The sequence below is a fragment of the Leucoraja erinacea genome, chromosome 12 (genome assembly GCF_028641065.1).
Source record: "Leucoraja erinacea ecotype New England chromosome 12, Leri_hhj_1, whole genome shotgun sequence".
Lineage (NCBI taxonomy): Eukaryota > Metazoa > Chordata > Chondrichthyes > Rajiformes > Rajidae > Leucoraja > Leucoraja erinaceus.
In genome coordinates, this window is record NC_073388.1 from 32,563,158 (window position 1) to 32,707,336 (window position 144,179).

The 144,179-nt window shown below is 43.8% G+C and overlaps 2 protein-coding genes across 4 annotated transcripts in view; both read left to right on the top strand.

Annotated features, from left to right (window-relative positions):
- Positions 1-23,495: 23,495 nt before the first annotated feature.
- Positions 23,496-109,487, top strand: LOC129702238 (protein diaphanous homolog 2-like). Its single transcript, XM_055643899.1, has 4 exons — positions 23,496-23,890; positions 83,060-83,092; positions 85,074-85,250; positions 109,005-109,487. The coding sequence occupies exons 1-4, from the start codon at positions 23,780-23,782 to the stop codon at positions 109,041-109,043; spliced, it is 360 nt and encodes a 119-aa protein (XP_055499874.1). The 5' UTR covers positions 23,496-23,779; the 3' UTR covers positions 109,044-109,487.
- Positions 109,488-121,025: 11,538 nt separating this feature from the next.
- Positions 121,026-144,179, top strand: part of diaph2 (diaphanous-related formin 2) — a 567,387-nt gene continuing 544,233 nt past the window's right edge. For 2 of the 3 annotated variants that reach the window (XM_055643895.1, XM_055643898.1), the window contains exon 1: positions 121,026-121,100. The gene's annotated coding sequence lies outside the window, so the exon portion shown is untranslated. Of the gene's footprint in view, positions 121,101-133,710; positions 133,731-144,179 lie in introns of those variants that run through there. The other variant, XM_055643897.1, reaches the window with a different exon arrangement.

The window sequence follows — 144,179 nt, forward strand, 5'->3', positions numbered from 1 at the left end:
ACACAGTGGCGCTGGTGGTCTCAGGTTTGGCCCATTGGCTCAGTCATCCTTGAACCTGTGTAAGGGGAATATAGCTAGCAGGAAAGTACCCCACTTTCTCACCCCCCTCTGGCTGGAATGCCTAGGTTTTATAGGGAGTGGGTTGACAATGTTCAAGTGGACCTAGCTGTTGCTAATAATGCTGAGGATTGGTCTTTCCTGGTCAGTAAGCCAGTGAATGAAAGATATGCAAAAAAGTAATGATGATAAAGGAAACAGGCCATTGTTAGCTGTCTGTTGGGTGAAAATGAGAATGACTTCCCCACAGGGAGAGGGCACTGTCACGGTAGCTATGAACAAAAGATAGAAAAGTCATAAAAATATTCATCTTAAGATATAATCTCGTGATGCCTTTTTAAATGATTACGTTTGGATAGACTATATGGAAAAAAAGGTTTCCTTTCCCTAATGGGATCAGCAGCAGTTACAGAGAGTGGCTAGGAACTCGAGAATTGTTACCTGAAAAAAGGTGGAAGTTTAATCAATAAATACATTTGAAAGGGAAATTGACAGGTACTTGCAAATGAGAAATTTTCAGAATTATATAGGAGGGATCGTGAAAGAAAGCTTTACTCTCTTTCCAAAGATCTACGATGGATAAGAGGTAAAAACAAACTTTTTGTTTCTGTGTCTGTGATTGCATGGTTATGATTTTTATGAACAAACAGGCAAGAACAAATCTAACAAATAAAATGAAAGACACAAAAACCTGGAGTAACTCAGCGGGGCAGGCAGCATGTCTGGAGAGAATGAATGGGTGACGTTTCCGGTCGAGACCCTTCTTCAGGCTGATTAGGGATAAGGGAAAGGGGAGATATAGACAATGATGTAGAGAGATAAAAACAATGAATGAATGATATGCAAAAAAGTAATGATGATAAAGGAAACAGGCCATTGTTAGCTGTCTATTGGGTGAAAATGAGAAGCTAGTGCGACTTGGGTATGGGAGGGATACAGAGAGAGGGAATGCTGGGGCTACCTGAAGTTAGATGAATCAATATTTATACCACTGGGCTGTAAGCTGTCCAAGTGAAATATGAGACGCTGTCCCTCCAATTTGTATTTTGCCTCATTCTGACAATGGATGAGACCTGGGACAGAAAGGTCTGTGTAGGAATGGGAAGGAAAATTAAAGTATTTAGCAACCGGGAGATCAGGTAGGTTCAGGCGGACTAAGCGAAGGTAATAAATATATTCTTTTCACTGCAAATACTAACCATGCCCATGTGATCACACACACAAACTCATCAGATCATGTGAGTCTTAATGAAAAAGCAGGTTAGAGCAGTTAGAGCACCACTCCAGGTCTGCCGTCTATCGACAATACCGCCAGTGGGCTGGCTACCGAAGCTGAAGGGAGGAATATGCACACATTCTCGCTGTCCGAGCACGACATGAGGAGGGCACTAACACGGGTGAACACGAGAAAAGCTGCAGGCCCCGATGGCATCTCGGGGCGAGTACTCAAGTCCTGTGCTACGCAGCTAGCTCCAGTGCTCACTACATTATTCAACCTCTCCCTGGACAAGTCCGTGGTCCCTGCCTGCTTCAAAAAATCCATCGTTGTACCGGTACCAAAAAATGCCTCCCCAGCCTGTCTGAATGACTACCGTCCGGTGGCCCTTACCTCGGTAGTCATGAAATGCTTTGAGAGGCTGGTGAAGAATCACATCTGCGCCTTCCTCCCTCGGAACATGGACCCGTTGCAGTTTGCATACCGTCCGAACAGGTCCACGGACGATGCGGTCTCCCAGGTCTTGCACACCGCTCTCTCCCATCTGGACAGCCAGAAGGGGGGCTACGTGAGGATGCTGTTCATAGACTACAGTTCAGCCTTCAACACGATAGTCCCCACCAGACTGGCCGGGAAGCTAATGGAATTGGGGCTCAACACCTCCCTGTGTGCCTGGGTCCTGGACTTTCTCACCGCCAGGCCCCAGGTAGTCAAGATGGGAGGGAATACATCGGAGTCCCTCACCCTGAGCACAGGATCGCCCCAGGGTTGCGTCCTCAGCCCCTATTTGTACTCCCTGTACACACTGTGTGGCTAGGTTCAGCACCAATTCAATAATTAAGTTTGCTGATGACACTGTGGTGGTGGGCCTGATCTCAGACAACGATGAGAAGGCCTACCGGGAGGAGGTGGCTGATCTAGCACTCTGGTGCCAGGATAACAGCCTCCTCTTGAACATCAAAAAAACGAAGGAGCTGATCATGGACTTTAGGAGGGCACATCATCCGAGGACGTACACTCCATTGAGGATAAATGGGGATCCTGTGGATAAGGTGAACTGTTTTAAATATCTGGGAGTCCACATCTCTGAGGATATGACATGGGCATCACACGCCTCAGCACTCGTGAGTAAGGCAAGGCAGCGCCTTTACCACCTCAGGCAATTGAGGAAATTCAGAGTGTCTCCGAGGATCCTCCAGTGCTTCTACGCAGCGGCGGTGGAAAGCATCTTGTCCGGGAACATTACCATCTGGTTTGGGAATTGCTCTGCCAAGGACAAGAAGGCTCTGCAGAGAGTAGTGCGTTCGGCCGAACGCACTATGGGAACTTCACTCACCCCCCTGCAGGAACTATACAACAGGAGGTGCAACTCCAGAGCAAATAAAATCATGGGAGACCCCTTCCACCCCTGCAACGGACTGTTCCAGCTGCTACGGTCAGGCAAACGCCTCCGTTGCCATGCGGTGAGAACGGAGAGGTTGAGAAGGAGTTTCTTCCCAGAGGCAATTCGGACTGTAAACGCCTATCTCACCAGGGACTAACTGTACAGAACGTTTCTCCTTCCATTATTTATCATGTAAAAGAATATGTGTGTTATGATTGTGTTTATAATTTGTTTGGTTGTTTTGTTGTTTGGCTTTTGCACAAATGTCCGCGAGCATTGCCACTTTCATTTCACTGCACATCTCGTATGTGTATGTGACAAATAAACTTGACTTGGCTTGACTTGACTTGACCTTGGTACAGTGGATGTTAAGCTCTATTGTTGAAAGTGCGCTCTCACAGTATCTGGTGCTCAATGCTAGTATAACAAAATTAACTCTGATGAGATTCTTCAAACTCCTCCACAATAAAATCTGCATTCCTATTCCAAGTACAAAACAGCTGTTAACTATCAAATCTTGCATTCTTATCGGTAATACAAATATAATGTTGATGTGAAGGGCATTTATTTTCACATTGTGAATGTGTGAACATAATTTACACTGTAGTTTACATTTATGATGCAATAGTGTCAATAACAGGGCCACGTATGTATATATCCATGTCAAATTAGTCATATATGCAAATGGAAGTCCTCTTGGCTGACGCAGCAAGTAGGTTAATTATGCCTAAAATTCTCACTCCTACGGAACAAACATTTCTGGGCCTCTTTCCTGTATCGGTGTATATTTTCCTGAGTCTTCCTTAATCACCTGTGCTGGATGCAAACCAATGGTTGCCTTTGTGAAATCACCACAGGTGTTCTTCTTTGTGAATTAACTTGAATGTTGGTCACTTCGGATATACTGTTCAGAGCTAGCTGAAGATGGCATAGTATCTGGATGCTTCCTACGAAGGCATGTAAAAATAAGGGACTTCACTTGTTCATGTATTTTCTATCTTAATGGCCTTGGTACTGTCATAATTTTCTTATCACAGGAGAACATTGCAGTTATTGTGCAGCCATAATGAAACAATTAACAATTTGAAATCACCCTTTTTCTCTTTTTTCCTGTTCTGATAAGGCATCTGACCCAATAACCCATCTCCTTCTACAGATGCTGCCTGATCTGCTGAATGTTTACAGCATTTCCTGTTTTTATTTCATATTTTCAACATCTGCAGTTTTTGATCTGAATTAAAGTATTTATGTTTAGGTTTGATAAGAGGATGGCTTTCACCCATTCACAGATAAATCATTACACATCACCACCACATTTTGACACTTGCATTTCCACAATGTTATAGAATCATACAGCATAAAAACGGGCTCTTCAATCCACTGAGTATCGAACATTTGTTTTCATGAATGCTACTTTAGCCCCATTTTATTCTTCCCACATTCTTCCCATAACTCCTCAGACCATACCACTCACTCATATACTTTACAAAATTCAGTGTCCAATTAACCCACCAACCTTTATGTCTTTGGAAGGTGAGAGGATCAGAACATCCAGAGAAAACACATACCATGACATAAAGAATGTGCCAACTCCATATAAACAGCACCTGAGGTCAGGATTGTACCCGGCTTTCCAGAGCCGCCTGGGTTTCTATTAACTATGCCACTGCTCTGCCCCACTGTGTTGTCTTGCCTACTGATTTTATTTATGTTTATCCTCTTGCAATACCCAGAACATACTGTTGTGGGTTTGGAAACTACCCTATGTTTTATTTGTTACAGTTTTAGTGAGGATTCTGCAGTTCCTTCCAAGGAAAGTTGAAATTTCAGGCCTGGAACCTCTCATCAGAACTTAAACCGAGAGAAAGAAGTTAGTGTAGATAGCTGTGAAGGTAGGAGAGAACGTTCATAACACATGACCCAAAGGGGCTTATTTGCTAATGGTTAGAACAAAGGGATTTTTTTTGATAGGGTGAAATAATATGGCTGTTCAGGGGCATTTAAGCTCCTTTGTGTCACTTGTGTAAAGTTCTTAAAGTACGAAAGAGCCTGTTTTTGGATCACAATGCACAATTGGCAGCATTATGATACCAATTTACATAAATAAATTGGATCAAGCATGAGTAAAGTATTTATGTAGATTGAGGAGTGTTTTTGATCAGCGGTTCGGCTGGCTGGATACCTCAGATTAATTTTAAATTAATCATTTGCAGTAATTAATTATTGATGGTTGCTGAGTAGGGCAGGTATATTAACAATTATTGTAAGTGGAATCTGGACTCAAGGCCAAACATGATTAAAACAACCAGTTATTTGGAAATTGTGAAGGAAAAAGAATCTTTACTGGCATGATTGATGATTAAGAATAAAACCATGACACACTGTAAGTGGGGGGTGACATCTGGAAAGTTACATTTTAAGTCATGACATTGCCTTGCACCATTCTATGCTTTTTCAAATTTGTGTGTGACCTCAAAATAATCTGAGGTACCCATTATTCCTTTATCACTCTTCAGACATAGTTGCAGAGACAGGTCGCCTTGGGATTTGGCCAATGGATACTGCCACGTCTCACATACATAAAACCAATTATGTCATTTCATCCAGTGGATTAGACCAAAAGAAGAAAAAAAATAATTGGCCCATTGCTGGAAATCCAAAATAAAACAGAAAAAGCTGATAATACCCAGCAGACTGGATAGCATCTGTGGGAAGCAAACATCTCAGATCTATGAACTTTGAGCAAAGCGTGTTTGAGAGTTATTCTTTAGCTGTGTTAGTTAAATTTTCCTATTCTCACACTAGCCAGCCTGACAAAATGTGTAGGAAAGAAGAAGGGTCTCGACCCGAAACGTCACCCATTCTTTCTCTCCAGAGATGCTACCCCTCCCACTGAGTTACTCAAGTTTTTTTTGTCAGCCATCCAGGGATGTGCTATTGTCTAGTGCAACCTCATTAAAGTGCGTTTACACACAGAAGAGTGTTACCGAGTAGTATGTTTCATGCAGTGTTCTTTGTGTTCTTAAAGTACGAAAGAGATTTTTGGGATCACAATGCACAATTGGCAGCATTAGATACCAATTTACAAAATAAATTGGAGCTATGAGTAAAGTATGTAGATTGAGGATGTTTTTGATGCGGTTCTGGCTGGATACCTCAGCTTAATTTTAAATTAATCATTTGCAGTAATTAATTATTGATGGTTGCTGAGTAGTATTAACAATTATTGTAAGTGGAATCTGGACTCAATCCAAACATGATTTTAACCAGTTATTTGGCACAAGGAAAATAAATCTTTACTGGCATGTTGATATTAAGAATAAAACCATGACACACTGTAAGTCATGACATCTGGAAAAGTTACATTTTAAGTCATGACATTGCCTTGCACCATTCTATGCATTTCAAAGGCTAAAATAATCTGAGGTAATTATTCCTTTATCACTCTTCAACATAGCAGAGACAGGAGCTTGGGAGGGATACTGCCACGTCTCACTAGTCACACCTTATGCATAATCCTGCAGTGAAAATAGGAAGATATAAAATTGAAGTGGTTGATCACAGTTTATCTGCTTGTTATTATCCATATAATCTTCTTCTATCTATACCTTCTATACTATTACCAAAACTCCCATCTTGACCACTGTCTGCGTTGTTTTTTAATTTGTGCAAAAACGGTACCCTATATCGTTAGGATTACTCGTCACCTTACTCACCGTTCTCCTTTGCTCCAAGTGCACCAAGATTTGTTCCAATCGTGGAAGATTACAAAAGTTATGAAGGTTTTAAAAATCATACGATCAGTAGATTGGTAGATTCTCGCCTGTCAGACACCATGAAGGTAACACCCCTTCCGGCACCCGCCGGAGGCGAGGCTGAGTCCGTGAGCACGTCCAGAAGCCACCTGTACACAAGCCGCCAAGAATAAAGCTGAAGCAGCAGAGTGTGGGATGTGTTCCGCGGGTGGTGGCGGGCGGTGGCGGGCTGTGTTTATGGGCGGAGGCGGGTGGGGGCTGTAAGTGCAACAGGCGCTGGGGACAGGAGCACCTGAGTGAGACCGGAGTCGGTCGGGCCGGGAACCAAAGAGCCCACACCCCCCCCCCCCCCCACCCCCACCTTCCCTAAACACACACTACCCTACACCCCCCCTCCCCTACAACCCCCGTACACCCCCCTCCCTCACACCCCCTCCCACACATCTCCCCTCCCTCATACAACCCCCCCACACACCCACAATCCCTCCCCCACACACCGCCTCCACCACACCACCCCCCCCCACCCCCCACACCCTCACGCCACTCCCTACTCATCCCACCACCCCTCCCCTACACCCCCGTCCCCTACACTCCTCCTCCCCTACACACACCCTCCCCTACAACCCCCCCACACCCACAAAAACCCCCTCCCCCACACTCCCCCCTACCACCCCCCACCCCCTCCTCCCTCCCATATGCACCCCTACCCTACCCCCAAACCCACAACCCCCCGACCCCCACAACCCCACAAACCCCCTCCTCCCACCCCCCTCCCCCACACACAACCCCCTACCCCCCCACATACCCCCTCCTCACACACACACACCCTCCCCCATCCCCCCTCGCCCACACACCACCAACACCCCTCCCGCAGAGACCCCCACTAAAGCCCCCACACCCTCCCACCACCCCCCCCCCCCCCCCCTCCCCCCCCCCCCCTCCCCCCACACCCCCCCATACCACCCACACCCCTCCACTACCCACACAAACACACACACCCCTCCCAGATCCCCTCCCCCACACAGCCCCCACCCCCCCCCCCCACACTCCCCCCCTGCCACCCACAACCCTCCCCCCTCCCACATACACCCCCTCCCTCCCCTACCCCCCTCCCCCCACAACCCCCACCCCCACAACCCCCCCCCACACACCCCCCACCCACACCCCCCCCCACACCCCTCCTCCCTGACCCGCAGAGTTGCTGCAGCACTTTGTGCCTGTCCTTTGTGCCTTCTGCTTGAGCAGTCACGTTTCCTCATACAAATCCTCACAGTCGCTGCCAAACCCGCCCTAGCACCCACACCCTGTTTCAATTATACTCAAATTCATACCCAACTGCCGTAATCAGATATATAATTACACACTCAGACACAGATACGCACACATACTTACATTCACAAACAAAGGGATTCTCGCACATTCTGTCTCATTCTGCCTCTGACTGCTATACACTTACAACAAGCACACAGCCGCATACTCATTTGAACTCAGGCACACACCCAAACATATTATCTTATTTAGACAAACCCACACTGTTGGGCACACACAGGCATACACCCACATGCTCATCTAAGTATATGCGCTATAACTTAAGAATGGTGTTACTCAGCTATTAACAAATATTTTTTTGTGTGTTTCAGGTGAAATGGCAAGGTATCACAGGCTGTTAAACACGAGGTGTCAGAAATTCAGCAGATTGCAGTATTCATCCTCAAGGGTATGAGGCCACCTTGGCTCATGCACAGGGCATCTCTATATACTTATAAAACTCTGATCTTGGATGTGTGTGTACTTGTGTGTGTGTGTGTGATGTTCATGTGCATTTCACTTCTCGAAAACATGACGCGCTAACGGTGAAATTTTCACATTACATATTTACGCCATGATGTCAAAAATCGCTTTTTCTGAAAGTTTCATGCATTATTTCTCGAGTTATTTATGAAAATGTTCACAAATTTCAAATAACTTAGAAAATAAACGAGATGGTCTCGCTGATGATGTCACAATGGATCTGACTGCCTGCCTCTGCTCGCGCTACGAGTGACGTCACCCCTGTTCTGTCTTCTGTGCTTCTTGGCTTCTTAACTTTTACTTCTTTAATTTCGTCACAGCATTTTTAAACTGCTGCTCAGGTCGTGCTGCGCATTCCGCTGGGCTCCTTAGAACATGGTGGCGGCTGTCGTTATCGCCGCGCGGCTGGGGGCACGGGGCAGCACGATGGGTAGGTGGCCGTGGCGGCCATTATTCCCTCTGGGAGAGGCCATCTATAGAGACCTGCGATTCCTCCGTCGATCGCAGAGACTCGCGGAATTGTGGCACCTTTTCCTCGCTGGTGATCCCGATTCCACCTGACGATCTCTGGCCGTCATGGAGGACGACCTCCTCTCCATCTCCCCCGCCGGTTAGTCTGTCATGCAGGTGGGTGGGCTTCCCCTCGCGGAAGCCACGATTGGCCGGTCCTCTGCTGCCTTTGACTGTCCTCAGATCGTGCATGCCTGCGGCCTACCTCGAGTCTCTGCTGCGCGCTCGCCCTGGGCTCCGCAGCCTGCTTGCCTGCCCATCTCCACTCCTTCTCTGCCCCTCCTCCTCTCTCCCCCTGCTCATCTCCCCCCCCCTCCCTCCTCAACCCCCCCTCCCCCCCCCCTCTCCCCCCTCCCCCTCTCCTCCCCTCCTCACTTCCCCTCCTCACTACCCCCTCCTCTCCCCCCCTCTTCTCTCCCATCCCTCCCCCCTCTCTCCCCTCCTCTCTTTGCCCCCTCCCCTCTTTGCCCCCTTCCTCTCTCCCACCTCCCCCCCCCCCCCCTTCCCCCCCCTCTCCCCCTTGGTCCCACTTGGTCTAGTAACAAATAAACCCTTTGGCGTATTTGAAAAGCATGAGGTTTATGTTTCCCTGTTTTTCCTCCCACCCCCTTATTAAATCTACTGTCTTGTCTATATTAATCTACAGAAGCACTATCTACTTTCTCCAAATGAACCATATATTAGCTTAGCCATGCCTTAATTTAAATTTATTATTTCAGGTTATTCAGGTTATATAGGTTCCCAATTCCCACCCTGCAACAACCAAACAGAGAGGAGCAGGAGGAGCAAGAGCAGGAGTCAGTGGTTGAGGAAGGAGGAGTAACACGTTGTATCAATGCACCTAAACACCAATCAGATATTGATGCTCCAAGGGTCAAAGGGATGCAATCAGTCACATGTTGAGGAGGGGGTTCACAAGAGGAGGAGTCCATGCAACACGACTACCCTGGTGTACTCAGAAAAGGACTATGATCAGATGGCATTCACCAGAAGGTTGGTGTTGATGCAAACGGAAATTGTTGGCCCATGGTCCATTTGGGCTGATTAGATGCAGGAAGTGCCTGTAATCCTGGAAGTTCATCTTCATCCTCTTACAAGAAAATGTGTAGAACTAGTGAGCATCATTTCCACTCTGACAGTGAGTCATATTTCTATGCCAAGGTGAAGCAACACTTTCTTGCTACACAATGTCTGATGGTTCATGTTTCAGCCTCAGAGACAGGGTGAAGGCCATCCCAAGGGCACGTTTCTCTGGAGATTCAGTCAATCAAATTAAACCCATGGCAAGCATCATGCAGGAGCAGGCTGCTATTGAAAGAGAACAAATAGATGCCATCTGTGAAAAGATTGTCGTTCTCCAAACTAAACAATATCACGTGAACTAATCACTCTTTTGTAAAAACAGAAAGGTGTCACTTGGGAACAGATCGATCAATCCCCATCAGGAGTAGGTTGTTGATTTGACAGAGCAGGAAACTGAATCCAGAGAGAATACTGAGCACGCAAGGGACAGACGGCTATTTTATAGGCCTTGGCTTTTGTTCTGAATCTTATGATGACAGATGTCTGATCTGGATCACAGCAAATCAGGAACCTTTCTTTATTTAATTCCAATATGGCCAGGGAATGGCAGTATGAAGATGTGGACAACCCATGCTTCCAGGACAGGAGTTCATTGTTGGCTTTCGCTTCAGTGTTGTTTCATCAACAAACGTTTTATGGGTTGTTAAGGGTTTCAGCTATGTTTTGGGGCAGGGCTCAACTACCAGGTGTTCTGCTGCCAGCCACACTGCACCTGGTTTGTGATGCTTTGAGTCATTTAGATTTTCCCTCCACACCTGGGCCATACTTAAAGATGTGGGTCACCTTGAGCAGTGATTCCAAGCAGGGACACCGAGCCTATTTATCTCTTGCAATATAATTCTCAAATAATCAGGCAAAGCATAGTGTTGATGACAGTTTTTATGTTGTGTGTTTCCATACAAGTACACTTGAGTGTGGGAAATACTATAGATCTAGCTTTCTATTTTTTGGTAGTGAAGGAGAATCAAGGATTAGCATTTTAAATTCACAGGTAATATGCATTGAAAACAGAATTAAGCAAATAAAGGAGGAATGTACAAATGTAGTTTGTATAGAAATGCTTATAATCGCATTTTTTCTTGCCTACAAAAAGCAGGTTAAGATGAAATATCTTTAATGTAGGCATACAAAACCTTGCATGCCACAGTTTGCACTCTATGTTGATCATCGCTCATAAATATGGAAGAGATTACTATTTCTTAACAAATGTTCGAATGAAAGAAATAATTTAATCTGTCATATAAAATAATTTTCCCACAGTAAGAATTCAGGAGAATATTAATACAATAGGATTGATAATATGTGGATACTCAGTTCAATGTCCACCTCAAGGACTTCATATTCAACAATCATATTACTATAGCAATGTGACCACTCAGTAATCAGCCTGAACTTCGGAATGTGTTCTCAAACCAGTCATCTACTGTAAATCAGGTACAAGAATCATTTAAATCGAGTCAGCAAAGACAATACCTAATATTTTTCAACCACTGTATGTTGTCCAAATGTTGCTGACTGCATATAATACCACAACTCACCTCTCCAAGCAATAAGGAATGTTAAGGTTTCTTTAAAATGCCTCACAAATATATGTATGCAAATTGAGGATTAGCAGCTTGACCTAAATAGCTTGGATTGTTTATAAAAGTCCATATAAGCCACTTGTCAGATAAATATTCCAGGAGCATTCAATTTAATCATTTCAAAGCCAACAGATATTTTAAATTTCATTGTAATCTTCATAAATTGCTCTTGTGGACAAAACAATCTTCTTTTGGTGCTTTTATTTTATTCTTGGAACAAAATAATAAAAACAATTTGGCAGCATTGATGTAGTTACCAAATGTGTTTGACAATTGCTTTAATAGACAGTAATATTACTAGGTCAATAGCTGTTACCAATTTGTCACCATCATTAAAAACCTGTGTCTATAAAATATTCCTACAGGGAACAAGTGAATATATTGAGGATTTAAACTAATGTGGCAGGGGGATGGGTACAAGAGCAGAGAGTGTAAAATGAGGGTAGAAGCAATAGGTCGCAAGGTGAAAAGTAAAAGTGGCAGGCAGACAAAACCAGGGCAAAAATCAAAAAGGTCCACTTTTTAACATAATTGTATAAGTGGTAAGAGCATTGTAAAAACAAGCCTGAAGGATTTGTGTCTCAATGCAAGGAGTATTCGTAATAAGGTGGATGAGTTGAACATGCAGATAGCCATTAATGATTATGATATAGTTGGGATCACGGAGACATGGCTCCAGGGTGACCAAGGCTGGGAGCTGAACATCCAGGGATATTCAATATTCAGGAGGAATAGAGAAGGAAAAGGACGTGGGTAGCGTTGCTGGTTAGAGAGGAGATTAACACAATGGAAAGGAAGGACATTCGTTTGGAGGATGTGGAATCGGTATGGGTAGAGCTGCGCAACACTGAGTGGCAGAAAACGTTGGTGGGTGTTGTGTACAGGCCACCTAACAGCAGTAGTGAAGTTGGAGATGGTATCAAACAAGAAATTAGAAATGTGTGCGACAAAAACAAAACAGTTATAATGGGTGACATATAGATTGGGTGAATCAAATTGACAGGGGTGCTGAGGAAGAGGATTTCTTGGAATGTATGTGGGATAGTTATCTAAATCAACATGTAGAGGAACCAATGAGAGAGCAGGCTATTTTGGACTGGGTATTGAGTAATGAGGAAGGGTTAGTTAGCAGTCTTGTTGTACGTGCCCCCTTGGGCAAGAGTGACCATAATATGGTTGAGTTCTTCATTAGGATGGAGAGTGACATTGTTAATTCAGAAACAATGGTTCTGAACTTAAAAAAAGGTAACTTTGAGGGTATGAGACGTGAATTGGCTAAGATTGACTGGCAATTAATTCTAAAAGGGTTGACGGTGGATATGCAATGGAAGACATTTAAAGACTGCATGTATGAACTACAAAAATTGTTCATCCCAGTTTGGCAAAAGAATAAATCAGGGAAGGTAGTGCATCCGTGGATAACAAGGGAAATCAGGGATAGTATCAAAGCGAAGGATGATGCATACAAATTAGCCAGAAAAAGCAGCATACCAGAGAACTGGGAGAAATTCAGAGACCAGCAGAGGAGGACAAAGGGCTTAATTATGAAAGGAAAAATAGATTATGAAAGAAAACTGGCAGGGAACATAGAAACTGATTGCAAAAGTTGTTATAGATATGTGAAAAGAAAGAGATTAGTTAAAACAAATGTAGGTCCCTTGCAGTCAGAAACAGGTGAGTTGATCATGGGGAACAAGAATATGGTGGACCAATTGAATAACTACTTTGGTTCCGTCTTCACTAAGGAAGACAAATAATATGCCGGAAATAGCAGGGGACCGCGGGTCAAAGGAGTTGGAGGAATTGAGTGAAATCCAGGTTAGTCAGGAAGTGGTGTCGGGTAAATTGAATGGATTAAAGGCCGATAAATCCCCAGGGCCAGATAGGCTGCATCCCAGAGTACTTAAGGAAGTAGCTCCAGAAATAGTGGATGCATTAGTAATAATCTTTCAAAACTCTTTAGATTCTGGAGTAGTTCCTGAGGATTGGCGGGTAGCAAACGTAACCCCACTTTTTAAAAAGGGAGGGAGAGAGAAAACGGGAAATTACAGACCAGTTAGTCTAACATCGGTAGTGGGGGAACTGCTAGAGTCAGTTATTAAAGATGGGATGCAGCACATTTGGAAAGTGGTGAAATCATTTGACAAAGTCAGCATGGATTTACGAAAGGTAAATCATGTCTGATGAATCTTATAGAATATTTCGACGATGTAACTGGTAGCGTGGATAGGGGAGAACCAGTGGATGTGGTGTATCTGGACTTCCAGAAGGCTTTCGACAAGGTCCCACATAAGAGATTAGTATACAAACTTAAAGCACACGGCATTGGGGGTTCAGTATTGATGTGGATAGAGAATGGCTGGCAAACAGGAAGCAAAGAGTAGGAGTAAACGGGTTATTTGCCAAGGTGACAATGGATTCACCACTTTATCAGTGGTGAATCCATTGTTTAGGCTGAAGGTTTGTATTGCATCATGCATGTCGAATGGTGACAAATTTGTGAAGACATATACATTTGAGATTGCTAGTTCTCAGTTGACAGAGTTGAAAGCTTTTGTGAGGATGAAAAATGTCACGTTTTCAACCCCACTGGCTACAAAAGTAAGTTCAGAGAATTAGAGGATTGTTAGCTTGCTCTGTTGTTTAAAAACAGGGATAAATCAATGAATCAGACCATTTTGTTTAACTAGAGTATTTGATGAGCAATAGAAATTAGTTCTGAGGTATAGTATAAAGCATCATTTAATAAAGCAGAAATTAATCAAGAACAATTAAGATGGATATGTTAAATGAAGATTGCTTTGACTAACTTTACTGAAATGTTTGAATATGTCATGTGGGTCAATTAGGAGACACCCTTTTAGCAAGACATTTGAACAAAATACCTCATGATCAAAAAATAGCAAATTGGATCCATAATTAGCAAGAAACAAAGAATAGGAGCCAACACATATTTTCACAATTGGAAAGCTGTTTCCAGTGCCCAATTCCTTACTGTATAGAATAGACATTAATGACAGGTTTGAATATCAGGATGTGATTAAAAAAAAAGTTAATCATCAGATGATGGACAAGTTCTCAAAATGATTGACTGAGCATGAGAGGGAAACTTTGGATAGTAGTGGACTAGTCAATGGTGTTAAATATGTCAAATATAATTCGTCCCACAAAAGTGTGAGGCAATACATTTCGGAAAGTGCAACAATGAATAAAAATATATATAATAAATAGGAGCATACTGAAGTATTTGTTTTAACAGAGCAATCTTGGAATATATATCCACACATCCTTAAAGGTAGCAGGGCAGGTTGATAAGGTAATTAAAATGCATATAGGGGTCTTTCAGAGTTATAAGGTTCTGGGAGTCTGAAGAAGGTACCCAACACAAAATACTGTCTCTCCATTCCCTCCACAGATGCTGCCTGACCCACTGCACTCCTCTAGCATTGTGCATTTTGCTCAATATTCCAGCATCTTGTGTCCCCATTTTGGGCTCTTTTCTGTGTTAGTTAAGCATAGAATAAAGAAGAGAAGAAATGCTGAAATTATATCTATTGCTTTTTTAAAGCCTTGGCTTAAATATTGTCATTTGTATTGGTTTATTGTTGTCACGTGTTCCAAGAAAATACATCAGACACGGTCAATCGCTTTACTTGAGCCTGGCATTTGAACTATTTATTGAGCACTATTCTCAAAAGCATGAGTGACCTAAACATAAATAGTTTTCAGCAAGCTACAACTCACAGAGTGCTATGGAAGAAATAAATAATTGGCAGCTCCAAAACCAAGGCAAGAAAGATATTTGGAAATATTTAGCCAGGTGAATGCTTCATTTTGTTCATTCAATGTTCAAGTCTTTTTTAGGTCACTTTAACTTCATACATAATGTTCTTATCTCAGTGATACTCATTCGGATTTGGTGTAATTTGGAGAGTTAGTGAAACATCTCATATTTTATTATTATTATTATCTGACCCAAGGATTGTAAATTAAATATTATCCACTTAGATGTGTTGTGTTGATCTTCTGTTCCATTTAACATTTTATTTTAATAAATCTAATTGGTAAGTTGTAACCCGAGCTGCACAGTCTAACAGAGTGATTATTCTTCCATCATCCATGACCAGACAAACATAAAAGGACTCAATTCATTTTCACTGAATTCATTGCAGTATTCTTCCAACATGACTAATGTTATAATCAATAGATTTTGTGCCTACTGGGTCACATTTAACTAGCATCGGCAATGGCCCACTTCTTGAAGCGATTTTGAAGTTGATCTTGAGGTGAATACCAGCGAAGCATTTAAAATATGACAAAGGGAAAAAAAATTAAATCATACCTTGAAAGTAACAATATTCAGTATTTTCTATTTTTGGAACACAAAGACATATTTGATTTTAGCTTCCAGCTTTAAAAATGGTTACTACATTTGCTCTCTTAGCAATTTTCAAACATGATTTATCTGAGATGGGAATCTAGTACAGGTTGGACTGGAGGCAAAGACTGGCCAGGTAGACAGTAAAAGATCAATGAGCATAATTTAAATAGAAATTAAGCATTTTGCCAAAGAAAGATTGAGCACCCAAGCTAAAACTGCTGGGATAATAAAGGGAATAGAAGCTAAAATGAAGCAGGGAAATGTTTATGAAAAATGTTAGGGTTAGGATACAAGAGAAAGCAGGCTAAAAATTGGATTTGAAGTAGGTTATCTGGCCCCTCAAGCCTGCCTCGTAATTCAGTATAGCTGATCTGCCCCAAGCCTTAACCTCCTCGGAGCCAGTTCTAGTAAACCACAATCACACGCTTTTTCAATACTTTAAATAGTTATAATGAGCTCTTGAGCAGAGAATTCCAGAGACTCACCATCCTCTGTGAGAAAAAATCTTGGAATATCTTGGTTTTAAATGACAAGCTCCTTATCTTGAAACTATGTCCCCGTGTTTGTGACTCTCCCACTTGAGAAAACATCTCCTCATGTACCATGTTCAGCTTCCCGTTACAATCTTTTTTACTCTCTAGTTTGAATAAGGATACCCCTCATTATTCTAAACTTCAGACACAGCCTGTTTAGCCTTTTTTGAAAGGACAATTCTCTCATCCCAGGGATTTGACTAGTGAATCTCTTTTGGACTGCCTCCAACGCTATCATATCCTTTGGTGGACACATAATGCTGGAGTAATTCAGCGGGACAGGCAACATTTCTGGAGAGAAGGAATGGGTGAAGTTTCGGGTTGAGACCCTTCTTCAGACTGATGTCAGGGGAGTGGGAGGGACAAAGATAGAATGTTGTCTTATCATATCGTATCCTGGGATAGGAGTTTGCAACCTTCACGTGGTCCACCCTGTTTCGACGAATGCAATCAAACTGGCATGCAAAAATGGAAGATCAAACAGAGCAAGTTGTCTTACAACTTTAGGCTGTGCACGCCATACGCAAGAAGAAGAAGATATCATATCCTTTCGTAAGTAAGGGAATCAAAACTGTACAGTGTACTCAGGTATGGCCTCACCAACACCCTGTAGAATTGCAACAAAAAAATCCTTTTTTTTAAGGTCCATTTCATTAAAAATCAATATGCCCTTGAAAATATTTGCTGTACCTTCCTATTAACTCTCTGTGAGACTAGCACAAGAACGTCCAAACCTTTCTGAACTTCACATATTTGCAGACTCTTTCCATTTGGATAATAACCTGTCTTTTGATTCCTCTAACTGGTGAATGACCTCAGAAACCCCACATTAAACTCCATTGCACACATCTTCTTGCAATAAAGTTCAACATATTATCGACAACAATGATGGTAAGGACATTTTACTTTTCATTGCTCAGGTACTTTAGACTATCAAAAACATCCATGGATGCAACATATTCAAATTTGAAACCGGGAGAGTAAGAATGTTCTTTTCCTGTACATTTGTACTTTGCACATGTGATAAAAAGCCCCATTGAATCATTAAACCATTGAGACCAATTTGATCTATTTTAATACTGATATTTTATTTGTTGTACAAATGCAAAATGCATTGTAGTACTCTGTTTACGTGGAGTAGAGTGCTATCATTGCAGCCCTATTAAAGAAGATCAGACCTTGCATGAGTATGAACATCAGTCTTCCTGCCATAACAGATAACCTCTAAATGCATGAGCGTGAGAACCTTTATGCATTTAGGTGTCATGTAACGAAGAAGAACTATGTTGAACTAAAAATGAAATGTTTCATAAATCTTGAAAAATAACTTTGGAAACGTGGACACCAAAAAAAGCAATTATGCCTTCATTATGCATTAAAAAAAGAAAAGACTATGATTTCAGCAGGTCACTTAATAAAGTGATTGCATGATAATGATCATGAATTTCAATAGTGAGGTTATCCAGATTGTGCTTATGTAAGTTTTGCTAACAAGGTTCAAACACATATTTGTTCAAGCATCTGGCAACTCTGATGAAAACACATTTCACACACCTTTTTCTTAAATGCATTATTCAGAATTAATGTGAATAAATAACTGGACACTTTCCAGTTAAGAAGTCATCAACATAATACATTGCAGTTGAATCAGAGATGCTGACCACATGGTCTCATTCTGAGGTTCTGTTTTTTGAGGGAAGAATCACTGACACGGAAAGGTACAATTTGAATATTTGATGTTTGAGATCTGTCTTGAGATTCCTTTAAAACTTACATTAATTAGGTATTATTTTTCAAGTATAATTCACAAATTGTTATTTATGATTTCCTTGGATTAAGAAACACTTTGATTCTCCAAGAAAAATACTTCACACCACTTCAAACATTGTTGTAACTGATTGTTACTGAGTGAGCATAATGCCAAGCATACCTAAATAAACTGCTGAAGCTGCCCATCATTTCCAGTTGTGCCACAAAGTCTACATTTAATGACAAGAGTCAAGACAAGTCAAAAGTGTTTATTGACATGTCCCAAAATACTTACTTGCAGTAACACAACAGATATGTAAACACAGTACTCAGTAGATACCATAATAAACAAGAAAAAGTTCAATGTATAAAAACTAACAGACAATATAGCGAAAATACAAAAACAATGCTCCCAAATCCTTAATACAATCTAGGAGTTTGTAGTTTAGAGTCTAGTTGGAGTTTGTAGTGTTCAATAAAAGTTGGAAAGAAGCTGCTCCTGAAACTTGAAGTTACAGTTTACAGGCCCCTACCCTTTCTTCTGGATGGCAGGAGTAAAATGAGAGCACGGCCACAGTATGGGTCCCTGCTGATGCTGGCTGCCATTTTGAAGCAGCGACTCTAAAATGATGAATAAAATTAATTAAATTTGATGTTCTCACCTTTCTCTTTTAAAAAACAGTGTCATGTGTATTGTCAAATATACCCATAGTAGCATGGTTCAGCAATGTTTTTCCTTAGACTTACAAAAAATCATCCTGTAGCTTCTATGTGGACTTTTGAAAATCAGTCTTTTGCATCCACATTTTTCCATTCCCCGCATATCCATGTGCCTATCTTGAAGGCCACTTTTATATCTGCCTTCACCACCTCGCCCAGTAGCTCACTCCAGGTACTCACTACCCTCTGTGCACATAACTTGCCCCACACATCTCTTCTAAAATTTACTTCAGTCGCCTTAAAGCTATGCCCTCTAGGACTTGATTTTTTACTTCCTGGGGAGAGGTTCTTACTGTCTGTCTGATCTATGCCTCTCATAATTTTATATATTTCTATCAGGTCTCCCTTCAACCTATGGCATTCCAGAGGAAACAATCCAAGTCTGACCAACACCTCCCTGTGCTAATACTCCCTAATCTATATAGCATTTTGGTAAACCTTCCCTGCACACTTTTCAAAGCCACCACATCCCTCCTGTAATGTGGCAACCAGAGGTGCATGCAATATTCCAAATGGGGCCTAAACAAAGTTCTCATGACTTCCTGACTCTTATACTCAATATCCGACTAATGAAGGCAAGCATAACATATGCCTTCTTTACTATCTATCTATTTGCGTTGCCACTTTCAGGGAGTTATGGACTTGCACCTCAAAATCCCATCGTACATAAATGTTAAGGGTCTTGCGATTAATTGTATATTTTCTCCTTACATTCAAAGTTACACTACATTACCTCCCAAAGTGCAGCATCTTACATTTGCTTGGATTAAACTCCATCTGCCATTTCTCCACCCATTTGTGTATCTGATTTATATCTTGCTGTGTGTTTTGACAGCCTTCCTCACAATCTGCGACCCCAGCAATATTGGTAATCGGCATTGGCAGAATTTGGTTATGCCTAACATGGATGACAGTTCAGGATATAATATAAAATGAGGAAAGTACATTTATTTAAATAACATTTTCATTGGGTTGTATATTATTGGTGCATTTCTTTTTTTCTAACAGAATAGTATCTTTAAAGTAAAATTAGATTTAATTAAAAAATATCCCTTTGTAGAATCAAATTAAGGTGCTGCATCCCCATAGAACTTTATACCCAGTTTGTTTTACTGGCAAATAATCTTGCAATTTGATGTTTAACTAAATTATATCAGAAGTAAAGCTGATGCTGTTGGAATCAGGCTCAATTTAGTCAACCTTAACATCTGATATAATTTTGATTAAACTACTATGGCAGTGCAAGGAACATTTAAAAATAACAACTGAAAATGCTGGAAAAACTCAGGTGAGGCTGAATCTGTAAAAAGAAAAACCGAGTTAATGTTTCAGGTCCAAGTCCCTTCATCAGGACTGGTAAAACTACAGTTGGGGTGGCATCAGTTGTGAGCATTCAATAGATTAACCTTCACAATTGCCCTCCCACTAATCGATGAACCAAACAGCTCCCATAGAGTGAGGCCAGGGTGGGGTTTGGTTCATGAAGGTAATAGGGGAGACAGAAAACAAATAAAGGAATGTGTTAAAACAGTGAAAAATACTCAAGGCTGTTGATGAAACCTAAGAAGAATGCTAAAAATGCATGGCAGATTAGAGCAGATCCAACAGAGTTGAAGAATCAGAGACATTGAATGGCATTGTCGCAGGAAACAGAATGGGAGGAAGTATGGCTGGGAAAGCTGTGAGCGCTTGTAAATCTACAATGGATGCTCATTGCTAAGGTATTCCCCTGGGATGGAGACGGGAAATCTGGAAAATGAAGGGAAGTATCACAGTTGTACCCTGTAAAAGTTAGCACAGGGTGGATATTCAAGCAACATAATGAAATGGATGTGTTTACAAGTATGTTGTTAAGAACATACTTTTAAAAAAAGTTCAGGGAGGGGACTGCATATGACTGAAACAGATACTTTATAATGTATTCCGCAAAAAGACAGGTGCAGTTTGGGTCCATGTGGAGAAATTGAGTGGATTTGGAGAAGTTGCTCATTTTGAAGATGAGTTGAGCAAGGTGAATGAGTAAGTTAATGGAGGGGAACAGAATGAGCTTTAGTCCAAAAAAGAAACAGGACTATATTATTTTGGAATGGAGGTGTAGAGGAATTGCACGTCAATGATGAAGATTAACTGGTGGGGACCAGAAACTGGTAGAAGACATCAGAGATCAAGTCAAGTCAAGTCAAGTTCCCCTGGGATGGAGATGGGAAATCTGGAAAATGAAGGGAAGTATCACAGTTGTACCCTGTAAAAGTTAGCACAGGGTGGATATCAATGTAAGTAGTAAGGGACTGGACCAGGATAGAAAGAACACAATGAAGATAGGAATAAATAATTTAAATGGTGTAAGAGCAGGTTAAAGCAAAACATACACATGTCTTTTCTCGCCTCCTGGTCTCCAACCTCCCTCCCTCCTATCAGTCTGAAGAAGAGTTTCGACCCGAAACATCACCCATTCTTTTTCTCCAGAGATGCTGCTTGACCCGCTGAGTTATTCCAGCACCTTACGTCTATCTTTATCTAGCATCTGCAGTTCTTTGTTTCTACATGTACACTTGTGGATATTTGTGAGAAAGTAAGTGCAGTGAGGGATTGTAGCATTCCAAGGCTACAGGTTGGGGAGAGAAAATCTCTGGTGGAAATAAATTCAGATTTTCTCTGGGTGATAATGTCTTAATGTTCAGTGGTCTAGAAGGAGGTATGAGGAAGGGTCTGAAAACTGATGTTTATCCTCTGCAAAGTAGAAGTTAGTTTACCAAATCACAACAGTACCATCTTTGTCAGTGGGTTGAATGAGGATATCCGGATTGGTCCTTAGTGAGCAAATGTTGCCAGTTCAAAATGTTAGGTGAGAATGGGAAAAGGTGGAAAAATTGAAACAATCAATGTTGCATTTATCATTTGCTACCTCCCTCCACCACCTCCAGTTTAAATTCCATTTGGAATATTTTGGAGGACCAAGAAACCAAGAACCTAGAACCAAGGTAAGATGCAAGGAGCGGTCCAAAAATACTATGAATTCAGGAGATAGGAGAAATGTTTTACTGGGGTGTTTTTGTTTTTTCCAGATTTCAATTGTTTCCTGTAAATTGCGTCTATAGGTGGATTACAGGAAAATCAATAGAGTTGAGGGGTATGTGAGAGAATGGGCTACAGGGAAATATGTGGGGGGACATCATTGCTGGTAGAGCTCTGGACTAATACACTCTGGACTAGAGCTCTGAGCACAAGAATAGACTCGATGGGCTGAATGACCTTCTTCGATGTGTAAAATAATTCTAGGAATTCAAGAGCTATTGAAGGTTGTGTTCTTTCATGTCTAAAAGAAAGGATAGTCTCCTGCATTTGCACTGAATGTATTGGATAAAGGGATAACATTAGTCAATGTGTTGTAGAGAGAGATCAAGTATATTTACTGATGGAGACAAATCGTTTACTTAATGAAAGTTCTGATATGTTATTCTATGAGTCACCTCATCCTCTCCCTGATCTGCTCCTTTTGGGCCACAAGCTCCCCCTTTTCTGAAATTGCTCCAGACTCCACCCTTTGTTCTTGCACATTACCTTTCCACACACATCAAAGATAATTGAATGTTAATTTCAAATTGATCCCCCACAATATTTTGGGAGTGATGGCCATGAGTTGCATTTCATATGTGGAATACACTCCTTTTTCTAATCTGGGCAGAACGGATCAGCTCTATTCAGCATCAGACTGAGTAAAGTGCCTGTCCCACTAACGCGACTCTTCAGCAACTGTCTTCGACCTTCAAGCTCGAGGGCACTCGCGTGAAAAACCTCGAGCTGGATCAACTGTTAACATACACACAAACACATCGCAAAGGCGGGGGCCAGGGAAAGCGGGGGAGTGCTGTCTGAAATTCACATTCGCGATGAACAGGAGGCTAAAAGACGGCTGGCACAGAGTATGGTAAGTTGGGGGGGAAGGGGAAAGAGAGAAGGGGGGGGAGAAGGAGTGGAGACACTTTTAAGAAGCCAGACAACTTTTAATAAAGTTTAGCGGGCATTTAACATTACCGGTCAGTTTTCCTTGTTTATGAAAACTCCAATGAGCCAGGAGATTGCCTAATGCTACCTCGAATGCATATAACTACATAGCGGCCCCACTCCACTGCATTACGAGTTCAAAAGAAGCATGCTGAAAAATGTTCCTCGATGAAACTGGGGCCACGAGTATGCGGGAACTTCCCTCGGGCATGAAAGAGAGTTCCAGTGACCTACTTGGACCTCCTAGGACCACGTGTCGACCATGCTGCGAGTTTGAGTCAAGCACAAACTCTTCTAAACTCACAAATTAAGCTCCTCTAGTATCTTTGCAGCCAATTGTGATGCCCAGCAAATTGCCTGCCCAGCAATTTAACAGGGAGCCACTTTTTTTTTGATGATTTAAAATAGACCTTATTCAAGTAATATTTACAATACAAGTACCGTGCATAAAACTCAATCCGACATTCTCAAAGCCACATGTTACTCTCATTAATTCCATCCCAGTGATGTGTTCCCATAGCTGGGATGAAGCTCTGGTTGAGGTCAACATTCAACAGCCGGAAGGTAGGGGCGGTGAGGGCGGGCTTGACGTCACCACGCTGAACGTGACGGGCGTGGTCCTGGATCTTTGGTCCTGGTTGGCAGTCCGCGCATGCGCGGGTGGCAGACCTACTTTGCAGATGGCGGGGGTGCGGTCCGGGGTTGCAGTTCGCGCATGCGCGTTTGTCTGCGGGAGGCGTGGGTTGAAGCGAGGAATCGTTTGTCGGACGGAGGTGGCGGCCGTGGCCCGGAGATCAAGGCAGAGGAGGCGGCTAAGTTCGGGCTCGACACTCGCTGAAAGTCGCACCGCTGTTTCTTTCCAGCAACCTCAGTGACGATAAGGAAGGCGGCGAGGGAGTGACCTGCCGGCGGGTCGCTGTCAGATAGCACGGACACCCAGAGGTAGAGGGTCGCGTCCAACCGGAGCAACTCGCCCGGGACAACACCCTCGCCACCAGCTCCGCCACTTAGCATGGACGGCCAGCAGCCGCCGCCGGGGAGCGACTCGCCGCCCCGCAACCGGGACCGACCGACTACGAAGAAGAAGCCTCCTGAAGATGATCCGAGGAACAAACCCAAGCTGGTGAGTGCTGAGTGCTGCCAACTGTCGGATTGAGTTTCATGCACGGTACTTGTATTGTAACTGTCCCCGTGTTTACGTTACTGTTCATACCCCGTCACACCGGCGAATGGATTAAATAACAACCTGGTGCTGGCTAAATCAGATTAGCTCCACGGCCCTTTTGACACATTTCAAGTACGCCGGAGACATTTGTTGCGCTTCCAAACCTTCCGTTTTAAATTCGTGAGTGAAATGAAAGGCATAACTGTATTTAACACTGGTTTAGTAATCAGTTACATATGGCGTTTCCTCTTGCACATGTTCCTAATCTTACTGATCCAGTCAGTAACAAATTGTACTCACAGTTGCACATCCCAATCTTTCTGTACATGCACTTTGACCTGAAATGTGCATGTTGATCAAGTGTAACTTGACACAATTTATGTACATGTGTTATTTTTAAGTGATATTTGTAAATGTAAAAACTGGCCAATTTCATTATTTTGTCCTCTTGGGTTGGGTGCGATGTGAGGCAAGTTGCATATACTTTGATAGTTTAGCTTTCAGTGTTTTGAAACAGCACATGTTTTGAAAAAACAACGGTGATGAAATTAACATGCATCTCAGAAATTAACATTTCGGGCCTTGGTAATGTTGGAGGCCAACTCAAGGAAATGAGTAGTCTTCTATCGATATACCCTCCTGTTGTCTTTAATTATATGCCATGTAAATTATTTTCAAATAGCAAATTGAAAAAATAAGTAGCATTTCGGCAAGGGAATGTGTTGCTTATTTCGGAGAAGTGATCATGACACTATCTTGAATATGTGCCACTGATTCAAGTGTGAGAAAGATTTACAGTTGGTTTCTGAAGGCAATATAACTCAGTTACGTAACCGTAGCCGTTATGTTAAAGTCTTCCATTTTTTGAGGCAGAGGAAACAATCAGCCAATTCCTGTATTTTCCAGGTGTTAATTTAATTGTCAATGAAAACGAAGACAAAATTGAATGTTACTGATTGAAGAGCTTGTGTTTTACTGTATAGTTCAATTTATCCAAAAGGACAAATGTGCTTGAGTGCTCAGTTGGTCAGAGGTTTTGGGGGCCAAATAAGGATCCCGACCTGAGAAATCTATCCATTTTCTACAGTGATGATACCTGACCTGCTGAGTTACTCTAACTCTTTGTTTCCTTTTGTGTAATTTCTTTTTTTCTACAATTTAATTTATCCATCTGCTATGTATTTGTTTACTTTCATTAATTCCTGATGAAGTGATGCCAATTTTAAAATTCTTCCTTTGTTTTCAATCCTGTGAACTTTGTCCTTTTTGTTCATATCCAAATATTAATGCTCCAAACATTAATAGTTGAGTTCATCCTGTTGTCAAGGGCCAAAGCTCTGGAAATAGAATTCTGTCATTTCTGTTCCAACTCTTTTGGTCCCAGTGTGCCAATTAATATGAATCACTTTAACTGAGCATTTCGTAATTTTCCTTGCATTTCCTTTTAATTCGCATATCAGTACCCTAATTGGTACATGTGACAGTAAAATACCTTTGAAAACCTTTGAAGCTAGTCAAATTTAGTTTTATTCTCTTTGTAGGTCATATCTTGTGATTATATAAGTGGAGATCTTATTAGGTGAAAATCAAAGAAAAACATGCAAATGCTATAACCATATAACAATTACAGCACGGCAACAGGCCATCTCGGTCCTTCAAGTCCGTGCCGAAGGCTTATTTACCCCTAGTCCCATCTACCTGCACTCAGACCATAACCCTCCATTCCTTTCTCGTCCATATACCTATCCAATTTGTTTTTAAATGATAAAATCGAACCTGCCTCCACCACTTCCACTGGAAGCTCATTCCACACAGCTACCACTCTCTGAGTAAAGAAGTTCCCCCTCATGTTACCCCTAAACTTCTGTCCCTTAATTCTCAAGTCATGTTCTCTTGTTTGAATCTTCCCTACTCTCAATGGGAAAAGCTTAACCACGTCAACTCTGTCTATCCATCTCATCATTTTAAAGACCTCTATCAAGTCCCCCCTTAACCTTCTGTGCTCCAAATAATAAAGACCTAACGTTCAACCTTTCTCTGTAACTTAGTTGCTGAAACCCAGGCAACATTCTAGTAAATCTCCTCTGTAATCTCTCTATTTTGTTGACATCCTTCCTATAATTAGGCGACCAAAATTGTACACCATACTCCAGAATTGCCCTCACCAATGCCTTGTACAATTTTAACATTACATCCCAACTTCTATACTCAATGCTCTGATTTATAAAGGCCAGCACACCAAAAGCCTTCTTTACCACCCTATCTCCATGGGATTCCACCTTCAGGGAACTATGCACAGTTATTCCTAGATCACTCTGTTCAACTGCATTCCTCAATTCGCTACCATTTACGTCCGATTTTGATTTGTCCTGCCAAGATGTAGCACCTCACACTTATCAGCATTAAACTCCATCTGCCATCTTTCCTACACAAATATAGAACTGAAATGTAGACAAAAGCATATATAAAACCCGTAAGGATTGCGGTGGGACTGAGTTCCTGCCCAAGTCTTCCTGCTCTGCATTTTGCAACTACCATCTCCTTTTGTCTCAGTTCTTATTGTCAATGAACATGTCCTCTAATTTCTATAATGTTCCAAACCCTTTTGGCAACCTGGTTTTCCAGTATCGGAGGCATATCCCTTTGCATATATACCCTGCTGCCTTACGTGATTTGTCTCTTGTTTGAGTTCTGATAAATGGTGTCTGATTCGGAAACATTCAATGTTTTTCTTCTCATAGATGAAGAATGTAGACCTCAGAATTATACAGGCCCACCACTGATTTTCTGGCAACTGGTGATTTGGCACCTCATTGAACCCAGGCAAAATTACAATAAATCACTTGGACTGAACCCTAAAACGCCCCCCCCCCCCCCCCCCCCCCCTCAGAAAATGAGGCACCTAGGCGGGGTGAGGCGTCTGATATCAACCTCAGTAGGATTCTGCACCGATTAGTGGGTCGAATTTGCCCGAGCTGGAGCTGGCAGATCTGTTTACAAATCTGTCTTCCGTGGTCGATCGGCAGGCCGAATATGCCCCTCATGGCTGGCGCTCTGGAACTCTGGTCCGGTCAGAACCGGCAGATCTGTTCCCATAGCTGACTTCTGAGGCCAACTTTGCAGGCTGGATTTGTGGCTCCTTGACAGCCTAGGCAGTCCGTTCCGGTACTGTTGGATTCCTCGAAGGCCATGATCTCTGTTGGTCTGACAAAATGGATAATCCAGAAAGGCTCTGGAACTCGTGCGGGACAGTTGGTGGTGGATCTGCCTGTAGTGTAGCAATGTAACAATGTGACCACACTACATGTAACAATATTGACTACACTTTTACATTTAGTGTGGTCACACTGCTATACATATGTGCAAATAATGTGTAGATACCTATCCTCCGCCCACGCCACGTAACTGGAAGAGAGATCCATAAGGGAATTAGGAAGAAACATCTTTTAAACAAAGTAGTGAGAAGATATAAACTACTGTGCAGTAGACCCTGCTGCAATGATTGTGAGCGATTGCAGCAGGATCTGGATTGATTGGCCAGGTGGGCGGAGGAATGGTTGGTGGAATTTAACACGGAGAAGTGTGAGGTGTTGCATTTTTGGACGTCGAACAAGGGCAGGACCTATACATTAAATGGTAAGCCTCTGGGTAAGCCTGTGGATAAATGTGAGGTTATCCATTTTGGTGGCAAAAACGTGAAAGCAGACTATTATTTAAATGGTGGTCGATTGGGAAAAAGGGGGAGATGCAGCGAGACCTGGGTGTCATGGTACACCAGTCATTGAAGGTAGGCATGCAGGTGCAGCAGGCAGTAAAGAAAGCGAATGGTATGTTAGCTTTCATTGCAAAAGGATTTGAGTATAGGAGCAGGGAGGTTCTACTGCAGTTGTACAGGGTCTTGGTGAGACCACACCTGGAGTATTGTGTACAGTTTTGGTATCCAAATCTGAGGAAGGACATTATTGCCATAGAGGGAGTGCAGAGAAGGTTCACCAGACTGATTCCTGGGATGTCAGGACTGTCTTATGAAGAAAGACTGGATAGACTTGGTTTATACTCTCTAGAATTTAGGAGATTGAGAGGGGATCTTATAGAAACTTACAAAATTCTTAAGGGGTTGGACAGGTTAGATGCAGGAAGATTGCTCCCGATGTTGGGGAAGTCCAGGACAAGGGGTCACAGCTTAAGGATAAGGGGGAAATCCTTTAAAACCGAGATGAGAAGAACTTTTTTCACACAGAGAGTGGTGAATCTCTGGAACTCTCTGCCGCAGAGGGTAGTCGAGGCCAGTTCATTGGCTATATTTAAGAGGGAGTTAGATGTGGCCCATGTGGCTAAGGGGATCAGAGGGTATGGAGAGAAGGCAGGTACGGGATACTGAGTTGGATGATCAGCCATGATTATATTGAATGGCGGTGCAGGCTCGAAGGGCCGAATGGCCTACTCCTGCACCTAATTTCTATGTTTTTATGTTTCTATGTTTGTGTTATAGAGCAGAGGGATCTCGGAATACATGTGCATGGTTCCTTGAAGGTCGAGTCGCCGGTAGATAAGGTGGTCAAAAAGGCTTTTGGCACTTTGGCCTTCATCAGTCAGAGTATTGAGTATAGATGTTGAGAGGTCATGTTGCAGTTGTATAAGACGTTGGTGAGACCCCATTTAGAATATTGTGTTCAGTTCAGGGCACCATGTTATAGGAAAGCTATTGTCAAGCTTGAAATGGTTCAGAAAAGATTTACGAGGATGTTGCCAGGACTAGAGGATGTGAGCTAGAGGGAGAGGTTGAGTAAGCTGGGTCTCTATTCCATGAAGTGCAGGAGGGTGAGGGGAGATCTTATGAAGATATACAAAATAATGAGAGAAATAGATTGGATAGATGCATAGAGTCTTATACCCAGAATGGGGAATCGAGGACCAGGGGACATAGGTTCAAGGTGAAGGGGTAAAGATTTAATAGGAATCCAAGTGGTAACTTTTTCATACAGTGGGTGGTGGGTGTATGGAACAAGCTGCCAGAAGGAAATAGTTGTGGCTGGGACTATTCCATCGTTTAAGAAACAGTTTGACAGGTACATGTACAGGGCAGGTTTGGAGGGTATGGACCAAGCGCTGGCAAGTGGGACTAGGGTAGCTGGGACATTGTTGGCCGGTGTGGGTAAGTTGGGCTGAAGGGCCTGTTTTCCCACTGTATCACTCTGAGGAACTGCAGATGCTGGTTGAAACCGAAGACAGACACAAAATGCTCGAGTAACCCGTGGGCCAGACAGCATCTCTGGAGAAAAGGAATGGGTGATGATTCGGGTTGAGACCCTTCTACAGTTTCTGAAGTCCTCAGACTCAGACTTCCACCTCCCCCTTTTCTCCAGAGAGAAAGGTTCTTTTTAGCTATAATCTACTGTTCCGTTACTGATAGATGTAGATGGGGGAAGGTGGGAAGAGGCACAAGTGCAACATCTCTGGGATGTAATAAAAAACATGTTCTTATGATGTTTTACCACGCATATACCTTTATTTTCAACACATTGATGAGTCTCATGTCTTGCCCCTCGTATCTAATTAGTTCACATGGCCGTCCGAATGGAGGGGTGCATTGGGTGCGGTCGCACCCCCCCCTTCTTCCTAGAGTAAGAAAAAATCCCAAGGTAAAAAAATAATAGTTTGGAGCGCAATCAGCGTTTCCACTTTGACGGAAATTACCAGAAATTCTGGTTCTGGCCCACTGGATAATTTGGGGGGGAAATTGCGACCTGTGCAGTTGGGGGAAGTCGGTGATGCAGTAGTGACGCAAAATGACGCTGTCTCTCTGCGCGTGTGCAGTGGGCCTGGGCGGGATCAGATTGCCATTTGCTGTCCACATAATCAGAGATCGCCTCACCGCCTCGTGTCAACTCTGGGTAAGTAGTGGAATATTGCGTTGCTGGAGGGGGATACTACCTGGGTGGTAAACTACCCGCCAGGGGTCCAATCCGGCCCGCGGGATGATTTGGAAAAAAAAAGAGTGCCCGTTTCTCCGGGGAGGGGGGTTGGGGGGGTGCTGTGGTGTCTGCCCGCCCGGTCCATCGCCTCCATCCACTGCATCGGAGGCTCACCACTGGTGGGAGCGGGAACGACTGAATCTAAACCCAGTCCTGGAAGCGGCCATGACCCCGACACCAGACGCCACTCCGGCCTGGCGCACGCCACCGCCCCCCGCTGGGGCCACAACACCCTCACATCCCCCCGCCGAGCCCACGCAACTCCCCCACCTCCCGGCGAGTCCTCGCCTCTCTTTTTCCCCCCCTGCCGCGGGCCCTCGCCTCTTCTCCCTGCCACGGGCCCTCGCCTCTCCCCCTCCCCCGCCGCGGGGCCACGCCTTGGGTTTAGACTCTCTGTTACCTGCTGCCAGTGGCATAAAGAGTGTTTAATTGTATAAGCACCATAAAATGCTACAATGAGATCATTACTTGCCGCAGGGTAACAAGTCTGCAAGCACAGCATTCATAGATAACACAATATCCATTCATATAACCATTATCTATTCATAGATAGATCTATTCATAGATAACACAATAAACCAAAAAACAGTAATATGTTTAACATTATTTGCTGCCGGGTTGCTGCCTCACAACACCAAAGAACTGGGTTCGATCCTGATTTCTGATGCTGTCTCGGTGGAGTTTTTACCTTGTCCCTGGGACCGCGTGGATTTTCTCCGGGTGCTTCGGTTTTCTCCCACACTCCAAAGGCTTGTAGGTTAATTGTTTTCGGTAAGTTGTAAAATTGTCACCAGTGTGTAGGATAGTGCTGGTGCATGGGGTGATCGCTGGTCGGCGCGGACTTGGTGTGCCGAAGGGCCTGTTTCCGCGCTGTATCTCGCTGTCTAAAAAGCCCCAAAGTCTTTAGTGCAACCGAGACGGTTCGTAGTTCTTAGTTTAGTTATTGTTTGTAGAGTTCAAGAGGTCGATGTTAGGTAGGAGCTGAAGAAGGGTATCGACCCGAAAAACATCACCCATTCCTTCTCTTCAGAGGTGCTGCATGTCCCGCTGAGTTACTCCAGAATTTTATGTTTACCTTTGAGTTTAAAAAAAAAACCCAGCATCTGCAGTTCTTTCCTACAGAGCTTATTTAGAGATATAAAGGGGAATCAAGCCCTTCGGCCCACCAAGTCTGCGCCAACCAGCGACCCCTGCACACTACCACTATCGCGCGTGCGCACACACACACACGCACACACACACACACACACACACACACACACACACACTACACACACACACACACACACACACACACTAGGGACAATTTACAATTATACCAAGCCAATTAATCTATGTCTTTGAAGTGTGGGAGGAAACTACGGGTTGAGGGGAGAGAGGCGGAGGGGGGGGAGGGGGGAGGGGGGGGGGGGGGAGCGGAGCAGAGCAGCAGAGCGAGGTAGCAGCTTGGAGCGGCGTCACTCGCAGCGCGAGCTAGATGACGCAGACCCATTGTAACGTCATCAGCGAAATAGTCGTTTGAACATTATTTTCATAGTTTTGTACAAAATAATTGAACATTATTTTTAATAACTCGAGAAATAAAGCATGACATTTTCAGATAAGGCGATTTCGGAATACATAACATTTTTACCTTTGCCGTGTCGTGTTTTTGAGAAGATGTGATTATACACACACATGCGCACGCACACACACACGTCCAAGATCAGTTTTATAAGTATAGAGATGTTATTATATATTTTTATGTTATTTAATCAAAATCAAGAATTATAAATTCACATTTCAAAAATGGTTTCACAAATCAGTACAGGTGCACAACCTTTTATCCGAAAGCCTTGGGACCAGACACTTGTCGGATTTCGGACATTTTCGGATTTCCGAATGGAAGATTTTTAGCGTAGATTAGGTAGGTAGCGCGGGCGGCTTGAAAAGTCTGGAGCGACTGCCTCCTCCCCGGAGACTGGGGAATCATTGTAAATCATTGCATAAATGTTAGTCAGTTAGTTTGGAGGGATTTTATGTGGTGGTGGGATGGGTGGGTGAAGGGGGAAACTTTAATTCTTAGTCCCCTACCTGGTCGGCGACTCCCAACATCGCGGAGCTGGGGGCTCCGTCCGGCTGCGGGCGGCGCCGGTTGTAGCTCCGACCCCGGCAACTCGACCCCTGGCTGCGAGGCGCTCCAAATCCAGCGCCGCCCACGGTCGGACGCCCGCAGTCCCAGCTCCGCGAATGTTGGGAGAAGGCGGCCTCAGCGCCCTGGAGCTTACCGCACAGCGACCCGGTAAGGCATTGCCCGCTTCCCGCTGGTATCCCAGCGCTGCGACGCCGCCGACTCCCAACATTTGCGGAGCTGAGGCTGCGGGCTTCCGGCCACGGGCGGCGGTGGATTTGGAGCACCTCGCAGCCAGGGGTAGAGTTGCCGGGGTCGGAGCTACAACCGGCGCCGCCCGCAGCCCCAGCTGGGAGTTGGCGGCCACAGCGCTGCGGAGCTTACTGCACGGCGACCCGGTAAGGCATTGACCGCTCCCCGCCTCTCCGACCAGGTAGGGGACTAAGAATTAAAGTTTACCCCTTCAACCCCCCCTTCACATAAAAGCCCTCCAAACTAACTGACTAACATTTAAGCAATGATTTACAGATGTTTAAGTGTCTCCCCGGTCTCCGGGGAGGAGGCAGCCGCTACAGTAGTACAGACCTGGGTTGACCGTGGGTCGTTTCGGGTCAAGTTTGGCGCCAAACGCGAGCTTTGGTGTGCAGACGACATCCTGGAAAAAATGGCCGGTTTTCGGAGTTTTTCGGTTTCCGGAACACCGGATAAAAGGTTGTGCACCTGTACTGGTTTTCAGTATTCCATACCGATATTTGAGAATACATGAGGTTGCATGCAAAACACTGATTTTCAAAAATCCAGTGTAGTACATTCTATTGCATTTATATGAGAAATAACGATTTTCCCAACAAAATACTGATTTTCAGCCATCAAAATACGTAAATGCTCGGTGAAACGTGGCAGCTCTGCAATTGTTCACAATCACGTTGTGTTTGAAAATTCAAAATGTGATTTGTGATCTTGTTTATGAGTCAACATGGAACTAGAAATTGTTATACTAGTATGACAGTAAAATAGGTTAGTTTGAAAGCGTTCATAGTAAAGCGATAATGTAAATGCACCATTTAGTTTCACTTCAATTTTCATGATGGAAATTAAAGTCGAACTAAATGTTGAATTCAAATCACTATTCCATGTTGAAATTGATGTGATGTAAAGCTGTTAGGTCAGGAGGACCATTAAAAGTGCACTGCACACACTAACACAGTCTAACAGTAACAGGCAATCAAATCAACACACAAAACGTTTTCTTTACTGCAAAAACTTACAATATTTTATTTGCAGTTTTTGCATGGTCCTTTATAACATTTTACATAACATTTTACAACAGTACAACTTGATTATTAAAACAAGGACAACTTCAATTCTTGATTTAAAAAAAAATGTATACAACAATGACCCCAATCATTCCATTCCACCCACTCATTACTCTCGACTCAACCAAATTTATTTCTGAAATATTGGTCATAACTTTGGTGCAAAAATGCTCAGAAATAAGGCTCAGAATGCACCAGAGAGCATCTAAAGCCCCATAGCTTTCTGGACCCCGGCCGGGAGGGACTTCGTGCTCATGATGTGCGCTGCACGCACATTATTTCATGTTTTTTTGTAATCCTGTCATGCCACCCCCCTTTTTGAAAAGCTTCATACGGGCCTGGTTCATGTAGCATTGTCAATCTATGCTCATTTGAAATGTAATGGGTCATTTAGCTCTCTTGAAAGTATCCAGAGAACCGGACTCCACCGCCCTCCGAGCCAGAGAATTCCACAACTCACAACTCTGTGTGAAAAAGTGTTTCCTCATCTCCGTTCTAAATGGCTTACCCCTTATTCTTAAACTGTGGCCCCTGATTCTGGATTCCCCCAACATCGGGAATATGTTTCCTGCCTCTAGCATGTCCAAACCCTTAATCTTATATGTTTAGATAAGATGCCCTCTCATCCTTCTAAATTCCAGAGTATACAAGCTGAGCGGCTCCATTCTCTGGTTTGCTCCAGTCAACAACGAGATGGTAATTACTTTGTTGCTTTAGATCAGGAGTTGGCAACCTACGGCCCCCAGGCCGATTGTGGCCCGTAACCCGAAATCATCTTGCCCGTAGGTGGATTTTTATTCCCGTAATCATCAGGCCCGCCGAGTGCCCAAACAGCAGCACTGCGAGCAGGGGCTGAGCGGCCGAGCAGGGCCGAGTTCTGGTTATGCTGCATCCTGCGCTAAGCTGCCAGTACGGCCACGCACCTTCTGTGAAAACGTTTAAGAAAGAACTGCAGATGCTGGAAAAATCGAAGGTAGACAAAAATGCCTGAGAAACTTAGCGGATGAGACATGCAAGAATTGCATGAGGCTGCCTCACCTCCTGAGTTTCTCCAGCATTTTTGCCTATCTTCTGTGAACACGTGATTTGATGCCTGCCATCCGGAGCCGGATCCAAGTGCACACGTGATAGATGTGGCCCGCCATCCCCTCACATACATGCCCCTATGCAGAATAAGGTTGCCAGCCCCTGCTTTCGGTGAATCTCTCCACCCATTGCATAAGCTTATAGGCAACTGATACCTAGTGTTCATAAGAATTAATAGTTTATCATACATTATATGCCAGTATAAATGCATGTCATTTACAATCTCATTGCTCAGAAATTTTGCTGACTTGGCATCTTGCTAATCGGCTGATGGTTTCAGTGTTCCCTTTACACTCTACAGACCCTGCTGTAAATTTTAATATACTACTATGTAACATCTTAAACTGAGTTAAAAGTATGAGTAATAATTGGAAACATATCCAACAATCTGGAAAAAATACTTGACTCCTGAGCACGACTGATTAATGGGGTTTACTCTGCAGTGTAACTGAATATAATTATTGTTTTCAGAAATACAAGACATTATCGTGCTCCCCAATATCTTGGATGTTCTTGCATTATATAGTAATTGATTTACAAAAGTAAATTAATAGATTTCTGACAAATTGATGTCTGTAGGCACTGAATCCCGGTGAGTCAAGATCATTCACAATGTGTGGAACTGGATCCCAGTGAGTCTATCTAGCACCATGTTCTAGTGAGAATCAAAATCTATGGATTTGTACTGCATGATGAGTAGCTACATGTGAGTTCCATTGCCCAAAGAGATTTGGTATACACTTTAACTCCACAGTTGTGTGTTTAATATTCCCAGTAGAATGTAACTGATCTTTGTGACTGTCCCACTAACAGCAGTAGTACTGAGAAGGGAGCAATATATTCTGGGAAGTGATTAACAACCCAGTGATTGAGTACTGTTCTACAAATTGCAGCAATTAATGAGAGAGTGGGGATGGTCATGAGTAGAGCCAGGATGTTTAGGCGCTAAAAATCTCTGAACTAGGCAGGCAAAAAGGCATAATAAAATTACAAAAAAGGCACACAAAGGCATTTATTGACAAAAAAGGCATAACAAGGCATTTATTTCCACCACCAGAATATGGTTAAAAATGATAATTATAAAGGTATACTACATTAAATGATCAGTTGCCTGATTGCACATAACTACCAGCATTTTTTCAAATTATCTGGTGTTAAACTATGCCGTCTGTCAGACAGAATATGCTACAGTTGTGAAAAACCTCTTTCTACCACAGCTGGGATTACTGATGCATACCTGAAACAAGCTTCAAACTCTACATTAATGTCGATATCTTGTGCATTACAACTACCTTTAAGAACTTTAGCTAGGTTTTGTATTTCTTCAAGATCTTTGTTAGCTAAAATCACCCTTTCACATTTTCCTTGTATGTCTTCACCTACATCGCCAGGAACTTTAAGTACAAAGTACAGCAAGTGAAGATGTAAACAATAGTTCAGATCTTTGACTTCTCCAATACCTCAGATGTCAAGAAATACTCCATTGATGGTTGACCTGCCTCCAGTGTACCAATGACCACATTGGCAACAAATCTCCCCACAGAATCAGTTATCTCGTCTATTGGGATCCATATTTTGTTGCATGCAACTTCATCTCTAATAACATCTGCACAACAATGTTGAAGTTGCTGTGAACATAATTTTTCCGTAATGATGACTTGCTTGGTATATGTTCCTCTGTGTATTTCCCTAAAAAACCTCAGAGATTTGCTTTCCAATTTCTACAGTGGAATTCCAGCATCAATTAATGCATTGCACAGATCACTCGAAAACTCATATTCGATTGGAGCCAGCAATAAATGTGGTGAGGAGCCAAGCTTGCGTATTTCCTACCTTCTGTTTCTCTGCCACCAACTTGTGTTTAGCTGTCTATGCATGCATGGAGATGAATTATTTTTTCTCATGATTCACTGTTTTCTCACATGCATTGCAAAACAGCACACAGTCGTCTGTAGAGAATATATCACTCCCATACACTCTCACCAAATCGTTCAGTTTTTTACAAGGTGTTGACTTGACTTTAGGCATTTTTGACGCTTGCAAGGATAGATCCTACAGGAGCGGGGATACAGACCTCTACAGGCAGGCCAAGTACAAGCTAAGATGAGGAATCAGAGCTGCCAAGGAAAGGTACTCTGAGATTTGAGGAACAAGTTCTCAGCAAATGACTCTTCTTCACTGTGGAAGGGTTTTCAAGAAATCACAAGCTACAAGAGGAAACCCCCCCCCCGCTCCTTGGACAATCGTCAGCTGACCAACGACCGGAACGAGTTCAACTGCAGTTTCGATAAACAGAAGCTTAACAGATTGATTCCATTTTGAAAAGACTGGACCCTTCACCTACTCCTCCCCAATCACCACTTCGCACCAACTTAAAGCATGACTCCAGTTTGCAAAGACTGGACCCTTTCCCACGCACCTCTCTTCAATCACCACTTAACACCCACTTACACCCAGGTTTTGCCCCGGTTGTGTAAATTTTCTTTTAAGTTACGTTAAAACGGCAAAAAAGGCTGATTTAGGCACTCGATCGTGAAAAAGGCATTATCTTCCTGAAATCATCAAAAAAGGCATGAAAAGGCACATGGCATTTATGGCAAAATCCTGGCTCTAGTCATGAGAGATATTCATGCTACGTAGGGATGTGTGTATATATAAAAAGAGGGTTTCAAAATTCATAAATGTTAGTTTCATTTGTAACATTGGTATTAAATATTCACCTTACTGAGAAAGTGGATCAGGTTGTGATTCTACTTTTTCTGCAAAAGATATTTGGATTAGCTGTTTATTCCCCCTCAAAACTGAGGAGCTATACTTTCAATCTGGGTTATTCTCAGTGCACCTTCTGTGAACACTTTTAAGAAAGCACTGCAGATGCTGGAAAATTTGAAGGTAGACAAAAATGCTGGAGAAACTTCGTGGGTGAGACATGCAAGGATTACATGAGGCTGCCACACCTGCTGAGTTTCTCCAGCATTTTTGTCTACCTTCTGTGAACACGTGATTTGATGCCTGCCTTCCGGGCGGGATGGGGGCGGGTTCCATGTGGACATGTGATAGATGTGGCCCGCCATCCGCTCACAGACATCCGTCCCGGCCCTATGCAGATCAATGTTGCTGAACCCTGGGGTAGCGCAAGTGTTGTTAAGTGATAACAGAATATGAGGGTTGACTGCCAATACTATAATGCAATCTGACTGGCAAACATGAACAATATGGTGGAGTTTGGCTAACTGGGACGAGTAACAGATCAGCATTCTGCAGAACAACACTCTGGGGTACCATGTTAAAGATATGTGTTAAATTAATGCTCTAACAAGACCAAAGGAAGTAGACTCTTATTAGTGTTTGACAAAATTGATTGCAGTGCCTGTTGCTCACTTTTAATTGAATCTAACGATATTCACATACTGAATTGTGCCTTGCTGTGATTGAATCAGGATTTGTTTTAATGATTTTTCTTAAAATGCCAGTGACTGTTGATTGCTGAGTATGCTAGATAAGCAACAATGACCAATCGTAAACCCATTGGCATTTTAAAAAATGTGGCTGTTAAAATTTGAGTCCACTGTTAGATCTGAATGTTACGAATTCCAACTGTAAATCACCCTTTTGAAGTCTTAACGTAATTTGCTTACCCAGCATTAAAATGTAACGCTTAAATGGGCACAATGGGATTATGTGCTTGGTATTAAAATATACTTGGTTGTGTGAGTAAAAGTGTTTCATTCAACAAATTTCTTGCTTCCTTATTTGAAATAATTGGCTCGGGGCCTGCTGGATTGATGCTTTCTTGAACAAATGCTCAAGTACTTATGGGGGTAGACCCGATGAATGGGCGCAATTAAACATCTTTTTCAGGACTAAGCACAGGTTCCCCTCCTGTTTGAATGATCTTATCTCATTTCTGAAAAGGCAAAACCCTTCATACCCGAAACAAAATCTTTGGCCCGAAACGTTCCCTATTTCCTTTGCTCCATAGATGCTGCTACACCCGCTGAGCTTCTCCATCATTTTTGTGTACCATCGATTTTCCAGCAGTTCCTTCTTTAAAAACTCTCTGGCTAGAAGAAATTGGGTGACGTTTCGGGTAGAGACCCTTGTTTAGATTTCCTCTAGTTTTAGTGTTTTTAATTTCATTTAAAGATACAGCGTGGAAACAAGCCCTTCGGCCCACTGAGTCCCGCCGTACACTAGTTCTACCCACACATTAGCGACGCGAGTCAGGAGTGTGTTATTCTCTCACGTCCCAGTTAGAACAATGAAATCCTTACTTGCAGCAGCACAACAGAATATGTAAACATAGTACTCTGTAAACAATGTTATAAACGAGAAAACAAAACCATACAGAAAGCACCCATATTCAGGATCAATTCTGGGTCTCTGGCAATTTTAGGCTGCAACTTTATGGCCAATGTACTGCCCCATCGTCTTGAACTGAATTAAAACAAACAATAGCTGTAAAAGAGGACATAACGTCACTTCGAGATTTAATACTGAAAATGGATAGTTTCTTTTTTTTTTTAGTAACCAAAGTTATCAACGTATAATTTTTTGTGTGTTGGAAAATAAAATATAGTGGCACAGCTGGTGGACTTGCTGCCTCACATGCCAGAGATCTCAGTTCGATCCTGTTCTCGGGCACTGTCTGTGTTGAATTTGCACATTCTCCCTGCAAGCATGTGGGTTTCCTCCCACATCCCAAAGACACATTGGCTTTGCAGGTTAGCTTGTCTCTGTAAAATTGGCCCTAATGTGCAGGGAGTGGGTGAGGAAAGTGGGATAACAAAACTTGTGTGAATGGGTAGACAAAAATGCTGGAGAAACTCAGCAGGTCAGGCAGTATCTATGGAGCGAAGGAAATAGGCGACGTTTCGGGTCGACACCCTTTTTTCAGACTGACGTGAGGGTGCGGGGCGGGGGGGGCTGTGAACCTCTGCCGCACCTGGAAAGACTGCTTGGGTCCTTGAATGTGGTCAAGGGGGGAGGTAAATCGACAAGTGTAGCATTTCCTGCAGTTGCAAGGGAAAGTGCCAAGAGAGGGGGTGGTTTGGGTGGGAAGGGACGAATTGAACTGGGAATTACGGAGGGAGCGGTCTCTGCAGAAAGCCGATAGGGGAGGAGATGGGAAGAGTTGGCCAGTGGTGGGATCCCGTTGGTAGACAAAGCTGGAGAAAATCAGCGGGCGAGGCAGCATCTGTGGAGCGAAGGAATAGGCAACGTTTTGGGTTGAGACCCTTCTTCAGACTGATGTCGGGAAGGGTGCGGGGCGGGAAAAGGAAAGGAAGAGGCGGCGACAGTAGGCTGTGGGAGAGCTGGGAATGGGAGGGGAAGGAGAGAGAAAGCAAGGACTACCTGAAATTGGAGAAGCCAATGTTCATACCGCTGGGGTGTGAACTACCCAAGCAAAACAAGAGGTGCTGTTCCTCCAATTTACAGTGGGCCTCACTCTGGCCATGGAGGAGGCCCAGGACAGAAAGGTCGGATTTGGAATGGGAGGTGGAGTTGAAGTGCTGAGCCACTGGGAGATCAGGTTGGTTATTGCGAACTGAGTGGAGGTGTTGTGCGAAGCGATCGCCAAGCCTGCACTTGATCGTTGACGAGGTTGATCATACGCTGAATAATCCAACCAGATATTTGTTTGGAAGTGGAAAGAGATAATAGAAATTGCATTATTTGCAACGTGTAAGAAGAGTCTAGATACTGTTTTATAATTTTGCTGCGTCATTGGTGTATATATCATGTCTTGATTGGTGAATATGTTTAGTTTGCGACTTTATTTGAAGCAGAAATAATATGCGAATGCTTCATTGAGCATAATTCCGACTAGTAACTACGCACTTCATCCGAGCACATTATCGCACGCGTCATGCAAGCTGTCTTAAATGACCACCTAAACTGTCATTTGGCAACCTAAAAAGCTGCCGAGGTTGCCCGGCTGGCAACAGGGAAAAAAGGTTAAGTGAGAGACCTGATATGACAGTCCCGCCATCCCGGGAATCAACCTTGTAAACCTACGATGCACTCCCCCAATAGCAAGAACGTCCTTCCTCAAATTAGGGGACCAAAACTGCACACAATACTCTAAATGTGGTCTCACTAGGGCTCTGTACAACTACAGAAGGACCTCTTTGCTCCTATATTCGATTCCTCTTGTTATAAAGGCCAATATGCCATTCGCTTTCTTCACTGCCTGCTGTATCTGCATGCTTACTTTCATAGACTGTTGTACAAGGACCCCCCAGATCCCGTTGTACTTGCCCTTTTCCCAACTTAACGCCGTTTATCCAAAGTGGATAACCTCACATTTATCCGCATTAAACTTCATCTGCCATGCATCTGCCCACTCCCTCTACCTGTCCAAGTCACCCAGCTTTGGGTCATCTGCAAATTTGCTAATGTTATTTTGAATCCCTTCATTCAAATCATTCATGTATATTGTAAATAGTTGCGGTCACAGCACCGAGCCTTGCGGTATCCCACTAGTCACTGCCTGCCATTCCGAAAGGGACCCAATGAGGCCCAGGACCTTTGGTGCAGTGGAGGAGGGTCAGGGCGGTGAGTATATAAATCGGGCGCGGGGCTTGCTTTCACAGAGGCCCAGGACCGTTGGTGCAGTGGAGGAGGGTCAGGGCGGTGAGTATATAAATCGGGCGCGGGGCTTGTTTTCACAGAGGCCCAGGACCGTTGGTGCAGTGGAGGAGGGTCAGGGCGGTGAGTATATAAATCGGGCGCGGGGCTTGCTTTCACAGAGGCCCAGGACCGTGGGTGCAGTGGAGGAGGGTCAGGGCTTACCAAAATCCGTAACGTTCCACACTCCATAGTGAGGGTTCTGGTGGAAGCCGCTGATTGGTGGAAGCAGCTGCTGATTGGGTGCAACATCAGGTTAGCATTTGTGCTTTCTGGTTAAAGGGGCAGTGCTTTAGTTAAGGTACAGTGGGTTAAAGGGGCAGTGCTTTAGTTAAGGTACAGTGGGTTAAAGGGGCAGTGCTTTAGTTAAGGTACAGTGGGTTAAAGGGGCAGTGCTTTAGTTAAGGTACAGTGGGTTAAAGGTGCAGTGCTTTAGTAAAAGGTACAGTGGGCTAAAGGTACAGTGCTTTTTGTTTATATAATAAAGGTGCAGTTTAAAGGTCACGAGGGAGCAGCTGTTGTGAGTCAGATACCTGCTGATTTCTCCCAGCAGTTTCTATTGTATTATACTGGTATCAGATCCAGGGTAAGGCGGGAGAATGACAGTCAGAGCAGTGTACTGTTCTGGATGTCAGATGTGGGAGGTCATGGTGTCGGATGGCCCTCCAGACATCCACATCTGCACCAGGTGCAGCGAGATGGGGCTCCTAAGGGACCGTATTAGGATCCTGGAGCAGCAGCTCGATGACCTCGCTCTGATCAGGGAGAGTGAGGAGGTCATAGAGGGGAGTTATAGAGAGGTGGTCACTCCAAAACCACGGGAGAGAGACATGTGGGTCACGTTAAGGAAGGGCAAGGGGCAGAGGCAGGAACGAGTGAGTACTCCAATGTCGGTACACCTTGCAAATAAGTACTCCTGTTTGAGTACGGATGGGGGTGACAGCCTACCCGGGGGTAGTGACAGCGGACGGGCCTCCAGCACAGAGACCGGCCCTGTTGCTCCAAAAGCTAGGGAAAAAAAGAGGGCAATAGTAATTGGGGACTCTATTGTTAGGGGGTCGGATAGGCGATTCTGTGGACGCAGTCGGGAGACCAGGATGGTGGTCTGCCTCCCTGGTGCCAAGGTCTCGGACGTGTCTCAACGCATCCAAGATATCCTTAAATCAGAGGGAGAGGAGCCTGAGGTCGTGGTACATATAGGTACCAATGACATAGGGAAAAAAAGGGAAGAGGTCCTGAAGGGAGGATTTAGGGAGTTGGGAGGAGAGTTAAGAAAAAGGACCAAAAAGGTAACAATCTCAGGATTACTGCCTGTGCCACGCGACAGAGAGAGTAGGAATGGAGCGAGGTGGAGGATAAATGCGTGGCTGAAAGACTGGTGCAGAGGGCAGGGATTCAAGTTCCTGGATCATTGGGACTTCTTTTGGGGAAGGTGGGACCTGTACAGAAAGGATGGGTTGCACTTGAACCCGAGGGGGACCAATATCCTAGCGGGGAAATTTGCAAAGGCTGCTGGGGAGACTTTAAACTAGAATGGTTGGGGCGAGGGACTCAAATAGCGAAAGGTAGTAGACAGAATGGGAGGCAGGAAGCAGAAATGGGAAGCACTCGGACACAAGAGGAGAAAGGAAAAAAATGGAAATAAACAGAGAATAAGAGACGGGGGTTTTCTTAAATGTGCATATTTTAATGCTAGGAGCATTGTAAGAAAGGTGGATGAGCTTAGAGTCTGGATAGACACCTGGAAGTATGATGTTGTGGCGATCAGTGAAACGTGGTTGCAGGAGGGCTGTGATTGGAAACTAAATATTCCAGGATTTCGTTGCTTCAGGTGTGATAGAATTGGAGGGGCAAGAGGTGGAGGTGTTGCATTGCTAGTCAGGGAAGATATTACAGCAGTGCTTTGGCAGGATAGATTGGAGGGCTCATCTAGGGAGGCTATTTGGGTGGAATTGAGAAGTGGGAAAGGTGTAGCAACACTTATAGGGGTGTATTATAGACCGCCAAACGGGGAACGAGAATTGGAAGAGCAAATATGTAAGGAGATAGCAGAGATTAGTAGTAAGCACAAGGTAATGATTGTGGGAGATTTCAACTTTCCACACATAGACTGGGAAACACATTCTGTAAATGGGCTGGATGGGTTGGAGTTTGTAAAATGTGTGCAGGATAGTTTTTTGCAGCAATACATAGAGGTACCTACTAGAGGAGGGGCAGTGCTGGACCTCCTGTTAGGAAATGAGACTGGACAGGTGGCGGAGGTATGCGTTGGGGAGCACTTCGGGTCCAGTGATCACAATACCATTAGTTTCAATATAACTATGGAGAGGGTCAGAACTGGACCTAGGGTTGAGATTTTTGATTGGAGAAAGGCTAACTTTGATGCGATGCGAGATGATTTAAAAGGAGTGAACTGGGACATTTTGTTTTATGGGAAAGATGTAGAAGAGAAATGGAGGACATTTAAAGGGGACATTTTAAGAGTACAGAATCTTTATGTTCCTGTTCGGTTGAAAGGAAACAGTAAAAATTGGAAAGAGCCCTGGTTTTCAAGGGAAATTGGACATCTTGTTCGGAAAAAGAGGGAGATCTACAATAATTATAGGCAGCATGAAGTAAATGAGGTGCTTGAGGAGTATAAGGAATGTAAAAAGAATCTTAAGAAAGAAATTAGAAAAGCTAAAAGAAGATATGAGGTTGCTTTGGCAAGTAAGGTGAAAGTCAATCCAAAGGGTTTCTACAGCTATATTAATAGCAAAAGGATAAGGAGGGATAAAATTGGTCCATTGGAGAGACAGAGTGGACAGCTATCTGCAGAGCCAAAAGAGATGGGGGAGATATTGAACAATTTTTTTTCTTCGGTATTCACCAAGGAGAAGGATATTGAATTATGTGAGGTAAGGGAAACTAGTAGAGTAGCTATGGAAACTATGAGGTTCAAAGTAAAAGAAGTACTGACACTTTTGAAAAATATAAAAGTGGATAAGTCTCCAGGTCCTGACAGGATATTCCCTAGGACATTGAGGGAAGTTAGTGTAGAAATAGCCGGGGCTATGACAGAAATATTTCAAATGTCATTAGAAACGGGAATAGTCCCCGAGGATTGGCGTACTGCGCATGTTGTTCCATTGTTTTAAAAAGGGGTCTAAGAGTAAACCTAGCAATTATAGACCTGTTAGTTTGACTTCAGTGGTGGGCAAATTAATGGAAAAGATACTTAGAGACAATATATATAAGCATCTAGATAAACAGGGTCTGATTAGGAACAGTCAACATGGATTTGTGCCTGGAAGGTCATGTTTGACTAATCTTCTTGAATTTTTTGAAGAGGTTTCTAGGGAAATTGACGAGGGTAAAGCAGTGGATGTTGTCTATATGGACTTTAGTAAGGCCTTTGACAAGGTTCCTCATGGAAGGTTGGTTAAGAAGGTTCAAATGTTGGGTATAAATGCAGGAATAGCAAGATGGATTCAACAGTGGCTGAATGGGAGAAGCCAGAGTGTAATGGTGGATGGCTGTTTATCGGGTTGGAGGCAGGTGACTAGTGGGGTGCCTCAGGGATCTGTGTTGGGTCCTTTGTTGTTTGTCATGTACATCAATGATCTGGATGAAGGTGTGGTAAATTGGATTAGTAAGTATGCAGATGATACCAAGATAGGGGGGTGTTGTGGATAATGAAGAGGATTTCCAAAGTCTACAGAGTGATTTAGGCCATTTGGAAAAATGGGCTGAAAGATGGCAGATGGAGTTTAATGCTGATAAATGTGAGGTGCTACACCTTGGCAGGACAAATCAAAATAGGACGTACATGGTAAATGGTAGGGAATTGAAGAATACAGTTGAACAGAGGGATCTGGGTATAACCGTGCATAGTTCCTTGAAGGTGGAATCTCATATAGATAGGGTGGTAAAGAAAGCTTTTGGTATGCTAGCCTTTATAAATCAGAGCATTGAGTATAGAAGCTGGGATGTAATGTTAAAATTGTACAAGGCATTGGTGAGACCAAATCTGGAGTATGGTGTACAATTTTGGTCGCCAAATTATAGGAAGGATGTCAACAAAATAGAGAGAGTACAGAGGAGATTTACTAGAATGTTGCCTGGGTTTCAGCAACTAAGTTACAGAGAAAGGTTGAACAAGTTAGGGCTTTATTCTTTGGAGCGCAGAAGGTTAAGGGGGGACTTGATAGAGGTTTTTAAAATGATGAGAGGGATAGACAGAGTTGATGTGGACAAGCTTTTCCCTTTGAGAATAGGGAAGATTCAAACAAGAGGACATGACTTCAGAATTAAGGGACAGAAGTTTAGGGGTAATATGAGGGGGAACTTCTTTACGCAGAGAGTGGTGGCGGTGTGGAATGAGCTCCCAGTGGAAGTGGTGGAGGCAGGTTCATTGGTATCATTTAAAAATAAATTGGATAGGCATATGGATGAGAAGGGAATGGAGGGTTATGGTACGAGTGCAGGCAGGTGGGACTAAGGGGAAAAAAAAAATTGTTCGGCATGGACTTGTAGGGCCGAGATGGCCTGTTTCCGTGCTGTAATTGTTATATGGTTATATGATAATCCCTACTCTTTGTTTCCTGTCTACCATAAAACCTCTCTATCCATGTCAGCACTCTACCCCCAATACCATGTGCCCTAATTTTGCCCACTAATCTCTTATGTGGGACCTCAACAAATTATTTCTGAAAGTCCAGGTACACTATATCCACTGGCTCTCCCTTGTCCATTTTCCTAGTGACATCTTCAAAAAATTCCAGAAGATTAGGCAAGCATGATTTCCCCTTCGTAAATCCATGCTGACTCGGATTTACTGCTATCCAAATGTTTGGCTATCTCATCTTTTATAATTGACTCCAGCATCTTCCCCACCACCGATGTCAGGCTAACTGATCTATAATTCCCTGTTTTCTCTCTCCCGCCTTTCTTAAAAAGTGGAATAACATTAGTTACCCTCCGATCCACAGGATGGCATAGCAGCACATTTGGAAAGTGGTGAAACCATTGGACAGAGTCAGCATGGATTTATGAAAGGTAAATCATGTCTGATGAATCTTATAGAATTTTTCGAGGATGTAACTAGTAGAGTGGATAAGGGAGAACCAGTGGATGTGTTATATCTGGACTTTCAGAAGGCTTTCGACAAGGTCCCACATAAGAGATTAGCATACGAACTTAAAGCACACGGTATTGGGGGTTCAGTATTGATGTGGATAGAGAACTGGCTGGCAGACAGGAAGCAAAGAGTAGGAGTAAACGGGTCCTTTTCACAATGGCAGGCAGTGACTAGTGGGGTACCGCAAGGTTCAGTGCTAGGACCCCAGCTATTTACAATATATATGAATGATTTGGACGAGGGAATTGAATGCAACACCTCCAGGTTTGCAGATGACACGAAGCTGGGGGGCAGTGGTAGCTGTGAGGAGGATGCTAGGAGGCTGCAAGGTGACTTGGATAGGCTGGGTGAGTGGGCAAATGCATGGCAGATGCAGTATAATGTTGATAAATGTGAGGTTATCCACTTTGGTGGCAAAAACAGGAAAGCAGACTATTATCTGAATGGTGGCCGATTAGGAAAAGGGGAGATGCGACGAGACCTGGGTGTCATGTTACACCAGTCATTAAAAGTAGGCATGCAGGTGCAGCAGGCAGTGAAGAAAACGAAAGGTATGTTGACATTCATAGCAAAAGGATTTGAGTATAGGAGCCGGGAGGTTCTACTGCAGCTGTACAGGGTCTTGGTGAGACCACACCTGGAGCATTGCGTACAGTTTTGGTCTCCTAATCTGCGGAAAGACATTCTTGCCATAGTGGGAGTACAGAGAAGGTTCACCAGACTGATTCCTGGGATGTCAGGACTTTCATAGGAAGAAAGACTGGATAGACTCGGCTTGTACTTGCTAGAATTTAGAAGATTGAGGGGGGATCTTATAGAAACTTACAAAATTCTTAAGGGGTTTGACAGGCTAGATGCAGGAAGATTGTTCCCAATGTTGGGGAAGTCCAGAACAAGGGGTCACAGTTTAAGGATAAGGGGGAAATCTTTTAGGACCGAGATGAGGAAAACATTTTTCACACAGAGAGTGGTGAATCTGTGGAATTCTCTGCCACAGAAGGTAGTTGTGGCCAGTACATTGGCTATATTTAAGAGGGAGTTAGATGTGGCCCTTGTGGCTAAAGGGATCAGGGGGTATGGAGAGAAGGCAGGTACAGGATACTAATAATAATAATACATTTTATTTTCAGGCGCCTTTCAGATCTCAAGGTCGCCTTACAAAGATTAAACAGAAGAGAAAAAAAACATATAGTCGGAGAAAAATAAATAATAAGGACATCATCAATACACAAATTAAAGATAGAAATCGCTCCAAAGATACAAAAAACCCCCCAAAAAAACACAAGGTGAAGAGAGAGCAGCGGCAGCCATGATCATATTGAATGGTGGTGCAGGCTCGAAGGGCTGAATGGCCTACTCCTGCACCTATTTCCTATGTTTCTATGAAATAGGGAAAAGAGGGATTAACCAGGATGAAAATGGTCCTTGATTTTGTTGGCTGCTTTCTAAGGTCAGTGCATGATGGTGGGGGGGAGATTGGTTTATGTGGCCGACTAGGCTACATCCACAACTCTCTGTGGTCCAGAACGTTCTTGTGGTCTTTAGCAGAGCTGTTCCCAAACCAAGCTATGGTGCATTCCATAGGACCTTTTCTGTGTTTCCTTTGGACATTTTCTGGTGTAGAAGTTGGCAAGAGTCACTGTAGATGTGCTGAAGATAGCCTCCTGAGGAAATAGGTATTGGTGTGCATTGTTGGTCGTAGCTTCAATGGAGAGGGTCAGGGCCAATTGTTGGTGATATTTAAGCCTGGGAATTTGATGCTCTTAACCACTTCAACTTCAGCACCATTGATGTTGATAGTGGGATGTACTCTAACTAATTTCTTGTAGTCAATATCTATCCATTCTGAAGGTATACTCTTTTTATTCTGAGGCTGTGCTCTCTGGTTCTAGACTCTCCCATGCTTTCCACAACCGCTCTATCAAAGGCCATTGATGTTGATACCTAAGTTCTTGAAGTTAATATCTAGTTCTTTCACCTTGGTGACATTGAGGGAGCGGTTGTATTGCACCATGCTCTCTTGTCCTGTACATAATCTGTAATTCTGTTTTGAGGTCTGGCCCACTACTTTGGTGTCATCTGCAAGCTGTAGTTGGAAAAAAAATTGTTCGTGTGTATAGTTAGGGGCTAAAAACTCATCATTGTGGGCACTGGTGCTTTGAATTGTTTCTTTAATTCAGAAGATGTTTTTGTTTAATTCAGCTTCATTAGGAAGTACAGATGCACAACCTTTTATCCGAAGTTCCAAATAACGAAAAGCTCCGAATAGCGGACATTTTTTCGGTCCTTGAAGACGTTCACCGAGTGTGGCCCGAAGAGGTGAAAGCGGAACCTCCGGTCGGTCCTCGAAGAAAGGGGAACTAAATTCCTATTCATAAAAGAGAAGGTGAGGGTATATTGCGCGGGAGGGTTAATAATTGACAATCTGCTGCTGCCTGCCCGCTGAGTTAAAAAGTTCCCACGGTAGACTCACGATACACAGTGTATCGTGAGTCTTGCGTGGGAACTTTTTAACTCAGCGGGCAGGCAGCAGCAGATTGTCGCTCCCTTCAGTTTCACCCCACCTACACCCCTCTGCTTCCCGGCCATGTGTGTGACCCCTTCCCTCCCCTCTCCAGCTCCCCGTCCATTGCACCGGCGCGGGGGCTTTGCACTGTCTCCACGTCGGCGATGCCAGCAGGTCAGTGCCAGTCACCGGAGACGTCAGGACCAACGGGACACCGACCCCCAGGCCCACTGCAAGCACGGAGATCCCAGAGACCCACAGCCAGCAGCAGCCCAGCCCCGTTCCAACTCCAGAGGAAAACTGCAAACTGGCCGGAGACGTCAGGACCACCAGAAGCCGCTCCCCGATGGGCCGCTATGGCGACAAGTGGCAGTTCGCCCACAGCCCGAGCTGCGCCCCCTCATCGGGACACCGACCCCGAGGCCCACTGCAAGCACGGAGATCCCAGATCAGCTACTCCAGCCTAGCCCCGCTCCAACTCCAGAGGAACACGCTCCCCATAGGGGCAGAAGCTGATGGTGTGCAAGGTACGTCTTGTTCTTGGGGTGGCGCAGCTCGGGCTGTGGGCGAACTACCACTTGTCGCCGTAGCGGCCCATCGGGGAGCGGATTCCTCTGGAGTTGGAGGGGGAGGGGGGTATTGTGCTGTTTGATCGCCCCCTGCTATCCCAGGGACAGGGAGACACAGCGGCTTTTGAGACTGGTGGGCAATCACTTCCAAAGTTCTGCCCACACAGTCAGTACACCTCTCCTACACTGCATTTCATACAAACATTTATTCTGCAAGAAAAAACTACATTGAAGACTCAAACTCGCGACCGAGTAACTGCCGGGATCGAGGCGCAAACTCGCGACCTTGCGGATATGAGCCGAGCACTCTACCACTGAGCCAGCCGTTAAAATCTACGCTAAAAATCTTCCATTCCGAAGGCCGAAAAATTCCGAATTACGAAAAGTGTCTGGTCCCAAGGCTTTCGGATAAAAGGTTGTGCACCTGTACATAGGACCAGCATTTTGAGGAAATATTTATCTTAAAAATACAATATCTCGTAATACAAGAATCCTGTAGAAATTACTGTGCAAGCATGTCATTTATAAACCTTTCCTTCTGATTTTAACTGGGCAATTGCTGTTATCTAATGAATTTACTTTGGATATTTATTCAGTGAGCCACATTCAAAGAACCTTAAGTCTAAATTTTACTCAATATTTTACTGTGACTTCATACTAGTTTGATTCCAGTCTGGTGACTTATTAAAGATGAAGCATATGTCTACTGCAACAAAATATACCTCCTTTGGAAAAGGGAAAGTTATCATCTAATCCTGCTACATAATGTTTTAAGGAACATTCATTTGGTAATTTTGCTTCAGTGCTGTTTATTGACACACAAGTGATCTTTGCCAGGGAATGGAACATTTTCTTTGGTAGCCATAATAAACCCCAAGGCAAAAAAAAAAACACATGGCAAGTCCTCCATTCATTCTAGGTCAAAATCTGTTGTCTTTTTAATTTCAAATGCATTTGTTTTAAACATTTTAATTTTCTGCAAATTGCAATTGCAAGGTTGCATAAGTTAAATATATGACAGACGATTTATTAGTGACAGTATACAATTAAACGTTCCTTATGATCGTCCATAAACAAAATAAACTAAGTTTAATTCCTATACCTGATGCACAGTCTTTGTGCAATATTAGTGGAGTTTGAAATTGGTTCATCTTTGAAGTTGCTGCTTTGGGACTGAGGGTCTGACTGTATTAACTTAAAAAATAGTGCTGGAAACATTCGGCAAGCCAGTCAGCATCTTTGGAAAGAAAAATTAATGTTTTGGGTCTGAGAATCTGTCATGTGGTCAGCATTTATTTAAATTTTAGATTTCTAGCATCTGCAGTTTTTAAATTTTAAAAAAGTTTCATTACATTAATCTTTTTTGCTTTAATCACATTATTGCTGTTAATACAATTCAGAGTTGAACTTTCAGATTTGGGAAAACTTGATTAAATTTTGTCTTGCATAGAAAATCTTGATTTTTATTTTGAAATTATGATAACCACAGGATTTTTGAAACATTTGTCTGATATTTGTAAATAACTCGGCCTACACTTTCTCTGCGCTCTTACACTTTGTATAACAGAAAAAACAATTAATAAAGTAACTTTATTTCGGGGAATTTTGTTTGCTTTATTGAGTGTGGCACTGAAACTTGCTGATAAACTGAAAAGGGATATGGTATCCTCCAACTTGAAAACTGACGTATATGACATACTGGCAATGTTAACTTCACTTTAATGTGGCTGTGATGCCCCATATTGATGTCATGTGATGCCCATCAGTTTGATGAGTAGTAGTTTGAGGAAATGTGGGAAGTTGCTGCTGTGCTTTTGAAGCCAGGAGGTAGAGAAGATGCTGGAGGTTGTCATTTGTGCTTGCCATGCCTTTTGCCTCGGACAAACATCTTCAAATGGACTTGGGACTTGCCAAGACATGTTTTACCGACTTTAGATGTTTAAACTTTAGAGATTTTAGAGATATGGTGTGAAAACAGGTTTTTCGTCCCACAAAGTCCAAGCTGAATTCAATTCCTGCGTTGTTTATTTTTTTCAATTTAGCTTGATGAAGTGGAATTGGTTAAACTTCTAAGACTACTACTGGTTAGTTTTTCTGTTAATTTTGAATTTTCCAAAGCAAAAAATACCGTACATACTTGCAATCTGAAATGAAAACTACCGGAAATATTCTGATGACAGAATCGGCAGAGCGAAATAGAATTGGTATTTTTTAAAAATAGAATTGATCTCTAATATTTTCAATTTATGATATCATTTATTATTACATAGGTAGAAATCCTGCAAAGCTATGCATTTTGCTTTTTGGCAGGTTTCTCTCTGTACATTTTGTGGCCCATTAAAATTCTGTCTTAAAAATCATTGTGGCTGACATGTTCCCTTTTTCAGCTAACTGTTTTATAATATGTATGCAAATAGATTAACTGAGTTCTTGCCAAGAACCATATTGCATGCAATCTGTGATCATGCATGTTGGTAGAAGGAATAAAGGCACAGACTAATTTCTAAATGAGGAGAGGATTCAGAAATTGGAGGTGGCAGGATTCCCAATAGGATAATTTACAGGTTGAGTCAGTGGTACGGAAGGCAAACGCAATGCCCACATTCATTTTGTGGGCACGAGAACATAAAAGCAAGGATGTAATGCTGAGGCTCTATAAAACCCCAGTGAGGCCACATTTCGTATATTGTGTGGTTTTGGTTCCCATATGTGAAGGATGACGCACTGGGACTGGACATGGTCCAAAGACGTTTTATGAGAATTATCACAGGAATGATTGTGTGAGGAGTGTTTGATGGCTCTGGGCCTGTACACACTGGAGTTTAGAAGGATCTCATTGAAACCTAATGGATAATGAAAGCCCCTGATTAAGCAGATGTGCAAAGGATGTTACCAGTCAGGGGACAGTCTAGTTCTAGGGGGCACAGCCACAGAATAGAAGGAAGTACCTTTAGAATGGAGATGAGGAGGAATTTCTTCATGTGAATCTGTGGAATTCATTGCCACAAACGACTGTGCAGGCCAAATAATTGGGTATTTTTAAAGCCAACATTAATAGATTCTTGATTTATAATGGGGATCAAAGGTTATGGGAAGAAAGAATGGGGTTAAGAGGCAAAAAATAGATTAGCCATGATCGAATGGAGGAGTAGGTTAAATAGACGGAATGGTCTAATTCTGCTCCCACATCATATTGTATTATAGTATTGACATATAGCCATGAAGTTCTATTGGAATTGACCACCTATCTTTGAGTAGATGTATCTCATGTTTGTACCTGGGCACAGGGAGTGGATGGAATAACCTTTGTATTCTAAAGTTATGGTGGCAAACGAAAATATGTCAATGTCTAATGTGATCATATTGCATCTGTCAGGGTTTTAAAGTAAAACCTGACATGATGTTGCCATTGCCATTCGTATTCAGAAGAGTCAGTCACCTTGCACTGAACTGTTATGAGCTACTTGAGGAAATTACATAATTTGTATGTGCAGCCATATGAAGCACTAAATGATTAACTGCATTTGATGTAGCTGCTTATTGGCCAAGATCATTGAACCTGGAATCCTGCATTGTTTAATTACATCCTTTTTTAAACCATCCTTTATTGAGCCTATCTTAATAAAAGAGCCACCGATATTGACTGATGGTTGATTTGTAATTTTATCAAAACATCTTTGTAGACAATAGACAATAGGTGCAGGAGTAGGCCATTCATCCCTTTGAGCCAACACTGCCATTCAATGTGATCATGGCTGATCATCCACAATCAGTACCCTATTCCTGCCTTCTCCCTATATCCCCTGACTCTGCTATCTGTAAGATCCCTATTTAGCTCTCTCTTGAAAGTATCAGAGAACTGGCCTCCACCGCCCTCTGAGGCAGAGAATTCCACAGACTCACAACTATCGGTGTGAAAAAGTGTTTCCTCATCTCCGTTCTAAATGGCTTGCCCCTTATACTTAAACTGGCCCTTGGTTCTGGACTCCTCCAAGATCGGGAACATGTTTCCTGCCTCTTGCGTGTCCAAACCCTTAATAATCTTATATGTTTCAATAACATCCGCTCTCTTCCTTTTAAATTCCAGAGTATATGCCCAGCTGTTCCATTCTCTCAGCATATGACAATCCTGCCATCCCGGAAATTAACCTTGTGAACCTACGGTGCACTCCCTCAATAGCAAGAATGTCCTTTCTCAAATTTGGAGACTAAACTGCACACAATACTCCAGATGTGGTCTCACTAGGACCCTGTACAACTGCTGAAGGACCCCTTTGCTCCTATACTCAACTGCTCTGTTTTATGAAGGCCAACATGCCATTCGCTTTCTTCACTGCCTGCTGTTCCTGCATGCTTACTTTCATTGACTGATGAACAAGGACCTCCAGATCCTGTTGTACTTCTCCTTTTCCCAACATGACACCATTTAGATAATCTTCCTTCCTGTTTTTGCTACAAAAGTGGATAACATCACATTTATCCACATTGAACTGCTGCTGCCATGCATCTGCCCACTCATTCAACCTGTCCAAGTCACCCTGCATTCTCATAGCATCCTCTTCACAGTTCACACTGCCACCCAGCTTTGTGTCATCTGCAAATTTGCTAATGTTACTTGTAATCCCTTCATCAAAATCAATAATATATATTGTAAATAGTTGCGCTCCCAGCACCGAGCCTTGCAGTACCCCACTAGTCACTGGCTGCCATTCTGAAAAGGGACTTGTTAATCCCTACTCTTTGTTTCCTGTCTGCCAACCAATTTTCTTTCTTTCTTTTAAAATCTTTTTATTGGGTTTTTTTTCCCCAAAGAAAACAAAAATAAAACATAAAAAACAGAGCAAAAAGAATAATGATAAACATAACAATGGTATTGATACATAGGGATCAGGATTGCATTAATAACATGTATATCCTAATATGAGACCAGTGTCAAAATACTCAATGAATATAGACCTCCTGGTCTCTATGTAAATATAGTTAAATCTATAAAAGGAAAATTATTAATGTAAAAAAAAACACAAAGATAAAAAGACAAAAAGAAAAAGAAAAAAGGAAAAAACAAAACTCACCTAAACTAAAGAAAAAAAAAATTGATAATAATAAAATAAGAATAAAAATAAAATAAATAAATAAACAAGGCAAAACAAAACCGAATCTGAACTGCGAATTTCAACAATTTAAGTCCGTTTGTCGTCAAGTCCGTTTTACCCTATAGAGGTAAAATAATTTTTATAACGGTTAAAGAGGGAGCAATTTATGTTGTATGAAAGTGTTCAATAAATTTTCCCCAAGTCTTATCAAATTACCGTGGTCATAGTTACGGTCTGTCTATATCCCACCGAATGCTAATGCTAGCATAGCCCTAGGCTACCTCCATAGCGCTATCAGCAAACAAGAGAACACCTACCCCAAAGCAACCCTTATCATAGCTGGTGATTTCAATCACGCAGACTTAAAATCAGTTCTCCCCAAGTTTGAACAACACATCAAATGTGCAACCAGGGGAGAAAATACATTAGACAAGGCCTACTCAAACATCAAGAAGGGTTTTAGAGCCACACCACTACCACACTTAGGACAGTCGGATCACCTATCCATTCACTTAGCACCAGCATACACCCCCCTCAGGAGAAAAGCTCAACCCACCACCAGGACTGTTAAAACTTGGCCTGAAGGAGCTTCCTCACAGCTACAGGACTGCTTTGAAACTGAGACAAACTGAGACATTTTTGGAAATCAGGACTTGGAGGAGTACACATCCACGGTGCTCTTTTACATCCAGAACTGTGTTGACAATGTCACCGTCGACAAACTCATCCGGGTGTACCCCAACCAGAAGCCGTGGATGACAAAAGAGGTCCAAACTCTCAAGGACCGCAACACCGCCTTCAGGTCTGGCGACAGTGCCCTGTTCAGCGCTGCTAGAACCAACCTGAAGAAAGGCATCAGGGATGCCAAAGCGGCCCACAAGAGGAAGATAGAGGACCACTTTAACAACAACGATCCACGGCGGGTGTGGCAGGGCATCCAGCTCATCACCAACTACAAGCCCAGCAACAGCACGACGGCCGACGGCGATGCCTCACTGGCAGAGGAGCTGAACTGCTTCTTTGCTCGCTTCGAGGCAGAACCAGAAGAGATCGTCACCATTCTCCCACCAGCCCCTAACAACAACAACTACACCCTCACTGTGCAGGAGCATGAAGTGAGGCGGGTGCTCAGGGCGGTGAACCCGAGGAAGGCTGCCGGCCCGGATGGCGTGACAGGAAGGGTTCTGAAGGAATGTGCAGACCAGCTCACCGAGGTCTTCACGAAAATCTTCAACCTGTCCCTGTCCAAATCCATCATCCCACCGTGCCTGAAGTCTGCCACAATCATCCCACTACCAAAAAAGCCTGTTATCAGCGGCCTTAACGACTACCGACCGGTCGCTCTCACACCAGTCATCGTGAAGTGTTTCGAGAGGCTGGTCCAGCAGCACATCAAAGTCAGCCTCCCGCCCACCTTCGATCCACACCAGTTTGCCTACAGAGCAAATAGGTCCACTGAGGATGCCATCGCCACTGCTCTTCACACTGCACTGACCCACATCGAACCCAAGGGGAGCTATGTGAGGATGCTTTTCATTGACTTTAGCTCCGCTTTCAATACTATCATCCCCAGCAGACTGGTCACCAAACTCATGGATTTAGGACTCTCCCAACCCATCTGCCTCTGGATCAAGGACTTTCTGTCTAACCGCCCCCCAGACCGTCAGATTGGGCCATCACCTCTCCACCCCCATCACACTCAGCACTGGCTCCCCACAGGGCTGTGTGTTGAGCCCACTCCTCTACGCCCTCTACACCCACGATTGTGCCCCCGCCCACTCCACCAACACCATCGTCAAGTTTGCGGACGACACGACTGTGGTTGGACGCATCTCAGGAGGATATGAGACAGCCTACAGGGAGGAAGTCCAAAGACTGGCAGCGTGGTGTTCAGACAACAACCTCATCCTAAACACCACAAAAACAAAGGAAATTATCATAGACTTTCGTAAGAACAGTGCAGCCCTCAAACCCCTATACATCAATGGGGACTGTGTGGAAAGGGTCTCAGACTTCAGATTCCTGGACACACAAATTACGGAGGATCTCTCCTGGACTACAAACACCACCACAGCAGTCAAGAAGGCCCAGCAGCGACTCTACTTTCTGAGGATCCTCAGGAAAAACAACCTGGAGGAGAAGCTGCTGGTGTCCTTCTACTGCTGCTCCATCGAGAGTGTGCTGGCGTGCTGTATAACCACATGGTATGCCAGCTGCTCTATAGCGGAAAGGAGAGCCCTTCAAAGGGTCATCAACACCGCACAAAAAATCACTGGCTGCCCACTGCCCTCCCTGAAGGACATCTTCAGCTCTCGCTGCCTTGGCAGGACAGCCAACATCCTAAAGGACACTTCCCACCCTGGACACAACCTGTTCCACCTGCTGCCCTCTGGCAGACGGTACAGGTCTTTCAAAACTCGCACAAACAGACTCAGAGACAGCTTCTACCCCATAGCCATACGTGAACTTAATAATGCAAAATAAGTAATAACACTCACATTCAACTGAATGGCTCTACCTCAGCTGCTATTGTTATTTATCTGTAATTTTTTAATTTTTTTATTATATGTATGTATTTTTACCTTATCTTATATATTTAAACTGCTCTTGTGAATCGCACCGTGGGATTGACTTTTAAATTTCGTTGTACCATGTGCAATGACAATAAAGAGATTCATTCAAATTTAACCAAGGGTTCAACAATGTCACTCCTGATTTTTTCTAAATTTAAACATGATATCGTTTCAGATTACCACTGGATTGTGGTCAGAGGGTTGGAGTCTTTCCATTTAAATAAAATAAATTCTATCCATGTCAGCACTCTACCCCCAATACCATGTGCCCTAATTTTGCCCACTAATCACCTTATCAAATGCTTTCAGAAGGTTCAGGTACACTACATCCACTGGCTCTCCCTTGTCCATTTTCCTTGTTACATCCTCAAAAAAATCCAGATTAGTCAAGCATGGTCTATAATTCTCTGTTTTCTCTCTCCCGCCTTTCTTTAAAACGTGGGATAACATTAGCTACCCTGCAATCCACAGGGACTGATCCTGAATCTATTGAACATTGGAAAATTATCACCAATGCATCCACAATTTCTAGTACCACTTCCTTAAGTACCCTGGGATACAGACAATCAGGCCCTGGGGATTTATCAGCCTTCAGTCCCATCAGTCTACCCAACACCATGTCCTGCCTAATGTGGATATCCTTCAGTTCCCCCGTCACCCCAGATCCTCTGGCCATTAGTACATCAGGAAGATCGTTTGTGTCCTCCTTATTGAAGACGGATCCAAAGTACCTGTTCATCTCATCTGCTGTTTCCTTGTTCCCCATAATAAATTCACCCTTTTCAGTCTTCAAGGGTCCAGTTTTGGTCTTAACTAATTTTTTCCTCTTCACTTACCTAAAGAAGCTTTTACTATCCTCCTTTATATTCTTGCCTAGCTTACCTTCGTACCTCATCTTTTCTCCCCGTATTTCCTTTTTGGTTATTTTCTGTTGCTCTTTAAACGTTACCCAATCCTCTGGCTTTCCGCTCATCTTTGCTGTTGTACTCTTTTATTTTTATACTGTCCCTGACTTGTCAGCCACGGTTGCCCATTTACTCCTCTTGGAATCTTTCTTCCGCTTTGGGATCACATAGTACAGGTCTGAAAGATGCCCTTTTAATCTACTGAGCCCATGTAACCATCAATAATCCAGTTGCACTAATCTGGCAATGATCCCATTTGTTATAGTCATCATGGTTTCATCAATTTTGCACAGATTCTACCACTCGTGTACATGGTCGGGGTAATTTATAATGCCGAATTAACCTACCAATCCGCATGTCTTCGCGAAACTAGGCCACTTTGCGAAACCAGCGAGGAGAGGTCATGACAGCATCCAAGTCTCCTGTGGGGCAGGAGCTTTATTATCTTGGACATGTGTTTTGTTTATTAGTTTGCAGAATGATGGGAATTGCTTCAATTCAAATGAATGAATAAGTTTATTGGCCAAATATTCACATACAAGGAATTTGCCTTGGTGCTCCGCACGCAAGTGACAACATAACATAGTCACAGTTAGGAATGACACATAAAACTTTAAACATCAATAATAAAACATTATTGATTAAACATGCGAATTAAATAAAATACTAGAGCAAAAGGAGGCTACAGATTTTTGGTTATTGAGTAAAGCTCCTACTCATGGGGGAAAAAAGCTGTTTTTATGTCTGGCTGTCGCAGCTTTGACAGGCTGGAGGCGTCTTCCAGAGGGAAATGATTCAAAGAGTTTGTGGCTAGGGTGAGAGGGGTCAGAGATGATCTTATCCTCTCACTTCCTGGCCCTTACAGTGTACAGTTTGTCAATGGAGGGAAGGTTGCAGCTAATAACCTTCTCAGCTGATCGGACGATTCGCTGCAGCCTCCGGATGTCGTGCTTGGTGGCTGAAACCAGACCATGATGGAGAAGGTGAGGACAGACTCTATGATGGCAACATAGAATTGGACCATCATTGCCTGCGGCAGATTGTGTTTCCTCAGCCGCCGCAGGAAGCACATCCTCTGTTGTGCCTTTTTGACTGTGGAGTCGATGGTGGCCCCCCATTTAAGGTCCTTGGAGATGATGGTTCCCAGGAATTTAAAAGACTCCACAGATGTGACTGTGGTGTTGTTGATGGTGAATGGGGGAGGAGGGGCTCTCCTAAAGAATGTATTTTCTTGGGTTAACTCAAATTCTACTTAATTTATTGGTATCTAATATTGGCATCTAATCCTGATCCATCTCTGCTATTTTAAGGTAAAACAGGAAAATGTGATTTTTGTGTGGAAAAATGCTGTGTATAAATAAGGAATGTCCAGGTTCATATTGTTTATAATGATTATGAAAAGTAACATTGATCAGAAAAGCTCTTGTGGGATTGGCCGGTGAAATTTAGCCTGAAAGTCCATCCCCACACATCTGAAATCTAATAGTGGGTGAAAGAGTTGGGGCAATGTGAGTTATTGGCATCAATTCACAACTCATTAAAACTGGAGTGCATAATTTAGGTTATATGGTCATAAGTGAAAGGAGCAGAATTAGGAAATTTGGCCCATCAAGACTACTCTGCCATTCAATCATGGCTGATCTATCTCTCCTTCCTTACCTCATTCTACTGCCTTCTCCCCTTAACCTCTGACACCCGTCCTAATCAAGAATCTATCTATCTCTGCCTTAAAAATATCTATTGACGGCCTCCACAGCTGAGGATTCGGATTCTTTTAAGTCAATCTTTAGTTTAATAAAATTCAATACAAACACTTGTTACAACTTAACAATTTCTAATACAGTGCTGTAGAGTTCTTAGCACTCACCACACAAGCCATCAGCTCCGAGGTGCAAGTTCTAAGCACTGACTAACAGTCCAGAAAAGCAAAGATTATATAGTCATTAAGCATCAGAATGGCAGGCAGTGACTAGTGGGGTACCGCAAGGCTCAGTGCTGGGACCCCAGCTATTTACAATATATATATTAATGATCTGGATGAGGGAATTGAATGCAACATCTCCAAGTTTGCGGATGACACGAAGCTGGGGGGCAGTGTTAGCTGTGAGGAGGATGCTAGGAGGCTGCAAGGTGACTTGGATGGGTTGGGTGAGTGGGCAAATGCATGGCAGATGCAGTATAATGTGGATAAATGTGAGGTTATCCACTTTGGTGGCAAAAACAAGAAAGCAGACTATTATCTGAATGGTGGCCGATTAGGAAAAGGGGAGATGCAACGAGACCTGGGTGTCATGATACACCAGTCATTGAAAGTAGGAATGCAGGTGCAGCAGGCAGTGAAGAAAGCAAATGGTATGTAAGCATTCATAGCAATAGGACTTGAGTATAAGAGCAGGGTGGTTCTACTGCAGTTGTACAGGGTCTCTGGAGTATTGCGTACAGTTTTGGTCTCCTAATCTGAGGAAAGACATTCTTGCCATAGAGGGAGTACAGAGAAGGTTCACCAGACTGATTCCTGAGATGGCAGGGCTTTCATATGAAGAAAGACTGGATAGACTCGGCTTGTACACGCTGGAATTCAGAAGATTGAGGGGGGATCTTGTAGAAACTTACAAAATTCTAAAGTGGTTGGACAGGCTAGATGCAGGAAGATTATTCCCGATGTTGGGGAAGTCCAGAACTAGGGGTCACAGTTTAAGGATAAGAGGGAAGTCTTTTAGGACCGAGATGAGAAAATCATTTTTTATACAGAGAGTGGTGAATCTGTGGAATTCTCTGCCACAGAAGGTAGTTGAGGTCAGTTCATTGGCTATATTTAAGAGGGTTAGATGTGGCCCTTGTGGCTGAAGGGATCAGGGGGTATGGAGAGAAGGCAGATAAGGATACTGAGTTGGATGATCAGCCATGATCATATTGAATGGCCGTGCAGGCTCGAAGGGCCATATGGCCTACTCCTGCACCTATTTTCTATGTTTCTATGTCTATTGGAACTGTGGCCTTATCTGTATCTTACAAGGTTGCACCATAACACCTATATCCAAGCTAATGAATGTTCGTGTACCTTATGCTGCTTTCATCATCTAAAGTTGCCTGTATGTACAGAACTAATCATGGAAAACCGAATGCTTTATCTTCTGTTATCTTCACGGATCCTTGGACCCTACTCTTGGTTCTCCCCAATGAGCATCAACTTGCATTTACCAGGATTCAATTAGATCTGTTATTTTGCCCGTTTTATCGAGTGACAATATTCTTTAATATTGTCTGAAGAAGGGTCGCGACCCGAAACGTCGCCCATTCCTTCTCTTCAGAGATGCTGCCTGTCCCACTGGGTTACTCCAGTATTTTGTCTACCTTCGATTTAAACCAGCATCTGCAGTTCTTTCCACAATATTATTTAATACTCAGACAATTCTAGCTATCAAAAAGACTGCCAACTTTGTGTCATCTGCAAAGTTGGGAATTATGCCTCCTATATAGCAATGTTACAAAATTTTGAGATTTTAAAAATCGTCTTTAATTTACCCCATCAGATAAAGCATAAAAAGAAGTTTAATTTGACACCTAATTCACTTTCATATCTTCAGTATTAAAAAGGTTACGGCCATTTTCATATTCGGGAATTGGCATCTTGTTCCGTATTGCTTTTTCATTGACTTTACACAAAAGCTGTGATCGAGAACATTTAAAGGCCGATAACTTTCTTAAAATTTAAGAGAACTGAGAGAAATTTTCAGTTATTATAGATTGAAGCATTCTTAAACAAATAAGAAATAATCTTACTTAGGTGACTTGAAATTAAAGCATATCATTAGTTAGTTACCTAATTGTAGCTAATTACATAATTCAATTACTAGATCTAAACATCTTTCCATTTCTTAAGAATAGATTAACATTTTTAAATGGCCTAAGTGTCCAAATAACATTCACACACGAATTCAGAATATAACATAATTTTTAAATCTCATTGTCACGTGTTTATCGGCCAAATGGAAGGAATTTCATGTTTAATACCTGTAAATTAATGGCCATTTAAATCAGCTTGCCTGTGGGATTTTCTGGAATGGGACCATTTAGAACGTTGAGGTTGCGGTGAATTTATACCCCCATATCCACTGCCGGTTCTTCGGGGGGGGGGAAATCACCGTTTCGCAACTTAAAATGTGAATTAAATACATCTTAAGAAACACTTTTATACATAAAAATAAACTACTTTCTTTTACCGGACCCCTCCATAAAATCCGTCCCAGTTGTCGGCATTGACGGCTTCAGAAGCTGCTTTTAAAATCATTCCAGCGATTAACTTGTCGGGTGATTTTTTTTTTTTTTTTTTTAAACACACAGAACGGCCGTCGGAAAGATTCTTTAGCAAAATCTTGCACTCCAACAAATATAATTCAGGACTAGGTCGGGAAAAAAAACAGTTTTAACCCCGCTCCCCCCCCTCAAACGCGCCAAAATTGCGCACAAGGCCAGTGGCAGAATTACAACGCCGCTGAAGGTAAGTTTTGTAACATACCTATCCTATAGGGAGGTTTCACAGCAGTCGGGTCACGACCCATGACCCGTACTGTTGCTACGCTACTCCAAATGGAGTACACGCGATGAACTGCAGGTAGGCACTTACCATTGTTTCCAGCGCAGCGGGCCCGTTAAAACCCGCTGAAATTGTCAATTTGTGCGCTGTAAATAATTGTGGAAATCAGGATAAGCATGTGAGACATTTAGCCTACTTCAGAATTCCAAAAGTGAGGAGAAATGACGGTAGATAGAAGCGAGAGCTGAAGGGACAACAACAGCCAGAGTGCTTGGCGAACATTGGCCGTTTGCTCACTGCATTTCATCAACTAAGGCATTATTTGTGTTTTTTCTTGATTTCTTTGGCATCTAAAAAGTTTCAGAAGTGATAAATCGGGCTGTAATTTTTTTTAAATCACCCATTGTTCCCAAGTGGGTTTTTACATACAAAATGAAAACGCATCTGAAGAAAAATTTACAGCCAGATTTATCACTTCTGAGAATTTTTAGATACCAAAGGAATCAAGAAAAAACACAAATAATGCCTTACTGTTGATGAAATGCAGTGAACAAACGCGATAATTTCCAATATTTTCAATTCCGCAGCCAATGTTTACCAAGCACTTTAGCTGCTGTTTTCCCTTCAGTTTTCGCTTCTCTTTACCTTCATTTCGCTTCACTTTTGGAATTCTAAAGTTGGGTACATGTCTCTCACACTTACCCCGACTCCCACAATTTTTTTTCAGCGCAAAAATTCAACATTTTGGCAGTTTTTAACAGGTAGGAAAGTACGCGTTTCTTGCATTAATAACATATACCGGAAGTGACGGATGTCCTCCAGATGGATTGAGCAGCTCCGTGCGTCAAGCCCTATGACCCAGTCACCTTACGTGCAACCCCCCTATATTCGTATCTGAATTGTCAATGTACGTAACAAAAACTATTAACTTCTGTAGTACACTATTGGTTACAGGTTTCCGATTACCAGAACAACACTCAAACATAACTGTTTTGCCTCTTAACAAGCCAATTTTGCATCAAATGGTTCCTGGATCTCGTAGACTTTAACCTTTGGATTAGTTTTCCAAGTGGGACCTTGTCAAATGCCTTATTGAAGTCCTTTGCATTGCCTTTCTGATCCATACTAAATTAATTCATTTATGTATTTTATGCAGATGATGTTGGTCCCTTAGCCACTTGGTCAGATTTGAATATCCTTCACAATTTGATATTATTTGCAAGTTTGATTAAATTGTGAACTATTGAATGCAAGTCATTCTGTAAATTTAAAGGTAATCATGGAAAGGGTCTCAGCTGCTGTAAAGTTAGTGTTGAAATTAGCCACCTGCTTTGTTTGAATACTGAAGACAAATGTGTCTTTTAAATAAAAAAAAGTTGGAGAAAAATGATACTTTTGCAAGGTCTTTGTGTTAACCCATGTGATCTATACTATTCTAAGACTAAATGCCATTTCCCAGACTCGAACAAGATGTTCTTTTAACAAAGTTCAGAAAAGGTTACTCTTTAGACAAACTGACATTGGAAATCTAATTTTCTGTCATTGGTAACCAATTAACATTCATTCTGCTAACTATGGAGCGAACATTTATGCTTGGGTTGATATGTAATTATCATGATGAATACTTTCTCAATCCTAAAATTTATAAGGTCAAATATTATTACTTGGGGCACAGAAGAAGATAGTTTTGTTTACTGTATTCTCAAATATTTCTTGAGGAACCTTATTGTATTGAATGCTTTCAGAAATAACATCATCTTAAATACTGTATCGGAAAATGTAACAAAGATTGTTGTACGTGGCAAGAAAATCGGAATTCATCATTAATGAATTGTTGCCATTGTCAAGAATTGTTTGTTTTAATGCTTTAATTGCATACCACACTTTGGTATTAACTGATATTGGGCAAAATACTGGATACGTGTCCTATACTGGATACGTAGGTCTTGGCTAGGGGGTAAAGGGGCTGTCCCACTACGGCGACCTAAAACGAGTTAAGAAGAGTGTCTTTGACCTTCATGCTCGAGGGCACTCGCCTGGAAAACCTCGCGCTGGATCGACCGTCCGCTTTGAAACCGTGAGCTGGATCGACCACACACCGCACGCACGCACGCACACACACACATCGCAAAGGCGGAGGCCAGGGAAAGCGGGGGAGTGCTGTCTGAAATTTACACCCGCGATGAAGAGGAAGGTAAAAGACGGCTGCACAGTAACGGTAAGCCTTTTAGAGAGGGGGGGGGGGGGGGAGGAGGGGGGGGAGAGAGAGAGAGGGGGGGGGGGGGGGAGGAGAGACAGAAAGAGAGAAGGGGGGGAGGAGAGAGAAGGGGGGGAGAAGGAGTGGAGACACTTAAGAAGCATAATAACGTTTAGCGGGCATTTTACCTACCGGTCGGTTTTCTTTGGTCCTGAAAACTCCAATGAGCCAATCAAAATGTCCGGTCAGCGAAGGAGATTGCCTATGGCTGCCCTCGACTGCCTGTAACTAAATAGCGACTCCACTGCACTACGAGCTAAAAAGAACCATGCCGACCAAATTCTACGGGCGGAAAAATTTTCAACATGCTGAAAAATGTCCCGCGACCTAGCTTCCCACGAGCATGACGGAGAGTTCCAGTGACCACCTAGGACTACGTGTCGACCATGCTGCGAATTTGAGTCGAGGGCAAACTCTTCTAAAATTGCAGATTAGGTCGCTGCAGTAGGACAGCCCCTTCAGTTGAGGTTATTTTACCTTTTCTTCCTTGTACATTTACATTAGTTTCAGGGTTGTCTTTTCTGGATCAATGGTGACTTCCATTCTGTTTTTGTACGTTCCGAGGGGTTAATAGCGCTTTCTCATGGGGCGACTTGACGCAAGATGTAACCAGAGTGAAGTGGTCGTGGTCTAGCACGATATCACACGATATAACGGGGGGTAGATAAAGAGTTCCCACGGGTACTTGGCATTTCTGTTACTTGTGCTAGTGACTTGTCCGTCTCCCGAGCTTTCCCGTTAAATCTTGAATGGACATTGTGAACTGTGAAGTGTTGTTAAATCATCACGTGGCACAAATGATGTAACTTTTTTTTCACACACTATAAATATCCTCCCTTGGTTGAATTGGCTCATTTGGAGACATGCCTGTACTAAGTAGTTTCGAGTACAGGATGGTGGTGTTTTTCATTGACGCGCTGTATGCAGCAGCCCTCTATGTGAATCGAGGACACTTGCGTGAAGGCAGAAGAGTGAGATTAAAATTCTTTTGGCATCTTGGCAAACAGATTTAGTTGCTTGCTCAAGACAATGGAGCAGAAGCCCAAGAATGTGGAGACTATAGTATATGCAGCATGTCTTCTGCACAACCTGATCCGAATGAGAGGTGCAGCTGCAGGATCAGCAACAGCCATCCAGGACGGTGACCTAGTGGACAGTGACACAGGGGGAATAACACTAGGTACATGGAGAAGTGGAGCAACCGAGGCGGAAATGGTCCCACTGCAGCGTTTCAAAGGTAACTCGGGCACATACAGTGGGAAAGAGCAAAGAGGCCATCTCTGCGCTTACTGCAATTCACAATTGGGGAGTGTGCCGTGGCAGGACAGCTCTATTGATGGGTAGCCGACCACAGGAACACTACTGCATGTTAGCAGACATGCATAGAAAATAAGCTGATAATAATGTCCCGTTGTAATCCTGCTTACTTCTCTTTGTTTCACTTTAAAGTGTTGTCCTCTGAAAAGTGCTTCCTATAAGATGGTCCTCCGCAAAACCTGCCCTTTAGCACATTGAATTGTCCCTTTTATTGCCTGAGTTTAGGCTTGTTGCGGAGGTTAATTAATAGAATCTGTTTAAAAAGATCTAGCGTGCCTCACTTGTTGATTTTCATATTTGCGAAGCCCTTTTTTAGACAAATGTTGTTTGGCGTGATGCACCTTCTCTCAATATGTGCAAGAAGTCTTTTTATATTGTCAAATAGGAATAAAGACTTTGTCTCACATTGACCGTGATGATTGTCTTATTTTATTATCTACTGAGAGGTGAAACTTTCAAACGTTTAAATGCTCAGCAATTGAGGGACCTGAACACTCAAAAATGAAAAAGAATGAAAATGTGATTATATCACCTCCCTTCAACTATTTTGTGTTTCAGCATGAGAGGGATTATAACATTAGAGACATTCATCTTGTAGTGATGTGTTAATGAAGAATTGCAGACATCAATCTGATAGTAAAAAATATATTTATTTAACAATGAGGTAAACAAGCACTGACAATCAAACTGCTGAGTTAAAAGCTTTATCGCACTTCAGGCTATAATAAAATGTGGAGCCTCAACAGAAACAAAGTAATGCCCAAGAGGAAAAAACACACATTAACATACAGACATTTATAAAGGACTCTAGACGTCACACCAAATGGTGAGTGGCCAACAACTAAAATCAACTAAAACTCAAACGGTTAAAGACTACATAAATAATTCTCAACATCCGAGGGATAACTGGACCACCTTTTTTACTCACCTTCTCTCCCCTCTGTCCAGCTTCCGGGTTCACCGTTCGCAGGAGTTCCCACGGTAAACGCAAGAGTTATTACAGATATCGCACTGGCCACTACATCCATATAATGTTTCAATGTTCAACCACAAGTGTACGTCACTCTTGGAGAAATTCAAGCTTGCTTGAATTTTCTCCCGAGTCAACAAGTTACACGAGTACCTGCCGTTAGCACCACGGTGGTCCACGAATGCCGTACGGTTATCGTACGAGGTTCCCACGATGTTCAACTCTGGTTACCTCTTGCGTCAAGTCGCCCTGTGAGAAAGCGCTATGACAAGGCCAATGTGAGAAGTGTAGGTGTCTTCCACAGATGGGAAGGAGGTAACAGACAGGGCAGACAAGTAGTAAGTTGATTAGTAAGCTCTTCCACTACTTATGCAGAGCATTGGTGTGCTCCAGACGCATGACCTCAAGGGTTTCAATACCGTTCTGATGCACCTTCAGTTTGTGGTCATGGCCCAGAGATTTCCTGAATTTTGTCTGGATGTTGTTTTTCAAAGAAGCATCAGCACATCCTTAAAGCTTTTCTTGTTCTGCCTGGTAATCACTGCCCACAGTGAAGCTCAGAAAGGTATGTCTATTTTCGGAATCTATTTTACACTTCAATTGACTTTTTGTTATAGAACACACACTGAGGATATTTATGACCATCTACTTGTAAACTAGAATTCTGTGGCTGCACCACACAAGTTTCAGCCTTAGCTGAACCAGCTGGAGCAATACAGGTGATTGGATAGCAAAAACATGACTGAAATTGAATATCAGCTGGATCTTTGGATCTTGGCCTGGCAGTTGCTGGAGCAACTTCTGGAAGAAGATGGCGTTGAACTACCAGTAGAAGAGATAACAAGCAAATAGAGATTTCAAAGCCGTCTGAAGAAAGGTCTTCCCAAAATGTCACCCATTCTTCTCTCCAGTGATGCTGCCTGTCCCGCTCTGATAGCCCAGCATTTTGTGTTTACCTTCAAAGCCTTCAATATGTGCAGGGAAGGGACATTTATGTCTTGTTTCTTTGGCATACGTGTATCTTTTTTGAAGAGTCGACCACAAAGCCTAAGGGCAGTGTGGTAGTTTACATGGACTTTAGAAGGGTTTTTGACAAGATACCACAAGTAGAATGGTGTGGAAGTTTAGATCACGTAGGATGCAGGGTGAGCTTGCCAGTTGAATACAACATTTGCTTAAAGGTAGAAGATAGGTGGAGGGTTATTTTTGATGTTGGAGGCCTGCATTGAGTGGTGTGCCACAGGGTTTGATTCTGGGTCTGCTGTTACTTATATTAAGGATTTGGTTGTGAATGCAGGTGGCATGGTTAGTAATTTTACACATGGCACTAAGATTGGTGTGGAAGCCAATCAAGAAGATTGCCTTCAAGTTAGATTCGGTACTTGATCAACGGTCCAATGGGTTGCGGAGTGGCAGATGAATTTCAATAAATGAGGTGTTGCATTTGGTATGACAAACCTGGGCAGGATTTGTATAAAAATGGCAAGACCCTGGGAGTGTTGTAGAACACAGATCTAGGGAGGCAGGTACATAATTCCATGAAAATGGTGACACAAAGAAAAGGGTGGTGAAGGTATTTGGTATACTTGTCATCCTCAGTCAGGATATTAAATAAAGCAGTTAAGACATGTTGGAGCTGTACAAAACATTTCATAAGGCCTCATTTGGAGTACTGTGTATAGTTAGGTTGCCCAACTATAGGAAATATATCATTAATGTAGAAATGTTTGGATGAAGGGTGTTATGAGGTTTGGAGTTGGTTTTACAGGTGTATAAAACCTGGACAGCGGTGAATAGCCACAATCATTCCCTGGCGTAGGGGGTTCTGAAGCTTCAGGCATGAATTTAAGATTAGTGGATAAAGATTTAAAGGATATGAGAGACGTCTTTTTTATATAGAGGGTGATGTGTAGATGGAAACTGGTAGAGTTAGGCAGAAGGAACCATGTATGCTGCGTAGTTCCAAGACTGACTTTCTTAAGGGCCTGTCCCACTTAGGCGACTCTTTAGGCAACTGCCAGGGACTAGTTTTAATGCAATTCACCTACGACACCTGGCGACAACCTACAGCAAAAATTGTCGCCACTGTCGCTGAAAGTTTTTCAACATGTCGTAAATTTTGTGGCAGTCGCCTGTAGTCACCCAAAAAATCGCCTGTGAGGCAGAGGTCCACTTGCACCTCCTCCGACCTCATCTACTGAATCCGCTGTTCCAGGTGTCAACTCCTCTGCACCGGTGAGACCAAGTGCAGGCTTGGCGATCGTTTCATTGAACACCTCCACTCAGTCCGTCTGAACCTACCTGATCTCCCGGTGGCTCAGCACTTCAACTCCCCTCCCATTCCCAATCTGACTTTTCTGTCCTGGGCCTTCTCCATTGTCCCAAGGAGAGTGAGACCCAGCGCAAATTGGAGGAACAGCACGTCATATTTCACTTGGGTAGTTTACAGCCCAGTGGTATGAACATTGATCTCTAACTTCAGATAGCCCTTGCTTTCTCTCTCCATCCATTTCCCCTTCCCAATTCGCCCATGAGTCTTACTGTCTCTGACTACATTCTATCTTTGTCCCACCCCCTTCCCTGACCGCAGTCTAAATGTCGCCCGTTCCTTCTCTCCAGAGATGCTGTACCACCCGCTGAGTTACTCCAGCATTTTATGTCTACCTATATTCTGGTCTATCTGATTCTGAAAGTTATGTCATTCTAATATAAAGTAACAAAGTTGTCTTTAAGGTTATGTTCAGATTGTGCTTCTGCAGATTGTTTGATTAACTGTGTAATAGTTTACTAGCTTCTAGTGGCAGATGCTAGATGTTGCAGCCATGCTGTCAACGGTTATTTTGCATAATTTTCACTGGTCATTTGGACCTGAATCCAATTTGTTGTGGCTTGCAAGTTGGGTTTTTTTCTGCCTCAAGCAATGCATGGCAGACCAGTTAAGAGCTCTGAACTACTTTCAGGATTTAATTAATTTACTGATATACAGTAAAATAATTTTTACATGCACCTGATTGTTTGGAAATTCTTGTGGTTCGGTATCTGACTCGCCTCTTTTTAAACTCACATGGTTCACTGGAACGCTTACAATTCTCCTATGTAACAACTTTTAAAAATTGAATTAAAAGTGTTCGTATTAATACAATAATGTCATATGGTTCTGGAAATCTGCTAGTAAATCACCACTGAGTCTCAAACATGTCCGTTTAAGGGTTTTTCTTGGAGTCACAATAAAAACTAAAAATTATTAAGCTGAAAAGATATGATCAGTAGGTTGTGGCTGTTTCAAAAGTACACATTTATTCCTGAAGTAAGTGGAAGTAGAATTTTTAAGGTTATTCAACTTTTTCATAATCTTGAAATCCAGGCACTCACCGACTTGGGTAATACGTAAGCAATTCTTTAAGCCATGCTCTATTTCTGAGTTGCATGTCTTGGTAGTAGTGTTCTACTATGCATGCAGCCATTTCTGCAAACCTGTCAGCTGTTCTTGGGATGCTCCTATAAGGTCTCCCAGCCGGAGCTTCCACACAGCGGGCACAGAGGCTCCTTGGGCACTCAGGAGAGGCAGTAGCTCTTCAGTTCCTGACTTGAATAACATGACTTAAATCCCTGTGCCACGAGTTCATTCCACGAGTTCTCCCGAGTTTGCCCTGATTCGAACTCGGAGATTTACGGTAATGGCCACTCGTCGGTACTCGGGGCTCTCGTGGAAATTTTTCATAATGTTGAAAATTCTTCACGAGTCTTCTCGGGCTTACCTGCCATTAGCGCTTGGAGACGTCCCTGAGCTCCGTCATACCTGCTACGTTCATTCTCCGTGCTTACCATGAGTTTGATTTAAAAAAAAACTCAGGAGAGCTCTTGGAATGAACTCGCACTGTGGGACAGGGCTGTTATGCGGGATGTAACCCTTGCGTAAGCCAGGGTGCATCTGTATTGTATTATTGTACCAGAGTGGAACAGTTTCTAATGCAGCAGTTTGTAATGTTGTGTTTTAGAAAAATAATAGACGGAAATTAGCCATATGGCCTGACAAGCCTGCTTTACCATTCATCTTGATGTACCGCAGTGCCATTTTACAGCAATTTGCCTTTATCCTTTGATTCTTTCAGTGTTGACAATCTATCAATCTCAGTTTGCTCCCACAAACAAGGTCATGATTTCTGCAGAGATCTAAAGGGGAAGTAGAAAAGGAAATGAAGCAAAGTGACTTGCAGCAAACTATATAGTCCAAAAATAATCATTGGCCATATGAACAGGAAAGAATTCTTGGTGGAAAGGTGGGGTTGATCAGAAACCGGAGCAGAAATCTATATATAACAGCCGATCTCAACGCTAGAATATTAAATTAGAACTTTTCCGCAGATGAAGATGCAGCTAGAGTTGGAAGCTACCTTGGAAAAAATGGATCATGATACTAGAAAGGCTGGTTGAACTTTAGATAAACCAAATTTGTGCACTGTGATTCTGGGAAGGGAGAAACTTGTGGAGTCCCTTTTCATAACCTTCTAATACTTATAGATTCAGGATGGTGCCTGAAAACTAGAACATTGCAAATGTTGCACTGTAGTAAAACAATTTATCTGTGAATTAGGGTTGTCAATGCAGAAGGGAACTGGAGGATTCCAAGAGAATTCCAGAGGCCAACAACCATCCTTATTAAAATTGTTCAGAGTGAGACAGCATTCATAAGAGAAAATTGTCAAACTTTCTGACACTTTCTGAAGTTTCTTTGATTTATTTCTTTTGCAGACCTGCACATTTAGGAATATACCAAAAGATCATCCTGGATCCCATTTCATCTTTTAATTTTCCACCTTGTTTTCTGATATCAAATCATGTCATGTCAAATCATGTCAAATAATGATTCTAGAGGAAGACGGGAAGAACTTTTCAGTAAATCTATGAATAGCCTCGGGTTCTAAACAGTGGGCTAAACATATTAACTCAAGAGTTCAAGAGAGTTTATTGTCATGTGTCCCTGATAGGACAATTAAATTCTTGCTTTGCTTTAGCACACCAGAACATAGTAGACACGAATATAGAACAGATCAGTGTGTTCATATATTGTATAAATATATACACACATGAATAAATAAACTGATGAAGTGCAAATAAACAGATTATCGGCTATTAATGTTCAGAGTTTGTCTGAGCCGAGTTCAATAGCCTGATGGCTGTGGGGAAGTAGCTATTCCTGAACCTGGTCATTGCAGTCTTCAGGCTCCTGTACCTTCTACCTGAATGTAGTGGGGAGATGAGTGTATGGCCCGGATGGTGTGGTCTTGATGATGCTGTCAGCCTTTTTGATGCAGCAACTGTAATAGATCCCATCGATGGACAGGAGGTCAGTGCCGATGATGGACTGGGCAGTGTTTACTACTTTTTGTAGTCTTTTCAGCTCCAGGGCGCTCAAGTTTCCGAACCAAGCCACGATGCAACCAGTCGGCATGCTCTCTACTGTGCACCTGTGGAAGTTAGAGAGCGTCCTCCTTGACATACCGACTCTCCGTAATCTTCTCAGGAAGTGGAGGGGCTGATGTGCTTTCTTTTTGATTGCATCAGTGTTCTCGGACCAGGAAAGATCTTCAGAGATATGCACGCCCAATAATTTGAAGCTCTTGATCCTTTCCACCATTGACCTGTTGATATAAACAGGACTGTGGGTCTCCATCCTCCCCCTTCCAAAGTCCACAATCAGTTCCTTTCCTGGTGTTGAGGGCCAGGTTATTGTGCTGGCACCATTTGGTCAGTCAGTTGATCTCACTTATGTATTCTGACTCATCCCCATCAGTGATACGTCTCACAACAGTGGTATCGTCAGCGAACTTGATGATGGAGTTCGCACTATGACCGGCTACGCAGTCATGAGTATAGAGTGAGTACGGCAGGGGGCTAAGCATGCAACCTTGAGGTGCTCCCGTGCTGATTGTTATCGAGGCTGACACATTTCCACCAATACAAACTGACTGGTCTGCGAATGAGGAAGTCGAGGATCCAATTGCAGAGGGATGCGCAGAGACCCAGTTCTGCGAGTTTGGTAACCAGCTTGGAGGGGATGAATGTATTAAATGCCGAGCTGTAATCAATGAATAACAGCCTGACATATGAGTTTTTGTTGTCCAAGTGGTCCAGAGCGGAGTGGAGAGCCAGCGAGATCGCATCCACCATTGATCTGTTGTGGCGGTAAGCGAACTACAGAGGGTCCAGGTTTCTGTCGAGGTAGGAATTGATTTGCACCATGATCAACCTCTCAAAGCACTTCAACACCAAAGACGTTAGTGCCTCTGGGCGATAGTCATTCTGGCACGTCATCTTGCTCTTCTTGGGCACCGGTATAATTGATGCCCTTTTAAAGTAGGTGGGAACCTCAGACCTCAGAAGTGAGAGTTTGAAATTGTCCGTAAAAACTCCAGCGAGTTGGTCCCCACAGGTTTTTAGAACACGACCGGGTATACCATCAGGTCCAGGCGCTTTTCGAGGGTTCACCCCCTGAAGAATTTTCTGACGTCGGCCTCTGTGACTGTGGCAGAAATACCATCACAGCGAATGGGGGCTCGAGAAGGCACATCAGTGTTCTCCCTATCAAAGCGTGCGTAAAACGCATTGAGCTTGTCAGGAAGTGATGTTTCGCTGACATTTGAGCTGCCTCCTGATCTCGCCTTGTAGGAGGTGATTGCATTCAAACCCTGCCACAGCTGCTGAACATCTGTCTCATCCTCCAGTTTGGAGCAGGTCCCTTTTGGCCTTTTTGATGGCCTTACCAAGGTTGTATCTGGACATCTTGTAGACCACTGTATCATCAGCTAGCTTTGAGCTTAATACTTGAATGAATGCCTGAGTAATTTTCCTCACTCTCTATGCAAATTACTTACAATAAACACCAGATCTTCCCAAACTGTGGCACGTCAAGACTATACAGACCAATATAGTGGAGCACTGAACAATATAGTTTCCGAGTTTTAGAATTGAATGTGTTGGATTTTGCCTTGCAAATGAGGTTCTGAGACTGTAGTGTTTTCTTTCAAAAGTGTAATTTGTGGACGAGAATGAGGTGAGCAGCAAGGTGCAATGCAGTGCAAACTCAATAGCTGACTGAAAAAGTAGGTCATGAACAGCACTTTCTGCAAGTTATAACTTTACAGTTGGATTGTGGACTAATTAGTACATTTGCATTTATTTATGTGCACTGCTACACATTTCACAGTAGTGCAATACACTATTCCTGCTGACACAATCTGCAGATGATAGAATTGTGAGGAAAAAACAAAGTGCTGGAGTAAGAGGTCCGGTAGTATCCATCAAGGGAATAGTTTGATGCCGTTTTGGATTGGGAACATTGTTCATCTTGTCAATTAATATTAGAAAGGACTGTTCTACCAGTCTTGTTGAGTGTGATAGAAGATCTTTTTTAGTAATGCTTGCCATTTTATTCAAATGTACTTGCCATTAGCAGTAATTTATGGAAACAATGCAAAATATTTCCTTGCTTGGAGTCCACAGATTGTAAAAGTTCACTTATCAGTTTGCATTTAAAAAATAGCTTTGACTAAATCAATGTACTCATCCTTTAAACTTGCAAGGATGGGGGAATAGGGGAACATAGCCTGAGGTCTTTGCTGAAGATTGTTCATTTCGGATCAAAGAAAAGGCCGGAGAAAAGAACATGTCCTAGGGGTGCAACTTTGGAGAGATGGAGTCTTAAGAAAGTGAAGGTGAAGAAAAGTCAGAATCTTAGTTGGAGTTCATCTTTGACATCAAGGGAGGCAGCAGTGAAGAAAGCAAATCACATGTTGGCCTTTATAACTAGAGGAATCAAATATAGGAGCCAAGAGGTCCTTCTGCAGTTGTACAGAGCCCAAGTGAGACCACACCTGGAGTATTGTGTGCAGTTTTGGTCCCCTAATTTGAGAAAGGACATTCTTGCTATTGAGGGAGTGCAGCGTACGTTTACAAGGTTAATTCCCGGGATAGTGGGGCTGTCATATGCTGAGAGAATAGAGCAGCTGGGCTTGTACACTCTGGAGTTTATAAGGATGAGAGGAGATCCCATTGAAACATATAAGATTGTTAAGGATTTGGACACGCTAGAGGCAGGAAACATGTTCCCGATGTTTGGTGAGTCTTAAGAATAAGGAGTAAGCCAATTAGAATGGAGACAAGGAAACACTTTTTCTCACAGAGAGTGGTGAGTCAGTGGAATTCTCTGCCTGAGGGCGGTGGATGCGGGTTCTCTGGATGCTTTCAAGAGAGCTAGATAGGGCTCTTAAAAATAGCAGACTCGGGGTATATGGGCAGAAGGCAGGAACGGGGTACTGATTGGGGATGATCAGCCATGATCACGTTGAATGGCGGTGCTGGCTCGAAGGGCCGAATGGCCTGCTCCTGCATCTATTGTCTATAACATTGGCTCTCGCTGCATGAAGGAGGCAGAGAATAGAATAGTATTGTCGAAAGTCAAATCAGGGCAGGACTTTCATGGTGAATGGTAGGGTGGTGGAGAGTGTTATAGAACGGGAGTACAGGTAAATAGTTCCCTGATAGTGGTGTCATAGCGAGATAGGGTAGTCAAGAAGGTTCTCGGCACCTTGGCCTTCATCAGTGAGGTTATTGTGTATAGAAGTTGGGGTGTTGTGTTACAGTTGTATATGTTTATGTGGATGCATTTGGAGTATTTTGCTCAGTTTAGGTCACCCCGCTATGGAAGGATGTTCTTAAGCTTGAAAGAGTGCAGAGAAAATTTGAGGATGTTGCCAGGGCATGAGGGCCTGAGCTATGGGGCGAGATTAGACAGACTGAACTTTTTTTTTTGGAGCGCAGGGGGCTGAGGGGTGATTTTACAGAGGTATCTAGGATCATGACAGGAATAGATTAGGTCAATGCACAGCTTTTTACCCTGAATAGGGGAATAAAAATCCAAAGGACATAGATTGAACATGAGAAGGAATAGATTTAATCAGAAGGGTCTGGATCTGAAACGCCACCCATTCCTTCTCTCCAGACATGCTGCCGGTCCTATTGATTTAGTCCAGCATTTTGGGTCTATCTTAGATTTAATAGGAACCCGAGGGGCTAATTTTTTACTGAGGGTGGTGGGTATAAGGAATATGCTGCCAGAGGAATTAGTTGAGGCCAGTACTATAACACAGTTTGAAACATCTGGACAGGTACGTGAATAGGAAAGGTTCAGATAAGTATGGGCCTAACTGGGGAAGGTGGCACTAGCGTAGATGGGACAGTTTGATCAGCATGGACAATTTGAGCAGAAGGGCCTTCTTCTGTGCACTATGACTATAAAATGCTATGCATGATTATCTAGCCAAACTCAAATACAGTAGGTAGAGAAAAGGGAAGATACAGAGTGCAGAATATAGTTTTCCGTATTGTAGTGCACTCGTTCTATGTACAAAGTCCAATGTCGGCAATGGAATAATGGTTAATCAGACAGTACCCGAGCCTTTGGAAGGATTGTTTACAAGCATGGTAATGGGATGAAGCTCTACCTGTGTCTAGTTTTGAGCTTCCATATGTTCTGCCCAATGGGCGTGGGAAGAAGGAATCATGGGTGGGAGAAGTATTTGATTATATTGGTTGCTTTTTCAAGGCAGCATGAAGTGTAGATGGGGTCAATGGTGGGGAATCTGGTTTGTTTGATGGACTGGATAATATCCACAAATCTGCAATTTCTTGTAGTCTTGGGCAGAGTTGTTCCCTAATCAAGCTGTGATGCAATCTGTCAGTATGTTTTCTAAGCTGCATCTGTAGAAGTTTGTGTAGACTAGTAGCTAGGGCAGTAATGTGTGTGAGTAATGTAAACAGTAATAAAACAGTAGTGAAGACATAGTGCGTTTTGACCCGTCTTTACATCGTGTCATAGTAGTACCTTGCGCCTCCTGTTTATTGGGTTTTATTTATTTTTTCGCCCAGTTCCCTGCCCTTGAGTGTTTCTCTCCCGTGTCCCTGCCATGGCCAACTCTTGTCGCAAGCCTGATGTGCTGGTTTTCGACTCCGACATTGCCCATCGGTGGGCTGTCTTCCAACGCGACTTTGAGCATTACATTGCCATCGCCCATCCTAATGCCACCCCTGCTATGCAGTCCCACCTGCTCCTCAACTTGGCTGGCCCGGAGGCCCTGGAACGATCAGACTCGTTTGAATACGTTGACGGCGAGGATGCTCGGGACCCGGTATGTCTTTTGGCTAAGTTCACCGGTCTGTGCGACATTCCCACCAACTGCATTCTAGAGCGCTTTAAGTTTTTCACTAGGCGCCAGAACCCCAGTGAACACCTACATTGCCGCGCTATGGCATCTGGCACGGCATTGCCGCCTGGACGCGCTGACCCCCGATCAAATGACCCACGATGTCCTGGTGTTCGGTCTCCAGGACGAGAAACTGCGGGCTGAACTTCTAAGGAAGCCCGATCTGACTTTGACCGAGGCTCTACACGCCTCTCGCATGGCGGCGGCTGTCGCCTCCATGGCATCGCCTGCTGCTCAGGACATTAACGCTGCCATTGTTGCTGGCCGCCAGTGGATCGATGGCCCGCCGCGCCAGTGTGGTTCCCCTGCCCCCTTGTGGGGCGGCCCACGTCGTTGCCCCAACTGCAACTTTGCATCCCATCAGTTTAATGTTTGCCCCGCGCTGGGGAAGACTTGTAATTTCTGCAAGAAGTTGAATCACTTTTCGGCTGCTTGTCGTTCCCGTGGGAATCCGGCTCCTGCCCCCAGGAGAATGCTAATCAACCTTGCGGAGGCTGATAGCGCGCTCGGTTCACAGTACCAATCGGACGAACTCCCTGATTCTGATACAAGTTCCTCCCATGATGAATCAAGCATTTTTTCATTGTTGGGTGCACCTGCGCTGATTACGGATCCCTCGGTGTGTGTTACTGTGAATGGGTCGACCTTCTCAGTGGAACTCGACACGGGGGCGGTTGCCAATGTTATGTCGGTGAGCCTCTTTAAGAAGATAAGGTCTGGTGAGAAGGTCACTCCCGGCAACTCCCATCTACATGCCTATGGGGGCGGTGTGCTCGTACCAGTCGGAAAGGCAACCCTTATCTGCAAGGTTTTGAAGGCTTCTCGGCTCCTCACTTTTTATCTGCTGGACACTGAACACCACGCTGTTGGGTGCCCGTGCGTGCCAGGACCTCGGTTTGAGCCAGTTCTATTGGCCCGGCATGGCCCCGGACATCCGGGACAGGGTCTCCGCCTGCTCCACCTGCGATAGCCTCTCTCCCCACCAGCAACGGCAGCCGCTTCTGCAACAGCCTGCCCCCGACCTGCCATGGATGGCAGTCGCCACTGACATCTTCGAGTGGCGTGGCAAGCACTTCCTGGTCCTTGTGGATTCCTACTCCAGCTGGTTCGAGGTGGACCAGCTGACCTCCCTCACATCTACTGCTGTCATTGGGAAGCTGCGCCGCCACTTCGCAACCTTTGGCTCCCCTGCGAGGTTGCAGTCGGACAACGGTAGCCAGTTTTCCAGTGCGGACTTTTGTCACTTCACCAGCAGCCCCGAGTACCCGCAAAGCAACGGCCTCGCTGAGCGCGCCGTCCGCAGTGCCAAGGAACTGTTGGAGCACTGCAGACTTTCCCAGTCGGATTTTCACCTGGCCCTCCTCAACCTCCGCAACATTTCCCGAGACCCTGCCCTGGGCTCGCCTGCTCAGCGTCTTATGTCCCGCACCACGCGGTGCCTTCTGTCCTCTGCCCTGCTGCTGTCCAGGAGCGCATTGCCTAAAAGCAAGATATACAGAAACGCTCCCACGACAGGTCCTGCCGTCCCCTTCCGCGTCTGTTCCCTGGTCAGGTCGTCCGGATGCAGTCCCCCTCCGGACACTACTGACTGGCGGTGGTCGCGGCTCTGCCGGCTCGCCGCGCTCTTACCTCGTCGACCATGAGGGTACCATCTATCGCCGATCCCGCCAGCATTTGCGGCTCGTCAATGAGCCCACTCCTCCCCCTGGTGCCCCTTTTGCCCCCCCCGATTTCTTCCTCTCTGCCTCCCGCTCCTCGCATGCCCAGAACTGTGCCCTCTCAGCTCTTTGTGCCAAAGTCCCCTGCTGCCAGTCCGCCATCGCCCATTTGTTTGCCCGCCGCTGTGCCGGTTTCCCCTCCCCGGGCGCCGCTCCGTTCCCCTCCTGCCCTGTCTCCGGCGCTTTCGCCCGCTCACGCTCCTGTTCCTGTTGTTCCTGCGGAGGAGGGGGAGGGCGAATTGCGCACTCGCTCCGGGCGGCTGGTCAGGCCGCCTGTACGTTACGTGGAATTTGTTTAACTGTTGCCTGACTGCGTGTGCGGTTAACTGCTGTAGCGTATGAGTCGTGGTCGCCCTGTCACTGCCGTCCTGCTTTGCTCCCAAGAGAAAGGATGTAGACTAGTGCATGTTCCTTTAACATAGTGACCTCACCACTACTAACCACTGCCTATATCACCAGTATAATTGTAACCTCCCCACCTCTAGATCGCTCTCTAGCTCCGGTGACAGACCACGGACAGCTAGGGCAGTAATGTGTGTGAGTAATGTAAACAGTAATAAAACAGTAGTGAAGACAGTGCGTTTTGACTCGTCTTTACAGTTTGCAAGAGGATGTGGAGACTTGGTGAATTTCCATCGTTTCCTGAGGAAGAAGAGGTATTAGTGCACCTTGGTGGTTGTTTGAGCATTGTTGGTCCATGACGGATCATTTGTAATCTTTACACCAAGGAACTTGAAGCTCTCGGCCATTTCAACTTCGAGATCATTGATGCTGATTGACCTGTGATCATGAATAGGTCCAAATTATTAATGGTAGAGTTTCTCACTTTTGTAACCTGATGGCCTGGTGCCCTGGAAGTACTGAGTAAGTGTGGGATATTGATGATGTCGACATTGGCCTGGCCTTGTGCAATGCCCTGTGCAGCTGCTGCGTTTATCGTGTTTGTTCACACAGCGTCTGACTCATCTTTTCGTTAACCTGCAACTGCGCCTGCTCAGAGAAACCTCCAATGCCGCCTCCTGCAATAGCCTCTTTGCTTCTCTTCACCAAGGCCTGCTTGACGAACAGTATACATTTTCCTGATGTGACCACAACTCTCTGGGCTACATGAGAACAGTTAATGGAGAAGTCTTGAGGACAATCTGTATTACCTTCAGAGGTGCTAGGCATCCTAAAGCATATAAGGGCCTTATATTATATGAGAGCATGCTGGCCAGCTAGTGAAAAAAATCTGGCTGAGATCGATGAATCATTGTTCAACATTGGTGAGGTTCTGAATGACTGGATATTGGGTAATGTTGAGTCTCTATTTAAGGAGGCAAGGAAAAACTATATAAACACCAGCAAGAATGTTGATAAAGTCCTGCATGGTAGGCTACTCTGATAGGGTTAGATTGTATGGGATCCAGGAAGAGCTAGCTGACTGGGTATATAATTTATTGCATAGAAGGATGCAAAGGGTGGTGGTGGTGGAAGATTGTTTTTCAGACTGGAGTCCTATGACTAGTGTGCCTCGGTGATTGGTGCTGCGTTCTTTGCTATTTGTGGTTTATATTGATGATTTGGATGAGAATATGCAAGGCATGATGATTAAGTTGGCAGACAACTAAAGTGGGTGATATCATAAATTACAGCAGGATCTTGACCAGCTATGCAAGTGGAGTTAGGATTGGCAAATAGTTTAATGAAGGTAAGTGTGAGGTGTTGTGTTGTAGGAAGTCATAAGCCCTGGGGACTGTTGTGGAGTAAAGGGTTCTTGGAGATACGGGTACTTCCCTAAAAGTGGCTTTAGCTATATAAGCAGGTAAATACGGCTTTTGGTACATTGTCCTTCATTAGTCAGGGTATTGAGTATATATGTTGGCAGATGGTTATATTTGTACAAGACCTTGATGAGGCCACATTTGTTAAGTTTTGATCACCTGCTATAGGAAGAAAGCCATTAAGTTGGAAAGGGTGCAGGGAAGATTTATAAGGATGTTGCCTTGACTCGGACCTGAGCTACAGGGAGAGATTAAGCGGGCTGGGACTTTATTCTTCAGAGCGCAGGAGGCTGAAGGGTGATATTGTAGAGGTGTATAAAATTATGAGAGGAATAGATATAGAGAATATTACCCAGAGTAGGGGAATCAAGAACCAGATGACACAGGTTTAAGTTGAGGGGGGGAAAGATTTAATGGGAATCTGAGGGGAAACTCTTTCTCTCAGAAGGTGTAAGTATATGACATGAGCTGCCAGAGGAGGTTGTTAAGGCAGGTACCATATGCCATTTAAAAGACACCTCGATTGGCACATGGATTGGAAAGGTTCTGAGGGCTATGGACCAAATTTGGGCAAATAAGATTGGTTTAGATGGGGAATCCTGGTTGGCATGGTAAAGTTGGGCCGAAGGACCCGTTTCTGTGCTGTATGACTTGGAAGCTCCCCAAACTTCCAATCCTGAGTATTTTCTGTCCCTTTGCTACTTTCCTTTCTATGTTGATAAACAAGGAAGAGCACTATTTCATTGACTGAGGGGAAAGGTGGATGTAATGGAGAGGTGATTTAATTGTCAATGTCCAACTTAATGCTATGGGACCTTATCGGTGTCAGTTTTGGGAATTCCAAGGCTGTGTTTGTCTTGTCTGTTTGGTGTTGTATAGCATTCTTAGATGGTTTTGTCCTGCCTGTAGAATGGTATGCATTTTGTAAGTGTAATGGACTAGGGCAGGTTTATAATGTTATCAGTCTGTGGGTATGGCAGTGGCAGGTTGTTGTAAATGGCAGTCAGCCCCCATTGCTGTATATGAATGTGTTACCAGATGAATAGAGCTCCCTGATGCCCCCCCCCTCCCCCTTCCCCTGCTTTAGTGCAATAGATACTGTTCAACTGGCCCATTTCCAAGGGCAGTTAAGAGTGTGTCATACACTGTTGGTCTGGAGTTAATATCGTCCATACAAGGGAAGGATGGCATACATCCTTCCTGAACGGCCAGTGAATCAGATTGATTTTAATGATCCTAGCGTTTTGTTGTCACCATCACTAATACAGTAAATCCAGATTTTAGAATTGGGGTTGCAATTTGAATTTGTGAACCTTGTCCATGCCATTTGACTATTATTAATGTATCTTAAGAGTTATAACTTTGTTCTGCTTATTGTATTATTTTTTTCAAATTGTCTGGTGTTAAACTATGCCGTCTATCAGATAGAATATGCTTCAGTTGTGAAAAACTTCTTTCTACCCTAGCTGAGGTCACTGGTGGATACCTGAAACAAGCTACAGACTCGATATTCATGTCGATATCTTGTGCATTACAACTACCTTTGAGAACTTTAGCTATGTTTTGTATTTCTTCAAGATCTTTGTTGGCTAAAATCGCTCTCTCACATTTTCCTTGTATGTCTTTACCTGCATCGCCAGGAACTTTAAGAATATCGTCAGTTACTTTGTTGAAAACCTGCACGTTATTCACTAATGTTTCGCCATCATTGCACACTCAAGAGAAGTGGTAGCTTGTGGGAAGTTTGCAAAATTGGAAGCAATAAATAGATTTTGGAGAAGACTGAGCCAGCGGGTAGCGGCACGAATTAATAAATGACCGACAGTGACGCCCCTGGTTTCGCCCCGGTGGTAGAAATATTCTTGTAATTTATACTATGTTAACACGTTAATAATAACATTAATATTAATGTGTTAACAGAAAACACCATTGGAATCACGGTACAACGAGGGAAAATAGCACCACATTTTAGCAAAACGGCAAAAAAGGCTAATTTAGGCACTCGATCGTGAAAAAGGCATTATTCTGGTGAAATCATGAAAGGCACATGGCATTCATGACAAAATCCTGGCTCTAATAATTACAGACTGAGTTTTCTGATATTAAAATGTTTCAATATTGCTCTGTGCAATATTATTGACATTTACCTTTGTACACACGATGTTTCAGGTTGCTTTACAAAATTTTACCCGAGTTTCAATCCAAGTTTGGAGTTCCCAGTACAAGAAAGTTCTGAAATGCAAAATGTCACGGTTTATTTAAAATTATTTTGGTTTTGTATTTTCTAGGTCTGGACTCTTAACAGCTTGCCTTTTTTTTTGGATAATACTACTCCACTGTTTTAGAAGTTTCATGCATTGGTTGGTTATATTTTACAGCTATGGGTGATGTGTTTTCTTTTTTCTTCTCTGCCTTCTACAGAATCTTAACATAAAAACTTTGGCGGATGATGTGGTAAGCCTGTTCTGGAAGCTATCTTTTATGTGCCTAAATCACTAAATCATGCATGCAGAAAAATCTAGGTTTTAACATTCCTTCTCAATAGGCATTAGTTATCTGCTTCAGATATGGCTTGTTGCTAATTAGAAAAATTGTAATGCATTTCCTTAGTATTACCTTCAGTGCTATAAATCAGTTCTCAGCATGCTAATACAATGTAATTAACATTCTATGGACCTGGAATAGTAGGGGATTTTTGAACAGCTTGAAATTCTGTTTTGATAATCTTTGTAAAAAAGGTGAAGAGTCAAGTAATGGTTCCCAAAACATCTTTAAAAAGATTGAGGAAAGTCTGGTTTGTGCGATGGACAAACAAAAAAATTTAAGAAATTTAAATAATTGATTGCAGTCTATGCGGTGGTATAGAGCAATTTTGCTTTGTTCGTATTTGTTCTAGATTGAGCTGGCCCATCTAGTTATCCCTTTTCTAAGCTTTAGTGTTGTGGTTACTGGACAACTGAGTGCTAATTTTTCATTTTTATGTCTAAAATTGCTAATATCAATAGCTTACAAACTTAACATGATAAACTACAGTTGCAGTGGAAACCTGACAACTGCAGAAGTGGTAATGAACTGGCATGTTAAAGCATATTGCATTAAACAGGAAAGTACTTGGAATATTGAAACTAGTCAAAAGATATAATGTTTCCCAGATTTAGCACTTTGCAGATTTGAAAATGTTGTGATTAAAAACAATTGGTTGTGTGTATCTGGTCTTTTTTTTTTGTAGCAATCAAAATATAACGTGGGGTTTTAAGATATTCTGAGCTTGGATTCATGAATTGTGATGTTAGAAGCATTGTTCCATGGATTTTCTAATGAATGAAAATATGTTTTATATTGAACTGAATTGTCGAGCAAAAACTCAACTTCCAGCACTTTGAAACTGATCACGATTAAGCCACTAAAAAGTAACCTTGCTGAAGTAGCAGTTAGTGCTACTGCCTGAGTTTCCAAAGATCCATGTTCAATTCCAATCTCGTGTTGTCTGAGGAGCTTGCTCATTCTCGCTGCAACTGCATGAGTTTCCTCTTTGTGGTGTTTTCTACTCACAACCCAAGATTTGGCGGTAGATTAATTGGTTTACTGTAATTTGCCCCTTGGTAAGTAGTCAAGGGGGAAATTGGAAGATATGAGAGATGAAGTTGCCTTGGTGATTAGGGGAATGTATCTGAAAGGATTGCTCTACCAGGAGGAGCAGGCATGGACTTGTTAGATCAAATAGTATACTGCATTGTAAGTACATTAATATTTTGACGTTCCTTTAATTAATTTGCACTTTATGTTCTAACTATGCATGCAAACTGGCAGGGCACATGTGTAGCATTTTATTATTGTTGTATGGCACAGTTACTTTTTCATAATGCATGTCTCGGATGAATTTATCAATAAGTATCACTTGGAATTTTCAGGATGTTAACCTGTTGAATATATCAAACTTTTTAATCTATTTTGAAGTGTGCATTTTTTCCTATCATTAAGGTTTCCCATGCTCACCTTTTTAAAGAACTGTCAGGCAACCTACCTCTTTATGTTGGTATTAATGAGTTTTAATTGGATAGTGCGGAATTTGAGCTTTCAGGTGAGTTCTTCTAAGTCGGTTCCCAATATATTCTTGTAAAAGTAGACCAAGTTAAGGAACTTGTCAATTATATCAAAAGCAACTGGAGACACTGACCGAATACAAATTCACTGAGGGGTCCTTAGCAGTCAAGGTACAGTTACTTATGATTTTAGTCTGAGTTAAAAAAGGAATTATTTTTCTAAAAAATGTAACTGGATACTGTAACAATTTTACTGCTTTATCAATGAACGAAGCTTGTGCAGTTGTTGCTTAAATACATATGATTTCATGTATGTGTTTAATGGAGTATTTTAAGGAACCGTGAACAGAGAACGTGTAGAATTAAAGTTTTAATACATTTTATTTTAACAGCGTGACAGATTGACCAGTTTTCGAAAGTCAACTGCAAAGAAAGAAAAACCTCACATACAGCATCCAACTGACTCCCAAGCAGTTATGTGCGACTTGCCTTTAGCACAACCTGTGTTTGAAGAATGTTTCATGAATCTTTCCGAGAAGGAGATTTTGGACCTCTTCGAGAAGATGATGGTAAGAACTGAGATTTGGGGAAGGGGGTTGGGGGCTGGAATTTGGCCCCATATCAATTCCATTATTTCCGAGTCTTCCATTCAAATGGTTTTAGGTGTTTTCAAGTCCAAGCAAATGGGCTGTAAATTTGTTAGTATGTTTATTCCCTTGAAATATTGAACAGTTTCTTTTCTTCGGTATTCACCAAGGAGAAGGATATTGAATTATGTGAGGTAAGGGAAACAAGTAGAGTAGCTATGGAAACTATGAGGATCAAAGAAGAGGAAGTACTGACACTTTTGAGAAATATAAAAGTGGATAAGTCTCCAGGTCCAGACAGGATATTCCCTAGGACATTGAGGGAAGTTAGTGTAGAAATAGCAGGGGCTATGGCAGAAATATTTCAAATGTCATTAGAAACGGGAATAGTGCCGGAGGATTGGCGTACTGCGCATGTTGTTCCATTGTTTAAAAAGGGGTCTAAGAGTAAACCTAGCAATTATAGACCTGTTAGTTTGACGTCAGTGGTGGGCAAATTAATGGAAAGAATACTTAGAGATAATATATATAAGCATCTGGATAAACAGGGTCTGATTAGGAACAGTCAACATGGATTTGTGCCTGGAAGGTCGTGTTTGACTAATCTTCTTGAATTTTTTGAAGATGTTACTAGGGAAATTGATGAGGGTAAAGCAGTGGATGTTGTGTATATGGACTTCAGTAAGGCCTTTGACAAGGTTCCTCATGGAAGGTTGGTTAAGAAGGTTCAATTGTTGGGTATTAATGGTGGAGTAGCAAGATGGATTCAACAGTGGCTGAATGGGAGATGCCAGAGAGTAATGGTGGATGGTTGTTTGTCAGGTTGGAGGCCAGTGACGAGTGGGGTGCCACAGGGATCTGTGTTGGGTTCACTGTTGTTTGTCATGTACATCAATGATCTGGATGATGGTGTGGTAAATTGGATTAGTAAGTATGCAGATGATACTAAGATACTAGGTGGGGTTGCGGGTAATGAAGGAGAGTTTCAAAGTCTACAGAGAGATTTATGCCAGTTGGAAGAGTGGGCTGAAAGATGGCTGATGGAGTTTAATAACAGTGAGCTGATAAGTGTGAGGTGCTACATCTTGGCAGGACAAATCAAAATAGGACGTACATGGTAAATGGTAGGGAATTGAAGAATGGAGGTGAACAGAGGGATCTGGGAATAACTGTGCACAGTTCCCTGAAAGTGGAATCTCATGTAGATAGGGTGGTAAAGAAAGCTTTTGGTGTGCTGGCCTTTATAAATCAGAGCATTGAGTATAGAAGTTGGGATGTAATGTTAAAATTGTACAAGGCATTGGTGAGGCCAATTCTGGAGTATGGTGTACAATTTTGGTCGCCTAATTATAGGAAGGATGTCAACAAAATAGAGAGAGTACAGAGGAGATTTACTAGAATGTTGCCTGGGTTTCAGCAACTAAGTTACAGAGAAAGGTTGAACAAGTTAGGGCTTTATTCTTTGGAGCGCAGAAGGTTAAGGGGGGACTTGATAGAGGTTTTTAAAATGATGAGTGGGATAGACAGAGTTGACGTGGAAAAGCTTTTCCCACTGAGAGTAGGGAAGATTCAAACAAGGGGACATGACTTGAGAATTAAGGGACTGAAGTTTAGGGGTAACATGAGGGGGAACTTCTTTACTCAGAGAGTGGTAGCTGTGTGGAATGAGCTTCCAGTGAAGGTGGTGGAGGCAGGTTCGTTTTTATCATTTAAAAATAAATTGGATAGTTATATGGACGGGAAGGGAATGGAGGGTTATGGTCTGAGCGCAGGTATATGGGACATGGGGAGATTATGTGTTCGGCACGGACTAGAAGGGTCGAGATGGCCTGTTTCCGTGCTGTAATTGTTATATGGTTATATGGTTATATGGAAACAATGTTTCTTATTAATCAAAACATAAGATTTATTTTGTATTTTGAAATTGCAACCTGTTGGCTGCTTTGCCCTCTGGCATTTGACTTTTCCAACCTGGAAAAATAGGTTCTGACTGTGCCCAATTTATACCTCGCAGAACGTTTTAAACTTTGTTCAGGACTCCTGTCAGCATCTGATACTCCAGAGAAAACAATCCAATTTTATCCACCCTCCTGTCATTCGTTAATATCGTCTAAACCAGGCAGCATCTTGGTAAACCTCTTCTGCACTCTCTTCAGTGCTGCCACATCTTTTCTGTATTTGGGGCACCAGGAACTGCACACACAAGTAAGCAATGTGACTTAGTCCTCCAGTCCATGTCCTGACTGATAAAGACAAGCATATCGTTTTTGTTTTTTTTTGTTGTTGCCATATTTATCTACTTGCATGGTCTACCATAAGGCAGTACTTATTTTGTGTCGTCGTCCATCTGGCACAATACTTTTGCAAGAACATTTCATGGTACTCTGCCTTGCCATCTTTTAAGTATAAGGTGAGGGGAGAAGTTTTTAAGGAAGATGTGCAGGGCAAGTTTTGTTTTAATAGGCCATTCTCACGGGGCGACTTGATGCAAGAGTTAACCAGAGTTGAACATCGTGGGAACCTCGTGCAATAACCATACGGCATTCGTGGACCACCGTGGCGCTAACGGCAGGTACTCGTGTAACTTGGTGACTCGGGAGAAAATTCAAGCAAGCTTAAATTTCTCCAAGAGTGAGTTGTACACTTGTGGTTGAACATTGCAACATTATAGGGACGTAGTGGCCAGTGCGATATCCGTAATAACTTTTGCGTTTACCGTGGCAACTCCTGCGAACGGTGAACCCGGAAGCTGGACAGAGGGGCCAGAAGGTGAGTAAAAATTGTCTTCTGTGGGATTGAATTTAAAAAATAAAGATTTGCATCCGCATATGGACATCAACTTATTCATGAGTTATGTTAAGAAAATAACTATAATCTTTAAAAGGGACTTTACTGAAAGGTCCCGCATTTTTATGGTCCGTGAGAAATTTTTCACATGTACTTCTTTGAGAGATACAGCTCGGAGTCCTCACCGACCAGCGATCGATGCCTTTCCGAAGCAGGGTCTGGAACGCTACCAATCAATGTTCTCCAGAGACCCGTGTAAGGAGTGAATTGCACATGCTGGTTTAAACCGAAGACAGACACAAAAAGCTGGAGTAACTCAGCGAGTCAAACAGCATCTCTGGAGAAAAATAGGTGATGTTTCGGGACGAGACACATCTTCAGACTCAATTCCGATTAGGATGTCTGAAGAAGGGTTCCGATTCGAATCGCCACCTATTCTTTTTCTCCAGAGATGCTGCCTGACCCGCTGACTTACTCCAGCGTTTTATGTTTTTCTTCCCAGATCTGACTTGGGTAACTTAGGTAACTTACACTCTCTCTCTCTCCACCATGGTCAGGATCGAATCCCGGTCTCTGGGGCTGTGAGGCAGCAACTCTACCACTGTGCTGCATATAGTCAGATTTAATAAATTGCTGGTGTTGCTTCCAAGATAAATGTGAGGTTATCCACTTTGGTGGCAAGAACAGGAATGCAGATTATTATCTGAATGGTGTCAAGTTAGGAGGCATTGATAATATTAGATCAGAATTGCATCTTTCCGCTAATAGAGTCAATTATTAGTCAATTAATAATAGAATCAATTATTGTTGGTGACATTTCACCTACCAATATCAGACTTTTTTCGCAGAGGTAAGGGCCAATTAGGCATAGCAAAAGGTATGAACACTTTTAAACATTTTTTTCCGACTATTTTGTCAAATGCAAATACAGGGAGAATGATCAAAGTGCTCACGTGGCTCACTCTGTTAGAAGCGTTCTGAGTTTAAATGTTCCGTGTATTCCTTCTTAAAGTATAAATTTTTGTGTGGCCAGGGGTGCGATTGAGAACAGCTGGGAAAGGACGGAGGGGGCGTCACGAATAACAGCGTTTCCCTGGCCATATTGTGGCCCATTCCCCAACCGTAACATTAATCAAGCTCTGTCTAACTCCGCCTTCACACCATCCCCCTGTGACATGGCTTAGTCATCGCTGGGCGGGCTGTGGGCCGAATGGGAGTCAGAGACTGACACTGAGATCCATTGTGCAGGAAGGAACTGCGGACGCTGGTTTTTACCAAAGGTAGACACAAACGCCACCTGTTCATTTTCTCCAGATATGTTGCCTGACCCATTGAGTTACTCCAACATTTTGTATCTGTGTTCACTATGAACATTGAATTATTTGATTTTAGGTAACTTACACTCTCTCCCCCCCCCCACCCCCTCCCCCCCCCCCCCCCCCCCCCCCTCCCCCATGCAGTAAATGTCGGTTAACCAGGACAAGGTTTGCAACGATGGTCCCCTCTTGGGATCACACTATCCCTAGCCAACAATTGACCTATCAGGGAACCAAATATAGACATAAAGTGCTGGAGTGACTCAGTGGGTCAGGCAGCATCTCTGGAGGGAAGCGTTAGGCGACATTTCGGGTCGGGACCCCTCTTCAAAATACCCTGCTGAGGTCATCTGTTGTTGGCCCTGATTTGTCCCGGTCTTTTCTTGCTTCCAGTTCCCCCCTACAATCATCCCGAAGAAGGGTCCCGACCAAAAATGGAATCTATTCCTTTTCTCCAGAGATGCTGCTTGGCCCGTTACTCCAGCATTTTGAGTCTAACTTGCTGATTTAGACAGTTTTTGATTATCAAGGATTCTGCGCTGACTCTTTGCAAGTACCACAGATCCCCACCTTTATAAATTTCTATCTGGCAGTGTTTTCTGTCTCAGGAATTTCAACCCTTTGTCTGTAGTTACTGTCATCAAATATAGACAAAGGGCTGAAATTCCTGAGACAGAAAACACTGCCAGATAGAAATTTATAAAGGTGGGGATCTGTGGTACTTCTGAAACACACGTTGGAAATTTAAACTTGGATGCAACTAACATCGTCTAAGTAATGTGGCATCTTCCTGCAGTAAAGTCACGGCATTAGTACAGGCATGTCTCCAAATGAGCCAATTCAACCAAGGGAGGATATTTATAGTGTGTGAAAAAAAAAGTGACATCATTTGTGCCACGTGACACTTCACAGTTCACAATGTTCATTCAAGATTTAACGTGAAAGCTCGGGAGACGGACAAGACACTCGCACAAATAACAGAAATGTCGAGTACCGTGGGAACTCTTTATCTACCCCCCGTTATATCGTGTGATATCGTGCTAGACCACGACCACTTCACTCTGGTTACATCTTGCGTCAAGTCGCCCCGTGAGAATGGCCTATAAGAGTAGTGGGAGCCTGGAAATCATTGGCAGAGGTGGTGTTGGCAGCAGATTTGAAAATGGTGTTTAAGAAGATTTTACAGTGCCCGCCATAATGTTTTGGACAACGACCCATCATTTATTTATTTGCTTCTGTACTCTACAATTTGAGATTTGTAATAGAAAAAAAATCACATGTGGTTAAAGTGCTCATTGTCAGATTTTATTAAAGGGTATTTTTTATAGATTTTGGTTTAACCATGTAGAAATTACAGCTGTGTTTATACATAGTTCCCCCATTTTAGGGCACCATAATGTTTGGGGCACATGGCTTTACAGGTATTTGTGATTGCTCAGGTGTGTTTAATTGCCCCCTTTAATGTAGGTATAAGAGAGCTCTCAGCACCTAGTCTTTCCTCCAGTCTTTCCATCACCTTTGGAAACTTATTGCTGTTTAATAACATGAGGACCAAAGTTGTGCCAATGAAAGTAACAGAAGCCATTATGAGACTGCAAAACAAAAATAAAACTGTTGGAGACATCAACCAAACCTTAGACTTACAAAATCAACTGTTTGAAACATCATTAAGAAGAAAGAGAGCACTGTTGAGCTTACTAATCGCAAAGGGGCTGGCAGGCCGAGGAGGACAGCTGATGACAGAATAATTCTCTCTATAATAAAGAAAAATTTGCAAGCACCTGTCTGACAGATCAGAAACACTCTTCAGGAGTCGGGTTTAGATTTGTCAATGACCACTGTGGACAGAAGACTTCATGACCAGAAATACAGAGACTACATTGCAAGATGCTAACCACTGGTTAGCTGTAAAAATAGGATGGCCAGGTTACAGTTTGCCAAGAAGTACTTAAAAGAGCAACCACAGTTCTGGAAAAATGTCTTATGGACAGATGAGACGAAGATTAACTTGTATCAGAGTGATGGCAAGAGCAAAGTATGAAGGAGAGAAGGAACTGCCCAAGATCCATAGCATTCCTCTTCATCTGTGAAACACGGCGGTGAGGATGTTATGGCCTGGGCATGTATGGTTGCTGAAGGTACTGACTCACTTATCATCATTGACGATACAACTGCTGATGGTAATAGCATAATGGATTCTGAAGTGTATAGACACAACCTATCTGCTCAAGTTCAAACAAATGCCCCAAAACTCATTGGCCGGCATTTCATTCTACAGCAAGACAATGATTCCAAACCTACTGCTAAAGCAACAAAATAGTTTTTCAAAGCTAAAAAATGGTCAATTCTTGAGTGGCCAAGTCAATCATCAATGAACCCATTTCAGCATGCCTTTTATATGCTGAAGAGAAAACTGAAGGGGACTAGCCCCCAAAACAAGCATAAGCTGGCTGCAATACAGGCCTGGCAGAGAACCATCAGAGAAGACACCTCAGCAACTGGTGACGTCCTTGAATCACAGACTTCAAGCAGTCATTGCAGTCACAGGATATGCAACAAAATTCTAAACATGACTACTTTCATTGTCATTACATTGCTGTGTCCCAAACATTATGGTGCCCTAAAATAGGGGGGGGGGGGGGGGGGGGGGGGGCTATGTATAAACACTGCTTTAATTTCTACATGGTGAAACCAAAATGTATAAAAATGGCCTTTATTAAAATCTGATAATGCGCACTTTAACGTGATTTTTTTCTATTACAATTCTCAAATTGTGGAGTACAGAGGCAAATAAATAAATGATGGGTCTTGGTACCAAACATTATGGAGGCACTGTAGATAGTTACATGGAAGTGCATGGAATAAAGTCACATGAATCAGGTTTCGGCAGATGAGATCAGTTTAACTTTGCACCATTATCGATGCAAACGTTGTGGGCTGCAGTTCCTGTGCTAGTAAGTCTAGCTATGCATGTGTGCACTTTGGGCAATGAATGCTGACCTTGTCCATATATCTCATAAATTAAAAAAAACTTAACATCGAAGAGGTGGCGTCTGTCTGTGGAAGAGCTTTAATGTAGGAAAGAGGAAGCTGATATAAGTGGAAATTTATATCTGAAGTGGTCAAGTTTGTAAAGCACAGCCTTTAACAAAACTAAGTGGAATGAGTTAAGAGGGACAAAGTTTAGGAATGGTAAAAATATATTGGTGGGAAAGGCAATAAATACTGTAGTTAAATACTTGACGCATTCAAATGAACATCTCATATTTATAATACGAATAGTTCTGAGTGCATAGATCCATTCAACATTATAGTGATTTGATCACAGTGATTGTTGAAAACTTTCTCAAGTGTACTTTTAAAAGGTCAACAAAATGTCTAAAGGATATGTAGTGGGCCTGATGAAGAGAGATTTTGGCCTATGTAAAATTGCACTGATGGAGCTAAGAAATAACTTGGACACTAACCAACTATATAACTAAAGAAGGTTCTCGACCCGAAATGTCGCCTATCTCCTTCGCTCCATAGATGCTGCCTCACCCGCTGAGTCCTTCTATGGAGTCCTTCGACTATGTAAAAGACCTCCCTCGACTATGTTGAAGACTAGCTTCGGGAAAATTGGACACCAAATAGTGGAGAGTGAAGACTCCTTCGACCTCCCTTCGACTATGTTGAAGACTATATACGACTACCTTCGATTACCTTCGACTACCCTCGATTACCTACAAATAACATGCTGACCTACTACGACCTACTGTGACTAAACCTACGAGAAAAAAAAGTAGCGATCTATTTTCATTTATGTATTTATTTATTTATTTAAATGCCATGGCCATCTTTTTTTACGTTGAAAATTACGCCATGACCTAGCTGAGGCCTCGAGTACGCGGCGACTACTCTCGAGCATTAAGGAGAGTTACAAAGACCTCCTAGGACCTCGTGTCGACCATGCTGCGAGTATGAGTCGATGGCAAACTCGCCAGAACTCGCGGATTAGGTTGCCGCAGTGGGACAGCCCCTTCAGGAAATGAGAGTCCTGTACAAGCAACATTCACTTTATTCCTGAATATGAATGATGAAATTGAGTATAATTAATTTGTTACATGGGGAAATTAGATAAAAATACTTAGACAAATGTTTAATGTAAAGTTCTATATCATTGCAAATTCAATTGTTGGCTAAAATATCACTGAGGTCAATAATGAATAATAAGATTAAATGGTAATAAATATTGGCAAATACAGTACTCGAGCAAAGGAGTGCAACTGTTTCTAAAATAAGCAAAGCAAGACCAATGTATCAGTATAGGGGGGTTGCACGTAAGGTCATCGGGTCAAAGGGTGTGACGCACGGAGCAGCTCAATCCTTCTGGAGGACATGGCAGCCTCTGGCATACACTTAACACACGAAACGTGTACTTTCTTATCTGTTAAAAACCGCCAAAATGGTCAATTTTTGCGCTGTTAATAATTGTGAAGGGTGACTGAGCGCTCTGAACCAAATGCTCTATCTTTGTTCTGAACCCGAGCACCAAGGTGTAAGCGGCCAAAGGAGCGCATCCCTCGGGACGGCCCTCGCTCTCCCCCCGGGGTCAGCGCTGTCCGGCCAAGGCCGCCCTCCTCTCACCCTCCCCCTGTGCGGCTACACTGTCACGGGCTGTGGGTCGGCAGCGCCCACACATGGGGCCGGGTGGAGTGGCTCCGGGCAGCGGACACATGGGGACAATAACCCGGCCACGTCCCCGCCAGCTGCAGTAGAGTTGGGGACGTCTGGTCCCTCTGCCCGCCCAGCCCACCGTGCTGCACCAGCAACTCGCCCCCCACTGCACCCCCGACCACCACTCCCAACCCCCCACGACCAACTAACTAACTAATTTGGATTTCTGAGGTTGCAAATATTGAAACGCAAGGTTAGAAGCCAAATAATCTCCTCCTCTTTCCGATATGTATACGATTTTGCGTAACAATGTGAGTCCAGAACCAAAAAAACATAAAAGCAGGAGTAGGCCAGTCGGCCTTTTAATCTGCTCCACCATTCACTATGTTCATGGCTGATCCTCTTTCTCCGAACCACATTCCGAAACTCTCTTCCTACAGGCTTTGATACATTTTGTGTCTGGAATCATTCTCAAATATGTTTAACAATTTAGCCACTAGCCTTTTGAGGGAGAGAATTCTACAAGTTTACAATGGGTGGAGACATCTTTCTTCAACAGGCCAGAATGTCTTTGTATCCTGAGACTGAGCCCTGATTTGAAGCAACACGTTTTACCCCACCTAAGACAGGGAAGAGCCTTCCTGTCTTTCTATAGTCCTGAAATATTTTTATGTCTCTGCCCACTATCAACAGCCTTGAGACAAAACATCCCGCAGCCCTGGTCATTTTAGCAGGAGACGTCAATCAAGGCAATCTCATGGGCGTACAATTAAAGTGCTTATAGCATGTCTCTTGTCCCGAGAGGTCAGATATTCTTTCAATCACATTTTGGGAAATCTGATCATCCAGCTGTACTTCTACTCCCTGCCTGGAATCAAAAACGGAAGCAGGATCTGGTTCAGAGAATCGTTCAACGCAATCAGTGGAATGACATCCTGTCCGACTGCTTTTAGTCAGTGAACTGGTCCATATTTGGGGATTCTGCAGCCAACTTGAATGAGTACACCAATGCTATGACTGACTTCATCAGCAAGTGTTTAGAGGAGTGCGTGTCGACCAAGACAATCTGAGTGTTCCCTGTTCAGAAACCATGGGTGAACCGTGAGGTACATTCACACTTGAAGCCCAGGTCCGCTGCTTTTGAGGCAAACTATCCCGAGTGGTACGAGAAAGCTTACTATGATCTCCGCTAAGCTACCAAGGATGCCAAGAGACAATACCGGGACAAACTTAAGTCCCAGTACAATAATTACGACACACGGAGAATGTGGCAAGGTCTGAATACTATAACTGACTGCAAAGTGAAATCTGGCAACATCACTGGTGATCGTGCGGCCCTACCTAATGAACCTAATGCTTTCTATGCCTGCTTTGAGCAAATGGCCATCGAGGCAATGACATCTGTGCCTTGCGACTCGAGTGAGCCTCTTCCCAAGGTCACTGTTGCAGAAGTTAGATCGGCCTTCCTGACGGTGAACCCACGGAACATCACTAGCCCGGACAGAGTCCGTGGCTGCATCCTTAGAAGCTGCACGGCCCAACCAGTGGGTGTATTCACGGACATCTTTAATCTCTGCCTAAGTACTGAGGTACCCACCTGCTTCAAGAAGACCACTATTATTCTGGTGCTGAAGAAAAGCAAGATCACATGCCTTAATGACTGCTGTTCAGTGGCCTTGACATCCATCATCATGAAGTGCTTTGAGAGGTTATGTTTGGAATGTATCCAATCTTCCAAGCAGTCTTGACCCACTGCAGTTTGCCTACTGCCGCAACAGGTCCACGGCTGATGCCACCTCCCTGGTCCTACACTCATCCCTGGAACATGTGGATAAGAGAGACACGTATGTCAGACTTCTATTCATTTACGACAGCTCTGCTTTTAACACCATTTTTATCCCATCCAAGCTCATCACCAAACTTGTGGAACTTGGAGGCAGCACTCATCTCTGCAACTGGATCTTTGACTTACTGACCAACAGACCCTACTCAGTGAGGATAGGGGACAAATCATCCTCTACTGTAATCCTCAACACTGTTGCTCCACATGGATGTGTTCTCAGCCCCCTTCTTTACACCTTGTACGCCCACGACTGTGCAGCCAAGTGCACATCTAATTCAATTTGCAAATTCATGGACAACACCCTCGTTGTGGGCTGGATATTAAATAATGACGATAAGGAGGAGACTGAGAACCTTGTGTAATGGTGTCAAGACAACAATCTTTCTCACAATGTCAGCAAGACAGAAGATGTTGATCAAGTTCAGAAAGCGAAATGGTACCGATGGCGCTGAAGTAGAGATGGTTGAAGGCTTCAAATTCCAACCTCCCTTCCATTGACTCACTTTACACTTCACGCTGCCTTGGCATGGCCACCAGCATAGTCGAGCACAAATCTCAACTGGATGACTCCCTCTTCTCTCCTCTCCCATCAGGCAAAAGGTACAGAAGTGTGAACACACACACCTCCTGTTTCTTCCGAGCTGTTATCAGAGCTTCCATGGATTTTGAAGAAACAGGAACAAAGAGAAGCGGGAGAAAGCACTGGTTGGCTCTAGCCCGAGCGGGAGGAGAGTTAGAAGTGAGTCAGAGGGGGAAAACAGTTGAAAACTGAGGAATTTGGTTTGTAAATTGGTAAATTAGGCAATTTATCAGTCATTATAAGCAAGACGGCTCTTAGGGAGCGGCAGTGAGGGAGCGGCTTTGTAAGGGAAGTGTCCTGTGAGTAAAGTGGTAGTCTTTGGCTCGAGAGTCTTCTGCGAGGAGGCTGAGGAGAGGAGGCTACACAGAACGCTAGAGAGGGAGAGACGAAAGAAGGAGATGTCAAGCAAGCCGATTCAGTGTGATGCTTGCAGTATGTGGGAGGTCAAGGACACTGCTGGTGCCTCTGGCTGCTACAAATGTGAGAAGTGCATCCAGGTACAGCTCCTGAAGAACCGTGTTGGGGAACAGGAGAAGCAAGTTGATGACCTCGGGTTGGTCCGAGAAACTGAGTCGTTCCTTGACAAGTCCTAGAGTAAGATTGTTACATCTAAGGTACTGGAAGAGAGAAGGTGGGTGACGGTGAGAAAGGGAGGGAAACATGGAATGCAAATGTCCCCGGGTGTTGTACCTCTTGTGAAAAGGTTCACCCACTTAGAAGCTCAGTCGGAAGGTTCACCCACTTAGAAGGTCGGGACGGAAGACTATCACACTGAGCGGCGGACTGACTTGCGAAGTAAAAAGAGCTGTTGAGCCAAAACCAATGAGGCCAACGTCAGGAAACACCATTGTAGTTGGAGACTCCATTGTGAGAGGTCTGGACGTTGGTTTCTGCAGGAACAGACGGGATTCGAGGATGATTTGCTGCCTTCCTTGTGCCAGGATCCAGGATGTAATGGACAGAGTGCAGAAAATCCTCAAGGGCGAAGGTGAACTGCCGGAAGTAATAGTGCATGTTGGCACAAATGATGTCGGAAAGAAGGGGATGAATATTCTGCAGCGTAACTTTAGAGAGTTCGGAAAATGCTGAAAAGCAGGACCTCCAGGGTGGTTATCTCCGGTTTGCTTCCATTTCCTCATGCTGGCGAGAGCAGGAACAGGGAGATATGGGACCTGAATGTGTGGCTCAGGAACTGGTGCAGGGATTTAGATTCTTAGATCACTGGGATCTGTTTTGGAGTAAGGGGGAACTGTACAAAAGGGACGGATTGCATCTTAACAGGCAGGGGACCAGCATTCTGGCAGGCAGGTTTGCCACTGCTACACGGGTGGTTTTAAACTGAATAAGGGTGGTGGGGTGTCAAATGGGATAGTCGAGGACGTAGTTAAACGGTAAGAGAGTAAAGGGATGGTTAGTGACTCCTGAATTAATGGGAAAGGAAGCTCACAAAGGGATCGGAGAGTATGGCCAAGTGTAATAGGGATCGATGTGAAAGGTGAGATCCGTAAGGAATTAAAAGTATTGTATATGAATGCGCGAAGTATAAGAAGTAAAGTAGATGAGCTTGAGGCTCAACCAGTGGGTGGCGCGACTCGCGTCGCAGCGGCCTCTGCAGTCCGTCTGTCTTTTTGTTATTTTTTGTCCCGTTTGAATGTAGTTTTTATTTATTTTTTTGTGTATGTGGTGTGTATGTGTGGGGGGTGTGGGGGGGGGGGGGGGAAACTTTTAAAATCTTTCCCCTGCACGGAGAACCTGACCTTTTCCTTGTTGGGTCTCCGTTGTCGTTGGGGCTGCAACGTGGAGCGGCCTCCAGCAGGAACGACCTGGGGCTCCAGTCGCGGAGCTGCGGAGCTACTCGCCATCATGGAGCTGGCCGAGTCCGGAGCGGGTGGAGCTGTGGTGGCGCGCTGCTGCGACCCGACCCTGGGAGATTCGGAGGCTCCAACCACAGGTCTGGCAGACAGTAATATCGGGAGCCCGCGGGTCCCTGCTGGGAGACCGCTTTTCGGGGCTTCCGCAACGGCGACTTCTCCCGCCCGAGTCGTGGGGTCGAGGAGTACCTGGAGCGGGGCCTTACATCATCGCCCGGCGTGGATTCAACGGCTGCGGGACTCTGCTAGCGCTCGCTGGAGGCTCCAACAACAAGACCCGGAGCGTGGCCTTGCATCACCCGGCGCGGCGTTAATGGCCGCGGGACAATTGCCATCGCCTGCCGGGGGCTTTGACTCTGACATCGGGAGGGGAATGGGGAGTGCAGGGGAGAGATAAGTTTTTTTTTTGCCTTCCATCACAGCGAGGAGGAGATGCGCTGTGGTGGATGTCTGTGTAAATTGTGTTGTGTCTTGGGTCTTTTTTTCTTGTGTGTATGACTGCAGAAACACCATTTCATTTGAGCCGCTATGAGGTTCAAGTGACAAATAAATTGTATTGTGTATTTTGTGGCTCAGTTAGAGGTTGGTAGATATGACATTGTGGGGATCACTGAGACGTGGCTGCAGGAGGATCGGGTATTCAGGGTTATACATCCTATAGAAAAGACAGGCAGGTCGGCAGAGGAGGAGGGGTAGCTCTGCTGGTGAGGGATGGAATTCAATCCCTTGCGAGGGAAGACATAGGGACTGACGAGGTAGAGTCACTGTGGAGTTAGTTGAGGAATTGTAAAGGCAAGAAGACACTAATTGGTGTTATCTACAGACCCCCAAATAGTAGCTCGGATGTAGGGTGTAAGTTGCAGCAGGAGTTAAAACTGGCATGTAACAAAGGTAATGCCACTGTGGTGGTGGGGGATTTCAATATGCAGGTTGACTGGGAAAATCAGGTTGGTTCAGGACCCCAAGAAAGAAAGTTTGTAGAATGCCTCCGAGATGGATTCTTAGAGCAGCTTGTAATGGAGCCGACCAGAGAAAAGGCAATTCTGGATTTAGTGTTGTCCAATGAACCAGATATGATAAGAGAACTCGAGGTAAGGAACCGCTTGGAGGTAGTGATCATAATATGATTAGTTTTAATCTGCAATTTGAGAAGGAGAAGGTTAAATCGGAAGTGACAGTGATGCAGTTGAACAAAGGGGACTATGAAGGCATGAGAGGGGAGCTGGCCAAGGTAGATTGGAAAGGGATCCTAGCAGGAATGACGGTGGAACAGCAATGGCAGAAATTTCTGGGCATAATACGGAAGACGCAGGGTCATTTCATTCCAAAAAGGAACAAAGATTCTAAGGGGAGGATTCTAAGGCAACCGTGGCTGACAAGAGAAGTTAGGGATAGAATAAAACTAAAAGAAAAGATGTATTACACAGCAAAGAGTAGCTGGAAGCCAGAGGATTGGGAAATGTTCATAGGACAACAGAAGGAAACAAAACGGGCAATACGGGCTGAAAAGATGAAGTACGAAGGGCCAGGAATATAAAGAAGGACAGTAAAAGCTTTAGATATGTTAAGGGAAAAAGAGTAGCAAAGTCAAATGTGGGTTCTTTGAAGGCAGACACGGGTGAAATTATTATGGGCAACAAGGAAATGGCAGAAGAGTTGAATAGGTACTTCGGATCTGTCTTCACTAAGGAAGACACAAACAATCTCCCAGATGTACCGGAGGACAGAGGATCTAAGCGGGTAGAGGAACTGAAAGAAATTTTCATTAGGCGAGAAATATTATTGGGTTGGCTAATGGGTCTGAAGGATGATAAATCCCCTGGACCTGATGGTCTGCATCCCAAGGTCCTCAGGGAGGTGGCTCTAGAAATAGTGGACGCATTGGTGATCATTTTCCAATGTTCAATAGATTCAGGATCAGTTCCTGTGGATTGGAGGATAGCTAATGTTATCCTACTTTTCAAGAAAGGAGCGAGAGAGAATACGGGGAATTACTGACCAGTTAGCCTGACTTCGGTGGTGGGAAAGATGCTGGAGTCAATTATTAAAGAGGTAATACTGGGGCATTTGGATAACAGTAAAAGGATTAGTCAAAGTCAACATGGATTTATGAAAGGGAAATCATACTTGACTAATCTTCTGGAATTTTTTGAGGATTTGACAAGTAAAATGGATGAAGGGGTGCCAATGGATGTAGTGTATCTAGACTTTCAGAAAGCCTTTGATAAGGTCCCGCACGAGAGACTGGTGACTAAAATAGAGCACATGGTATTGGGGGTAGAGTGTTGACATGGATAGAAAAATGGTTGGCCGACCGGAAGCAAAGAGTAGGAGTGAACGGGTCCTTTTCAGAATGGCAGGCAGTGGCGAGTGGAGTGCCGCAAGGCTCGGTGTTGGGACCGCAACTCTTTACCATATATATTAATGATTTGGAAGAGGGAATCAGGAGCAACACGAGCAAGTTTGCAGATGACACAAAGCTGGGTGGCAGTGAACTGTGAAGAGGATGTTAAGAGGTTGCAGGGTGACCTGGACAGGTTGAGTGAGTGGGCAGATGCGTGGCAGATGCAGTATAATATAGATAAATGTGAGATTATCCAATTTGGTGGCTGATTATTATCTTAATGAGGTTAGGTTAGGTAAGGGGGAGGTGCAGCGAGACCTGGACGTACACCGGTCACTGAAAGTCGGCTTCCAGGTACAGCAGGCTGTGAAGAAAGCTAATGGAATATTGGCCTTCATAACAAGAGGATTTCAGTATAGGAGTAAAGAGGTTCTTCTGCAGTTGTATAGGGCTCTGGTGAGACCACATCTGGAGTATTGTGTACAGTTTTGGTCTCCTAATTTGAGGAAGGACATCCTTGTGATTGAGGCAGTGCAGCGTAGGTTCACGAGATTGATCTCTGGGATGGCGGGACTGTCATATGAGGAAAGATTGAAAAGACTAGGCTTGTATTCACTGGAGTTTAGAAGGATTAGGGGGATCTTATAGAAACGTATAAAATTATAAAAGGACTGGACAAGCTAGATGCCGGAAAAATGTTCCCAATGTTGGGCGAGTCCAGAACCAGGGGCCCCAGTCTTAGAATAAAGGGGAGGTCATTTAAGACTGCGGTGAAAAAAAAACTTTTTCACCCAAAGAGTTGTGAATTTATGGAATTCCCTGCCACAGAGTGCAGTGAAAGCCAAGTCACTGCATGGATTTAGGAGAGAGATAGATAGAGCTCCAGGAGCTAGTGGAGTCAAGGGAAATGGGGAGAAGGCAGGCACAGGTTATTGATAGGGGACGATCAGCCATGATCACAATGAATGGCGGTGCTGGCTCAAAGGACCGAATGGCCTCCTCCTGCACCTATTATCTATGTTTTCTATGTTATCAAGCAACTGAACCACTCTTTCAATAACTAGAAAGCGGTCCTGAGCTGCTATCTATCTCATTGGAGACCCTTGGATTATCTTTAATCAGACTTTACTGGACTTTATCTTGAACTAAATGTTATTCCCTTTGTCATGTATCTGTATACTGTGGATGGCTGGATTGTAATCCTGTATTGGCCTTTCCACTGACTGGTTGGCACGCAACATAAGCTTTCCACTATAAGATATTTGTGACAATAAAATTAACTTCAGACTTTGCTTTAAAAAAAACTTTTAAATAAACATTCCCTTTTTCAAATTACTATGCCTATGCTGTAAAAGCTGGGGCTAAAGTACTGATCTGGATAATATTCCACCAGTTCCTGCTATCTCAAAGGTTCTAATATCTGCATTGATGCAGGAAATCCAAACAGCAGCGCTTATATTGGGAAGCATCTTAACTCTTGAGTTTAATTACCAGCATTTCGACAGTGTTGTCAAATAAAGTGTGATGCCGACACATCAGCATGTTCAAGTATTACTTTTGTTAAATACACCCTATTCTATAATCTGGGAAAACATGTCAATAACCACCATTAGCCTTTAATTGAAAAGAGATAATGCTAAAAACAAAGTCAAACATTTCCATCTGTTTGAAGGGAAACAGTTAACACTTTCAGGTCAATTACCTTTCAGAACTGGAAGAGAGTGAAAATTAGTCTTGAGCGGCTAAATTGTTTGTGGAGGGATGATTTGAACATTGCTGAGCTCCCTGGAATGTGCTGTGAATAATCTGATTTATAGATTAATGAGGTCAGACCACCATAAAAAGTAAAAGCTCGAAAATGCAGAGCTGTATAGGATGGTAGATGTGTCGGGCCATGCTCGTGGAGAGAGGAAATGTGTGACAGTTTTTGCAGATGGATGGCAGATGGTAGAATTGCCCACTGCAGATGCCAATATAGAAAGCAAGGTTAAGAGCTAATTCAGTATCCAGTCAGGAAGGTTGCAAAGTACATTGAAGGAAGATATGTTTCTGTTCCTCAAACTTGGTTGGATGTTGTACAATGCAGAAGTTAATGAATAAGAGTGGGACAGAGATTTGCACTATTGAGCAACGGGATGATTAGGACTTCTTTGACTGCAGATGCCAAGAAAAGCGATCTGCATTTGACTATCCAGTCTGGAGGAGACCACATTGAGCACTGATTGCAGTACACTAGATTGGAAGAAGGGCAGGTGAATCACGACTTCACTTGGAAGGACTTTGGGACCCTGGAAGAGGGCAGGAGAAGAAATGAAGTTGCATCTCGTACGGATGCATGGGGGCAGTTCTGTGGAAAGACTAGCTGTGAGTGAAGATTAAAGAGCACACCAGGTGAATTGGGAAGCGAACAGTCTCTTTGAAATGCTGAAATCGGAGGGTTAGTATAAGTACCCTCAAGTGGAATCACATTGAGGATGGAAATTAAGATTAACCCCTTGAATCTGGAGGCGATTGGCGTTGAAGGTGAGGACCAGTCGAGTTGTGTCCTTGTCTTGTGATGGGGAGCTGAAAGCAGACTTGCAGGAAATAGATGAGGTATAGTTCAAGACTCTCATTTTATGTTTTAGTGCAAGAACATATGAAACATTAAGTAACTGTACAGTAAGATTGAATGGGGAAACTTTTGGCAAAATTGCAGTTGTGAAATATTTAAATTTTCAATAAAATTTTACTTGAAACAAACTTGAAACTGCAAATTGCAGAGATTCGAAATAAATGGATTTATCATGGGAACTTTTTCGTGATTTTTTTTCCTTGTTGGAAAATTAATGTTAATGTATGTAATGAGACTTTTATCCAGATTGAGGAGTGTATAACGTGTAGTATGTAAGTAGCATCTATTGATTTATGTAGCATTGATTGAGTTTTCTCCAAAAGGTAGTCACGCGATTTTTTCAGCAACTGCCGGCACCCGTCAAAGGTCGTTACAGGTCGCTGAAAAATGTCAACATGTTGAAAATCCAGCAGCCACCAGAACAAGGTACGACTCTTTGTACGACTCTTTGGGCGACTGCTCACGCCATACAGGCATGTCGCCAGGGTGTCGCCTGTATGGTCGTGACTAGTCTCCTCAGTCGCCCAAAGAGTTGCAGTGTCTTTCTGGTCACCGCTGAATTTTCAACATGTTGAAAATTTTCGTCGACCTGCAACGACTTATGACGGGTGCTGGCCGTTGCCGTAAAAGTCGCGTAAGTGGGACAGGCCCTTAAGGAGTATTAAACCAAATTTGATATTGAGTTCCATAAGCGGTTATGTGGGCAAAAGAGTTGGTTTCTGGAGTATCTGTAAGGAAAAAATGGTCAGATTGCACAGTTTAGAAATAATTATTGCTTGGTGCTTAATAATTTAATGTGCATAAATGGTGTAGCAATTAAATGTGGGGGCGAACTTCACTCCTGAATTAAAGTACTTTGGGAATGTACTCAAAACAAGGACCATCATGGTTCAAGGGAATGTCTTGGTTAATTGCAAGTGGGCATTATATGCTGACCTTGCCAGAAATGTCATAACCAATGAGAAGAGAAAATAAGTTCAAGAAGGAACTGCAGATGCTGGAAAATCGAAGGTAGATAAAAATGCTGGAGAAACTCAGCAGGTGAGGCAGCATCTATGGAGCGAAGGAAATAGGCAAGGTTTCGGGTCGAAACACTTCTTCAGACTGATGGGGTGGGGCGGGAAGAAGAAAGGAAAAGGTGGAGCCAATGGGCTGAGGGAGAGCTGAGAAGGAGAGGGGAAAGTAGGGACTACTTGAAAATAGAAAAGTCTTATGTTCATACCGCTGAGGTGCAAACTGCCCAAACGAAATATGAGGTGCTGCTCCTCCAATATATGGTGATCCTCACTCTGGCCATGGTGGAGGCCTAGGACAGAAAGGTCAGATTCGGAGTGGGTGGGGGAGTTGAAATGCTGAGCCACCGGGAGATCAGGTTGGTTATTGCGAACCGAGTGGAGGTGTTGGGCGAAGCGATCACCAAGCCTACGCTTAGTCTCACAGATGTAGAGCGGCTGACATCTAGAGCAAGCAGCTGACATCTAGAGCAGCGGATGAGGTTGGAGGAGGTGCAGGTGAACCTCTGCCGCACCTGGAAAGACTGCTTGGGTTCTTGAATGGAGTCAAAGGGGGAGGTAAAGTGACAAGTGTAGCATTTCCTGCGGTTGCAAGGGAAAGTGCCCGGAGAGGGGGTGGTTTGGGTGGGAAGTGACAAATTGACCAGGGAGTTACAGAGGGAGTGGTTTCTGCGGAAAGCAGACAGGGCAGGAGATGGGAAGATGTGGCAAGTGGTGGGATCACGTTGGAGGTGGCAAGAATGTCTGAGGATTATTTGTTGTATGTGACGGCTAGTAGGGTGGAAGGTGAGGACAAAGGGGACTCTGCTCTTGTTACGTGTGTGGGGGATGGGTAGTGAGAGCAGAGTCACGGGGTATAGAAAAGACCCTGGTGAGAGCCTCATCTATAGTAGAAGAGAGGAACTCGCGTTCCCTGAAGAATGGGGACATCTCCGATGCCCTGGTGTGGAACACATCATCCTGGATGCAGATGCGGCATAGACTGAGGAATTGGGAGTAGGGGATGGAGTCCTTACAGGAAGCAGAGTGGGAAGAAGTGTAGTCCAGATACCCATGGGAATTAGTGGATTTATAGTGGATGTCGGTCAGTAGTCTATCACCTGCGATGGAGGTAGTGAGGTCAAGAAATGGTAGGGAAATGTCGGAAATGGTACAGGTGTATTTGAGTGTTGGTTGGGAGTTAATGGTGAAATGGATGAAGTCAGTGAGTTGTGTGTGGATGCAGGAGGGTGCACCAATGCAGTCGTCGATGTAGCGGAGGTAGAGTTCGGGGATAGGGCCACGGTACGCCTCGAACAAAGATTGTTTGACGTACCCTACAAAGAGGCAGGCACAGCTCGGGGCCCATGTGCGTGTCCATAGCTATGCTTTGTATTTGGAAAATAAAGTGATTTTGATCAATAGTGGCTTGGCACAGTTTAGAATGACAGCAGCTGAGTTGTGAATGTGTTGACAGAGGCCAGCAAGGTAAAGCCAAGTCTAGAATTCTTAGAAGATTTTTTTCAGCAGTGAGGTTGGGTAAAATTAAGTTTTTTAATGAAAGTGAAATAGAAGGGCTCATAATGCTGAAAATTTGTGATCTGGTATTTTCCAGGGGGAGGGGAGGGTAATGATATCAAGTTTGCAAAACTAACGACAGTACACCTAACGTCATATACCTCAAAATGTTGAGACTCAAATCATTACTGCTGCTCAGATTTGTAAACCGCACCCAAGATGTATGCATTTAAATATCGGTGACTTCTTGAACTGTTGCCCTGAATACGCATTGTGTCAAAATATTACTTGAAAAATTGGCACAAAAATATTTTACTATAAATTATGGTCTTGTAATGGTCATCTTTCTGTTGTCCTTCGCATGAAGCACGAGCAGTCTAATTTGTGTTTGATAAATGCTGGAAAATAAAGCCTCTGGAATCTAAAACAATATCTGTGTGACATTTTCCCTTTTTTTGGCCTGCCATTACATGAAAGGAGCACTGCAAATAATTGACAATTATTTTAAACAATGCAATCTGCTAACTTTGATTTGCTCAAACTACAACAGCCTCAGTCAGATGGTTGCCTGTGTACATCTCACAATTACATTTACCTGGGGTATTCACTTGTGATAATCACCTGCAGTGAAGAGAATCTGACATACCTGGACAAAATTTACCAGTTATTGGTATGGGACTTGATTGGCTTTTAAAGGTGAAATTCTTCTGTGTGGAAACAAGGTTTGCAGCACGATTTTCGACCTACAAAATACAAAGAGAACCCTGTCGTAATCAGCGATGGATCTTCTGTATTTAAATGGCTCTGACATTTACAGAAGTTTAATGTTTTTTGTTAAAGTGAAATGTATAAATTAAATTCTGGACATTTTAAACATCATTTTTAAGCATAATTAATAATAAGAGCCTTACAGTGGAGTAATTACAACATAAATGCCTTTTTGTTCTCCAGTCCTGATTTAGGTGGTGCATTCTCAGATTATACATAAATTGAGAGACAATTCTCGGTTATTCTGAGAAGTCCCAACAAGACTGGGCTTTGCCTCTGGACTGAATGAAGTAACTAATTATTTGGTCTCCCTAGTTTCAACAGCAAAACTGGTGATTCTAATTGGAACAACTGCCGGCAACTGGATGAATCTCGCCGTTAATATTTAATGCCATTTTTAATAGGACGCATTTATTGAAGGTAAAATATTTGACCATGGAAATTGGACTGAACTTGAGTTCTTAAAGTTGGTGGCGCTGGTATCATTTGCAATGGCAAATGTTCCAATGTCTTACATAATGGAAGGGAGTTCAATCATCCTTGGCCCAGGGTGTCACTGTAAAACTTGCTTTAGGTCATGCAGGAACCTGCCTGAGGCCCAATCGTCATTTGCCCCATACGTGGCCATTCTATCATCATGATGTCAGAAGTGGACTTGTTTGCTGATTGTGCAATATTTAGTTCCGTGCGCAGTTCCTCAGCAGATGAAGCAGTCCATGCCTGTATCAGAGCTCTCACTTAACTTTTTTTCTCTGTGCCAGACGGGCAACCTAGGCAGCTTTATGTTGCCAAATGACGATTTAGGTGGTCTTTTAAGACGGCTTGCATGATGCGTGCGATAATGTGCACGGATGAAGTGCATAGTTACCAGTCTGAATTATGGTCAATGAAGCATTCACATATTATTTCTGCTTCAAATAAAGTCACAAACTAAACATTTTCACCAATCAACACATGATATATACCACAATGACATGCAGCAAAATTATAATACAGTATTTCAACTCATTTTACACGTTGCAATGAATGCAATTTCTATTATTTCTTTCCACTTCCAAACAAAAATGTGGGTGGATTATTCAGTGTATGATCAACCTCGGTGAGACCAAGCGCTGGCTTGGCGATTGCTTCGCGCAACACCACTCATTTCGCAATAATCAACCTGATCTCCCCGTGGCTCAGCACTTCAACTCCCCCCTCCCATTTCGAATCCGACCTTTGTGTCCTGGGCCTCCTCCATGAGACCTACCGCAAATTGGAGGACCAGCACCTCATATTTTGCTTGGGCAGTTGACACCCCAGCGGTATGAACATTGGCTTCTCCAATTTCAGGTAGTCCTTGCTTTCTCCCTCATTCCTCTTCTCTTCCCAGCTCTCCCATAGCCTACTGTCTCCGCCTCTTCCTTTCTTTTTCCCACACCCCCTCCCCCGACATCAGTCTGAAGAAGGGTCTCGACCCGAAACGTCGCCTATTCCTTCGCTCCATAGATGCTGCTTCACCCACTGATTTTCTCCAGCTTTTTTTAATCTACCACCCATTCACACAAGTTCTGTTATCTCACTTTCCTCACCCACTCCTTACATATAAGGGGCAATTTTAGAGATACAAGTTAACCTACAAAGCCAATGCGTCTTTGGGATGTTGGAGGAAATCCACACGCTTGCAGGGAGAATGTGCAAATTCAACACAGGCAGTGCCCGAGGACAGGATCGAACATAGATCTGTGGCGTGTGAGGCAGCAAGTCTACCAGATGTGCCACTATATTTTCTTTTCCAACACACAAAAAAAGTTAAATGTTGATAACTTTGGTTACTAAAAAAAATAAACTATCGATTTTCAGCCTTAAATCTCTTAAGTCACGCTCTGTCCCCCTTTACAGTTACTGTATATTTTAATTCAGTTCAAGACTATGAGGCAATACAATGGCTGTAAAGTTGCAATTGATCCTGAATATGGGTGCAGTCTGCATGGAGTTTGCTCCTTTTCCCTTTGATCGCATGGGTTTCGACAGGTGCTCTTGTTTCCTTCCACATTCCAAAGGTGTGCAGGAACCTTTTTCAGACCCACCCCAAAACGTTATATTTTCCTTTTGTCCAGATATTCTGTCTGACCTGTTGAGTTACTCCAGCTTTTTTTGTGTATCTTGAGTTTAAACCAGCATCTGCAGTTCCTTCCTACACACAGTATACTATACGATAGAACTTTATTAATCGTGTGTGTGTGTGTTCATGTTCACGTGTGTGTGTGTGTGTGTGTGTGTGTGTGTGTGTGTGTGTGATTTCTGACATATCTTGGAAGTCAGCATCAAGTCCTAATTCTTTGGTTATCACAAAGCATCACAAAGCACAAGGCCTTTTTAATAATTGACACTGAACTTATGAATGAAATTTGTTTGTGACAAATTTTCTCTCTTTCTCTCTTTCTGTCTTTCACTCTGGTGGAAAGGATCAAGAGCTTCAAATTCTTGGGAGTGCATATCTCTGAAGATCTTTCCTGGTCCGAGAACACCGATGCAATCAAAAAGAAAGCACATCAGCGCCTCTACTTCCTGAGAAGATTACGGAGAGTCGATATGTCAAGGAGGACTCTCTCTAACCTCCACAGGTGCACAGTAGAGAGCATGCTGACTGGTTGCATCGTGGTTCGGAAACTTGAGCGCCCTGGAGCTGAAAAGACTACAAAAAGTAGTAAACAAAACTCTGAACATTAATAGAACATTATCTGCTATTTGCATTTTACCAGTTTATTTATTCATGTGTGTATATATCCATATAATGGTATATGGACACACTGATCTGTTTTGTAGTCAATGCCTACTATGTTCTGTTGTGCGGAAGCAAAGCAAGAATTTCATTGTCCTATCAGGGACACATGGCAATAAACTCTCTTGAATCTTGGATATACCAATTAATTAACCATGAATAAATGTATATCTTGTATTACATGTATAAATCGTTCTTACATTCGGGAACATGGTTAATTAACTGGTGGCATTATTTCCCGGTCCTAACGGCCTTTGTGTCAGCTGGCGATTACATCCATTCCATCCATCCGTCGCAAAGATGTGGGATTTCAAATTGAGCGCACTTGTTTGAATCGATGCAAGCGGCATGTACAGCGTCTCTTCTGGGCGCGCAATACACGATCCGATGAAATGAGACAACTATCACACCAAAGATAGGCACAAAATGCTGGAGTAACTCAGCTGAACAGGCAGCATCTCTGGAGAGAAGGAATGGGTGGCGTTTCAGGTTGAAACCCTTCAGATGCACTCTGAAGAATGTTCTCGGCACGAAACGTCACCCATTCCTTCTCTCCAGAGATGCTGCCTGGTTTGTGCGTGGGAGCTTGGGTGCATTCCGCAAGCACCGAGACGGGAATAAATAAAACGTCTGTCACTGCAGTCGGGGTGAATCACCCCCTCTTCTCCACCCCCCTTCTCCACCCCCTTCTCCCCACCTTCTCCCCCCCTCTCTCCCCCCTCACCCCTTTGCTCCTCCTATCCATACCCCCCTGTCACCCCTGCCCCCTCTCACCACCTCCCCCCTCTCACGCCCGCCCCCCCTCCCACTCCCTCCGCCCTCCCTTCCCCCTCACCTCTCCCCCTCCCTTCCCCCTACCTCTCCCCCTCCCTTTCCCCCTCCCTTCCCACCTCCTCTGTCTCCTCCCCTCCACCCCCTCTCCCTTTGTCTCTTGCCACTCTCTGTGTATCTGCCCCTCTCTCTCTGGCTCTGCCCCTTATCTTTCTGCCCTCACTCTCTACCCCCCCCCCCCCCCCCCCTCTCTAAAAGCGCCTGCGAGTTGGGGGCTATGCGTCAGTAGATAGGGCCGTTATGGGGTAAAAGGAGCAAATTAATAATATTAATATAATATCAAGGGGGTAGTTAGAACGTATGCGGGGGGGGGGAGATTAGTGTGAGTGACGCTGCATGCTGTCCCCCGCCTCCCCGCAACCGCACGTTGGGGGAACAGACCCAACGGGTCCGCACTTGGTCTAGTATAATATAAAACTCTGTGTGTAATTTCGTATGCAATTCACATCTCCTCGAAAACCCGACGCGATAACGGTAAAATATTCCGGTCGAGATTTATCTCATGAATTCAAAAATCCCTTCATCTGTAAATTTGATTCATTATTTCCCGAGTTTTTTACTGAAATTATTCACCAATCTGACATTTTTTAAGCTAACTGCTGAAGCGAGCTGATGACGTCACAATGCCTTTGCTCATGGCCCAGCCGCTCCCCTGACTTTACAATCTTTTAAAAATCTAACGAGCTGGATGACATTACAATGGCTCCCTCCTGGGCTCTGGATTAAAGCAGCTGATGAGTTACGATAACCCCCCCACTTTACAATCGAACATCTTTTTTAAATCTATAACGGGCTGGATGATGTTACAATGGGCCCCCCCCCCCCCCCCCCCCCCCCCCCCCCCCCTCGGGCTCTGGATTAAACCCCCCCCCCCCCCCCCCCCCCCCCCCCCCGACTCATTTTTTTGTTGCCTCCCGACTCGCTGTGCTGTGGACCAGCACTCGCCTGCCATCCACAGCCCAGCCCTGCCCACAGCTCAGCAGCTCAACACGAAGTACGCTCGTGCTTCGGCTCGGGTTTTAGAACATGGCGGCGGATGTTACCTGTGCCTCCGTATCCTCTGTCCCCCTCTCTCTATCCCCCTCCCTCTCTAGCCGTACCTGCGAGTGGATAGGGCGGGGCATGGGGTAAAAGGAGTGAGTGAATAATATTAATATAATATCGTGGGTGGTGAGTGTGTGTGTGTGTGATGCCACAGGCTGCCCCCTCCCCTCGCAACTGTGCATTGAGGGGACGGGACCCAATGGATCCCACTTGGTCTAGGATTTGAGTATAGGAGCAGGGAGGTTCTACTGCAATTGTACAGGGTCTTGGTGAGACCACACCTGGAGTATTGCGTACAGTTTTGGTCTCCTAATCTGAGGAAAGACATTCTTGCCATAGAGGGAGTACAGAGAAGGTTCACCAGACGGATTCCTGGGATGTCAGGGCTTTCATATGAAGAAAGACTGGATAGACTCGGTTTGTACTCGCTAGAATTTAGAAGATTGAGGGGGGATCTTATAGAAACTTACAAAATTCTTAAGGGGTTGGACAGGCTAGATGCAGGAAGATTGTTCCCGATGTTGGGGAAGTCCAGAACAAGGGGTCATAGTTTAAGGATAAGGGGGAAATCTTTTAGGACCGAGATGAGGAAAACTTTTTTCACACAGAGTGGTGAATCTCTGGAATTCTCTGCCGCAGAAGGTAGTTGAGGCCAGTTCATTGGCTATATTTAAGAGGGAGTTAGATGTGGCCCTTGTGGCTAAAGGGATCAGGGGGTATGGAGAGAAGGCAGGAACAGGATACTGAGTTGGATGATCAGCCATGATCATATTGAAGCTCGAAGGGCCGAATGGCCTACTCCTGCACCTATTTTCTATGTTTCTATGTTTCCCTCTATATCCATATGCCTATCCAAAAGTCTTAAACGCCACTAACATATCTGCTGCAACAACCACCTCTGGCAGCACATTCCAGGCACTTACCACCCTCTGTGCAAAAATACTTGCCCTGTACAACTCCTTTAAACATTGACCCTCTCACCTTTAAGCTTTGCCTTTTAGTATTTGATTTTTTTCATCCTTGGGGAAATAGATTCTGACTGTCTACTCAATCTGTGCAGACGCTGGGGAGATCTCCCCACAACCTCTGACATTCCAGAGAAAATAAACCAAGACTGTTCAACCTCTTCTAGTAGTTAATATCCCCCTAAGCCTAACATCTTTCCAGTATACCACCTCTGCACCCTTTCTGAAGCGTCCACATCCTTTCTTTAATGGGGCAACCAGAACTGCGAACAATGCTCCAAATACGACCTAACTAAACTCTTATAAAGCCGCATCATGACTTCCTGACTCTTACACTCTATGCCTTGATTTACGAAAGCAAGCATACCAAAGTCACCACTTGTGACTTTCAGTGAGTTATGGACATGGAGCTTAAGATTCCTCTGTACATCAATGCTGTCAGGGTTCATGCAATGTTATACATGTCCTTCACCTTGGTGCAAACCGATGCAAAGTTTTTGTTCCATAAATCGTCTATATTTCCATACTCCAAACACATTCCCTTTTTTTTATCTTTGAGTGGCCCTGTCTTTTCCCTGGTTATCCTCTTGTTTGTAATATCATATACCTCATAAACGTCTGATCTTGTATGTGTATTTATTTATTTGTGTGTGTGTGTTTGTGTATAATCGCACCTTCTCGAAAAAACAACGCGCTAATGGTAACATTTTTACATATTCCCATAGAGATTTCCCCCCTGGAGTTCCAAATCGGCTTATCTAAAAAAATTAATGCTTTATTTCCCGAGTTATTAATGAAAATGTTAAAAAATTTGAAAAAAAGGAAAACAAATGGCTGTCTTCTTGCTGGGGGGTGATGTCACAGGAAGTGATGTCACCCCCCGACCACTCCCCAACGTACTTGGGACTCGCCGGGAGCCGCCAGCCGGGAGCAGAGAATGAGGGAGTATTGCGTTTGGGAACCAGCTCTCTCCTGTGACGACAGTCCTCCAACCTCTCAAACTCTACCTCCTCCTTCTCTGCCCCCCTCCAGCTCCCTCTCTGCCCCGCTCCCTCTCTGCCCCCCACACATCCCGTGGGAGCTAAGGATAGGGGATGGGTGCGTTGGGGGAGCAGACCTAACGGGTCTGCATTTGTTCTAGTAGTTATATAAAGGTTTGGGGTTTGCTTTAATCCGACTTGCCAAAGCCATTTCCATGTCCCTTTTGGCTTTTTTAATCACCTGCTTGAGTTCTTTCCTCCTTTCTTTGTATTCCTCAAACATTTTGTCTGATTCCAATATCTTAAACCCAGATTGGGTTATCAAACCAGCCAACAAGGGAGGTGCCGTGGTAGTCTGGCGCGTCGATCTCTACAAAGCTGAGGCCACGCGCCAACTCTCGGACACCTCCTCCTACTGACCCCACTGATGAGCACCAGGCCACCATATCTAGCACCATCACCAATTTCATCAATTCCCACGCCCTGCCCGACCAAGCTTCCAACCTCATCGTTCCCCAGCCCCGCACGGCCCGTTTTTACCTTCTCTCCAAAATCCACCAACCCGGCTCTCCCGGCAGACCCATTGTCTCTGCTTGTTCGTGCCACACCAAACTCATCTCCACATACCTTGACTCCATACTATCCCCCTTGGTCAAATCCCTTCCCACCTATGTTCTAGACACCTCAGACACTCTCCGCCGCCTCCGCGCATTCCACTCCCTAGGCCCTCACCCCCTTATTTTCACCATGGATGTCCAGTCACTCTACACCTCCATCCCCCACCAGGATGGCCTCAAAGCCCTCCGGTTCTTCCTCGACCAGAGGAGCAACCTATACCCAGCCACTGACACCCTCCTCCGCCTAGCGGAGTTGGTCCTCACGCTCAACAACTTTACGTTTGACTCTCATTTCCTCCAAACACAAGGCGTAGCTATGGACACAAGCATGGGCCCCAGCCACGCCTGCCTCTTTGTCGGGTACGTTGAACAATCCTTGTTCAATACGTACCAGGGCCCCATCCCCGACTTCTACCTCCGTTAAATTGACGACTGCTTTGGGGCCACCTCCTGCACCCACACACAACTGACTGACTTCATCCACTTCACCACCAACTTCCATCCGGCACTCCAATACACCTGGACCATTTCCGACACTTCCCTACCATTCCTTGACCTCACCATCTCCATCGCAGGGGACTGACTTCTGACCGACATACACTACAAACCAACTGACTCATATGGCTACCTGGACTACACGTCTTCCCACCCTGCCCCCTGTAAAGACTCCATCCCCTACTCCCAATTCCTCCGCCTACACCGCATCTGCTCCCAGGATGAGACATTCCACACCAGGGCATCGGAAATGTCCTCGTTCTTCAGGGAACGGGGATTCCCCTCCACCACCACAGATGACGCTCGCACCAGGGTCTCATCCATACCCCACAACACTGTTCTATTTCCCCATCCCCGCACTCGCAACAAGGACAGAGTCCCCCTAGTCCTCGCCTTTCACCCCACCAGCCGGCAAATACAACAAATAATCCTCCGCCATTTCCGCCACCTCCAACGTGACCTCACCACTCGCCACATCTTCCCATCTCCCTCTATGTCTGCCTTCTGCAAAGACCGCTCCCTCCGCAATTCCCTTGTCAATTCTTCCCTTCCCTGCCGTACCACCCCCTCCCCGGGCACTTTCCGTTGCAACCGCAAGAAATGCAACACCTGTCCCTTCACCTCCCCCCTCGACTCCATTCAAGGACCCAAGCAGTCGTTCCAGGTGCGACAAGGGTTCACCTGTATCTCCTCCAATCTCATCTACTGCATCCGCTGCTCTAGATGTCAGCTGATTTACATCGGTGAGAGTAAGTGGAGGTTGGGCGGTCGTTTCGCCGAACACCTTCACTCAGTCCGCAATAACCTACTTGAATTCCCGATGGCTCAGCACTTCAACTCCCCCTCCCATTCCCAATCCGACCTCTCTGTCCTGGGTCTCCTCCATTGCCAGAGTGAGCAACACCGGAAATTGGAGGAACAGCACCTTATATTCCGCCTGGGTTGCTTGCATCCGGATGGCATGAACGTTGAATTCTCCCAGTTTTGCTAGCCCTTGCTGTCTCCTCCCCTTCCTTAACCCTCGAGCTGTCTCCTCCCATCCCCCCGCCCTCGGGCTCTTCCTCCTCCCTTTTTCCTTCCTTCTCCCCCCCACCCCCCATCAGTCTGAAGAAGGGTTTTGGCCCGAAACGTCGCCTATTTCCTTTGCTCCATAGATGCTGCTGCACCCGCTGAGTTTCTCCAGCATTTTTGTGTACCTTCGAACTTCCAGCATCTGCAGTTCCTTCTTGAACACTAATCACATTGTGATTTGCTTTACTCCAATTTAACAACTTCCTGCAAGGTTCAGCCTTCTCCCTATTGAAAACCATCTTAAAAGTTGGGGACGTGATCACTATCCCCAAAATGCTCTTCCACTGAAGCACTGGTCTCCTGACCAGGATTATTTGTCAATACAAGGTCCGGTTTATTCCCTTCTCGGATTGGACTACTATCCGCATACTGTTTCAAGAAACCCTCTATTGGATACACTTCACAATTTAAATATTTTGTTAAGTAACCTTGTGGTTATATTACCACTTGAAATACCAGTGCAGTGGTTGATTTTTGAGAGTTCTGCCAAATAAAGTAATTAATTATTTGGATAATATGCTATGGCGAGCGTAGGAGTTGCTCTCCCTGAGAAATGATGAATCCTTCAACATCTACGAAACACCTGGAGGCTGCGCATTGCAAGGCTGAGGTAAAGTTGAGTTATTGATGCACAATTCATCACAGGTACTGACCTCCTCACCATCGAAGGGATCTACCGGAGTTGCTGCCTCCAAAAGGCAGCCAGTGTCATTGGAGACCCACATTACCTTGGCCACACTCTCATTTCACCCCTGACATCAGGCAGAAGGTATAGGAAGCTGAAAACTAATATTCAAGTTCAGGAGAAATTTTTTTCTCAACCACCATCACACTATTAAACATTACAATCTCCACATAAGCTCCGATACTGAAGGGGCTTTTTAAGAGTCAAATGTTTACATGCTATATGTACCGACAACGGAACAGTGAAATTCTTACTTGCATTAGCATAACAAGCGTGTTAACACATTACACAAAGATAATATATAATAAACAAAAAAAATAATAAATCAATAACCATAATAAATTAATAACCACAATGAACATTGAAGGTCAGAACATATGAGGACCAATAGAATTGAGTGGGAGGCTGAGTGTCGGGATACAAAGAAGCAATTGTGGCCAAGACTGCCTGAGTCTAACTGCCTTCATATATATGTGCCTGTAATTAGACATCTAAGTGTGAGTGTGTTAATATCCACATAGCAGAACCTGTTCTCCATCCACTTGGACCACCTGGCTACTGGAGCAAGATCTTCTACATACAAGACTATATAGTAGCTGCTGTGCAGCAGCCCCACTACTTTCAAAGAAGTAACAACAAGACAATTTTTACTCAATATAAAGTTTTGACACATAGAATGTCCATATCCTTATGCCCAGCAATAAGAACATGAATCTGTTATGGGCAGATGTGAGAATTTAAGAAGGGTCTGAAGAAGGGTTTTGGCCCGAAACGTTGCCTATTTCCTTCGCTCCATAGATGCTGCTGCACCCGCTGAGTTTCTCCAGCTTTTTTGTGTAACCTTCGATTCTCCAGCATCTGCAGTTCCTTCTTAAACACTGAGAATTTAAGAATTGGATTAAACAAATGATGGAGGAATTAAAAAAGTACTTTGTTTCTGTATTCACTAAGAAAGGCACACTCCTTCCGAGGTACTGGGGAACCAAGAACCCCTTGCAATTGAGGAAGTTATAGAATGTGGGAGTTTATTTTAAGTGAATAGTTAGGGAGACACGGATTGAAAAATTATGATTCCTAAAGATGCGAGGATCTGCTTCGCAGAGTTTAGAAAGAAAAGGTGAGAATATCCACTTATAAAAACAGAAATCCTGTGTAATTTTTATATAATGGCCTATTGTGGGAAATTTTGGTATTCACTGTTCAACATAAGGTTTAGTTGATAATTCGGCGCAGTCAATACAAACTGGGGTATGTGAACTTCCTGAAGTTGACCACTATCTCCTTTGTCTTGCTGACATTGAGAAAAAGGTTGTCACAAAAGGCAAGAGAGAAACTCAGCGGGACAGGCAGCATCTCTGGAGAGAAGGAATGGGAGACGTTTTAGGTCGAGAACCTTCTTCAGACCAAAGATCTTATAGCAGAGCAAGATGGGTTACTCTCACGCAAACGTGTAGTACGCTCATGGGAGGATTCATGGGTGATTATAGGACTCATTTTATCAACCAGTTCCCGCCATCTTGCTTCCGGCCAAAGATCGGATCTTTGTTTCCGCAGCGGGGAGAGGGAGTGAGCGGCCCGGGGAGAGGGAGTGTGCGGCCCAGGGAGAGGGAGTGAGGGGCCCGAGGAGAGGGAGTGAGCGGGAGTGAGCGGCCCGGGGAGAGGGAGAGGGAGGGAGTGAGCGGCCCGGGGAGAGGGAGAGGGAGTGAGCGGCCCGGGGAGAGGGAGAGGGAGTGAGCGGCCCGGGGAGAGGGAGTGTGCGGCCCGGGGAGAGGGAGAGGGAGAGGGAGTGTGGGGCCTGGGGGAGAAGGAGTGCGTGGCCCAGGGCAGCGGGGAGAGGGAGTGAGCGGCCTGGGGCAGAGTGGAGAGGGGGTGCGCGGCCCGGGGCAGCGGGGGAGGGGCATCTGGAGGGGGGGAGACATTGTAGTGTGGGGGCAGGCGAGGGAGTGCCGGGGGGGATAAGGCCTAATGTGTGTGAAGTTGCCGGGAGGGGGATAAGGCCTAATGTGTGTGAAGTTGCGGGGAGGTTTACAATGTTTCTTATTTAATGTCCCTTGTCTAGTCTGAAATAAAGTTCATCATTGGATCAGAAGAAATATAATTGTGTGTGTTATATGATTATATATATTTATATCACATTCATGTATGTGTGTTTATAAACATTTTATTCTTTAACAAGAATTAACAGAATTATGAACTAACAGAATTATGAATCTAACCCTATATCACGCACAAAAACTTCCCCCGCAATGTCAATTATCCTGCGAGTCGGGTCGGTTCCGGTTACCACAAAATCAACTCAAACACTGCTTGTGAGCCATTTAAAAAGAAATGATTTAAAAAAACATTAAAAAAGACAATTACCAGTCAAATTTTATTCTTGACAAGTATGAACTGACAGAATTATGAATCTAACCCTATAATCACACACACAATCTGTTGCCTCGCAACATTGATTACACTGCGAGTCGGGTCGGGTCAGGTAGGCTCCGGTTACTAAAATGGGCAGGGAAAAATGCCCAGGATCCCCTCCATAGCGTACTACACGTCAGCCCATTGTATTTCGCAGGAGTAGCCCATCTTGCTCTGCTCTAAGATCTTTGCTTCAGACTGAGTGTAAGGTGAGAGGGACATGAGTGACAGCGACCAACAGATCAAAGCAGATGATCAGGGAAAATTTAGAATAGTTCATTGTGGGGAAGGTGATAATGACGCATACAAACAATAAAATTAATCAGGATGCCAATGAAACCAAGGATTTGAGTATAAAGAGCAGGGAGGTTCTACTGCAGTTGTACAGGGTCTTGGTGAGACCACACCTGGAGTATTGCGTACAGTTTTGGTCTCCTAATCTGAGGAAAGACATTCTTTCCATCGAGGGAGTACAGAGAAGGTTCACCAGACTGATTTCTGGGATGGCAGGACTTTCATATGAAGAAAGACTGGATAGACTCAGCTTGTACATGCTAGAATTTAGAAGATTGAGGGGGGATCTTATAGAAACTTACAAAATTCTTAAGGGGTTGGACAGGCTAGATGCAGGAAGATTATTCCCGATGTTGGGGAAATCTAGAACTAGGGGTCACAGTTTAAGGATAAGAGGGAAGTCTTTTAGGACCGAGATGAGAAAATAATTTTTTACACAGAGAGTGATGAATCTGTGGAATTCTCTGCCACAGAAGGTAGTTGAGGCCAGTTCATTGGCTATATTTAAGAGGGAGTTAAATGTGGCCCTTGTGGCTAAAGGGATCAGGGGGTATGGAGAGAAGGCAGGGATGGGATACTGATTTGGATGATGATGATCATATTGAATGGCGGTGCAGGCTCGAAGGGCCGAATGACCTACTCCTGCACCTATTTTCTATGGTTCTATGAAACTAGTCAGAGAACTAGGGTCAGGGAGGGACAGAGAAAGAGTTATTTGAAGTTAGTGAAATCAATGTTCGTACCGCTGGGATGTAAGGTTCGCAAGCGAAATATGAGGTGCTGTTCCACCAATTTGCATTGGACCTCACTGACAGTGGAGGAGGTCCAGGACAGAAAGGTTGGTATGGAAATGGAAGGGATAGTTAAAGTGTTTGGTGGCTGTGCCTTGGGCGGGGCAGAGCCCTTCAGACATCAGGCCGGTGGATGACGCGAGAGGAGATATTGTGATGTCATCAGCTCGTTAGATTTAAAAAATATCTCAGATTGGTGAACAAGTTTTGTAAAAAAACTTGGGGAAATAATGAATCAAATGTTCAGATGAGGGGATTTTTCACATCATGAGGTAAATCTACCGGAATATGTAAACATTTCACAATTAGCACGTCGAGTTTTCGAGGAGATGTGAAACACACAAATAAATACGGTGCTTTTACTTCAACCCAAACCCCCACCAATCATTTGCAGGGCTTTCACTTCAACCCAAACCCCCACCAACCATTTGCAATGCTTGTACTTCAACCCAAACCCCCACCAACCATTTGCGGTGCTTTTACTTCAAACCATCCACATTTTCATTTTCAAACCACATTAAGGGCACTCAAGGTCAGTAAAACCACACTCAGTTCAGTAAGGTGAGGACTAGGTATCTCTTCCCCGTTATGATTGTGGGAAGAGGGAGCAAGAGGCGAGCTTCGAGATACCAAGGAGACCTGTGTGAAGGCCTCATCTGTGATGGAAGAAAGGAACTCCTGTTACTTAAAGGATGAGGACATCTCGGATGTCCTGGTATTTGGTCTCGACACCAGGATTTGAGGTTCTCAATCTCCTTCCTGTACTCCGACTCATTTTTATTTGATACTATACTAAGTGGGGCCCTTTGCATTTCGTTGTCCAAATGGAAGAGGACAAGATGGGAGTTTTAGTTAAGTATAGATAGACAGACAGACATACTCGGCGCACAATGGTGGTGTCGACTGCGAATTTGTAAATTGAATTAGATTTGCACATGGGTAGCTATGCACGTAGTAGTTGAAGGGAGGTGATGAAACAAGGTCCATAAAATAATTACCATTTTGGCATTGTGCATGAGAAGGAGCAGAGGTGCTTCCCATAACGGTGCTCCCTCTGGCTAGATGACATATCTGTTTCCAAAAGTCAATCTTGACCTTTGAAACCTTGGCCATCACTACAGCATGACATCTTGGGATTGCTGAACTATGTTTCAACTCTACAAAGAAAAATTCAAAGCTGTACCAGTTCAGCCAGTGTTGCTGTAGTCCATAGTGAGTAATGTCTGCATTGAAGTTGAGGCTGATATGAAACTATTGATTATGCACAAATTTGATGAGACTTTCTTTTGGTGTTTGCTTCAGCATATATTTAGTACATTTAATTTGGGTGGACAATGTAATTCTCAATTTTCAAGTTGAAATTTATATTTACAATTATATTCATAATTACTGCATTGGTTGCCCTTGTTTTGATAATGATACAGGCTTCTATTAGTATACATTTTAAATGAACATTGCATTTAATTAATACCTCCCTTCATTTTATCAACAGGAAGACATGAATCTGAATGAGGATCGTAAAGTTCCACTCAGAGGGAAAGATCTGACAACGAAGAGAGAAATGGTTGTTCAGTATATATCTGCAACTGCAAAATCGGTAAGATCCTTTTAAAGATAGTCATATATAGAACAACACATTAGTGCTGTTTCACAGTTAGATATAAGTTTAAATGGTCTGCTTCTTGCTTTTGCTAAAGTGCAATCCATGGTTTCTGTCTAAATCATAATAATAATAATAATAATAATAATAATTTTTCATGAATAAAGCTGCTGCCTGATAATGTAATTTTTAAAATAACTCTACCATTATTAAATTGATAATGAAGAGTTGGTGTACATCGGACAACATGGTGCTTTTATTACTGCAAATCATTTTTTTCCTCTGCATTTACTGCCTTGGGGTAATCAAAATGATTCTTAAATCTTGGTTAGACAAAATTCTGTAGAAACTGAGTGGGTGACATCTATGGAGCGAAGGAAATAGGCCAGGTTCGGGTCAAGACCCTTCTTCAGACTGATGTGAGGGTGGGGGGTGGGCAGGAAGAAGAAAGGAAGATGCAGAGACAGTGGGCTGAGGGAGAGCTAGGAAGGGGAGGAGAAAGCAAGGACTACCTGAAATTAGAGGTCAGTTCATACCTCTGGGGTGTAAACTGCCCAAGCGAAATATGAGGTGCTGCTCCTCCAATTTACGGTGGGCCTCACTCTGGCCATGGAGGAGGCCCAGGACAGAAAGGTCAAATTCGGAATGGGAGTTGAAATGATTAGCCACCGGGAGATCAGGTTGGTTATTGCGAACCGAGCGGAGATGTTGGGCGAAGCGATCGCCAAGCCTACGCTTGGTCTTACCGATGTAGAGCAGCAGACACCTAGAGCAGCGGATGCAATAGATGAGGTTGGTGGAGGTGCAGGTGAACCTCTGCTGCACCTGGAAAGACTGCTTGGGTCCTTAAATGGAGTCAAGTGGGGCGGTAAAGCGACAAGTGTAGCATTTCCAGCGGTTGCAAGGGAAAGTGTCAGGAGTGGAGGTGGATTGGGTGGGAAGGGACGAATTGACCAGGGATTTATGGAGGGAGCGGTCTCTGCGTTTCATTTACTGCAATGAGAAACATCTAAACTTTATTTTCTAATTGTTCGAGCAAAATAGTAAGTCTTTATTAACTGATAAAAAACATATTGCTTTTTGGAAATGTGCTTCTTCAGTTAAGATATTTGTTAAAATATTTGCTGCATAGTTGATAAACAATTTATAAAGATTTTGCTGAGAAGTAGAAAACCTACTTAAGCCAGAATTTTCTCAATTTCCTTCTGAAACAATAACCACTCAAAACTGTGGCATGCCAGCTGGAGGCAAAAATGCAGAATCTTTATTTTTTTACTGTCAGTTTGGAATTAAATGGTTTATAATTTAAAATTTATAGTTTGTAATTGATTTTGGAATTTCTGTTTCACTTGGATCTGCCTCATATTTAAACTGAATCAAAATACGTCATTAAATTATATTATATTTTTGCTTTTCTATGATGGCTTTTGGATCAATGCAAAATTGAGGCTACTGTCTAAAATGTTGTAAAATATTCCTTACCTGTGCCCAAAGTGAGTATTGCTAATCAATTCTCATTACTGCACACAGGGCAGGAATATTAGTTTACTGTCATGCTGTTTTTAAGGTTTACCTATTTGCCATTGTCAGACCACGCTTTTGGAATACTTAATTAGAGAGTTCAAGAGACATTTATTGTCACACTAGACCAAGGGGGACCCGTTGGGTCCCGTCCGCTGAAACGCACGGTTCTGGCGGGGGGGGGGGGGGGGGGGGGTTGGCATTCAGCGTCGTACACATACACACTAACTACCCCCCACACACACTAACCCCCCCTTTGAAATTATATTAATATTAGCCACAGTCTTAGAATAAAGGGGAGGTCATTTAAGACTGAGGTGAGAAAAAACTTTTTCACCCAGAGAGTTGTGAATTTATGGAATTCCCTGCCACAGAGGGCAGTGGAGGCCAAGTCACTGGATGCATTTAAGAGAGAGTTAGATTTAGCTCTAGGGCATAGTGGAGTCAAGGGATATGGAGAGAAGGCAGGAACTGACTGGGGATGATCAGCCATGATCACAATGAATGGTGGTGCTGGCTCGAAGGGCCGAATGGCCTCCTCCTGCACCTATTTTCTATGTTTCTATGTTTCTATTATTCATTCGCTCCTTTTACCCCATCCCCCGCCCTATCAACTCACGCATAACCCCCAACTACACAGGCACGGCGGGAGGGGGGGGGGGGGGGGGAGGGTTGGAGAGAGGGAGGGGAGGGGGGTAGAGAGGGAGAGGGAGAGGGAGGGGGGGTAGAGATTGAGGGGTGGGGGAGGCGGCATCATAGGGGAGGGCTGGTTCCCGAATGCAATACTCCACCACTCACCCATAGGTCCCAATATTCACCACCCCCTAGAGAGGGAGGGGGGGGGGTTTAGAGAGGAACGGGGGGCAGGGAGGGAGGGGGTCAGAGAGGAAGGGAGGGGGCCAAGAGGAAAGGGGGGGGGGGGTAGAGAGGGAGGGAGGCAGAGTGGGGGGGGGGGCAGGGAGGAAGAGCCCCCTCTTCTCTCATCCCCCCTCCTCTCCTCCCCACTCTCTTACCCCCTATCCTCCCCCTCTCCCCCCTCTTAATCTCCCCTTCACCATCTCCCCCCTCCTCCCCCTTCTGCTACCCCCTCTCCTCCCCTCCCACTCCACCTCCTCTCCCTCCCCCCCCAACTTCTCTCCCCCTCCCCTCTCTCACCCCCCTCTCTCTTCTTCTGAAATCATGAGGTAAATCTCTACGGGAATATGTACAAATTTCACCATTACCACGTCAGGTTTTCGAGGAGATGTGAATCAAAGAAAAAGTGCAAGCAAGCAAGCAAGCAAACCCACAAGTAAACATCCAAGATCAGAGTTATAATAATATAGGTATGATGCACCAATTGGTACAGTGAGATTTGAATTACCATGGCAGAATTATGGCAGAGGCAAATAGTTAGCTTCATGCTTCCACTGGGTTTTTGACCCTTGCTTATGGCTGTTTCTCAGATCATCTATTTGTTGGATCAGTGGTTGATTTGTGTGGGCTGTTTGTGCATTTTACACTGGTGGTATACAATAACATCACAATAGAGTATGCTCATTCAAGATTGAAGTATTGAAATTATTTTCAAAAACTAATTGTTTTAAGTTAATCAGAGCAAACAATGTTGATTGGAAAGAAACAATGCAGAATATAGAAATGTTTTGCAGCAATAGTTTTAAATAAAACAAAACTTTGTTTCATTTGGATGCAAAATGTATTTTGTTTAGGATCTAACCAATCAGAGATTATTAATAGATTCTATTAACACAATTTAACTATTGAGCCTCTTCCATAGATGAGGCTCTCACCAGCGTCTCTTCTATACCCCGTGACTCTACTCTCACTCCCCATCTGGGCACTTTCCCTTGCAACCGCAAGAAATGCTACACTTGTCACTTTACTTCCCCCCTTGACTCCATTCAAGGACCCAATCAGAATTTCCAGGTGCGGCAGAGGTTCACCTGCACCTCCTCCAACCTCATCTATTGCATCCGCTGCTCTAGATGTCAGCTGCTCTGCATCGGTGAGACCAAGTGTAGGTTTGGTGATCGCTTCGCCGAACACCTCCGCTCGGTTCGCAATAACCAACCTGATCTCCCGGTGGCTCAGCATTTCAACTCCCCTCCCATTCCGAACCCGACCTTTTTGTCCTCGGCCTCCTCCATGGCCAGAGTGAGGACCACCGTATATTGGAGGAGCAGCACCTCATATTTCGCTTGGGCAGTTTGCATGCCATTGGTATGAACATTGACCTCTCTAATTTCAGGTAGTCCTTACTTTCTCCACCCCTTCTCAGCTTTCCCTCAGCCCACTGGCTCCTCCTCTTCCTTTCTTCTTCCCCCCCCCCCCCACACACACACACTCACATCAGTCTGAAGAAGGGTTTCGGCACGAAACATTGCCTATTTCCTTCGCTCCATAGATGCTGCCTCACCCGCTGAATTTCTCCAGCACTTTTGTCTACCTTTGAACATTTAGAAAGTTTTGGGAGTAAAATTCTTGTGCATTATGAAACTGTAGTTACCAATATATTTGAACATGTCCCATTTAAATAAACATGGGTATTACATTTACAGATATTCAAGCTACTATTTAGCTTAAAAGATGAGCATTTCTTTTGCCTGATCAAATGTGGTAGAATTTTTAGAGGTTCAGATATTGTTATTTTAAACACCTTACATATGTCATAAGTTCGGCAGATTTATTTAATTGCTTCCATCATTTCACTGCACCTTCAAGTGCATGTGACGAATTCTCAGCTCCAATCACCTGTTCAACCCTGACTTGGTGCTGTCTGAGTAGAGTTTATAAATTCTTCCTGAGGTCTTGTTGGCTTCGTCTGGGCATAGTGGTTTCTCACATCTCCAAAGCTGTGTATTTTGAGGGTAGTTGACTACTGTAAGTTACCCTGAGTGTAGACGAGTGGTAGGAAAATGAGGCAAGGACAGTGAGCCAATTGTGAAATATTTTAACATGAAATAGTAGTTGTTTCATCTAATTCACGTGACTAATCACAGATTTATGATACATGGACACTCTTTCCTGCGCACCTCACTTTAGATTGCACTGAGTATGGCTTTCTTTATTGAAGAAGGCTAACATTTTGGTGGATTTTATTTTTGTCTTTGTCTCAGCTTCAAATTCCCAAATTCACTTATTGAAAAAATGCATTCCCATCTAAGTATGTTGGCCTGATTTGTAAGTCTTTCTTACTTTCTTGATATCTTGTGATACTTTGGACTCCACTTTACCTGCTCGCCATGTTTTCTTTTGTGTGTTAATTAAATATATCTTTTAACATGACAGATTTTAGTACAACACACCTAACCAGTTAGAATTTAATAATCCATATAAATTTAATTTGGATTTAAATAACTAATACAAGAAGCTTGGTGGTTGCCAGGTTTATGTGTAGTCAGCAAATTCTTGCTCCTGATTCTTTGAAATATTATTGCATCTTTCAACAAACCAAGCACTATCTTTAATTTATCAGTGCTGACTTTGTTTGCTGCAGTGCATTTGTAAGGTATCAGAAAAGCAATATGGATGGAAAGAAACATGCATGGTTTGGAGTTAATTTTAATATTATAATACGAAGGCAGGAGTGCACTGTGACTTAAGTAGGTTGAGGTAAATTGAATTCAAAATTCCTTTTCATTTTTGTGAGTGTGATTTGTTTCATTTATTAGTGAATGAACTACACAATGTATAATCTAATTTGAAAATGAATATCTTGTCCAGAATTATGCATTAACCATGTAAAAAGCACAGACAGCGATGTGGCATGTTTATATGAAAATAATTTAATCGTATAATATAAAATTTGCAAATGAATGTATGCTATCTGAAAATAAAGAACAATGCCCTATAATGTGCTGATGACCAATCTTTTTACTGACGAAGGTAAACCGTATCTGAATAATCTTATTAATTATACCAATTTAGCAGGTTTTGTAGTAAATTGTTACCAATATGTCAGCAGAGCTCAACATTTTGAAAGGATATATTTAAACTTTGCTGATTGGAAGTAGAGCGATTGATAGTATAATAAACTACTGTCATTCGCTTTGTACATTTCAGTATATCATTTTTACATTACAAATGTATTCTAAATATAATCTCTCTGATTGTGGCAATGATATAGCTGGAAAATAATAAGTTACCACTCAGTCTGTTCCTTCACAATTGCAGTTTAACTAATGTGATCTCGAATGTAATAGCTGTACCCACCTTCCATTGTGTGTGAAATCATTCGGATTGATAGCACGTTGACTTTCAGTTAGCCATCCATATCATGATGATTATGCCCAATGGATTTTCAGCCTTTTTACCATTAATTCTGTAATAAGAAGGAAATAATAGAAAATATATTTCTTAGTTCATCCCAAATAAGGTGAGATAAAATTACTAATGCTACATTTAACCAGTTCTTTATCTAACCCGATATTGGTCAATTAGTCATAAAGGATTAATCTTTTTTGCTAGCCTTTAGCTCAAGCCTTTAGAAGCCAGCCAAAAAAAAGACCGGGCCTTTCTTTTTCTCCCAGAGGCCATTCTAGGAATTGCTCATATCTGTTTTGCTTTTGATCCCTTCTCATGATTTGTACTGAGTTAAACTTTTGAACCATTGGTTTTCTTTTTCTGGCTTGTGTTATAGTTAGTTACGTTTATTTTATTGCCACATGTTCCGAGGTACAGTGAAATGCTTTTGTTGTGTGCTAACCAGTTAGTGGAAAGACAATACATGATTACAATTGAGCTATCCACTGTATTTCTGAAACATGGTAAAGGGAGTAACGTTTAAGTCCAGTAAAGTCTGATCACGGTCTGGTGGTCTCCAATGAGGTAGATTATAGGTCAGGTAATAGTTGCCTGATAACTGCTGGGAAGAAGCTGTCCCAGAATCTGGAGGCATATGTTTTCACACTTCTTGCCTGATGAGAGAGGGAAGAAGAGGGAGTAACCAGGGTGAGATTCACCCTTGATTATGCTAGTGGCTTTGCTGGGGGCAGCGTGAGGTTTAAATGGAATCAATGGAAGGAGGTTGGTTTGTGTGATGGTCTGGGCTGCATCCACTGCAATTTCTTGCAGTCTTGGATGGAGCTGTTCCCACACCATACTGTGATGCTTCCTGATAAAATGCTTTCTACGGCACAACTGTAGAATTTGGTGAGAATTGTTGGGAATATGCCGAACGTCCTAAGCCTTCCAAGGACGTATAATAAAGACACCATAAGTAATCTCTCATATCGATGAAAACAGTGGCATATCCAGTTCCTGGTGTTAAAGTTAAAGTCATTCTGCTTTCTGTGGAATTAGGGCTTCATGGATCAAAGCATTCTGGATACATTATATCACAAAGCAATGTGCCAAATGATGCTCAATGTGACCTACTTCCTGTGGTCTCCTCTCGCAATGGATCCTTAAATCTGTGGCCATGTGGCTTCCCATAACTTTGGCCTTGTTCTATGGGTTCCCTGTAGAGTGGGCCATGACATTCAGGTCAGTGACAAATCATGAAGTGATCTGAAATTGATTGAAATGACTGAAACAAAAATTAAAGATACAGATTCAACATTAAACCATTAAAAAACGTAATTAATGACATATATATTGAAATTAAATTAAGGTCAATATTTAAATACATTTGTTGAGTGGTCAAAATTCCATTATTCAACATGACTATGCATGGATATGGAGACGCAGAACGGAATGACACATGCAGTACAACTGACTGATGATTCTCCAAAGAATTGCAGGCTAGCTGTTAATCCAATCCAACACGCCAATGTTATTTCAAATTCAACCAGGTTTGATAAACATTTCAGATTCTCTCCAGTTTCCTATTCACTAGCTCAAAGTATTTTTGACTTACATAGTCAAGGGAGGGAGAGAGAAAACGGGGAATTACAGACCAGTTAATCTAACATCGGTAGTGGGGAAACTGCTAGAGTCAGTTATTAAAGATGGGATAGCAGCACATTTGGAAAGTGGTGAAATCATTGGACAAAGTCAGCATGGATTTACGAAAGGTAAATCATGTCTGACGAATCTTATGGAATTTTTTGAGGATGTAACTAGTAGCGTGGACAGGGGAGAACCAGTGGATGTGGTGTATCTGGACTTCCAGAAGGCTTTCGACAAGGTCCCACATAAGAGATTAGTATACAAACTTAAAGCACAGGGCATTGGGGGTTCAGTATTGATGTGGATAGAGAACTGGCTGGTAAACAGGAAGCAAAGAGTAGGAGTAAACGGGTCCTTTTCACAATGGCGGGCAGTGACTAGTGGGGTACCGCAAGGCTCAGTGCTGGGACCCCAGCTATTTACAATATATATTAATGATCTGGATGAGGGAATTGAAGGCAATATCTCCAAGTTTGCGGATGACACTAAGCTGGGGGCAGTGTTAGCTGTGAGGAGGATGCTAGGAGACTGCAAGGTGACTTGGATAGGCTGGGTGAGTGGGCAAATGTTTGGCAGATGCAGTATAATGTTGATAAATGTGAGGTTATCCATTTTGGTGGCAAAAACAGGAAAGCAGACTATTATCTAAATGGTGGCCGATTAGGAAAAGGGGAGATGCAGCGAGACCTGGGTGTCATGGTACACCAGTCATTGAAAGTAGGCATGCAGGTGCAGCAGGCAGTGAAGAAAGCGAATGGTATGTTAGCTTTCATAGCAAAAGGATTTGAGTATAGGAGCAGGGAGGTTCTACTGCAGTTGTACAGGGTCTTGGTGAGACCACACCTGGAGTATTGCGTACAGTTTTGGTCTCCAAATCTGAGCAAGGACATTTTTGCCATAGAGGGAGTGCAGAGAAAGTTCACCAGACTGATTTCTGGGATGTCAGGACTGTCTTATGAAGAAAGACTGGATAGACTTGGTTTATACTCTCTAGAATTTAGGAGATTGAGAGGGGATCTTATAGAAACTTACAAAATTCTTAAGGGGTTGGACAGGCTAGATGCAGGAAGATTGTTCCCGATGTTGGGGAAGTCCAGGACAAGGGGTCACAGCTAAAGGATAAGGGGGAAATCTTTTAAAACCGAGATGAGAAAAACTTTTTTCACACAGAGAGTGGTGAATCTCTGGAACTCTGCCACAGAGGGTAGTTGAGGCCAGTTCATTGGCTATATTTAAGAGGGAGTTAGATGTGGCCCTTGTGGCTAAGGAGATCAGAGGGTATGGAGAGAAGGCAGATACGGGATACCGAGTTGGATGATCAGCCATGATCATATTGAATGGCGGTGCAGGCTCGAAGGGCCGAATGGCCTACCCCTGCACCTAATTTCTATGTTTCTATGTTGCTATATCACATTTAAAACATTCATAAAGTAAACTTCATTATGGAAACAATCTAAGTTAATTTGTTTGCCACTAATTCTTTTTGACCAAAAAAGGACAAACAGAAACAGTTAACTTGTGATGTAAATCTGCAAATAAACCACAGTTAAATTACAATGTTTGCAACCATATCTTAAAAACAAACATCCAGCGAAGTATATTGCAAACACAAAAGCAAACATCATTCGGCCCTTCGAGCGATGTGATCATGGCTGATCATCCCCAATTCTCCCCATATCCCTTGACTCCGCTATGTTTAAGAGCACTCTCTAGCTCTCTCATGAAAGTATCCAGAGAACCGACCTCCACCGCCCTTTGAGGCAGAGAATTCCACAGACTCACAACTCTGTGAGAAAAAGTGTTTCCTCGTCTCCGTTCTAAATGGCTTACCCCTTATTCTTAAACTGTGGCCCCTGGTTCCGGACTCCCCCAACATCGGGAACATGTTTCCTGCCTCTAGCGTGTCCAAACCCTTAATAATCTTATATGTTTCACTAAGATTCCCTCTCATCCTTCTAAACTCCAGAGTTTACAAGCCCAGCTGCTCCATTCTCTCAGCATATGACAGTCCTGCCATCCCAGGAATTAACCTTGTGAACCTACGCTGCACTCCCTTCAATAGCAAGAATGTCCTTCTTCAAATTAGGGGACCAAAACTGCACACAATACTCACGGTGTAGTCTCAGAAGGGCCCTGTACAACTGCAGAAGGACCTCTTTGCTCTTATACTCAACTCCTCTTGTTATGAAGGCCAACATGCCGTTCGCTTTCTTCACTGCCTGCTGTACCTGCGTACTTACTTTCATTGACTGATGAACAAGGACCACCAGATCACGTTGTACTTCCCCTTTTCCCCAACTTGACACCATTTAGATAATAATCTGCCTTCCTGTTTTTGCTACCAAAGTGGATACCTCTCACATTTATCCACATTAAACTGCATCTGCCATGCATCTGCCCACTCATCCAACCTGTCCAACTCACCCTGCCATCTCATAGCATCCTCCTCACAGTTCACACTGCGACCCAGCTTTGTGTCATCTGCAAATTTGCTAATGTTACTTTGAATCCCTTCATCTAAATCATTTGATGTATAATGTAAATAGCTGCAGTCCCAGCACAAAATTGCGGTACCTCACTAGTCACTGCCTGCCATTCTGAAAGGGATCTGTTAATCCCTACTCTTTGTTTCCTGTCTGCCAACCAATTTTCTATCCATTTCAGCACCCTACCCCCAATACCATGTGCCCTAATTTTGCCCACTAATCTCCTATGTGGGACCTTATCAAATGTTTTCTGAAAGTCCAGGTACACTACATCCACTGGATCTCTCTTGTCCATTTTCCTAGTTACATCCTCAAAAAATTCCAGAAGATTAGTCAAGCATGATTCCCCTTCGTAAATCCATGCTGACTCGGACCAATCCTGTTACTGCTATGCAAATGTGCTGCTGGCATCTTCCCCACCACCGATGTCAGGCTAACTGGTCTATAATTCCGTTTTTTCTCTCCTGCCTTTTTAAAAAAGTGGGATAACATTAGCTACCCTCCAATCCACAGGAACTGATCTGAATCTATTGAACATTGGAAAATTATCACCAATGCGTCCACGATTTCTTGAGCCATTTCCTTAAGTACCCCGGAATGCAGATCATCAGGCCCTGCGGATTTATCAGCCTTCAGTCCCATCAGTCAACCAAATACCATTTCCTGCCTAATGTGGATTCCCTTCAGATCCACCATCACCCCAGATCCTCTGGCCACTAGTATATCAGGAAGATTGTGTGTGTCCTCCTTTGTGAAGACAGATCCAAAGTACCTGTCCAACTCATTTGCAATTTCCCTGTTCCCCATAATAAAATTCACCTTTTTCAGTCTTCAAGGGTCCAACTTTGGCCTTAACTAATGTTTTCCACTTCACATACCTAAAGAAGCTTTTACTATCCTCCTTCATATTCTTGGCTAGTTTACCTTCGTACCTCATCTTTTCTCCCCATATTGCCTTTTTAGTAATCTTCTGTTGCTCTTTAAACATTACCCAATCCTCTTGCTTCCTGCTCATCTTTGCTACATTGTACTTCTCTTTTATTTTATACTGTCCCTGACGTCCCTTGTCAGCCACGGTCGCCCCTTACTCCCCTTGGAATCTTTCTTCCTCTTTGGAATGAACTGATCCTGCACCTTCTGTATTATTCCCAGAAATACCTGCCATTGTTGTTCCACTGTTATCCCTGCTCGGGTATCTTTCCAGTCAACTTTGGCCAGCTCCTCCCTCATGACTCCACAGTCCCCTTTATTCAACTGTAACACTGTCACCTCCGCTTTACCCTTCTCCCTCTCCAATTGTAGATTAAACTTTACCATATTATGGTCACTACCTCCGAATGGCTCCTTAACCTCAAGTTCCTTTTTCAAATGCGGTTCATTACATAACACTAAATCCAGAATTGTATTCTTCCTGGTAGGTTCCAATACAAGCTGCTCTAAAAATACATCATGGAGGCACTCCACAAACTCCCTTTCTTGGGGTCCAGTACCAACCTGATTTTCCCAGTCTACCTGCATGTTGAAATCTCCCTTAACAACCGTAGCAACCTTTACTACATGCCAATTTTAACTCCTGATTCAACTTGCTCCCGATATCCAGACTACTGTTTGGGGGCCTGTAGATAAGTCCCATTAGGGTTTTTTTACCCTTACAATTCCTTAGTTCTATCCATACTGACTCCACATCTCCTGTTTCAATGTAACCCCTTGCAAAGGATTGAATTTCATTCCACACCAACAGAGCTACCCCACCCCCTCTGCCCACTTGTCTGTCTTTTTGATAGGAGGTATACCCTTGAATATTTAGTTCCCAGCCAAGGCCCTCTTGCAGCCATGTCTCTGTAATTCCCACAACATCATACTTGCCAATTTCTAACTGAGCCTCAAGCTCGTCCACTTTATTTCTTATAATTCTCGCATTCATATACAACACTTTGACCTCGGTATTCACCTCCCCTCTCACCCAACTCGCATTTGGCCCTGACCTTATTCTTTTACCCCTTCTCGAACTTTCCTTCCCATTAATTCGGGATTTCCTTCCCATTAATTTGTAACTTTTCCTGTACTCACTTCCCCTTGCACTCCATCTTTATACTCCCAATTTGTCAATCCTTCCCCCCACTACAATGGATGAGGAAACTACTAAAATTCTGAGATTTTGTCCATTCAGGTTAATGCTCTACATTTACTGTTCAACATTTCCTAATTCATCGTTTGGGCCATTCTAATAAACTGTGTTTTAGATTTGTTGCATGATAAACACACACATTGCTAAAAAGAAACTGGTAGTGATTACATCACTCATATATTGACAATTGATCTGGTTAAATGAAAATTACCTTGAAGTATACATATGAGATGAGAATATGTAATTTGTTTTCAATATTTTGGTTCTATATAGCCTTTTTTAGCTGTAATGAAAAATTAAAACCATCTGTTTGCCTTGTGAAGGTTTGAACATTGGTGACATTTTACTGTGAAACCTGCTGAAAATGCAAATAGAAAACTTAAGATTATGTTTTATTTTATAAAGCTATTCAACATGGAAGTCTTTTTGTTTGGGGCTGAAATATATTACTAATGTTGTATCTAAACTGCATTGTGGTTAAACAATGACAATCTGTGCTCACTAATAATGCTGCTGTTTTGTTAATTTTCTTTTGCCTCTACCAACAATATTAATTTATACTGCATTAACCACTGCATTCAGATAACTGGGAGCAAAGTCTCGGTGAGTACTGCTGATTAGTTTATTTTTTTGAAAAAGTATACCATAGGCTTATCGCTAAATACGGGTTGTGATTTATTCAATTACTCAGAATTTTTAAAAACTAATGAATTAGATGAATTAGATGGATTAGATGAATTAGATTAGATGACAATTAGATAAATTCGTCCCTTCCCACCCAAACCATCCCCTCCCCTGGCAACTGCAGGAAATGCTATACTTGTCGCTTTACCTCCCTCCTCGACTCTTATCAAAGGATCCAAGCAGTCTTTCCAGGTAAGGCAGAGGTTCACCTGCACCTCCTCCAACCTCATCTACTGCATCCACTGTTCCAGGTATCAACTTCTCAACATCGGCCTGACCAAGCGCAGGCTTGGCGATCGCTTCGCCCAACACCTCCGCTCAGTTCGCACTAACCAACTTGATCTCCCGGCGGCTCGGCACTTCAACTCCCCCTCCCATTCCGAATCCGACCTTTCTGTCCTAGGCCTCCTCCATTGCCAGAGTGAGGCCCAGCGCAAATTGGAGGAACAGCACCTCATATTTCGCTTGGGTAGTTTACACTCCAGAGGTATGAACATTGACAGACAGTCCTTCCCCTCCCCCTTCCCAGCTCTCCCACAAGCCTACTGTCTCCACATCTTCCTTTCCTTTTACCGCCCCTCCCCCGCCTAAAGAAGGGACTCGACACAACACGTTGCCTATTCCTTCTCCCCATAGATGCTGCCTTACCCATCTGAGTTTCTACAGCATTTTTGTCTACCTTCGATTTTTCCAGCATCTGCAGTTCTTTCTTAAACAGATGAATTTGACTGATCATTTCTCTTTGTGATTGTGAAGTATTTGGTCTTTGTAAACAAGCAAATTATATTAAAAGAGAGGTATGTATTAAGATTATGATAACGTTGAGAGGTGTCATTTACTGCCTGTGATTGTTGTTTATTATATCCGTGATTGAAAAGTGACTCAAACCTGTATTTTAAATGTATCTTATAAATAACTATCTTCAGAATCCCCTTCATTGCTGTTTAATACTCCTTATTATTCTTTAGGTAAATCCTCGTGTCATTAACAGAAATATATATGTTAGTTTAAACCATATGAACCTACTGGTTTGTAATGGGAGAAGCATTTTGATAATTTTTGTAAGTAAATCTGAGTTTATTGGATGGGAATTTGCCCAGCATTTCTTAGTCCAAATGTTACTCAGCTTTGAAAAACGTATGCCAATGCAGAAGCCCCAATCTTATAGGCAGAGTGCTATCAGCGGACTAGTCCTGAATCTTGTGCTGGATTAAATGGGTTCAAAGAATGGACATTGTGGGATGCCTATAGACAAAAACCCATAAAATTGTGAAACTTCTCAGTTGACAACAAAGCAAATGAAATGAAGTTTTTCTGGGTGGGGAAATTTGATAGATCACAGCAACAGGAAACAGTGAAAATTATCTTTCACTGAACTGGGACATGGAGAATGTCTTCTGAGGAGATTGAATCATTGGAATTCTTTATTCCAGGGAGCTGAGGATGCTGAGTTATTATTACAGTTAAGGTACTGGGGAACAAAAATGAATTAACTTTACAGATCAGATTATTCATGATCCTATTGAAAGGAGCAGAAAGTCTGAGGGGTCACCTATTAACATTAACCATTTGAAATTATTTTCAAATGATTTCAAATGGTTAATGTTAATAGGTTTTGCATATTAGATTGAAGAGCTTTGATAGATTTGAAAAAGCAGAACAAGAGATATGTTTTTCATGTGAAAAATGTTCAGAGGTGGTCATGCATATGTTTTTTTTGTATGTCATGTCATATTTTATCAATCATGGCTTTGTTGCTGCTGCTTAGATTGAAAAAATTCAACACCTCATACATGCTCAGCTGTTCAAAATCCAGCTGTAAATTTTGATGACCATCTTTATTGTCTATGATACCACCTACCTTAATGTCATCTGCAAATTTACTAATCATGCCTTGTAAATTTGCATCCAAATCATTGATATAAATCACAAACACCAATCCCTGATGCACATAACTAGTCACAGGCCTCCAATCCAGAAAACAACTTTCCACCACCACCCTCTGCTTCCTTCCATGAAGCCCATTTGACTTTCATTGACACAACTTTAGTCCTCGTGTTGATAAACAGCAATACATGTTTCCAAAGGTGATGGAAAGACTGGAGGAAAGACTATGTACTGAGAGCTCTCATACCCGCATTAAGGAGGCATTTAAACGGACCTCAGCAATTATAAACACCCGTGAAGCCATGTGTCGCAAACATTATGGTGCCCTGAAATGGGTGGACTATGTATAAACACAGATGTAGTTTCTACATGGTGAATGTATAAAATACCTTTTAATAAAACCTGACAATGCACACTTTAGCCATATGTGTTTTATTTCCATTACAAATCTCAACATTACAGAGGCAAATAAATAAATAATGGGTCTTTGTCCCAAACATTATGGAGGGCACTGTAGCTCTCCAAAATTAAATTCTTCCTTGCCTTGATCTTAGGTGAAAGATAATTATCCTGATATTTTGGCCCTTGTCATCACCTCTTCCCCAGTTAGGCAAAAACCTCCTCATAGCTATTTTCCTATTTGATCACATTGAGAATCTTATATATTTCAACTTTTCCAAATAAATCAACAACAATTATCTGAAAACAGTTGAATAATTAAGAATATCTAAAAAACAAAATGGAATTGGAAGCATGTGTAATGTACCTTTAAGAGAGAAACCGAATACTGCGGCTGTTGGGTAAGTCCTCAGCAAGTCGGGTTGCAATTGTGGAAAGAAAAACAGCTAATGTCTTTGTCAGTTATCGCTTTACCTGCATCATTAACTTTTTTTTCTCTCTTCACAAATGCAGCATAGTATATTGATAAGGAAACAACTTTGTTAGCTGACATGGATTTTTTTGGGGAAAGATGGTTGTAACTGGACGCGATCATGCTGTGTAGTGTATTGGATGGATTATCTCATTGTTTTAGTTGCAGCATAAGCGTGAATGTCTACTATTGTAGATACCTGTAGTCACCCTCTAGTTTATCCTGTAGTCACCCACAAAGGGTTATTTTATCGCTCATGCGCACACTAGTGTTAAATAATCACTTATCGTGTCATCAGAAATTGGGCCAGATCTTGGAATCCTGGCACTTGAATTTGGTGGCCCAAGGAATCCAAAATTCCGGAGCTGGGAGGATGGTTTGTGTGATGGACTGGGGTATGTTCACAGCTCTGTACTTGGGGTCCAGAGATTCACCACTCTCTGTGTGTAAAATGTTTTTCTCATCTAGGTCCTAAAAGATTTCCCCCTTATCCTTAAACTGTGACCCCTTGTTCTGGACTTCCCCAACATCGGGAACAATCTTCCTGCATCTAGCCTGTCCAACCCCTTAAGAATTTTGTAAGTTTCTATAAGATCCCGCCTCAATCTTCTAAATTCTAGCGAGTACAAGCCGAGTCTATCCAGTCTTTCTTCATATGAAAGTCCTGACAGCCCAGGAAACAGGCCATCTCGACCCTTCTAGTCCGTGCCGAACACTTACTCTCACCTAGTCCCATCTACCTGCACTCAGACCATAACCGTCCATTCCTTTCCCGTCCATATACCTATCCAATTTATTTTTAAATAATAAAATCGAACCTGCCTCCACCACTTCCACTGGAAGCTCATTCCACACAGCTACCACACTCTGAGTAAAGAAGTTCCCCCTCCTGTTACCCCTAAACTTTTGTCCCTTAATTCTCAAATCATGTCCTCTTGTTTGAATCTTCCCTACTCTCAATGGAAAAAGCTTGTCCACGTCATCTCTGTCTATCCCTCTCATAATTTTAAAGACCTCTATCAAGTCCCCCTTAACCTTCTGCATTCCACAGAATAAGACCTAACTTGTTCAACCTTTCTCTGTAATTTAGGTGCTGAAACCCAGACAACATTCTAGTAAATCTCCTCTGTACTCTCTCTATTTTGTTGCCATTTTTTCTATAATTTGACGACCAAAATTGTACACCATACTCCAGAATTGGCCTCACCAATGCCTTGTACAATTTTAACATTACATCCCAACTTCTATACTCAATGCTCTGATTTATAAAGGCCAGCACACCAAAAGCCTTATTTACCACCCTATCTACATGAGATTCCACATTCAGGGAACTATGCACAGTTATTCCTAGATCCCTCTGTTCAACTGCATTCCTCAATTCGCTACCATTTACCATGTACGTCCTATTTTGATTTGTCCTGCCAAGATGTAGCACCTCACACTTATCAGCATTAAACTCCATCTGCCATCTTTCAGCCCACTCTTCCAAATGGCTTAAATCTCTCTGTAGTAATAATAATAATAAATTTTATTTGTGGGCGCCTTTCAAGAGTCTCAAGGACACCTTACAAAAATTTAGCAGGTATTGGAAAAACATGTAAGGGGAATGAAATAAATAGTAGAGACATGACTAGTACGCAAAGTAAAGACAGAATTCAATACAAAACACAATATGAGGCAATTAATGCACAGATGAAAAGGGAGGGGGTCGTGGGGCTAAGGATAGGCAGAGGTGAAGAGATGGGTCTTGAGGCCGGACTGGAAGATGGTGAGGGACACGGAATTGTGGATCAGTTGGGGGAGGGAGTTCCAGAGCCTGGGAGCTGCCCTGGAGAAGGCTCTGTCCCCAAAACTGCGGAGGTTGGACTTGTGGATGGAGAGGAGACTGGCTGATGTGGATCTGAGGGACCGTGAGGGTTGGTAGGGGGAGAGGAGGTCTGTGAGATATGGGGGGGGGGGGGGGGGGGGGGGGGGGGGGGGGGGGGCCAGATGGTGGAGGGCTTTGTAGGTGAGGATCAGGATTTTGTAGTTGATCCGGTGGGAGATGGGAAGCCAGTGAAGTTGTTTGAGGACTGGAGTGATGTGATGCCAGGATTTGGTGTGGGTGATGAGTCGGGCGGCTGCGTTCTGGACCAGTTGGAGTCGGTTGATGTAGGTGGAGCTGATGCCAAGGAGAAGTGAGTTGTAGTAGTCCAGTTGGGAGGAGATGAAGGCATGGATGAGTCTTTCAGCAGCGGGAGGTGTGAGAGAGGGTCTGAGTTTGGCGATGTTGCGGAGAAGAAAGAAGGAGGTTTTAATGACATGGCGGATGTGAGGCTCAAGGGAGAGGGTGGAATCAAAGATCACGCCAAGGTTGCGGGCCTGGGGAGATGGGGAGACAGTGGTGCCGTCGATGGTGAAAGTGGGGTTATTGATTTTGCTGAGTGTGTCTTTGGAGCCTATGAGGAGGAATTCTGTCTTATCGCTGTTGAGTTTGAGGAAATTATGTTGCATCCAGGTTTTTATAGCTGACAAACAGGAGTTGATAGGGGAGGGGAGGGGGTTGTGGGGGGATTTGGTGCCGAGGTAGATCTGGGTGTCATCAGCGTAACAGTGGAAGTCCAGGTTGAAGTGGCGGAGTATCGGAGGGGGAGGATGTAGATGATGAAGAGGAGGGGGCCGAGTACGGAGCCTTGGGGAACGCCTTGAGTGACTGTGGCTGTAGCAGAGGCGCGGCTGTGGAGAGAGATGAAGTGGGATTCATTGGAAAGGCAGGAACGGAGCCAGCTGAGTACAGAGCCTTCAATGCCGAGGTCCCTGAGTCTGGTGAGCAGGATGTTATGGTTCACTGTATCGAAGGCTGCGCTCAGGTCGAGGAGGATGAGGATGTTGAGGGAACCAGTGTCAGCAGAGGTGAGGAGGTCGTTGAGGACTCCGAGGAGAGCAGCCTCTGTGCTATGTAGGGGCGAAAGCCAGATTGGAGGGGTTCAAGTAGGTTATACGCAAGGAGGTGGGAATGAAGTTGCGAAGCAACGATACGCTCCAGGGTTTTTGAAAGAAAGGGGAGGTTTGAGATTGGGCGGTAGTTAATGAGAGAGGAGGGATCAAGACCAGGTTTCTTTAAGATTGGTGTAACAGAAGCAGTTTTGAAAGTGGATGGGACAATTCCTTGGGACAATGAGGAGTTGAAGATATTAGTCAGGTAGGGGCAGAGAACGGGGAGGCAGGACTTCAGCAGGGGAGTGGGGAGAGGGTCGAGGGAGCAGGTAGTGGGTTTGGAAGAGCTGATGAGTTTGGAGATTTCAATAGGGGTGACCAGGTCAAACTGGGAGAGGAAGCAGTGTGGAGGAGGGGTAAGGAGGTCAGTGGAGATGTTGAAAGGAGGGGCCTTGGTAGGGGGTGGAGTAGATGCTGGGGAGTCAGGTACAGGGGATAAAGATTGATAGATGGTGCTGATTTTATCAGCGAAAAAGTGGAGGAATGAGTTGCAGAGATCCGGAGTAGAGGTAGGGAGAGTGTTGGCTCGAGGCTTGAGGAGGTTGCCCACTGTGGAGAAGAGGGTTCTGTGGTTTAGGCAGGGATCGGTGAATATGGAGGAGAGGTAGGCAGATTTTGCAGCAATGAGGGCATCTTTGTAGTCAGTGAGGTGGAGTTTGTAAGCTTCAAGGTGGACTGTGAGAGATGATTTCTTTGTGAGTCGTTCAAGTCGGCGACCAGTCTGTTTCAGTTTACGAAGTGCAGGTGTGTACCAGGGTGAAGATGTGTTGAAAGTTACGGTTCTTGTTTTGAGGGGGGCCATAGTGTTAAGGGAGGTAGACAAGGTGGAGTTGAGATGGTTTGTGAGATCATCAGGTGAGATGGGGGTTGAGTCCAGGGGGAGAGTGGTGGAGAGCAGGTCAGAGAGATGGTGGGGATCAATGGATTTTAGATTACGGAAGGTGATTTCTCGGAGGAAGCGGGGGCGAGGTGTCGGAGAAGGGATGGTGAACCGTATAAGCTTATGATCAGAGAGGGGGAAGAGGCAAGGATGGAGGTTGAGTACCGGTTGATTTGTGGAGCAGACCAGGTCAAGGATGTGACCTTTGTCATGGGTGGGAAAGGTGACGTGCTGAGTGAGAGAGAAGTTGTCAAGTAAAAAGGCGAATTCAGATGCGAGCTTGCAAGTGGGGGAGTCCATGTGAATATTTAAGTCACCAAGTAGCAGCAGACGTGGGGAGAGGGATGAGGCAAGTGTGAGGAGTTCTGAGAAGTCTAGATAGGAAGGAGGGGTTTGGTTTAGGTGGCTGGTAAATGAGGATGACTGTCATGGAGGAAAGGGCTTTGAAGGCGAGGAATTCAAATGATGCTACTGGGGGGAAGGTGAGTTCAGTGATACGAAAGTTCTGGTAGAAAATAACAGCGAGGCCACCTCCATGGCGGGAGGGGCGGGGCTTGGAAATGTAATTAAATCCAGGTGGGGATGTTTGATTGAGAAAGAAGAAGACATTGGGTTGTTGCCAGGTCTCAGTGAGCAGAAGGAAGTCCAGAGTGTTGTCAAGGATTAGTTCATGGAGGGCAAGGGCTTTGTTGTTGAGCGACCTTGTGTTGAGGAGGGCAAAGTTGGCATTATGAGAGGGTGGAGGGATGGAGGCAGGCTGGAGAGATCAGTTGACAGTGCGTGCGGTCAGCTGGGATGGGGGGTGACGCGGGTGAGGGGGGGCAGGGTATGGTAGTGTGCAGATGGATGGAATGGAATGTCCGTGGTTGAAGCAAACAAGCCTGCGCCGAGAGCCTCTGTGGATGAAACGGGGTCGACGCAGAAGTCCAAGCTGTTTAACGACCTGGATGCAGGATGGGATGTGGTTGTTGAAGAAACCAGTCATCTGCAGAGTTGAGTATTTGAGCATGATGGTGAGGGTGCAGAGAGGTGTCCAGCGGTGCAGGTGCAGGTGGAGAGAGTATCCAGCGGTGAGGGAGCAGAGAGGTTGTCCAGCAGAGCGGGTGCAGCGAGGTGTCGAGCAGTGAGGGAGCAAAGAGGTTGACCAGCAGTGCAGATGCAGCGAGGTGTCCAGCATTGAGGGAGCCGATTGGATCTGTAGACTTTGAAAATCTACTTCATTATCCACAACAACACTTATTTTAGTATAATCTGCATACTTACTAATCCAATTTACCACACCATCATCCAGATCATTGATGTATATGACAAACAACAGTGGACCCAACACAGATCCCCGAGGCACCCCACTAATCACCGGCCTCCAACCTGACAAACAGTTATCCACCATTACTCTCTGGTATCTCCCATTCAGCCACTGTTGAATCCATCTTGCTACTCCACTATTAATACCCAACAATTGAACCTTCTTAACCAACCTTCCATGTGGAACCTTGTCAAAGGCCTTACTGAAGTCCATATAGACAACATCCACTGCTTTACCCTCATCAATTTCCCTAGTAACCTCTTCAAAAAATTCAAGAAGATTAGTCAAACATGACCTTCCAGGCACAAATCAATGTTGACTGTTCCTAATCAGACCCTGTTTATCCAGATGGTTATATATATTATCTCTAAGTATCCTTTCCATTAATTTGCCCACCACTGACATCAAACTAACAGGTCTATTTATGGACTCTTGAAAAGAAAATTGCTTTTACTTTGTTCTCAAGTATTATCATGTAACATATCTTGATTTAATGGTCTCCAAATATACACGTCTTGGTATGGTTCATTAGTAGCAAACTACAAATCTGCACATTAACACGCATAGCGGTGACATGATTGCAGCATGAATTGGTAAGCAATATTTCTTGGAACATTTCATTTCGTACTGCAAGAATATATCCCTTGAAAAATCTTAATTACTTCTAATCCCTGTGAAATAACTTATGCTGTTAAGGGTTGAAAACATTATATTGTTGTAAAACTACTTTAATATTTTAAAAATACAGCTGTTTGCATATTTTATCACTGAAACTGTAATTTCCTCCTTAGAAAGGCCTGAACTGCATTGGCACCTGTTCATTGTAGTGTGCATCAAATGGATAATATTTTTGAAATGCTTCTGATGTACTCTGATGAACAGTTGTTCAAAAGTGGCGTTCTGCTGCGAATGGATAACATATTGATAATGGTACAGGTGCACAACCTTTTATCCGAAAGCCTTGGGACCAGACACTTTTCGTAATTCAGAATTTTTCGGCTTTCGGAATGGAAGATTTTTAGCGTAGATTTTAACGGCTGGCTCAGTGGCAGAGTGTTCGGCTCATATCCGCAAGGTCGCGAGTTTGCGCCTGGATCCCGGTAGTTACTCGATCGCGAGTTTGAGTCTTCAATGTAGTTTTTTCTTGCAGAATAGGAGAGAATAGGGAGGGTTAGGCTGGGATCATTCTCTGCGAGATAATCTTAGTGCGGGAGACAAGTGTAGGAGAGGTGTACTGACTGTGTGGGCAGAACTTTGGAAGTGATTGCCCACCATTCTCAAAAGCCGCTGTGTCTCCCTGTCCCTCCAACTCCAGAGGAAGCCGCTCCCCGATGGGCCGCTACGGCGACAAGTGGCAGTTCGCCCACGGCCCGAGCTGCGCCCCCTCATCTGCAACCCGGGTTCCTCTGGAGTTGGAGCGGGGCTGGGCTAGAGTTGTTGCTGGCTGTGAGTCTCTGGGATCTCCGTGCTTGCAGTGGGCCTGGGGGTCGGTGTCCCGATGAGGGGGGTGCAGCTCGGGCTGTGGGCGAACTGCCACTTGTCGCTGTAGCGGCGCATCGGGGAGCGGCTTCTGGTGGTCCTGACGTCTCTCAGCTCCTGTCCAGGGGGGTGGCCGGAGACGTCAGGACCAACAGGAACCCGCTCCCCGATGCGCCGCTACAGCGACAAGTGGCTGTTCGCCCACAGCCCGAGCTGCGCCCCCTCATCCGCAACCTGGGTTCCTCTGGAGTTGGAGCGGGGCTGGGCTAGAGTTGCTACTGGCTGTGAGTCCCTGGGATCTCCGTGCTTGCAGTCGGTGTCCCGTTGGTCCTGACGTCTCCGGTCACCCCTCTGGACTGCAGCTGAGACTGGGAACTGTACCGCCCTTGCCCCCTCCCTCTGCAACTGCAAACAACCCCACAGTTCCCAGTCTCAGCTCCTGTACAGGGGGGTGGCCGGAGACATCACAGCCCGAGCTGCGCCCCCTCATCCGCTCAACCTCAAGACCAAGACGCACCTTGCACACCATCAGCTTCTGTCCCTACGGGGAGCGTGTTCCTCTGTAGTTGGAGCGGGGCTGGGCTGCTGCTGGCTGTGGGTCTCTGGGATCTCCGTGCTTGCAGTGGGCCTGGGGGCCGGTGTCCCGTTGGTCCTGACGTCTCCGGTGACTGGCACTAGCTCCGACGTGAAGACAGTGCAAAGCCCCCGCGCCGGTGCAATGCGCGGGGAGCTGGAGAGGGGAGGGAAGGGGTCACACACATGGACGGGAAGCAGAGGGGTGTAGGTGGGGTGAAACTTAAGGGAGCGACAATTTGCTGCTGCCTGCCCGCTGAGTTTAAAAGTTCTCATGCAAGACTCACGATACACTGTGTATCGTGAGTCTACCGTGGGAACTTTAACTCAGCGGGCAGGCAGCAGCAGATTGTCAATTATTAACCCTCCCGCGCAATATACCCTCAACTTCTCTTT

Coding starts and splice junctions, on each gene's coding strand:
- LOC129702238 (XM_055643899.1), top strand. CDS start 23,780: ATGGACGGCCAGCAGCCGCCGCCGGGGAGCGACTCGCCGCCCCGCAAC. Junction 23,891..83,059: donor CGAGGAACAAACCCAAGCTG/GTGAGTGCTGAG, acceptor TGCCTTCTACAG/AATCTTAACATAAAAACTTT. Junction 83,093..85,073: donor AAACTTTGGCGGATGATGTG/GTAAGCCTGTTC, acceptor TTATTTTAACAG/CGTGACAGATTGACCAGTTT.